General features: G+C 35.0%; 6 protein-coding genes across 10 annotated transcripts; 1 reads left to right on the top strand and 5 right to left on the bottom strand.

Moving 5' to 3' along the window:
- Positions 1-31,566: 31,566 nt before the first annotated feature.
- Positions 31,567-40,068, bottom strand: LOC106129732 (chymotrypsin BI). The gene is made up of 5 exons (XM_013328390.2): positions 39,783-40,068; positions 38,087-38,354; positions 37,670-37,768; positions 32,625-32,821; positions 31,567-32,072 (listed from the first exon to the last, which is right to left on the bottom strand). Exons 1-5 carry the CDS (start codon positions 39,963-39,965, stop codon positions 31,968-31,970), a joined length of 852 nt encoding a protein of 283 aa, XP_013183844.2. The 5' UTR covers positions 39,966-40,068; the 3' UTR covers positions 31,567-31,967.
- Positions 40,069-75,962: 35,894 nt separating this feature from the next.
- LOC106129558 (uncharacterized) lies at positions 75,963-80,768 on the bottom strand. Its single transcript, XM_013328155.2, has 7 exons — positions 80,416-80,768; positions 79,946-80,082; positions 79,064-79,364; positions 78,429-78,525; positions 77,564-77,671; positions 76,523-76,684; positions 75,963-76,004 (listed from the first exon to the last, which is right to left on the bottom strand). The coding sequence occupies exons 1-7, from the start codon at positions 80,766-80,768 to the stop codon at positions 75,963-75,965; spliced, it is 1,200 nt and encodes a 399-aa protein (XP_013183609.2).
- Positions 80,769-102,333: 21,565 nt separating this feature from the next.
- Positions 102,334-113,397, top strand: LOC106129628 (cytochrome P450 6B2). 2 transcript variants are annotated; one of them, XR_009657187.1, is made up of 10 exons: positions 102,334-102,938; positions 103,584-103,782; positions 105,324-105,581; positions 106,314-106,432; positions 106,700-106,813; positions 109,237-109,452; positions 110,001-110,140; positions 110,884-110,983; positions 111,619-112,767; positions 113,024-113,397. XR_009657187.1 is itself a non-coding variant. In XM_013328230.2 (9 exons), exons 1-9 carry the CDS (start codon positions 102,647-102,649, stop codon positions 111,816-111,818), a joined length of 1,638 nt encoding a protein of 545 aa, XP_013183684.2. In that variant the 5' UTR covers positions 102,334-102,646; the 3' UTR covers positions 111,819-113,016. The 2 variants fall into 2 exon arrangements, 1 of the variants encoding a protein (XP_013183684.2); XM_013328230.2 differs by lacking the exon at positions 113,024-113,397 and having other exon boundaries at positions 111,619-113,016.
- An 861-nt stretch (positions 113,398-114,258) lies between these two features.
- Positions 114,259-120,403, bottom strand: LOC106129744 (chymotrypsin BII). The gene is made up of 8 exons (XM_013328406.2): positions 120,272-120,403; positions 119,044-119,065; positions 118,413-118,557; positions 117,830-117,999; positions 116,382-116,471; positions 115,984-116,078; positions 115,065-115,134; positions 114,259-114,509 (listed from the first exon to the last, which is right to left on the bottom strand). Exons 1-8 carry the CDS (start codon positions 120,317-120,319, stop codon positions 114,361-114,363), a joined length of 789 nt encoding a protein of 262 aa, XP_013183860.2. The 5' UTR covers positions 120,320-120,403; the 3' UTR covers positions 114,259-114,360.
- A 1,590-nt stretch (positions 120,404-121,993) lies between these two features.
- LOC106129742 (A-kinase anchor protein 17A) lies at positions 121,994-129,549 on the bottom strand. Of its 4 annotated transcripts, none has more exons than XM_013328402.2 (11): positions 129,276-129,549; positions 128,240-129,054; positions 127,889-128,096; positions 126,362-126,460; positions 125,914-126,058; positions 125,423-125,575; positions 124,898-124,972; positions 123,603-123,756; positions 122,790-123,011; positions 122,420-122,537; positions 121,994-122,129 (listed from the first exon to the last, which is right to left on the bottom strand). In XM_013328402.2, the coding sequence occupies exons 2-11, from the start codon at positions 129,004-129,006 to the stop codon at positions 122,022-122,024; spliced, it is 2,049 nt and encodes a 682-aa protein (XP_013183856.1). In that variant the 5' UTR covers positions 129,007-129,054; positions 129,276-129,549; the 3' UTR covers positions 121,994-122,021. The 4 variants fall into 4 exon arrangements, with proteins under 4 accessions (XP_013183856.1, XP_013183857.1, XP_013183854.1 ...); XM_013328403.2 differs by having other exon boundaries at positions 129,327-129,549; XM_013328400.2 differs by having other exon boundaries at positions 128,240-129,549.
- A 3,744-nt stretch (positions 129,550-133,293) lies between these two features.
- LOC106129698 (uncharacterized) lies at positions 133,294-143,940 on the bottom strand. Its single transcript, XM_013328346.2, has 7 exons — positions 141,654-143,940; positions 140,181-140,440; positions 139,384-139,485; positions 139,007-139,092; positions 138,233-138,353; positions 136,083-136,261; positions 133,294-135,595 (listed from the first exon to the last, which is right to left on the bottom strand). Exons 1-7 carry the CDS (start codon positions 142,603-142,605, stop codon positions 135,379-135,381), a joined length of 1,917 nt encoding a protein of 638 aa, XP_013183800.1. The 5' UTR covers positions 142,606-143,940; the 3' UTR covers positions 133,294-135,378.
- Between the last annotated feature and the right edge of the window lie 239 nt (positions 143,941-144,179).

Here is a 144,179-nt window from a genome sequence, read left to right as displayed (position 1 = left end):
TGGGCTAGCGACCTGTTACTACTTATACGAATCTCATTTCTTCATCGGGTCATCAATCTAAATGTGACCTTCGAGTCTCTCCGCAATTACCTAGCTCTGTCTTGCCCGTAAGAGATAAAGAAGTGCCAGACATGTACAGACACAGGTAGTATAATGTGAAATTTATTTTACTTTCAACAATTGCGAAACTCACAACCGTTTGAAATAAGAAGCAATGATTTTGATTTTCGAGGCACATCCGAAATCACGTACACAACTTTGCACAATACTACACATTCAATTCACCCAGCTTTTATAACAATGCCGTAAAGTTTATTATTATAAAGATCAGTCTCAAAAGTAAATTGGTCAAATGTCAAACCTTTGACGAGGTATGAAGCATCGAATCAGCTGACGCAAGAAAATATTGGTTATCTTTCGATATTTCCTTTCAATTACATGTTTTCAATGGTTGTCACTCGGTATTCAATGAATGTACGGTATTACGGTTTTGTAATATTGACAGCTTGTGCCTGGCAAAGGATTGATCTGCAATGTTCCACGGATTTGAAGGTCTTTGTGGAAATATGAAAGATAACATGTTGGAAATGCTTTGATTTGATGTTACATACATATGGACACGTCTATATCCCTTGCGGGGTAGACAGAGTCCACAGTCTTGAAAAAACCGAATGGCCACGTTCAGCTATTTTGCTTAATGATAGAATTGAGATTCAAATAGTAACAGGTTGCTAGCCCATCGCCTAAAAAAGAATCCCAATTTTGTAAGCCTATCCCTTAGTCGCATTTTACGACATCCATAGGAAAGAGATGGAGTGGTCCTATTCTTTTTTCTCATTGGTGCCGAGAACCACACGGTGATTTGATGTTTCGCGGCTCATAGAGGAAAAAGACGATGAAGAGCTTTTGGTGTGGGAAATGTTTCATCAATGCATTCTAATGGAAGCATTTTATGACAGACAAATACAAGATATATAAGCTTCGTTGAAGTTTAGAGAGTCTTTTCCTCACTTAAATTACACTTATTTTTTATTTATGATAATTCTCATATTCTCTTATATTGAGATGAATATGACGATAATAAGATAATATTGATGGTCGGCCAGGACTATTCAATCTTGGAGCTTTATCTTTATAAGTATTTAATAACAAATATAGTATGTTTGAATTAGCATCTCGTAACAGAAGTTTCAAACTTTCTTGAAAGTTAACTCCTTCTGCGTGATAAAACGGAAAATAACAACAATAAAATAATAAGAAGGCATCGGATTCGTAAGTAACCTCTCAGTCATGAAACTAAGAGTACAGTACATAAACGTACATACACATACAGTATCAAAACGTGGAATCATGTTAAGATATAATACAAATAAAACATCAATCTACCAATAAGGAAACATTTAAAATTTAAACCAAAACAAAAGGCTAGAATATAACAAGTGCATTGCTATTATTTAAAAGTTTTAATTACTGTTCTAAAGTTGTTCCAATTTCAAAAAGCCGAAAAATACACAGAACGGAATGAGATTGGTTCAGTTTGTTCGAATTGTTCGCAACACATTGGGTGAGTGTTTGGCAAACTGGATAGTTTGAGTAATTACTCACTGGTGTGATTCGGTTTCTACTGGTTTATACCGGTTTTGTGTCATTAATTGAATTCCTATGAGATGGTACTTATTATATTATGATTTGCAATGTGAAGACTAGATGAACGTTCCTTGATCAAATCGGAGACGTCCTGGAGAAAGGTCAATTTCGTGTGTGTTAAAATGTCTTTAAATTCTAATTATATAACTTAAACAGTATAAATTCCTTCATTTAATCAAAGTGTATCATTTCTATGTTTGTTCACGCTAAAGTTCGTATTCACATAAAAATGCCAATTTTTATTAAAAGTATACACAACTAAGTAACGAAAACAAACTTCTTTAACGTCAATGTTTTCTTCAAATTTGTTGAATATAGAGACTTTTCTTCTCAAAATTGTCACGAATCAAAACGCAAAGAAATAATAATTAAATTACCTTAGTTTTACAACAAATATCACACTATTCTTGACTTCGCAGAATGTCTCCTTTGATATAGAAATTTTGACAAATCTGTTTGAGTTTAACCCTTCTGTGTGGGCACAATTTAAGTTCCAAGAAATTCTGTCTTCCTAACTCTATTTGAATAATATTAGATACAGTACGTTCTAAAAATAGCTTTTGACAACTTCGACCGTTCTATAGATATAGAACGGTCGAAGTTGTAATATCTATGTAATGTAATATCTATAGTAGATCTATAGATATTACATTTATTTATGCACATACCGTGAATGAATGTGGCTTTTCAGTCGGTTCTGTTCTGTCTACCCCGTAAGGTATAAAGACATGATTATATGTATGTTTACTTTTAACAACATTTTAAATATAAAATTTCATCAGACGCAGAGTTCTTCTAACGGTACATACAGAGATTATGGTCCATTATATTTCTGTTTCCAAACTATTTACTTCAGAGGTGGTATTGTGAAGAGCTTTTCCGGTGCTCTCACGTAAAAGGATAATCCTCCTTTACATCGCCATAAATAGAGGCTTTACTGTGTATTTCTGTATTTATCTGTCGAATCATATATGAATGAAACGTTATCTTAAATGATTATGCTTGTTTCCTGGTAGAATATAGGCGGAGACAACGACTGTCCACTTTCCTCGGTCTCTGAGTATATACATTTTTTTTGCTTAAAACATTCATTTATTTTTTCAAGGATCATTTGTTTAGGTTACCTACTTTTGATCTGACCTTTGATCAGAACGTCCCTGATTTGAGCAAGGTGCGTTCATCTAGCCGTTTCTCTTGTATCGTACTTATTTACACTCGCCTTGTATATTTTCTCTCAAGCTGCCATCTTATTATTTTTAGCCTTTTTCTATTCCTGACACTATAAAGATTTTAAATGAACCCTAAAAATTTATTTACGTTTTAGAATAACGTTTTTATATTTAAGGTTATTTTGCTAATGGGTAGGCAAAATGTGATTTTTTATAACGTGGCTTTATGGTCGCTTGGCCAAAGTGTAATGTGACAAAATGAAACGATTTGGTAATACATTACCTTAAATTAAAAAGACACGATGGTTAATGAGAGAAATAAATTGATTGTATGGAATATATTTTGTTCTAACAGCTAATATAATTCTGACAGCGATATCTCGCTTCTAGTCCATAAACACATGATTATTGCCATTCAAGGTCTTCTGCACGTACTGGTTAGATCAGGCCTTTGGCCCTAGGGAATAGGCAGAGACTATTCGTCTTCACATCGGATCTTCCCATCTTAATATACTTCCTTCCCTTCCTTTCAAAATCTTTCACATTTGGTTAAGATTACTGTTCCACACTTATATTATAAAGTGGAAATTATGTTTCTGACTTTTATTTGAAGGGATGAAATTTTCCATCTATTTTAATTTTAGAAACTGAAAACGATAACTTTTTACTCTTTAAAATTCCTACAGCACTGAAGCTTCACGGCAAAAAGCCCGTTCATTCATAAAAGTGCAAAAGTATCCAATGTAATGAACTTGGCGGGGCAACTACCATGAAAAAAATGTCCAAGTCCTCCACTAACGAAATACCTGAATTGAGCGATTAAGTGCCATCAAATGCGGCGCGCACAACAGACTTGGACACATTTTACAGGTTATATAATCGGTCAATGTTGGAGCGATTCCAATGGGCACGGGGTACCCTGTGTGGAGCAAGTACATAACGAGAAGGAATACAAAAAGAAAATCATCTTTCTACTCTTTTTGTATGTTGTGTGGGAAATAAAACGAAATCAACCAAAACTTTATTAAAATTAACAATATTCACATTTTACCATCCCTTGTGGGGTAGACAGAGCCAACAGTCTTGAAAAGACTGATAGGCCACGTTCAGCTATTTGGCATAATGATAGAATTGAGATTCAAAGAGTGACAGGTTGCTAGCCCATCACCTAAAAAAGAATCTCAAGTTTGTAAGGCTATTCTTAGTCGCCTTTTACGACATCCATGGGATAGAGATGGAGTGGTCCTATTCTTTATGGTATTGGTGCCAGGAACCACACGGCACATGTTATTTAATAACTCTGATAAAAGTCAACTGGAAATTAAAAATAATTCCGCATTTCTTTCATTGAATAAATCTTGGACCAACAGCAAAACGCCGCTTTCTCTTGCCAAGAGGCTGAAAACTTTTACAACGTTTCACGGAACTATTTTGTTTCCTGTATTTTGATGCGATTTCAATTGGATTTCTCAAATATTTGCATTGCAATTTGTCTTCTCATGATTGAATCTTATTTTTCTTTTTAAGTAGTTTATTTATAGCAGCAGTTATTTATTGAATCTGTTTTACATACTTTGTCGTTTTTTAATATATTGGTAATTCAGAAACGCATGGAAAGGAAGGCCTATCAACGTAAGTACATTGATCAACTGAAGGAGCTACATAAACAAGGTAATAAAAGAAATAAATTAATCTGAATCACCGAAAAATGGGGGGAAAATTTAATAGGCCATTTTTTTTTTAGATTTTCTCCTATTATGCCAATCTATGCAAGCTATAGGTATTTAATACAAAATAATAGGTCGTCCATCGCAGATTCAGAAGCTTTACACGAATAAGGGCAGGTAGGTCACGTCACGATAGTAAGTGATCTAGCGTCAATATGCAACCACAGTCATTATATTTCGTGTCAGTTTTCCTGTAGTCATAGTAGACGAAAATTATAGTCTTCCTATGAATTACTTCAAAATGTATTTGCAATTCTACATTTTAAATTTCAGCAATCCTACCAACGGTTCGAAACTTATCTTTACAAATATACATATGTACATAAAAACCTACGAAACCATATTTAGTACAATTAATTATTAATTCAAATCACCAATATTTATTTTTCTTTTATAGTTTACCTACCTAGTTATTACAAATTCAAATTAAGTCTAATTATTAAAATTATTATTGAGTCGTATATTTCGAAAAAATCTATGTGTGCAGTGCAGTGCTTACCTAGGAGACCCACGTTCGTCTTAATTTCCGCCGTCTCCGACAAAATTCTAGTCGAATCTTTAACCATTTTGCTGCGGAAGGTCGAGAGAAAATTTTTGAATTTAACCTTTAAGAATGCCAAAGTGAGTTTGTGTATATTTGTTGTTTGTAACGTCATAGGCAAATATCCTTCAAATTCTTTAAAGTATACTCATAATGAAATAAACACCTAACTACTTTCAATCAATCAATGAATATAATAATAAAACTTTTGTGGTATTGAGTGACTGATAGACAATGTAAAAAACAAATTATTGGGCGTAGGAAGTTCAAATCTGACATGACAAGTGAGCTTTACGAGAGCTGGATATAAATGGGATTTAAGCGGACGCAGATGGGGCCTTAAAATCTATTAAGTATAAAAAAAAACTACTAGACTATGTATAAATTCCTGATCAGATACATCGTTACTATAACTTAGAGATTTCGTGGCAAGAGTAGAATAGGAATTATTTGAGCTCGCGTGCTCCATCTTAAACTAAGCATAGTTTAGTTTTTTACCATCAGGTGGATTGAGATAATTTAAAAGTCTCCTGTAAGAATTTGGAAGGAGAAGGATCTTTGCAAGATATTATTTTATAAGACACATTATTCACAATAGCAAACAACTGAGCGAACAGTGAATAGATATTATATTGATTTCCCATTTAACAATATCTTACATTCGCCCTCCAAATTCGCACTTGTAACTGTCACTCTATATTTGAACAGTAGCAGTGCGCGAGCATTCGTTTCAAGTTGCGTAGGAAATTAAAACGTCATGACCATTAACACACTCCAAGTACTCGTAAATTGTTTAACTTTTCCCATTATGCGGGATTCGCACAGTTATACAGCTTATTGCGCGAAAGATTGCAATGAGACCGCCTCGGAACTCTGTGTTGCCAATTTTGTTGGTTTTCTTCTGTATAGATACTTCATTTTGACATGTTAATTCCTAAATTAACGTTCAGTCGTGGAAAGGAAAACTTAGCCTAACCTGGTTGATTTGTATGAACATGAACTAGGTAGTTTTTCTCTGCAAGCGACTCCACTACGCTTGATTAAAATGACTACACACTGAGGAAAGGGCCGAAAAAATGTAAATCAGCCTAGAGCTCCGAAAAAGAAGTGTGATTAATTTAATCTAAAGTTCTTGTATTTTACAAATCTTTGCTTACTTATTCCGAATTTAAATTAGTATAATGTATGTCTTCACTGTTAGTGTATTTAATTGAATCAAAATATATATACCCTAAAAAAACTTTACCAATAAACAAAAAATTGTGCAGTCAAGCATGAACCAGCGAGAAAACCATTTGTGGATTTGATAAAAAAATATTCACACAAATTTTTATTCCATAAAATACCTTTTACATGGAAATAGGTAGCTCTAAAAAATTCATACCGTGAAAGTTTCATAAAAAATCCGTCGGCGCTAAAGGCTTCCCTTTCACACATGACAATGTGTTAAAAATTCCTTCGAAAGTTGCTCAGTCATGCAAAAAAACGGTCATCTTCGTAGACATAGACTTGCAATGACCATTATACTGGATATAAAACCCTCTAACGGTGATAGAAAACACCGTGAAGAAACATTTACATTTATGGATGATGTCAAGACCTACTAGTGATTTTCTTTTTGGAAAATTAAGCACTTAAAATTATAGAAAGATTTATTAGAACTGATTTTGTATCTCTCATAAAGGAATGAATAATATTCTGTTTGATTTTGACTAAGCTTTGATTGACTAAGCAAGTTACTCAAGGAACATTTACATTAATATTTTATATGTATGGTATATTTGGCATTACCAATGGTCAAACCAGTTTGTCCTTGAAAGTCTATGCCCACGAGAGGACCTAAGTCTTTTGTGCGTAGAAACTTGGGATCCCAAACGGTAATACACGGCACGTGACGATGCGAAAGTATGTAGACAACGTAAGGTTTGAGCCGTATGGTGACATCGTATGCAGAGATTTTATACCATTGTACCTTTGTAATTAGAAGGATATTATGAATATCATTTCATTATGTTTTCGTTCTTCTTCTACCGATATTGCATTTGTCCCGGTCGTCTCTCATCAACTGGAGAGGAGTTTGTGCGCATCATGACCATGATTCAGTATTGGGTAAGTCAGGTTTTTACGCGAACCTACTCCCGCAAACTTCGCTAAATCTAACCAATATTAGATCATTCATTGTTACTAATTCAGTTACTGAAATGTGCGGGTCCGACGATGTATGCCGAGCATCGGTTAACACTAAGACTAATCTAGGATATATTTCTATTCACTACTAAATGCGATGTGGACTTTGTTTCGTCTGGGCTACTGTACATAATTTAGAAAAGAGTGCAGCCAGCATATTACTTTTAACAATATTGTGTTTCATATTAAGTCCCTACTTGATCATGACAATATAACACTCGAGCAAAATGCCAGTTGTTCAAAGATAGTGCAAGAATTCTCGCAAAACGTCGTTTATTTCAACATAACAATCCAGTGAAATTGCCGCTTCTTATTACGAAGGAATAGAGTCGTAATCTGCCTAGAAAAAGCAGGATAGTTGACCGCAAAATTATAGTGCGTTCCACCTCATTCTGTCGACGTTCATAACAGTTATCTGAGAAGGCAGTCAACTGTTATGCTTTTTATTGTGACAATACACACTTTGATATTTGTTGAAAGAGATATCAATGATTTTATAAAATACTAGAGTATGCTCACGGCTAAAACGAAAAATTCAATTAATTGCAGTTTCCCTTAAAATATCTTGAGATCTTTTTTTAGCGTAACTCTATAGTACATAAGGTACATTTGGCCAAATTTCAAATCTCTAGTCCCAATGATTTGGGCTGTGAGTTTAATATATCAGTCAATCAGTGGCTTCTCATATTTCTAAGACTAGAACACGCCTATGACTCCTGCGCGTAAAATCTAAAATTCTGTTATAACTCTGTTCCCGCGAGCGTAGAAATAGATTTAATAGTTCATATGTTAGTCAATCAGTCAGCTTCTTTTATATATTAAGAAGAAGAATGATAACGTTTCTTTCTTGAGGGGTAGGCAGAGTCTACATCATTCCACTTGCCTCCCTCTATACATTCTTTTGTTTTATCACATACTCGATCTAGACTCGTCAATCCTGTGTGGCTAGGATAGTAATATGATATATTTGCCAGCCTACATTATACATGTAACATAATACATTGTGTGTCTTTAGATGACGTCATGGGCGTCAGATTCTGAGAATCTTGTCCTGTGTATACACAGAACGTCCTACTTATTGAATACTAAGTCAATAATTATATACCTATCTAGATTACCGCACTGATTTTATTTTCTTTATATTATTTCATTTTTCTCATGCCGTTTGGTGATTAGTGGGTGTTTAAACGAGTAACTTAATTACATAATATAAAAAAACATCGGTAGTCGAATAGGTAAGGTATCCGGTTAAAATGCGTACATACATACATATAGTCACGTCTATATCCCTTGCGGGGTAGACAGAGCCATCAGTCTCGAATAGACTGAATGGCCACGTTCAGCTATTTGGCTTAATGATAGAATTGAGATTCAAATAGTGACAGGTTGCTAGCCCATCGCCTAAAAAGAATCCCAAGTTTATAAGCCTATCTATCCCTTAGTCGCCTTTTACGACATCCATGGGAAAGAGATGGAGTGGTCCTATTCTTTTTTGTATTGGTGCCGGGAACCACACGGCACTTAAAATGCGTGATGCGCATAAAGGCAAAGGTTCAAATCCGACCTCGGCCTTACGGTGTGGGAAAACATCGTGAGGAAACCTGCACATTCAGGCAGATGTGTAATCATGATCGATCCAAAATCGAAAACTGGTTAGGTTAGGTTACTCCTGCAAAGGTTACGGATGACAGATAGGAGTCGCTTCGTATAAAAAAACTGACTCACCCAATCCTGAATCCATGGTCAAAGGCGAACCCCGGGCTCCTGTCCAGAGTAATCAGGATGTAACCGGGACTAAAGCCAGGAGGAAGAATTATTCCTATTTTTGAAAAAAAAGGCGATAAAAATCCGTTCAATTAAGCATGTTGCGTTTCATGACCCAGGGTTGTCAAGCGTGGGGGAACTGTAAACTAGACGCGCTACATTTAATAACCAATGACCCAGATAAGTATGTATTTTATACACTTAACTTGCTACTGAATGTCCGCTTATATCACGCTATTAATGTAGGTAAACTACATTGACCCTAGGTTTCTATTCAAAAATTAAAGCTTATTATAAGATAGGCTTATGAACTTGAGATTCTTCTTTTAGGCGATGGGCTAGCAACCTGTTACTATTTGAATCTCAATTCCATCATTAAGCAAAACGGTTGAACGTGGCTTATCAGTCTTTTCAAGTATTTTCGCTCTGTCTACACTGTAAGGCATACAGACGTTATTATGTGTAATGTAATTAAAGTTTTCAATTTCACTGTATGTTTTTGAATTTGTTTTACTTTGCCCGCCTCATCACATCATCCATCAGATAGACAGAGCCAATAGTCAAAGTGAATTTTCTCTTCAGTTTCTCTTCTATAACTACTACAAGATATTTTTTAGTCATAATAATCAGAACCTTTATATTGTGTTGTCATACATCGCATATATTTTAGGATTAGTCTAACTTCAAAAATAAGAAAGCTACTTTTACGGTTACGTTTTTATCCCTACGGCGTAGATAGAGCCAACAGCCTCGAAGCGACAGAAAGGCCACGTTTACGGTGTACAGCATGATAAATAAATTGAGATACAAATAGTGACAGGTTGCCAACCCGTCGCCTAAAAGAAGAATCTCAAGTTTTTTAACCTTTCCCTTGATTGACTTTTACAATCTGCATTGAGCATGCAGGTTCCTTATGTAGCTTAAGGGCAATAGGAGAGAATTACCCAAAAATCCCGTGGGAATGGACATATAAACGGGTTTTTCCGTTTTTCTCAGGCGGGGCCGCGACCGCACTGTAGTTGGTAAATAAATCAATAAAAACACGGAGCTGTAAATATAAAAAATACATCACGTAGCTAAAGTGAGGTAATACCATAAATTTAAAATCGCATATATGCGCGGTCTGACCCCAATCAGCTTGAAAACCGCGGGAGATTGATCGAGCCATCGGATACCAAGGGTTAAGATTTATGCTTTCTGCAATGGAAGTCAATATACCCACCTACCATGTCGATTTATCTTAGCTTTTACACGGGGCCTCTCCCTTAAGAGGATTGTATATCTCTCACACCTACATATATATGTATCTGTACATGTCATAAAAAACCAAAAATGTAATACAATGTGCCAAAAATGTAAATTTTAGAATTTCTGTCTGTCAGTCTATTCTTGTATAAACATCAAGCGAAAACTATTGTTCTGATTTGAGTGAGGTTTTCCCAGATATTTTAGGTTTAATCTTACTTAAAAATAAGAAATCTCTTCCCCTAGCCCTAAAGGGAACAATACAGAATTTCAATTTGTTTGTATTGAGATTGTCAGTTAACTTTTACGTAAATATAAACTATGGAATATGAACTACTCATACAAATGTTAGTATACTCGTAGCATCCCATATTACAAGTCTCGAACACACTTTACGGCTAGCTCAATGTGTGTTATATTATGATCACGAGTTTCTCCCGGAGGGGTAGGCAAAGAACCATTCTTGCTACGTAGCCTGCGCATTTGTTTGGCTTCGTCTTCATTCACATTCATCATCATTACATCAGTTTGGAGTAAACTTGACCTAACCTTAAACGTAAACCCAGTATTTCTCGTTCAATCTGTGCAATTTGTTCACATGTGTTTTTATCAAAATGTTTTTTTGAATTAGGTACATAGGTACAATCTTTAAATATCTTAAAGGAAAAAAAATCTAGAGCTGTATTTCACAAAAATCTCAGGAGGACAAAACAAATTAATTTCGTAACAAAAACCAAATGAATTATTTCGCATAGAAATCGGGTATGTTTTGTGCAGAGGGGTTAAATCTAAAAGTTATTTTTGGGTCACTTAAATATTTATCTTTTCATCACCAAAGGTTTTCTTCCACAAAATGTTTTTTTAACTGTGAAAAGTTGAACATGCTTCAGTTAGGTTTACCTTTAAAATTAAGCGGCTGAGTCAATGTCCCCAAATACGCTGACGTACAATATTAATGCTAGACTAAAATTACATACAGATCTGATTGCGAAGTAAAAACCAACTACCCTTACCGCACAGATTGGGTAACTTGGATTGTTTAAGAATGAAAAGGTGAGATAAGTCTTCTAAACTAGATTTTGTTTAAGATTTCGGTCTCCCGAAAATATATAAAAAACCTTCCAAATGTTATCATATTGTAAAGTTCAATCAAACATGTAAAGTTTTATTTATTTTTTCAAGCTGAGGAGACCAATGCGATTTTTATTTTTAATTATTTCATATTAAAAAGGGATTTTGTCACGCAGTTAAATGTCACCCCCGTAAATTAAGCGCTTGTCGAAGAAGCTATCTTTCTCTGTCACAATTTTCATTTGTTTCTTAGTCTAATCTAGTGGATTATAACATTAGACGTCAAAATGCCAACCCCATACAATTTATAAGTTAGCGAGTCTCCGTCCCTTTGGGAAAATTGGCATTTTGTTAAGGTTCTACTTAGGTATGGGACACGCGTTTCTTCACAATTTTAGATGGAAATTCGAAGATCATTATATTTTTTTTTTTTAAATGCAGCCATATTACCTTAAACTTGGAACTATTTACGGATCATCAGTCTGGGCTGCAAACTTAGCTGTTATGCTCCAAAGCCCACTGATAATGTGTTAATGAAAATTCTGTGAATTATGGCTCCGCAAAAATAATAATAAGGATCCGCTTTGTTTTTACGGACTTCAAAAGAGGCGGACAGTCAAGCCGTATGTCTGGATTTATGATTGTATGTCCTTTACTTTATTTTTTAATCGTGTCTCAGCTGGAACATCAATATAAGATACTTACGCAATCAAAATCACATAATAGATTACAAAACTACAGAATATGAGATCTCTAGCATGTCAATATGGGTTGAACGTGGAAAAAACAAATTATGGAAAACATTATCGAATAGTTATGAATACAAACTCGGTTAGGAAAAAGGACTGACCTCTTACCGATTTATTATCATCCATTTAGAATAAACTTCTTTGTTTTAATAGAGTGCGCGTATAATGTGTGAATAATTCATAGATATTTTTATTTTATTTTATTATTTATTTGGGAAACATACAATTGTAATATAACTGTAAGAATAAACACATATTACAATACACAAATCAATAAAGTTTCCAGTAGAAAATCGTACTTAGAAAACGATACACTTTGACAATTTAGATTTTTATATAGACCAATTGTTGTAACACCCCACTCATCAAGAGTCCCCATGTAGTATATAGAGTACATTATAAATGTCTTATAACGAACAGGCCCACAGATATCAGAAAATTGTAATCAATTATCAGATTACAGCGAGAAATAATAGTCATTATTTCTCGTTAATCATTATTAGTAATATATAAAAATAGGTAGCATCTAAATTTATAAAAGCTTCATAATCTTGTGATAAGATGTCAAATCCTGAACAAGTTGTTAAAGTTATACATACATTTAACAATAAAAATTTTAGTTATCAATATAAATTATTGCTATAATATTGCCCCTTTTTTTTGTTAAAATATGTTTCCACATCTATATCCCTTGCGTATTAAACAGGATATGTACATATATATAAAATGTCAAAACCATATATAAAATCACCATTTCCAGCCGGCCTTTATCTAATTGTTTGCACTTGTATCTAAAATCTATTGTAGTTAAGTGGCTATGGAATTTTAATGTAAGAATACACAAAATTATAATTGCGCCTTATTCATATAAACCGAATGTTGTAACCACATTTATGCAAAAATGAAGAATTGAATTGAATCATACACTCTATAGTCAATAGTTACTCAATGTCCAGACATAATGTTAAATAAATAACAATCTTAGAAGCCCCTTAAGTGATTTATTTGACTATTCGAGCTACGAACTACGACTGAACCATATTACTCGTGAAATATTACTCAATGGTTATTACGATGGTTGATTTCTCACAATTTTGTTCTAGTTCTTTATATTTTGTGATGATTCTTGAGTCTTTGATGGATGTCGTTATAGATATAAGAGTATTGGTAATAAGTAAGACCTGGTTGACCGAGCTGTGCTTGGGCTTCAGAAAGTCCATAGGATAGCTGGGCTAAGTGCTTATCTCTTAGTGGGATCTCTTCTAAGTTACCAAATATTTGAGGATCATACGAGTATACTAAATTGAAGTAAGGGTGAACAACAGTTCATTTACTAGTTTAAAATCAGAAAATGCCACCACCCAAAGGTTGACTGGCAGAGATTGCATTAGCAATAAGTCCGCCTTTGTACCGTCTTTGTCTCTTGTGTTTTACAATTATGGTGTAATAAAGTTCTTTATCTATCTTTGCCACAATTTACCTAGATGCTGATACATAATTAAAATAAATAACGACATGAGAACACTTATAGAAATATAACAAAGCTTGTACCGTGTATATGCAGCTGGCAATCTCGGAACTCCTGTCAGTATTATAGAGTGCAAACTCTAAAGATGCGCTGGAGGGACCATTCATACTCATGTCATGTTTCAAAATAAAATTTAGTGAAGCGTCGGTTGCAAAATACCCGTATACACGAATTACGATTAATTCTGACTTTGCTGGGCGTTTATAAATTTTTTAAATAGACTGATTTTTAGACGGATTAAATAAAGACTTTTTGATGAGAATGTAATTATTTTTTTAAGGCACCCAAATCAAGTGATCGTCCTCGGCCGTTAACGTTATATCTCCAGTGACATTTATAATTAATGTAATTACATATATCTCAGACTAACGACTAACGGAGAGTCCGAGCAAGTGATTTTAGGACTAAGAGTATCTACTTACTTATAAACTTTAGAATCTTTTTTAAGATCCACGTCTTTTTGTTTGTTATTATTATATATTTAATTGATATTAAGGTATTGAGCTACCTGCCAGTTCGGATTATTACTAGCCTGAGCCGAAATCCTAAATCGGAATAATTAATATAAAAATATGTTTTATAACTTTACCCTTTTCCTAACCTGACCCGACATATCGTTGGGGCATCGCTCCTATCATAAACAGAATGCGAAAAAGATAGTCTGTTATCTGAAAGACAACCCAAAGAAAGTCTCTTATAGTTAAATCCTGTCAGTGTGAACGTTCCGTCGTGACAAGGAAATGAGACTAGCTAATACCTCGGGTGCGCTTGCTTTGATTGCGGCGTACGTGCGCATTCATCGGCGTCTTGTGCATTCAGCTCGCTCTCAATAGACGTTTCACATATACAGACAGACTTAAGATTCCAATTATATTAATATTACGAATGCTTAGTTAATGTGGTAGTGCATTTCAAACATAGTTTCGAAATTGTTTCAAATTAATTGCCGATGAAATATAATATTGTTGAATTTCCTTTTGAAGTGGTCATTTCCAGAAAATAATTTGCATGAAGGAAGGTTCATGCAAATTGTTTTCTGCAAATGACCACTACTTTTCATAGTTGTTTGATAATAGTTAAAACATTCAAATTAAAAACACTTATGTACAGTTTTTCATACCTTTTTCCCTTAGTCATATGTATTCATTTCATCGAACATATATATTTCATAATACACCTTTCAAACAGGCACTTAATTAATAGTAAGTACGTAATCTCCGACTAAAATTGCTGTTACGATGTACTTCACAAAACTAAAAGAATTCCGTTTTCTGTAATTTGTCCACGTAAACCAAAAAAAAATGTGACACCTAATTTTATCAACGTACAGGGATACAATATAACAACTAACTAAAAAAGTACTTTAACAATACACTTCATCAACAATATCCTTCAATTCCTATCAATTCGACAGTAATTATAGGGTCTAACAAGGTCACGCGGCCCTACCACGGGTGGCCGACGTGACTCGAAAGTGAATCGCAGTGAGATGACATTCTATTGTGAGGTTATTTCGATGATATGAATAGGATTGGTAGCAGAACGTGGACATGAGAAATCAGTGCAAATATAGGAGAAAATTTGATTTATTTTGGGTTGTAAGTATGGCTTGTTAATAACTATTCTACCTACATAGATATATATGTATTATATACATAAATATTATATACATATATATCTATGTAGGTATAAAGTATCAAGTATAAAGGGATATCCCTTGGGGGGTAGGCAGAGCCAACAGTCGTGAAATGACTGATACGTTCAGGTTGCAGGCCCATCGCCTAAAAAAAGAATCCCAAGTTTATACTATTATTGTGAAACCAAAAGATATGACAATTATTAAGTGATATGAAGTATCCCATAATAATGAATAAACATTTTTAATTTTTGATTTTTTTTTTTAATTTTATAAGCCTATCCCTTAATCGCCTTGTCCGACACCCATGAAAATAAAAAGAAAGGTCCTATTTGTTTTTTTTTTTAATGATAAGTGGTAAGTTACTGTTAGTACCTATTAAAAATAAATAATTTTCACGAATATTTAATAAACCGCTTACTTTATCAGCGTTCTTCGCAACCATCATTTACAGGAAATTTGTCTGTTTATCTTACGCAAAATGACATGACATTTTGCTTCCATTTGCCGCATAAGATATGAGCAATAACTTGTGAACGTCTCGCAGTGCGGTGAGCAATGAGATTTTAACGGGTCTTAATGGAATGAAGATTTTTTGAGCCACGTGTCCTCGCTCCGCTGCGATCTCATCTGCGCCCGAGAGCCCTTTTTAAGTACTCAAAATTCAAAATTTTAATTCATTATTATAGGATACTTCATATCTCTTAATAATTGTCAAAACGTTTGGTTTCACAAAACTGGTTGACTGACGTTGACTACTACAGCATTCACCAAGTTAAAGTTAAGTAGCTCGCTGTACTCTGGAGGTAACTTGCTGGATCTCGTTTCATTAGCTTTATTTGTAGTGGTTTTACAAGTTATAAGATACAACTTGTAAAACTAGTCCTAATAAAGATTGTCTTCATTTTATCAATTTTTTAATTTATCTCTTTTTATATATATCTTGTCTTATATACAAAGCACTTAGTTTAAAAGGTTCAAATCATTATGTAACTTTAGCTCAAACGACGTTGTTTGTCCTAGCATTACCCGCCATCATAACGCAAGATATAGCTAATTTTTCAACTCAGTGACGCATTTGTATACGCCCAAGAGCGGCCCTTGAAAGTATGAGTTAAGGAGATACAAGCCTTGAGAAATTGTGCCGATATATTACACAAGCATTTGCAACGGACGCAAGGATTTCCTTAGGAAAATAAAAATAGGTACGCCATTGCCAGGTAAAGAGCCAGGTTTCTTATCAAGGTTTTGTTGGCAAAAAATGGGTCGTTTCATGGGGAAATGTTAGAGATTTGTGATTATTTATTATGGGATCTTTGTCGTTATCATTTTGGTCGTGTTGGCGTGTGGTTGCGTCCTGAAGAGGAGCCAGGGTCCGCCTGGTTGCCTCTTATGAAGAACAGGTCATACAGGTAATACGAAGTGACTCTTAGATAATGGCAATAGTAACTTCTGACTTTTGTACAATTTAGTTGTGACATGTCAAATATTTATTAAATATTAATTTCCCTTTCAACTTTTCAAATAAACCTTATATAGGTAAATTTACTTCAATTAATATCACTTAGTATAACAATATACATATCTTCTTCAATTTGATCTGCGACCATTAGTCGGTTGGAATTTTTTTTTACTCTAATAGTAAAAAAACATTCATTAGCAAAAGGCAAATAAATACAACAGTGACAATTATGTGCCTTTTTAATTTGTGTTGCGTCCTATTTCGGGGCGGTGAATATGGTACTATAGGGAAAACTACTAAGGTAGCTTATAATACAAAAATACTTATTTGTAGGTACCTTTTCTTAATTATAAAAGTTTTATTATTACCACAGCCTTAGACTTTGAAATACCCATGAGAAGCAACAAAATCCAATTTGTCTGTCACAATCACAAATATTTGTACCAACTAACATTCCGAACGGCACTACAATGAGACTAATATTTCACCGCAGTTGAAGATTGCCTCCCGCTGAAAGCAGCCCGCAGCCAATTTTCCAATTTGACCAACTTTTCAATGAAGATGTCTAGAAAATTACAAGTTCCTTTCTGTGATTTTTCTTTAAGTAGACACTGAGATGAATTGTGATCCAGATTTTTAGTTGTAAGAATGTAAAATTTTTATTTTCTTCCATAACATTTTCCTGAACAAGACTTTTCATTATTGACTTATAGTAAAGTCAATGTAGCTGTAACATTAACTAAACAAATAAAAGGAAAATTGGTAAAAATTGGATTTATGAAATTTCTTGTTTTTTTTTTTTAATTTTTCAGCCAGATGCAAATTTTCAGCTTTCTGGAAAATCATGCAATTGAATGGACTTAACAGTTTTAATTGCCACTGCCACCATCGTTAAATACTTCTTTCGCTTCAGTCTTTTCATGTAATCTCTTTGGAAAGGTTCGATCAAATGTACCTTACATTTTGTCTGGTCTGTCATGGAGGGTGCAACTGGGAATGCGCAAAGATGAGAGAGAGAAAAAATAGTAGTTATATCATACTTTAGTGAAAAGTATATTAAAACTTCACCAACTCTAATACGTATTATCAAATCGTATAAACACTACACATAAACCCTCTAATGTTGCTAAGTCGAAACCTACGCGAGTGCTGAAGAATACGTAATGCGTTAAATTCCTTTATCCCCTTAACTGTGGCACAATGACCATTGTCTGCCATTCAATGGGTCTGAACACTCAGATCTCGCAAAGATAAGAGCTTAAATCTATTGTTTCAGACAGGTCTTAAAATCCACTTATGGCCTTACAAAGAGAAATGTTCTGTTAAAAATGTTGTACTCAAGAAACTTTACTGTTCCAAAGTAGGAATTTATAGAATTTGATAAGAAGTTAAAATTTTATCATAAAATTGTTGTGAGAGAGATAAATAAATTTATACGAGACAATGTACACAGATTGAGCTTAGCCTCAAAGAAAGTTCATTGTTTTATAATAAATATACCTTAGTAAATAGAAATCTTCTAAAATGCAAATAAGTTGTTTTTTCATCGTGTCCTGACGTGGAATCGAGCCGGGATCTTTTAGTTCATAGGCGAGAATCCAATTGACTGACTGTCTAACCACTGATTTCACCCAAATATGCAAGAGTTATTCACACCACAAACTAAACAGAGATACAATATTCACACTTTCTCTAGTGAAGTCAGTAATACAGCTCTTAGAAAGGGGCTGCCCCAGTGATCACGAATGCACCAATCTCCTGGATTGCACTAGCGGCGTCCATTATGAATATTCAGCCCTTCTAGTTCTTGCCAGCTGCTATTTATCCCTATTTTTCTTTGAGTGCTTTTAAACTCTTGAGGGAAACAGAAATAGTATGTTATATGTTACTCTATATTTGTCTAACGCAGGAAATATAAATAAAAAATAAAATACTATATAATATAATATGTAGATTGTTCTTTATAGTAATTTTAATATTATATTAGACAGTGAACAAATTTCCATGAATTATCCCCAATTTCACACTTTCCATTCCGATTTATTTTTCCTAGCTATTCCAAAATATTTCCTTACACCTAAATATATGTTTGAATACTAACCGATGCTCTTACGGTGAGAGAAAACATCGTGAGGAATTTTTTTTTTTCACATTCAGGCAACTGGATATGTAACCACGATAGGGTTAAGTTTACCCGCAAAGTTTGTGGAGATCAGATGGTAGACACTTTGTGTAAAAACCTAACTCACCTAATCCAGGATCCATGGCCAAGGCATACCCCGGGGATGCAACCAGGACTAAAGCTTGAACGAAAAAGACTATTAAAGCAAATTTATTATGTTTACACCAAAAAACTACAACGTTGATTTGATGAATAACATGGGCTTCTATATTATAAAATTCTCATGGGGAAATATCTCCACGCAAAAACTAGTTTAAAAATAAAATCTTAGATTTTTTTCCCAAGATATAGTGAATGCATTCATCGTAGCGATTGTTAGAGCCGAGTCGATCCCGGCTTAGTCGAGACGAGCGTGCCGCACTATGGGACTGAGCCTGTAATCTTGACACGCCACAGCGAGCTATTTATCTCTCAAGTAAGAGAAGTTTTAGAAATACTAGGTTTTGTGTCTAGATATACTTAAATATGTAGCAATATCTCATCGAACTCCAATTATATGTACAATTTATAAAATCATGACTTTATTGTTATATCGACTGATTTTTTTATTTTAGGTATATTCTGAAATGGTATTTATGAGGATTCCCACAATAGCTGCTTGTATAAAATAAAACATAAGATTTTTTTATGAACATATAAAGGTATTAGAGAATGCATTCATCGTAGCCATTATTTGAACCGAGTCGATCCGGGCTTAGTCGAGACGAGCGTGCCGCACTATGAGACTGAGCCTGTAATCTTGACACGCCACAGCGAGCTATAGTACTTATATCTCAAGTCAGACTTGAGATACATTGAGAAGCTTGGTTGAATCTAGATTGCATGCTAATGAATAAACGTCTTGGTTAAGTGAATTATAAGGTTAGATTTTTAGTGTTACATAGCATTTAAAAAAAGGAACCGTAAGGCCCTTCAGCTCTACTACACCAGCATTTCAAGATTGTTGGCTTTGTCTACGCTGTAACGTGTACATGCTAAAACTAAACGTAATTCTTTCTCCTTTAAGGCAAAGATAAATATCAGTGGATAAACTCATGAACTTCGATTAGGGAATGTTTTAGCTCCTTTATCGATCTATCGCTCTGCTTTCAATGTATAGACCTGATCAATATCCTCACGATATGGCTCATTTTATAATTAAAATAGTTTTCAAATATATAATCAGAATATCAGACCTGTTTAAATTCAACATTGCCGCTTCTAGTATATTTTGCAAGAAGTCTCAAGGTACAATCTAAAATATTCAATAACACTTGAGTTTCATATACTACCTTGTAAAATGTTCGTTCCTAGAAAACTTCTCATAGTGCACCCCTAGACCACTTAATATACATATGAGTTTAAAATTTCAAACCCAGCACCAGCTGTTCGTTGTCTGTCTGTCAGTCACTCAATAACGGAAGAATGTATATATTGATTTTTAATTTGATTTCTTGATCAAACCGCGAACGTCCTGACAAAAGCTCAGGTCAAGAATACCCGATACCGGCGAGCTTTTATGAAGAGACTTATAAATGTGGGTGAAGCGAAAGATGTATGTAAGCATAATAGCAAGTGGAAAGATGTAGTCTCTGCCTACCCCTCCCATAGTAAAACGTGATTGTATGTATGTATGATTCTCAGTCTTTTGATAAATCAGTTCCAGCGTACTATATCTACGTTATCCGTAAGCCCTCGTTACACATTCATGAGCTCTTTGACATTATCCCTTTGTTTTTCCAATCAGCTGTAATTGAATACTGTCTACGTTTACCCCCTGATTGTGAAGATAACGGCTTCTTCCAAGAAAATGTGGAATCATATTTCCCTCGTATATTTTCGCCTTTTGAAATTTCGCTTCTGGTTATTTCTTCCCTCAACGGTACGCTCGAAAATCTACGATCGCTGGCTGATTTGCGTTACACACGTATAATATCACGTCTTTACCTCACCCTCACCCTCACTGGGTAGACAGAGCCATTATCGAAATATAGAGGACTTGGGAAATTGAGATTCAGATAGTCACACCTTACTAGCCCATATCTATATTAGGCACAAGCAAGATCATACCAAGATCTGCAAAATAGAAAATTACAAATCTTCTACAATCTATGCGTTAGGAATCTGACCTAATACGGCCAATCATGTTTCAATTTAGATACTCAGGTTCCCCAGTTTACAGGGTCATACAGCTTAGGTCAGACGATTTTGAATTGTGTTTATATATTATGAATCCCTGGGACTCGAAACTCTAGGAAAAATGACGCCAAGATGAGGATGGTTGTTGGGGCCAAAGCCGAAATAATGACACCCATAGCGACAGCAAACAACTTTTTCTTATTACAAGTTGATGCTGAGTTTAGCAGAGGTTAAAAAACTATTTTCCTTATTATTTCCTCTTACTTCTTATAGAGGTCCCAATGGATTTTGATGGGGATTTAGTGTCACAGATTACTCCTCAAACGTGAACAGTTAAAAGAGTAGACGACTGTATGTAAGATACTTTCCATCTCGTTAAAAACTCAAATTCCAGTAGAATATGTGAAAAACCTGTATTTTTTTGTATCTGGCGCTAAATTAGCGCAGGCAAAGCTACGAGTTAAAGCTAGTCTGTAATTCATAGATAGTAGTTCTATGTGCCTCAAATTATCACATTTTACTATGTAACCCCTGAAATCGCCAGGTTTATGATAGCAATAAAATCACCATTGAAATACCATATCCCATGCTGGGTATGGGTCCCTCAATAGCAATCTCCCAAAGCAATAAACTACTTGACATAAATTTTATCTCTACCGTTGGTGGCAGGAAGTTGTTAACCAAATGACTTTAAACTCGATATTAACGCTCGCTTTATTACATGATACTTATTAGTCTTTTTAGCAAATAAACAAGTAGGTACGGTATAGAATAAACATCATCAATTTAAATATGCCAACCTTGGTTTCAACGCTGAAGTCGCAGAAAACCGTACAAAGTCGAGAGAAAAGAAAGCGTGAGACCCCAGGCCCTGAAGCATAGTGGTAAAGGATAAAACTAGGAACATATAAAAACATCATCATTCAATATATATAAAACTCTTCTGAGTGACTTACTGACTGAGTGACTGACGGACAAAGAACCTAAAAAGCCTAGAGACCAGAGATTTGAAATTTGGCAGGTTCTTTATGTGGTCCAGGTGTGGATTATAATGTACGAGTAACTAGGGGTCACTCTCAGTTTCGCGCGCGTAAATCTAAAAATCTCTTCAATTTCCGGTTCCGCGGGAATTTCTTACGCTTAGGTAAACTTCGGGAAAGAAAAAGATAGGAGTGATAAGATCGATGATCTTATTAAAAAGGAAGATTTTTCTTAAGAAAATTTATATTACATTGTCAACAATTTTATTGAAGAAATTTCAATTAAAGCGATCAAGTTTTGAACACTATAATCCTTACATATACTTTACACCCTAACTATTACAAAACCAAAATAAAAACGGATTTACCTAAGGGCGTATTATTGCACAATCTGACCACAACCACATATGTATATCTGTTTTTAATTATAACCCAACGGCACTCGTAAAATAGAAATGCTTAAATTTAGATCATAAAACTTATCAGCTTTACCCAGATTTACCTGGCGCCGAAGAAGATTTTGTTGTAGGTGTGAGTGAGGTCAGATTTGACAGCGTCGTTGGTCGAACGATTTTATCTTTCTGCCATACAAATGGCCTTTTTAGACATAGGCCTCTTAAAATTCTTCTCCACTAGTGAAGTCTCAACATGCAAAAGATGTAGTCCCCTAACTCCTTCGAAAAAGAGACGTGATTATGAGTATCACGTGATGATGTATATCTTAAAATTTAAAATTCTTAATATTGTGTTTGAAACTATAAATATTTGCAGAATTATATAGCTTTCAGAGTTAGGGGTTAGTGCGAGTTTTACTCGATCAAACGCGTCGGGCAAGTAAACACAAATTTGTATGGATTTGCATTAGTTCCATCGCGTTACCACCAGGTGGCGCTGATCAAATCACATACAAATTCTTTTGTGATTTGATCAGCGCTTAATCCCTTAGATAAATGGCGACTTCACATTTATGTACCACTTAAGTATGTATAAAAATTGTGTTCCAGCAGGAATTCCTGTTTTAGTGCACCCCTATACCACATACGGAACCTACATTCAAGTATATTCTATTACATATCTGTGAAATTTTTAACTCTAGACCCGGCTTTGTCAGTCAGTGGTTCTCTTATATTTTTGAAAATATATTCAACCGCCTTAAAAAAAACGAGGTGGTTCTCAGTTGACGGTTGTCTTATTACCAAAGTTATGTACATTGAATATTAATTCATTTCAAATATTTTTCAATAAGACAGCTCATGACTTCATTTCGATGAAACAAGTAAATACCTGAAATGATACAATTAAATCGCAGTGCAAATAACTGCCGGCGTTGAATTCTGAATCTGGTTAAATTAATATTTAATCAAATTGCAAGGTGCAAAATTATTAATGCAATTTACTGGGAAATGCCAACCGATAATTTATTTTAATCTATTTATGTATGTCGCAGTCATATGATGGAATCTGTTATTTGATTGAATGACCAGCTCATAGTGTGTCAGCATGAATGGAACTCATGATCACCCTAACCAAGCAACCCTTCCAACGACTCAAATTCAAGACCTTAACTGAATGTCCTTTGACGACAAATGACATTCAATCAAGATTTTAAGACATACAAACACACAGCCGGATCAAAAATTCCAAACAGTGGTACTTTTAGTTCTTCTAGTACTAACAATCTGCTCAAATAAATAACTTTATACAAATGAGTATAAGCGTTATTTACCAATAATATATTTACGAAAATATATGAACAATTTATTCGATATATCCGTATTTGTTCTAAACTAAAATAAACATATAACATTCAATAGCCTTTTTATTTACATTCCATCTCGTCCAGCATCATTTTAGGCGGCCTACAAACAATACTCAGCTAACATTTGTTTACTGGATTATTTCTCATCTGGCGTTTCATTTGCTAATTTCGTTGTTCAACTTCATTATTGTGAACGATTGTTTAACATGATCCAATTTTTAATTTAGCCAGCATCAATTCATTTTATTGATATACTAGCTGTGCCCGCGACTTCGTCCGCGTGGAATAGTAATTTTGGGCATCATTGAAGCCCTCAAGGATGAATAATTTTCCGTTTATTTTCTCAAATTTTTCATTATTTTTCGCTCCTAAAAGTTGCAGTGTGATGTTGTATAGCCTAAACCTTCCTCGATAAATGATCTATTCAACACAAAAAGAATTTTTAAATTTGAACCAGTAGTTCCTGAGATTAGCGGGTTCAAACAAACAATGTCTTCAGCTTTATAAAATTAGTATAGATTGTTTTCAACATTTTGCCTGCCTTGCCATTTCTGGTTTTTTATTCTTCATCATCCATTTAGTGGAAAGAGTACGTGGTAACCGGAAAGACCTAGTCTCTGCCTACCCCTCCGGGAAAAAGGCGTAATTTAATGCATGTATTAGCGTTTGTCTTCTTTACCAGGAAAACATGGAATCTACCCTTAAACTTAAATCAAGGGTCAGAAAATTCAGCTAACTACGGTCTGACCTCTTTTCTTCTTCTCGCCCTTCACCTCTTTAGAAGCCCGAGGTGCACCTTCCGACCAAACCCCTTTTACGACATCCATTAGAAAGAGATGAAGTGGTCCTATTTTAAAGTGCCGAGAACCACACGCCACTACCGAGTGACCTCTATACCTTCCACTTCTCTATGTATGTATATTTCCCTCAGCTGAAAAGAGCATCATTTGGCATTTTTTGGCATTAAACTGTAGGTAAAAAGAAAAGAAAACATTGGCCCCTTGTCTTTCATATCGTACCTACTTACTCGTAATACTATTAATATGAAAGTATGTTTATTTATCAGTCTTTCAAGTCATCAAAATACTGAACCGGTCTCCATATATCTTTTATAAGTACATACATATAATGTGATGTACGCAGAAGGACATAGGGTACTTTTCACGACAGCTCGGGCGAAACAACTCATCTTTAATGGAACATTAAATAAAACCTAAGATAAATATTTCTCGCTGTAATTGAGTAACAAATGTTATTTATTTGTACAAAAACAATTGCGCATATTGTTAAGAGGCGTGTAGGTTACAAAATACGACCGTCTGAGAAAACTTCTCATAAAGTCCTTTAACGCTACAACAGGATCATAGAAATATTTGAGAAGGCATATTTTTCTGAATCTGATACAATTTCTTTTTTCATATCCCCATAACATGGCACTCGCGACGCCGCGCGAAATGCTATCGCTTTTTCGCTTTTTATTATGACTTGAAACGGGACAGCGATAGTTTTTCTGCGATAAAAACGGTGTCATGCTACGGAGGTAGGTAGCGAAAATAACAAACAACTACCTATATCAAAGAATTCTATCAAGGAAAATTCTTCTTAACTACACTAAGGGCTAGCAATAGCATACTTACATATGATCACGTCTATATCCCTTGCGTGATAGACTGAGCCAACAGTCTTGAAAGATTGAAAGTCTACGTTCAGCTTTTTGTTTTTTTAATGATATAATTGAGATTCAAATAGTAACAAGTTGCTAGTCCATCCCCTAAAAAAGATTCCCCAAGTTCGTAAGCCTATCCCTTGGTCGCCTATCACGACATCCATGGGAAAAAGAGATGGAGTCCGGTCCTATTATTTTTTGTATTAGTGCCGGGAACCACAAGTAGGTATACATACATACATAAAATCACGCCTCTTTCCTGGAGGGGTAGGGAGAGACTACCTCTTTCCACTAGCCACGATCTCTGCATACTTCCTTCGCTTCATCCACATTCATAACTCTCTTCATGCAAGCTCGGCAGTTTCGAGTACTTTTGACCTGACCCTTTACCAGGACGTCCTTAATTTAATCAAGATCAATACAAGTAGGTATACCTTATCAAATTTACTAGGATCACAGTAAGAACAAAGTTTGCCTAACAAAGTTGAGGTAGGCAGGCTGCGGCTCCTTTGATTGCGGTCTTTGTATTCAGCCCTCGCCCCCCGCGTGTGCAGAGCAATTCATTTTTATAGCTTTGTCAAATTATCCTACATCTGCTGACTAACTTCGTCACATATTAACTTTGTTCCCTTTTTGTCGTTTACAAAAACTAGGAACTGTAATTTGGTAGGAGACTTGCGTTTAAGGTATCCAATATTTGATGTATAATGTCTGATATCCTTGACATACATATAACCACGTCTGTATCCCTTACGGGGTAGACAGAGCCAAACAGTCTTGAGAAGACTGAATGGCCAGGTTCAGCTTTATGACTTAATGGAGGAATTAAGTTTGAAATAGTGGCTTCTTGTAGCCCATCGCCTTCAAGAAGAATCCCAAGTTCATTAGCCTGTCCTTTTGTCGCCTTTTGCGACATCCATAGGTAGAATAAATATTTAAATAAAAAAATATTAACCGACATACGAAGCAAAGAGTGTAAAAAATCTTTTTAGCAAATCTATTCATGTACAAATTTCGCATAAATATTTAATGGCAAATAAAAAGAAATATTTTGCTTAGTTTGATTACCGAATATACAATAAAATCAATCCCTTCACTTGAAATACCTACATATATACGTCAAAATAAACCTGAATTTTTCAACTGTATTTTAAAAACTACACTTTGTTATCCATTCTATCGAAATCGTATCAAAATATCGGGGAATTTCTTTTTCATTATAGTTTTACATTATATTTTTCCTCCATAAATAGATTAAGATGAAATTGGGACCAACACTAGGAAAAAGAAACTTATTTAAATACATAAGTAACTGCATCATACAAACACACATATTATGTATGATGTATGTACTTAAATACATATGTATTGAAACCAGTTAGTTGGGATTCTAGCAACCTGTCACCATCTTAATCTTAAATTCCATCATCAAGCCATAAGCTGATCGTGGTCTAGACTGTTGGCTTTGCCTACCCTGTAAGGTACATGAACGTGATAATATCTAAGTTCATTCACGAGTGTAATTCCCTTAATGTTCGTATGTATGCGGCGGTGACAGCTGTTCAGTGAGATACTGCCTGTTGCATCAATCATGATTAATTGTGATGAGTATATCGACAGGAGAAAACAATGGGATGATGGAGGAAGGCCCGCATAATCCATCAGGAACTTCCCTGGTCTAAGGATTCGTTCACACAAAATTACCTAATACATATACGCCTAGCGATGGACTGGCAACCTGTCATTATTTATAAATAAATATATACGGGACAAATTACACTGATTGAGTTAGCCTCGAAGTAAGTTCGAAACGTGTGGTACGAGATGCTAACTCAACGTTACTATATTTTATAATAAATACTTATATAGATAAACATCCAAGGCATAGGCCAATCAGAAAAAGTTCTTTTCTCATCATGCCCTGACCGGGATTCGAACCCGGGACCTCCGGTGTCACAGACAAGCGTACTACCGCTGAGCCACAGAGGCCGTCAATTGAATTCATTGAATCGCAATTCTATCATAAAGCCTGAACGAGCTGAATGTGGCCTATCAGCCTTTCAAAACTGCTGGTTCTGTCTACCCCGCAAGGGATATAGACGTGACTATATGAATGGAGGGTGGGCAGATTCTTCATCTATCCAGTTGCCACGCATATTTCATACACATTCATAACGTTTTCATACAAGCCTTTCGACTCCAAGGTTGGGAACGTCCACACTCTTCTTGTATATTAAAATTAGGAACCTAGTAATGTGGCCTTTCCATCCAATAAAAAATGGGTTTCCATTTTCCAATGTTGATTCAAAAATTTGAATCCTTCAACTTTAATTAACCTTCAACTTCAAGGGGGACTTCACAACACCATCATGGTTGAAAACTACTAAAGAAATGGTCTTCCTTCAGATTTTTCAAGATGGTGATTTTAATTAATATTATCAGCTCTACTTCCTATATTTAATATAGGGTAGATACTCAAAAAGTTCTATGGTTTCTGAGATATGAAACCATCTCAGCTGTTTGGCAAAGAGTCGATGATGTTGTATCAACTTAAGTGTTCTTAAAAGACAAACCATATCCAGTTTTAATATCTAACAGCGCCATCTAGTTTCACAGAACGACATTATCGTGAGTAACAAGGAGCCTAGTGTAAGTTGTTGAATGTAGGCGATAAACAATCGCTGTGAATCTATACTTAATATTATAAAGCTGAAGAGTTTGTTTTGTTTGTTTAAACGCGCTAATCTCAGAAACTACTGAACCGATTTGAATAATTCTTTCACTGTTAGATAGTCTATTTATCGAGGAAGGCTATAGGCTACATTTTATCCCGGATTTCCTACGGGAAACGTCAACAATGCAGGTGAAAGTTGAATGAGTCGGCCATCTGCGAGCTTTCCACGCGAACGCTGCGCAAACCAACAAAGATATAGTAAAACAATGTACTAAAGATGTGAAGTACTCATTTTTTGCCACAAAAAAGTCCGCGAGAGCATATATCTATCTCTTAAGGTTTACTTACAATAACCAATTTAATGTTCATTTTTTAAGATTATTTTTTCATTATAAACATAAGTTATTTTGAAACCAATTTTCTTTAATTCAGTATTAATCCTTATCCAAATAAATATGTTTATTACTTTCGGCTTTTCATGTAGACTAAAATTGCCATTTACAGTATATAAATCAGACGAATAGGTTTTGAGATATAGTCGTTATAAGCAATTTGCAGCGAAACATTTAATACGGCGAACCAGCGTTCTTTCTAATACGCGTGACCGCCTGACCACGCGGACGAAGTCGCGGGCACAGCTAGTAAATAAAAATTGTTACTTAGTGTGCGATAAATAAATTGTGCACTTTAAATTATTACCAACTTAAAAAAGTGGGGGTCGGCCTCATACCGTCAGAATATTTTTTATGTTTAATTTCGCGATATATGTTACTCAAGGATGCACAAACAGAAATATTTCTTTTGTTGAAAGATTTTCGTAATTGTCCCTATGTTCTATTCTGAGGTTTTTTTTTTTAATACTTTTGAAACTGTCAAGATATTTCAGATTAAAATTTCTAAATATCTTAAAGCATATATTTTTAACTTAAATAAAACACAAATATTGAAATGAACAGACCAATTGATTATTTCAGTAATTCAACATTTGGCAAGTATGGTATGTTAAAAAAAATCCTAATATTTACTAAGTAATATAATTACCAAGATGAATGATGGGAAAATTAGGACGAATGAAATGAAGACGTGACACTTTTATGTACCTAGGTGTGATCACTTATGTGCTCAAAGTTAAAAAATATTTACTTGTATTTGTTGCTGAGCACTGTAAGCCGATCATTTAAAAAAGGTATTTTTTAAATATTTATTTTTTAAGTTTCCATTTTTTTTTTCCATCAAGACTTTTTTTATATTCGTATTCTAATTTTACTTATAAACATGAAAACATGTTCTCTTACAAAAAAAAAAAGCAATGTGAAGCTGCCCTAATCATTCGGATTACATACGTCGGCACACAAGCAAAAGTGATACTAATTCTATAATCGCACGAGTTGAAATGTATGCGATTTCAAATTCACGCTTTGTATTGGATTATCACACAATGGAAATAACATTTTATTTTTAAAATTACGTTACATTTGCTTTTGTTCGCGATGCTGAAGGCTATTTGCAGATGGGTGGGCGAAGGGTTGCCAGTTAAGCTGAAACAGCTATACTTTTAAACAATTAATTGGTTAAAATGGGCAAAATGCTAGTGGAAGAGAATTACCCCTAAAAAAATTGATGACCGTATGTGCTGTGCGTGGAACAATGCCTTTTAGTTGAGTTATAAAAATGCACTCTGCACTATAGTGATTATTAGTGAAATTTAAAAAAAAAACAAAAACAACGAAAAAAGGATAAACCCACAGATATAAGATTGCTATAAATAAATCTTTATTTATTTATCTAATATACTTAGATAGCTATATTACTTAGATACCTTATCAATGCGTGAAGTGTGGCTCAAAACTTGAAAGCCACCAAATATATTTTTTTATATAAAACGAGATGGCGTTTTGACCCAGGCTAAAAAAGAATTTTTGAAACATACGAAAAGTAAATCAATGGGCAAAATTTAGTTTGAAAACAAACTGTGGTTCACTTACAAAATAGCTTTTTTATATTAATTTACTTTCATTGTCACTGGCTGCCGTCCCTCGTCGCAGCGCTACTGTCGCAGTCGCTCTGTACTGTATTATCTGTACTCAAAACTAGATGGCGCTGTGCCATTATAAAACGCGCTATGGTTTGTTTTAACAAAAACATTACATTATGCACATTCCATGTGATTGAAACTGACTGACAGCCGAAAAAAGCTGAAATTTGGCATATAGATGATTTTTTTCTGTTTCTACACTATACCTAGTATAGTATGTAGAATCTAAAATATGGACTAATCAATCATGGTGTACATTTTAGGGATGTGACATTGCTGATAAAAAATCGATTTTTATATAATCGATTTATTTTTTAAGTATGAAAAATTGATTAACAAATAATCGATTTTTCTTAAGAAAATAATCGATTTTATTATATTGATAGATTTTTCCTAATTTTTCAAGTTATGTCAAAATAAACGCCATATAAATTATATCAATAGATTTATTCATTAAAAATAAACAATAGAAACAGTAAGTTCTTATATAATCAACACAAATAAAAGTTTTTAACAATCAAGTTTGAAAAATGAAGTTTCTGCAACGAATAATGAATAAAATATCAACCGAATGTCGGTAAAATACTGTTCATCGACTAATTCCATCTAGAGAATGTTTGATTAAATAAATAAATAAATAAATATAAATGTATACGAGACAAATTACACAGATTGAGTTTGCCTCGAAGTAAGTTCGAGACTTGTGTTACGAGATGCTAACTCAACGATACTATAATTTTTTAATAAATACTTATATAGATAAACATCCAAGACCCAAGCCAATCAGAAAAAGTTCTTTTCTCATCATGCCCTGACCGGGATTCGAACCCGGGACCTCAGGTGTCACAGACAAGCGTACTACCGCTGCGCCACAGTGGCCGTCTATAAAGTAAATAAATAAATAAATAAATAAATAAATAAATTAATCATCTAAACTGTTTTAAAAGCACAGAAAGAATGTAAAGATGGCGTTAATGTAATATTATGGAGCTATGATAGTATTCTTTGGCAGTTCGCGTTCCGGGCTCCAAGCCAGAAGACAAAAACGTAATGTCGGAGTGCATTTATTGTATGATTATTAAAATCGATTTTTAATCGATTATTAATTTAAAAAAAATCACGTAAAAAAATCGATTTTTTTTCCATAATCGATTTTTTTTTCACATTCCTAGTACATTTGCAATAATATTCAAAATAGTTTCCTTCCTTGTTTTTTTTTACTGTTGATATCAAACTACAGTCAGTACACGGCAAGATCGTTCCTTTATCTCCTTAGAATATCTGTATATTTTACCAGATACTCCAACATATAACCATATACCAATTTTTTTTAATTTTTGATATTAATTCTAGTTATTGTTTGTTTTTAAAATACTACATAATTCTTTTTGGTATTTATAATTAATTAATAAGAAAATAGACATACTTCACAGTAATCAAATTGTTTATTGCTCCAATGTGACTCAAGAATAAATACAAGGCTGTTTGCAGATGAACTGTAATTATAATACTGATCTGTTACAACGATTGTGCAATATAAAACTGGATCAAGCTTACTTTATGAATGAATAACTCTTTATGCACACAAAAATAAAACAATTTTGTGGAAATAGCAAATAACTAGATGTAGTAATCTTATCGTTTATTATAGCAATTTCATCCAAACAACCAGTGTATAAAGTTTGTATCACACATTTATGATTATGCATAAGCATCTCATGATTGTAGAATTATACAACGTGATAAGCGGAAAGATCTAGTCTCTGCCTACCCCTCCTGGATAGAGACGTGGTATTATGTATGTAGGTAATAATACAAGAAAAATCTCTATAAATGAGCTTGGATCCAGTTAAGGAAAGCAGTAACTCTAGTATAGACGGATGGATATCCCGATTGGCAGCGGTCACCTAGGCCAAACGACACCACGCCAATCTGAAATAAATAAATTTTAACAAATCAAAATATTCGTGCCGTGTGGTTCCCGGGACCAATACAAAAAATAATATGACCACTCCATCTCTTTCTCATGGATGTCGTAAAAGGCGACTAAGGGATAGGCTTACATACTTGGGATTCTTTTTTTAGGCGATGGGCTAGCAACCTGTCACTATTTGAATATCAATTCTATCTTAAAGCCAAATAGCTGAACGTGGCCTATCAGTCTTTACAAGACCGTTGGCTCTGTCTACCCCACAAGGGATATAGACGTGATTATATGTATGTATAGATGTATCAAAATATCGCACAGTTAGTATGAGTTATTCAGATGTCTGATGTCCCGATTTTTCCGATCTGATCCGCTCTGAAATATTTTCTATTCCGTTCTGGCCCAGCGTGGACGGCGGATCTGAATAGTATCTATCAAATTACACTAGTCTTATAGTGTCCGATACTTAAGAATAGGACAACTCCATCTCTTTCCCACGATGTCATAGAAGTCGACTAGTATTTTTATTAATAGTGACTTGTCATCATTGCGCTTACCAAAGTCCTCTGATTCTTCCACACAGTAGTCAAAGGCCCCCCCGAATCCCCATCACAGGACCCCACTCCCCCATCACCGTTGGTGCAAAGGTGGCTTCCATGGAGAGTGATCTGGAAGCTGTTCTGGCAGACCGCGTTGGTGATGACTTTAACTGTGGTCTGATGTAGAGCTGACGTTGTTGGGAAGCTGGTTTGAGCTGCCAGAGTATATTTAAGCTGTTTTAGGGCCGAACTGCAAAATGTGCAAGGGACATACCCAAGGGCTGTATATTATAATAAACAAGCCAAGTTTAATAATAGACCACAAGGTACACTTTAATAAAAACCTTTGCTCCAGATGTTTATGCTATGTTATATTATTTTTTCTATCATTGTTAGAGTGACAAAGACATTTTTTATGTATTTTAATTATAATTCACTAGCTTTTACTCGTAGCTACAAAAGAATGCAGGTTGTTCGCATAACCCACGGGCCTATAGTTTCTACCAGGATGAAAGTACCTTCTGTCCGTCTCCAGACTCTTAATTATTTTAAAAAGATTGTTTCATTACACAACGCGTAATCTATACATATAATAAAACAGTAAAAATATTTTGTCTGTACATTTAGTATTTTTGACTGAAATGGATAGAGGGACACTTAGAATGAATAATAGAAAGCAAAAATATTTTTTTTTAATTTCTTGTGTTGTTTCTGTATGTATGATCACGATTATCTCCGAAAGTACTGAACCGATTTACTTCAAACTTTCACCAATTGCTTTGTTTTAACTCAGAATAACATTTAAAGTTGTTTCATCAAAATCGGTTCACTAAAAAAAAAGTTATCGACATTTGAATGAACTCAAGGCATCAGTTTGCCAGCAAATAAGTTATGAAATTAAAAATTCAAAGTCATTTATCATTATACGACAGCATTATACCTATAACATATAAATATAAGTGAAAGGCGACTAAGGGATGGGCTTACAAACTTGGGATCCTTTTTTAGGCGATGGGCGAGCAACCTATCACTTTTTGAATCTCAATTCTATCATTAAGTCAAATAGCTGAACGTGGCCATTCAGTCTTTTTAAGCCTGTTGGCTCTGTCTACCCCGCAAGGGATATAGACGTGACCATATGTATGTAGTCTACTTTAATTTCGCCATCAACGCAACGGCCTCGATGGTCCAGTGGTTAGCCTGTGAGACTGTGAAGTTGGCGGTCCAAGTTCGAATCCCAACAATTTCAAGATTTTTTTTTAAATATTTTTTTTTGTATTGTTTGAGTATTTTATTTAAAAAAAACTGAAAATCAAAATACTACATATAATAAAACGGTAAAAATATTTTGTCTGTACATTTAATATTTTGACTGAAACGGATAGAGAATTCTTTTTTACATTTTTTGTCTGTCTGACGTATTGTTTAACAACATTGGTTGACGTCAAATAAATTACTTAAAAACTAAGTTTACTGCCGCTTCCAAGGCGTCAGTGCAGAAGAAGCGGTAACAAACTGCACTGCAGCATTTTCTTCAACAACGTCAACTTTACAATATTAATTAAACTTAGAATAGGATGTGGACGAGAGATTACATTGTTCAGATTTATATATGAGATTGAATATTGAAAAAAGAAATATATATATATATATATATTTTATGGATTGCCAATTTTAAAAAAGATTTATGTACAGAGTGTACTGAATTTTGATTTAAGATCAAATCAAACTACAATTAATTACGAGGTTCCTGTGCCAAGCTCGAGCCACATGTTTTTATCATTAAGGTAATCATCAGTCCTATAATAAGCCTTCTCACAAAGTACTTTCTTTACATAATCTTTGAATTTTCGGTTGGGCATATCAAGAACAGACTCCGGCAACCTATTATAAAATCGTATACAGTTCCCCATAAATGATTTACTGACTTTGCTAAGCATATGAAACGGCATGACTTATTTATGTTTATTACGTAAATTTCTATCAGTTGTGGCACTAACTTTTTGAAAAAAAGAGGTATTTTTCCTAACATACATTATAAGATCAAAAATGTACTGGGACGCTACTGTAGGTATGTTTATTTTCTTAAAGAGTTGTCTTAACGAGTCTCTTGGTCCTAAGCCGTAAATTGCGCGAACGGCCCTTTTCGGCCCGTTTGTATATCAGCCGCGCTACCCCATAAAAGTAAACCATAAGATAACAAGCTATGAAAATAGCTGAAATAAACAAGCCTAGCTGTAGCTACATCTGTCAATTGTCGGATCCTCCTAACAGCATAAGCGGCAGAGCTAAGTCTATTGGAAAGTTTAGAAATATGAGCACCCCACTGTAGCTTTGCATCAATTATAATTCCTAAAAACTTTGTATTTTCAACAAATTCTAATTTCTGGCCTTCCAGTATTATGTCAGTATTGGCCTGCCTTACGTTTGGAAGGGTAAATTTAATGCATTGGTTCTTATTAGCGTTTAAAAGAAGATTGTTGGTTGAGAACCAGATAGATATGGCCGACAGTATATTATTAACCGAACTTACATTTTCGCTATGGCGATCTAATTTAAATATTAAAGAAGTGTCATCGGCAAACAGCACTATACCCGCCTGTTTTTCCACCATAAAAGGCAGGTCATTGACATATACCAAGAAGAGGAATGGTCCTAAAATTGAGCCCTGAGGAACACCCATTGAGACGCTTGATCCGCTTGACTTTACTCCATTAATATCTACAGTTTGAAGCCTATCAGTCAAATAGGATGCCATTAGTTTAGTTGATTTGTGGTCAAATCCATATTGACGAAGTTTACGCAAAAGTGTCTGATGATCTACGCAATCAAATGCTTTAGAGAGATCGCAAAAGACTCCAAATGAATCCTGTGAACTCTCCCACGCGTCATAGATTTGAATAACAAGTGCTACTCCCGCATCAGTGGTGGACTTCCCGGCAGTGAACCCATATTGTTGGGAATGGAAAATGTTATTGATTTTAGAATATTGTTGCATTTGATTAAGCATCATCTTCTCAAACACCTTGCTCAAAACTGGCAATATAGAATTAGGTCTATAATTGCCAAGGACTGTTTTCTCCCCTTTTTTGAATAATGGTATTAATTTGCTACATTTCATTAAATTTGGAAAAATACCCTCATCAATACATTCATTAAATATAAAAGCTAGATCAGATGCAATAATGTCTATGATTTGACTTACATATGATACTAACAGACATACCCCAATGGTCTTCAGACTTTTTCAAATTAAGTTGTTTGAACGGCTTTAATATATTATCAGAGTTAACATATTTAAATTTAAAGACAGATTTGATGGGAGTTGTGTTATTATTAAGAAGACAGATTTGATGGGAGTTGTGTTATTATTAAGATTATCTGACTGTATGATTAAGATTCAACTCGAAATTAACGCGGACGAAGTCGCGGGCAACAGCTAGTGAGATGATAAACAAAAAACTTACTCTGGCATTTATTATATGAATTGGGATTAGTTAGATACGAGTAAATGAGATCAGACGTTTTGGCGGGAATAGTTCCGGTTGCATCCTCACCTCTTTGGAGAGGAGCCCGGGGTATGCCTTTGCCCATGGATCCTGGATTGGGTGAGTCAGGTTTTTATATGAAGCGACTCCCGCTTGAACATCCACCTGACCTCCGCAACCCTTGCATGTAAACCTAACCCGTATCGGATCCATGGTTATTCATCCAGTTGCCTGAATGTGCAGGTTTCCTCGCGATGTTCCCCTTCACCATTAGAGCATAGGTTCGTGTTCAAACTAATTTAATAACTTTGAAAAGAGTCATTGGTAAATGACCGAGGTGGGAATTGAACCTGTTCCTTTCTGCGCATCGCGCATTTTAACCGGGCACATTGCTGATTCGACCACCAAAGCTCTTAACTCTTCGGTATTCCTAACTTTATCTTAACTTGATGCATCTACGTAAATTAGTCTGCAAGTATCCTGTAGCATTCATAATGAGCTGGTTAAGTCCAGTCTCTTCCCGCAATCCGGCGACAAAACAATTAGACCACTCGACTCGAAACTCATTACGCAGATTTATCGCAACGCCCATTATGAGCCATTCATCCTCCGAATAGCTTAAACCCCGTTTAATTAATTTGATTAAGAGGCTATGTAGTTTCCTGAGAAAACTGTTTCGGATTTAAGACTTTGCTCGTTTTGCGTTGATTTATTTCTGGGACAATTAAAATTTTAAGTGCCGTGTGGTTCCCGGCAGTGCCGTGTGGTACCCGGCACCAATACAAAAAAGAATAGGACCACTCCATCTCTTTCCCATGGATGTCGTAAAAGACGACTAAGGGATAGGCTTACAAACTTGGGATTCTTTTTTAGGCGATGGGCTAGCAACCTGTCACTATTTGAATCTCAATTCTATCATTAAGCCAAATAGCTGAACGTGGCCATTCAGTCCTTTCAAGACTGTTGGCTCTGTCTACCCCGCAAGGGATATAGACGTGAACATATGTATGTATGTATGTAAAATTTTAACGGTATAGGTACAGATTGATCAGGTTTTACTGAACTGTGGTAAAACTTACAGCGATAATAAATGTTATAAAATACTAGCACTTGCTTTTATTTCACAAAAGACGTGCCCTGGTCTCCTCTTCAGAGAGGTGATGATATGACCGAAATTAAAGCTGTGAGGAAGAAGTCTTATTTTATTACTGAAATTCGCACTGTTGTCGTGTGGTTATGCCACTTTGTGTTATGCACAGGTTCGCTTCACATCGCGGCAATATCCAACAACAAACAATTATTTGCTAAGATGAAGTTACGTGCATTAGTATTATTGCTAACCGACGCTTTAGCAGTAAATGAAGAAAAGCGAAAACATCTCAACTAATATTTTAAATGCGATAAAAAATTCAGTGGTGACCGATTTTTTACGAAACTTGGTACAATTAAGCACAGATTGGAAATGAACAAAGGCTACTTTTTAGTAGTTCCTGCTAGAGCGGGAATTTTATTCAAACGCAGGTGGATCTGCGGGCGGTAGCTAGTATATGTATTAACAAACAGTCTGTGACATACCATCATTTGTTTTTCCATATCCAGACACAACTGCCGTCGATCCCGAAAAATCTTGGTTTACATCCGCCATTGTCGGAATTGGAATACTTTGGATATTATCTGTAAATTGAATTAATCGAAACTAATAATGTATAAAGGAATTTAATTTTGATTTAATTTACCTAATAGCGAAGTTTTAATGGCAACTTCTGCACATATTTACATTTTATTAGCATTTAAATCCAAAAGATGTAGCTTTCAGATCAGAAAACATTCTGGAGAAAGGTCAAGAATACCCTAAACCGATGAGCTTAGGTAAGGGAGTTATGAATATGGATGAAGCGAAAGAAGTATGCAGAAATTATTGTAAGTTAAAAGACCTCTACCTGCCTCTCCGGGACAGAAACGCGACTATAATGATGTTAATATATTCCTTACTATTAAAACTGACACTCTTAATCGTCACCATTGCGATATCATGAGTTATCGCATTGGTGTTCCAATTCGGATGGACGACTATGTCTGATGTTTCTATCCTTGTTCCTCCAGTGAAGATAGTAAGAGAGCCGAGGACCACAGTGAAGAGTCTGGCCTGGCTTTGGCCGTCCCACCAACAGTGAGCTGCAGTGAGGACCTTGGTGGAAGAGAGAAGGGACCCTCCGCAGATGGACGTCCAGCCAGTTGTGAGCGTTGCAATTAGTCCAGCCTAGAAAAAGGTATAATTTATCATTGTTATCCTCCTGGCTTAAAAACTTGGCTTTAAGGCGATAGGCTGAGGACATATCACTATCTGAATCTCAATTCCATCTTTCAGCCATACAGCTCAACATGTGGCCTTCAAGTCTTTTCAAGACTGTTGGTTTGTCTACTCCGTAAGGGATAAAAATATAATAACGTATGTATGTATGAGTAAATTTTATTTTGAAATTGGCTTTTAAGACAAGAATTGACGTGAGTAAGTAAGTGACAAGAACATAATTTAACTATTTTAACACTAACTTTTTGTGAATTACACAATTCGCTGAAATTTCTAATTATACGTAATGTTAGTTCTCATAAAAACAAAACTAATCAGATTTAAATCCTCCACGCCCACAAGGGCTGTCGTATAAATTTATTTTAGGGTTGTATAATGAACAAATAAGTTTATTTCAAGCTTCGTTGTCGATCGCCAACTCGATTAGGCGGGTCGTTGATTTTCCTTTCATTAAATTTTATTAGTATTTATGTCGAGATGGATAGGAGCCGTGATTGAACCCGCCCTAAAATTTGAACGGATTTTCAATTTGGGTACTAATTAATTTAAGCTAATTCATAGTGAATTTATTCTATACTTACCCTATTAAAAAAAAACCTTTGCATATGGAATTATTTTTAGTGTCATATACAAACACAGTGACAGATCAATAATTTGAACTTAGTGTCTGTTGCAAGCATCCTATTTTAGGGGGAACTACTTGAACGACTTAAAAAATTACATACAAACATATTTTATGTCTTTATGAGATTGCCATAGTCAACAGTCTCGCATATCTGTGAGGCCACGTTCAGAATAATGGAACTGAGATTCAGATAGTACGGGTTTCTAGCCCATCGCCTAAAAGAAGAATGTCAAGTAACCTCTATTAATCTTAATGTATAATTTGCAAAAAATAATTCACCAATATATAGCATGGAATGTGAACCCGGGCTCTTTCTCAGGGAGAATGCAATAGAGTCATTATTATTAAATTCTTTGGCTATTGAATTATATATTGCCACTATCTGTGCCCGCAACTTCCACGTGGAATTATTATTTTGGGCATCATTGAAGCCTGAGGGATCCTTGAGAGGATGAATAATTTCCCCGTTTTTTTTCACGTTTTCCATTATTTCTTTGCTACTACTACTATAAGGAATAGTTGCAACGTGATGTTATATAGCCTAAAGCCTTCCTCGATAAATGGTCTATTCAAAAGAATTTTTCAATTCGAACCAGTAGTTCCTGAGATTAGCACGTTCAAACAAACAAACAAACTCTTCAGCTTTGTAATATTAGTATAGATTACTTATAAGCATTATTTAAAATCATTATTTATTAATTTCAAGACGCAACTACGAGGAACATTATTTTACAAGTAACTTTGTAATGTACCTGAAATGGAAAGGAAGACTGCGTGGTCACCTGGCTGCCCCCCACGATCCTACCCATCAATTCTGAACTCATCAAGCTCTGAGCTCGAGGTATACCAATCTTCATATGATAATTATATGCCGTCAAATTTTCACTTTGAACTCCCACAAACAACGCGGCACATAACAAAATTTTTAACACCATATTTTTTTTTATTTATTTAATTTCACTAAAAAATTAACTCCTTCAGTGATTGTTATGAGTAATTATAATCTCTGTTTGTCATACTGATTATCGTGTTACAGATTGTTTTATATGTACTTTTATTTGCCGCTCGATAAGATAAGTTCTCGGTAATTAATTGCAATATTATCTATTGAAACACATTTAGTAACTGATTTGTTAGATTTTGGTTCATATCCATACTATTAGGGTTCCACTTTCAATGTTTAAAAACACGTGAGGATATTCAATCTTTCTTTTTCTTTATTAAGTTCTAGTGTTAGTCTCTTTACAGATTTAATTTTTAAGATGTGCTGACTTTATCAAATGATATCTTATATCCTATTTCGAAAATAAATCTTTTTCTATAAACTGACAACTTACGAATGTTTTACTCAAAAAACTTTGTAACAAGTTTCAAATACGAAATTCACAAAAATAACCTCAATATGATACAACACTATATTTAGATTCTTTGTTTCTTCAAAGCCTAAGTATAAATATGTTATTTCTATAATTCCTTTGAAGGAAACCTACGAATTAAATGTTTCCCCTACATTAAAAGCAAAGGACGTATAAAATGTCATCTCGCGAAATACGGTAACATTTTATTCGAGTATAAGTTTTCTTCGGGTAACTTATGAAAAACCTGCTCATATTTTGTATATTACTTTATCATATTTGTGAGTGTGTCGAAGAGTAAGTTGGCACTTCTTAAATTACACTAATGTTGGTGTTTGTTAATAACTATGAGCAAGGGACAACGTTCTTACCTCTTAAATTAAGGTAACGGCCTCAAATCCTGATGAAAAAAAATTTCATGAAGGATGTATTTTTTTTAGCATGTAGTTAATATGAAAATTTATCCCATACGATCTTATAGTAAAAATTGAAAAGTTTGTTGGCATGTCTCTTTTTCACAGTTAAGAGAGTGCGACTGACTTTGATGAAACTTGGAGACAAATGAAGTTTAAACCTTGGAAAAACAGCTACTATATTGGTAAGCATAACTGCGGGCGAAACCTAGATTCGAACCCGGGACCTTTTGTTCATAGGCGAGAATCCGACAAATGCGTCATTGTCTGTCTGTATGTATGTACCTAAATACGATTCTTCTAAAGGAATACTAGAGCTTAATTCCGTGCGCTAACCTCCCGAACCCTTATTAATTAGCTTCGTCATATCTTTGACACGAAATGCTTTGAGTCATTTTGGGCAAAAGATCCACTTGCACAGATTAATCACGGCGTATTTAGGAAATTCCGGACGAGGGAACTAGTGCAGTTTGATTCGTGGTCGAAATGTATGTTGACCAATATGTAAGAGAGAATATTTGAAACAGTTCATGAAATAAGTTAATACAAATAGAAATGAGAAGAATGCAGAAACTTACCACTTGTATATACTTTTTTTTATATTTTATATTTTTATAGTGGATTTTATTCACCTAGGTTTTTGAAAAAATAGTCACAACTATGAGAATATCATAAAAATAAAGTGTACCTGAAAAGTCATGTTACTTTTCAGTTTAAAATGAGTTAAACTGAGTCAAGTAGTTCATTTGGCTCAGTATAACACAAATCATGAGTACTAGGAGCTTACATAAAGAAAGTTATGAATGAAGATGAAGCGAAAGAGGTATGCAGGGATCGTTGCAAGTGGAAAAATAAAGTCTCTGCCTACTCCTCCGGGAAATAGGCGTATATGTATGTATGATAAGTTCCATACGACATATTGGACTCAGATTCACACAGATATTGGCCCTTTGGTTCGTTAACATACATTGAAATCTCTTTCTCTTAATTTTCTTAGTTACTAGAAATGTTTTATCCTGTCGCTTGAATTGCGTGGTGACTAACAAAATAGAAAACTGCCAATGATGTGTATTGGATAGATATGTCTCTGAATGAGTTTTGGAAATATTTTTACAAGAAATAAAGTTTTTGAAATTACAGCTTCCCATCCATTTTCGAAAAACATCTAATTGCAATAATAATAAATAATTATCAAGTAATCGTAAATCCAATAAAATATTTTATCTTGACAAGTTTCTTATTTTGAAACTGACAAATATGTCGTATAGTATCGTATATATTTCTAAATGCCCCTTTTCATTTAGATTATATTGATTTCTAGGTACATCGAACGCCCAAACATCATATAGAACCTAAATTAAAATTCTAAAAAGGTCATAATCCTGATATGTTTTATAAGTGAATAGAGTTACGGCAGCCTCACATAATTTTACTAGTCAATATTGCATTGTAAATGTATAGAAATGCCAAACCATACTATGGGATGATAAAATTAAAGCACATGACGTATCTACACATTATTTCCTCTTTGAAAAAAACTAAATCACCAAACTCCGCTGGTTGGATAGCGTCGCCCCGGTTTCTTTCACAAGAATCTTCCGAACGCCGATCTCGAACTTCGTCTATAGGTATTGTTAGGTGAGTTCGTAATTGCCCGAACTTAACCCGCAGCTAATTACTCTTTTTGTACTCTTTTTGTTCAGGGAAGATATTATTAATTGTGGTATTAGCACATTTTGCGGATGTTACACTACATCTACGAGAACAGACGGAGAAGTGATGTTTAACGTTGTTTTCTAGTTAGGTATGTTGGGATCAACATCATCTTCTGAGGTCCAGATTGCATGCCGGAGAGAAATCAGATTACACGCAGCATGTCCAAAAGCTGCAAAAGATGTCATAAAAGATAACAAAAAACCAAATACACACACAAGATACTAAAATTAACAAGTTGAAGCGATTAAACTAATTTCAGACGAGATATTATTACAGCACAATTCCAGGAATGCGAGTAATCTTGAAAATTTGAAGGTCTTGATTACCGCAGCTCAGGTACCTTAAACCTTGGCTGTAATAGCGATAATCTGAGAATAATCGGGATTCCACAAGTTCCTGCGACGTTCCGCCGGGGGCCATTTACATAGCTCGGAATTTTTGATTAACTTAAAACAAAGTAATTTCTGCAGCACCTAATTAATCCATTGTGTAAGGTTTGGATATTTCTGCTAATAAAGAGTGTCCCCGGGCTACGGTTGGATAATTTTATAATATGTTTTGAAAATTAATTAGACCTTATCAAATTATGAAATAACCTTCAACCTTTGCGCTTTAGCGTTGTATCCCGCTTGTGATATAATAATTGTGATAACCATACTAATATTATAAATTTGAATGTGTATTGCCGGTTTTGTTTGTCAATCTGTCACGTCAAAACCACTTTACCGATTTCTATTAAATTTTGCCCACATTTAGAGTGTGAAGAACATAAAAGCACTTAGGGTACTTTTCACGAGGGCAACGCCTCAAGCTAACGCTTGTAAACTGCTATCAAGTATTTCCCTTTAATTTGCACGAAAGTATTGATTTACACTTAGAGCTTCACAATGTTTTGAGTCAATAAACTTATTTGTTTCCGAAGCATTGGCTTCTTGCGATAACAAAGGTTTCGATATACAGTTTGTTTCTTTTTTTATGTTTTGTTCACTGCAGTAGTCACGTTCTTTGGCTTTTCATTCATTCCGGCTTCCATACCTAGTAAAATAAAAAAAAAACATGTTTTAGTTTGATTTTTTTAAATAACATACATACATATAATCCGTCTATATCCCTTGCAGGGTAGACAGAGCCAACAATTTTTAAAAGACTGATAGGCCACGTTCAGCTATTTGGCTTTAAGATAGAATTGAGATTCAAATAGTGACAGGTTGCTAGCCCATCGCCTAAAAGAAGAATCCCAAGTTTATAAGCCTACCCCTTAGTCGCCTTTTACTACATCCATGGGAGAGACATAGAGTGGTCCTATTCTTTTTTATATGGGTGCCGGGAATCACACCGCACTTTATTTTTTAAATAATGTTAAAGAAATTCTATTTTAATGAATAATAAATAAATAAATTATAAATGAAGAATGAAAGCCGTAGTCCTTCATGATTTATATGGGCTACATTTCTCTCCAGAAACTCCTACAAGCAGTTTTGAATAGAACCACTCCATATTATGGATATCGTAAAAGGCAATTAAGTAATAGGCTTATACACTTGGGATTCCTCTTGTAATCGATAAATAAGCAACCTGTCACTATTTGAATATCATTATAATATCTATCATTATACTATTCGAAAAAAAGGGGACGCCTTTTAGTCTTCTCGAGACTGCTGGCTCTGTCGACCCCGCAAGGTATATAGACGTGACCATAAGTTTATAAAAAAAATCAGAAGCATCTAAACAAATGCCCACCCTGTTTTTTATAATTGCACAAAACATGAAAATTTCCATCAAGGAGATTAATGAGCGCAAGTATTCCCCTGAAATCTCCATAAAACAATCCTCGGAAACAAAGGTATGAGTCACAAAAGGGAAACATCTCAATCAAGCATTGTGGATGTAAATGAGTAAGTTCTATAGCGGTCCGGCAAAGAGAAAATAGAACCAGAATTGAGGGAGTGGGTTGAAAAATGGCTTATGGTGGACCTACATTGATATAAAGTTATTGGAAGGTGTTTCAACTTCTAATAGTTTATTAATTAAGCAATCAATTCACTTAATTAACATTTGATTTTAAATTTGTTTACCATACTCTCCCTCTCAGCATATTTTTATATTTATTTTTTAATACACAAGACATCTAATTAATTTCTGACTCTATTAATAGCAAAGTAAAAGCAGCGTTTAATGTTTTAATTGATATGTCAACATTATCTTTATTTGAACAGGTAATTTATGTCAATTTAATATTTTGGTAGTTACGAAATCTTTAATTATAGATTGAAATCCTTTTCCATTACAAATGTTATAATAATCATAATTTCTGAATAATCAGTAAGGCGGCATACAACACAACAGATAATTTCAGATTGAATTACTATGTGATAAAATTGCAAATTTTTATCAACTATAAATAAACACATGCCAATATTTTATAGGTAATAGGTATAAAAGGAAAAAATAAATTATAATTATCACACAGCCAAGTTTTAAAATTTTTTCAGTTTTTTTAGCGTAATATAGTTAAATATAGCCGTGTGGTTCCCACACCAATAGGAAAAAGAAGAAGAAAGAACCACTCCATCTCTTTCCATTAGATATCGTAAAAAGCGACTAAGCTTATAAACTTGGGATTCTTCATTTAGGTGACAGGCTAGCAACCTGTCACTATTTGAATCTCAATTCTATCACTAAGCCAAGCAGCTGAACGTGGCCTATTAGTCCTTCTAAGACTGTCGGCTCTGACTTCCCAGCAAGGGATATAGACGTGATTATATGTAAGTAGGATTTTTTCTGCCACTTCCATAACTTTAAAGCTATTGTTCCCAGTTTTTAATATCGCGACGTTACGAGCTCTTCAAACGAGCAACGTGATGAGTGCCAACATGTATTACATGTGATACTGTCCTAATTACATGCCACGTCTTCAAACAATATTAAAATTATGACGGGAAACACCCTTTATGCAATTTTTGTCAAAAATTTTCTCCAGTACAATTTTCCTTTGCTAAGCCCAGTTATAATTGTTATGAGAACTCTTAGAGCTGAGAGAGTTGATTATAATTTTATTTAAATTTTTATTATTAAAAATAGTATCATAAAGCATAAAGAGTATGCATGGGAGTAAAATGTGGTAACCTCTAACTATCCTCAAGAAAGAGATGCAATTTTGTGTATGTATAAAATGTTTTCAAAAAACTATATGACAATATATAGTGTATATGGTATACGCGGGGCGGAGCATAGGTAGGTACGCCACGGAAGACTTTAGTTTTGAGTAACAGGTTATAATAACACAAAATTACACACAAAATCTTTTTTATAAAATCATTGTTCTTTTGGGAGGCATTCCTATCTTTTCTTTTATACATTTCGTTACATCACTTTTTTGTTTTTCCTCACTTATCCCATTATAACGATATGTAAATAAGGAAATTTGTCCGTTTTCCTTTTGTCATTGTTTATATAATACAATTGGTGTATCACATACTTAGGTATATACGTTCAAATATATAAACACTTCTTTATTCCTTACGGGGTAGACAAGCCTTGAAGAGGCCAAGGTACAGCTGTATGGCTTAATAATGGTATTGAGATTCAAATAGTGACAGATTGCTAGCATCACCTAAAACATAAATTAGAAGTTTATGAGCCTTTTCCCTTGATTGTCTTTTACGATCTGCACGGGAAGAGAAACAACTACTACTACTACTACTACTACTACTACTAACTACGACACTAAGTATATCTTTGACTGACTTACCCATGTCAAAAGAACACTAACGCCAGAAAGAAGAAATTACGAACGAGTACAATTAATAATTGAACATTCACTCTCGACAAATTGACCTGTCCACAGCACCCGAAGAGCAATAGTCAATTGTTGTTTTCTTGATCTATATATATTTGTTTTCTACTTTTTATTTACATATGTTTAAAAATCTTAATGTATTACTTATGTGACCTTAGATAATTTAACCTCTTGTAACTTACCACATAGGATAAAAAAGGTTAATAATTTAAGAGAGGAAGAAATCATATTGACTTCTGTTATTTTTACAACAAAAATTAAAGACGCAATTTTTTACCAACACATAGTATTCTATCCAGGCTAATTTTCGATAAGATACACATATATCAACTCGCAACACGTGTGCTGCAATTTCAGACATAGTAATAGTAAAATAACGCATGCGCAGATCTACGCGGCCGCACTCGAGCGCTTAAGTATAGTTAATTTCTTTTTTTTTATTATCTGTGAAGGCTTAAGCAACAGTTTAATATTTACAGTAATTTTACATTAATATTAGACTATTAGTCTTTCAGCAGTAGGTATGACTTCAAGTCTGCAGATGTAACAGTAGGAATGGTTTACTAACCAACACATTTAAATTCTCAGTACGCCTCAGTTAATTTATTTAAATTTCTCAGTGACATTCAAGCAGAAGAGGCTTCTTGGCAAAAACCCGCAAAGCCAGTGCTTGCATTATCTGGCGCCATTTTTCACGATGCGGTTAGGGTTTCAGTGTGGGTGTGTGTGTATTTTTACTGTTTGACTATGTAGATACGTGAATAAATACGCTTATGAGCTTAAAAGAATAATCCTAATGCATTGCATTATTAAACCACTTGAAATAATTGTACCTTTTGATGGTATCTCGCAGCGTTTGCAATTTTAAAATTATCTTTCCTTTATCCCGTAATTATAACGTCTTTATCCCTTACGGGCAAGTAACTATAGTTTCGAAAATACCTAAAGTATTCTCAGCTAGATCGATGATATACACCTACTCGTATTTCTGATAATAGATTATTTTTAATATAAAAAAATTGTAATAAATTAACAATTCATATTCTCATGTCATACATATATAGGTATGTCTTTTACGGGATAGACATCCAACACTCTTGACAATACTTAATAGTTACGTTCAGCTGTATGGCTTTATGATGAAATTGAGATTCAAATAGTAACACGTTGCCAGCCCATCGCCTACAAGAATGGAATCCCATGTTATTTTACACCAATTACAAGCCTATCTCTTAGTTACCTTTTACGACATCCATATGAAAGATATGAATTGGTCCTATTCTAAAGTGTCGGAAAAGACATGTCAAAATTTTGTACCTTTCTATTAAATTAGAACGAATCACATGCAACCACCAGATTCTGGCAAAAATCAGCGAATCCAAGCCCGCATATTACCTCTGTACTCTATAAGCCACCGCCATTTTTCACGCCGTGTTTCCGCGCTAGCAGTCTGAGCTAAAACAGTTCAGCCATTAAACCAAGTCTTTGTTTTTTTGCTTCTGCCCTGCGTATTTAACCGGAAATTATGATGTTTAAAAGCCTTTTGTATTTCAACAGTTATGAATTATTACTTTTTAAGGATTTATGAAGAACTTGTTACCTATTGTAACGAATCCTGAGTTCTTCATATTGGAATAGGTACTTAGTTTTATTTGTATCCTGGTGGGGTATGCAGAGGCTATATACTTCCACTTGCCAAGATGGTAATTTATAAATTACCTTACTTACATTTAATTAAATTATTATTTAATTTTTTTTTTTGAATTCGATTTATTTTAATAATTCATGAAAAACAGAATCCACATTAAGACTACGTTGAATACTTCGATATAACAAACAAAAGTACAAAACACGCATCTCATTAGAATGTTACAATGCAGTAACAAGCAAGTCGTCCTCAGAAATAACATCGTTTGGCACAAAATATCATGTAAAGATACTAATTTAAGAGGAATAACCTGGTACATTTTGCTCCCTCTCCGTACAAAGGCTTTTACCATGTATAGCTCTTTCTCGCTCATATACTTTGTGTACGATTATTCTGTTCAGCTATTTAATTCCTTATAATCTAATATTGACTGACACCTAATCATCTGTTTGTCATTTTATATAACAAACAAAACAAACTGGTGGAGATTAATTTAAGCCATAGGCAGAGGTTTGCATGCATAATAAAAGAGGTATACCAAATAAAGTTACTGTATCTAAGTTATTATTTTCTCAACTTAAAAAATAAGGAACACGAATAAGTATAAAAATAGCCCCGGTGTTTCCTCTTAAAGGGATGCATGAACATAATCAGCCCCGTATTTGTATTAACACCGTTTCTGTATGTATGTGTGTTTATGTGTGCAAACCCCTAAATCTCGCATCCGGCTCAGACAGTCAACGATCTTGTAACTGTGGGAAGAGATGATGACGTCGGGCCAGGAAAATGGCGAATTTATTAAAAACATATACGTTTTTGTTATTATAGCAGTAGATAGAGCCAATAGTCACATTATTTGAAGGTCAACGTTTAGACAAAAAAGCTTATCTGAAATTTACTTAATAAAAGTTTTAAGTTTATCGGTATGAAACCTGAAGTTTTGCCCATTGTAGGTAAATCATTGAATTAACATCTGCTGCAAAAATACATCAATCCTTGCAAACACTTTATGCTTTGAACTGAAAAACCAATTGTAATGAAAATTAGTATAAAGTAATAATACCCAATGCTCAAAAATACGCGAAAGCGTAGTCCCGGGTAGAAGTCTCGTAAATACAACACACACATCTCACATCTTCACAAGACTTGAAGCAATGATTAGCTCGATGGTTAAAATATGAAATCTTCTTTGAGGCCAAAGCATTAGAGATGATAACCTCAGCTCAGTTGTATTGCGACGGAACGCCAAAAACTTTTCACAGTATATTACATATATATACATATAATTACGTCTTTATAACTTACCGAGTAGACGAAACTGAAGGGCCACGCTCAGCTGTATGACTTTTTCATTATTATGGGTCATTTTATCATAACTTAAAAATCGTCATATCTTATAGTTTCACAACGTTGGTTGACGTCAGATAAATTACTAAAAACTAAGTTTACTGCCGCTTCCAAAGCGTCAGTGCAGAAGAACTACACTGCAGCTTTTTCTTCAATAACGTTAACTTCCCAATTAACCAGACTTAGAAAATAAATATGGACAATAAAATACATTGTAATTAATTGATTTTATCTAAATTGAAACAATAAAATAAATAAAACGCTGTTCCTGGCCACACCATACTAACCATAATACTGGACAGCGTTACTAGATAGTAGACGATCCATTTTTACGATGTTAATATCCTTCATCCGAGAAGCGAGACGTTTTTGTGAGCACAAAGTGTTCCGTACTAGTAAAAAATCCCTTAACTGCAATAAAAAATAATTTTTTACAAACAACACACATGCATAAACAAACATAGAATCTTGTCTACAACAAGTCTCGAAAAGACTGATAGGCCATGTTCAGCTGTTTGGATAAATGATAAAATTGAGATTCAAATGATGACAGGTTGCTAGCCCATCGCCTACAATAGGAATCCCAAGTTAAGCCATTTCTCAGTCAGCCAGTTATGTCTTATTTGCTTTTTACGACATTCATGAGAAAGAGATTGAGTGGTCCTATTCTTCTCCAATTGGTGCCGGAAACCACACGGCACTTTACAAACCAATCAATATTACATCACCTCATACGAGTATAATTATGTGGTGTGTAGTGCCGTGATACGCAATGCTCTATAGACCGCCATTTATTAATAACTAGAAGCCGCCCGCGACTACATCCGCGTAGAACCCTTATCATAACATAACAATCAATCCCGCGGGAACTTCGGGATAAAAAGTAGCATATATATTATTCTGGGTCTTCAGCTACCTACACACCAAATTTCATCGTAATCGTTTCAATAGTTTTGAATTGCGTGAAAGATTAACAAACATCCATACTGACATCCTGACATACTCACAAACTTTCGCATTTATAATATAAGTAGGATTTTTATTTTAAAACAACTATCTTTCGCCCCTTGCTCTGCTTGCTTCTGTACTTCACACAATATGTATAAATCGGTCCAGTGGTTTAGCTATGAAGAGAAATGTGGATAATGTATACCTTAGATCAACATTCTAGGTAACTAGATTTTTTGATTTTGTAAATACATATGTAACCCTAAAATTAAACAGACATTTTATAGGACAAAATATTACTGTAGTTGATCTATTCAGTTCAAATGAGACGTAGTCTGATTCGTAAATCAGTCCATTGATGCATTCATAAAGATGACTATCTCTTAGCGATAATAGAATATCCATAAGAAAAGAATGAACATATAAAACTACTTGAAAGTTAGCTTATTTGGCAGCAGAAATAGCAGATATAGAATTTCTTAATCTTCTGGATGAATAACTTGATTTCGATAATATATGTACCTAGTTACATACATACAGACCGATAAGTGCTGAACTGACTAGAATTATGACGGCCTCTGTGGCGCAGCGGTAGTGCGCTTGTCTGTGATACCGGAGGTCCCGGGTTCGAATCCCGACCAAGGCATGATGAGAAAAGAACTTTCTCTGGTTAACCCGAGTCTTGGATCCCGATAATTTTATGAAATATTTTCTTAGTGCACCCCTAAGGACTAAACATTCCAAATTAAGTCTCTAGACCCAGCGGTTTAAGCTGGTACATATTTAGATAGACTGCGATAACTACTTTCGAGAAATTACACAAAAACATCAAGTGTTGAGTTTAGAAAATGAAAATTAAAGCACCATACTTAATACAGTTAAAACTATGAGTGTTCAGTCATTTAAAATCTTCACAAATAACATAAAACTCTTTATGAGGCAACTTTTCACTTCGTAAGTGTTATTTTCATAATTTAAATTAGAACCTTCCTTTACGAGCTAAGAGAAAGATGTAAAAGAAGTTTTAATGCTCTAAGTAAATAAATTGGCAGTTTACGAATTAATAAAGGGTAATAACAACTCGTTTATAGTTTTGAAGTACTTATATATAACACCAAGTCCAAAGGCAAGGAAAAAATAGCGTCGGAGATCCAACCGAATAAAATTTGTAACGCGCAGAAATATACAGGTTCAAATTCTACCTCGATCATGATCACCAATGACTCATTTTTGTGTTATGTAATGGTTGTTTCTATGTAATTTTGATTGAATACGGATTAGGTTTCACTGCAAACTTTGCGGAGTTCCCACAGGAATAGCTTTATGTTAAAACCTGACTTACCTAATATGGGACCATTCTCAAAAGAGGTACCCCGGGCTCCTTTCTATAGAAGGTAGGGATGTTACCGAGAATAATGCCAGGAGGAAGAAAAGACAGTAAAGGAAAGTATATATATATATATTGGTAGGTAGTAGGTATACTATCCTACCAATATATATATATATCGTGGATTGATAAAATATGATAAATTGAGTACGCTGGATTGCTCGCGTGTCGTACAAAAAAGGACAACATTCAGTTCGAATCAATGCGCCGCAATAAATCCGAAATAAAAAATACAATTCGTTCTGTCTAAATAAAGTTTGTCAAACAAAAATATTGGTACATGTTTCATTTTTATGCTTGTATGAGTTATTGAGCGTACTATGACGGACGTGGCCATTTCAATGTGGTGGTGCAGAGCAGAGGTTGCATTCAAAATATTCCCGTATTTTCCGTTACTGGTGCTCAAACTTTAGAGGGTTATTAGGAAATTATATATGTACGTATCAAACCTTTGTGCTAGTCGGATATTGAAGAAAACATTTTTGTGTGACAAATGCTCACGACGCGGGCTGATGGTTGGAGATGAGAACGCTAGTTATGTCACTTATTGACTATCTACATACTTTATATGATATACACTATGTAACTAGTATATGCCCGTTTCTACAAAAGCATATAAAAGAGTGACAAAATAATCCAACATTGTTTTATGTTTTAGACAATTCTGAATTTTACAAAGATTTATACTATTTTTTGTCAAATTTAAATGCAACTGACAACACTAATGACACATGCTTCTGCCGAAAGCATGTGTCATTAAAAAATCGCACAATTCGCAATTTCAAACATATAACTTTATATTTATTAATGATGAAGAGCAACAATGAACTGCAGTTTGAGAACCCATGTTAACAATATTTTATTTGGTATTCAAGTCGTATTTTTAGCGACGATGTGCATGATATGTAGTCGCTATGCGCATTTGTTGGGAAATGCAATTGTAACTCTGCCATATGAACTTATTTACCCATATTTCTCTATAAAATTGGTAAATTTTCGTAGCAATGCAAAAAAAGAACCTTAATAATTTTCCAATTATTCTACTTAAATATTAAGTAGCAACAAATTTTAATACAAAATAGATTCTTTACTTTAAATCAATTATGATGAAAATTATTTTATTAAATTTATATCCCTGTAAATCGTTACTCCGCGATTAGATCTAGGTGCCCAGAAAAACTTATTCTTTCACCCAAAAATAGTATTGAATACCTAATATTATCTGTCAGCTGTATACTCGGTCACATTACCATAATGTGATCCTATTGTTAGTACCAGCCAATTGGATTCGGTGTCCGTGTTTATAGTCGCGAAGCTCACATAGTGACATAACCCGACTTTTCCTTACCTCGATTTTTACCTACACTCACTGTTTATGTACCCGATAATTTTTTTAAAATAAAAATAGGTTTGTTTCTCATTGAATAAAAAAATATTCTATTTAAATTGCTTCTTAATTATAAATACACATATAAATAATCAAGTTTATCCCTTACGGGATAAACAGAGCCAACAGTCTCGTCAAGACTGAAAGGCCACATTTGGCTGCTGTATGTTAATAATAACAAGTTTAATATAATTTTCCTCAAATATTCTTGTTATAAATAAGTGAATACTTTGTCCGTTGTTCCCGTTAAGGAAACGGAAGCAACAATTCTGAAGAATAATTATCTCTTAGCGTCCAATTACTAATAAACCTTAAATAATAGTTTCCCGCTGTCTCCGACTTAATTCAAGAGAAATGCTGTAATGAAATTAAACCTGACACTTGTTTTGTCTTAAAACAGAAAGAAGCATTATTAAGAGCACGAGTTGTCTAGGGGTTAAGTTATCCGGTTTAAAACGTAAACACAAGTTCAAATCCATGTAATAAAAACTTTCTGAGTTATGTACATTAGTTTGATTGACCGGAGAACCAGTTTTTTGTTGTTGTCCCACGGAAAATATCATAAGAAAAACTAAGTAAATATTGCGGGATCAGACGGGAATCGCTTCGTGTTAAAACCTGTCTTATCCACTTAAGGTTCGTGGCTACAAGCGGACCCCGGGCTCCTTTACAGAGGAATAAACTCAAGGAATATAGTTAAAGCCGCACACATACACGTGTCACGTCTTTATTCCCTTACAGTGTAGACAGAGTCTCCGAAAGACTGAAAGGCCACTGAAATGATGAAAGAAGTATATTTTACAAAGACATCTAAAGTAATGCACATAAGTATTTTATTAATAACCAGCAAAATTTTAACAGGTTTTCCTTTAAATATGTCTTTATTTAAATTGTTTATTAAGCGTTATTATAAAATGCAGCAGAGTAAAGAAAGCTCCTTATTTTTATGCGGTGCAACAAAATAAAATGAAGCGTCTAGGGAGTAATGAGACTCGAGTACTTTTCCGGAGATTGAAAAATACACCGCCATATTGAAACAATGGTTTTTCTGAATTTCTAAAATCTTTTAAACTATACATATGGTTTCTGACAGTGCAGTTTGGTTTCCACCACTCAAGTATAGAACCAATCCATATCTTTCCCATGTATGTATGTCGTAATAGGCGACTAAAGGATAAGCTTATACACTTGGGATTCCTTTATACATTGGGTTTTTTATTGAAAATGATATATTGATTTGTATTTTGATGTGGTAAATTATTGCCATTTGATATGGACTATATATAGATGATAAATATAAATGTTTGTACGTCTTTTTAAGACTGTGGGCTCTGCCTATCCCATAAAGGATAAAGATTTAATAATATCTATATATGTATGAACTTTGTGACTAGTATTAGTCTCCTTAGTATCACAAAGTATAGCTATCCAAATATCCGAACCAACACTTGAAAATAAATACACCACAATATATAATCCACTTATACATCATATTCTCTGCTAAGTTTTAAAAGCTCGAACTTTCCAATTCCAACAAGAGCTTTGAGAGAGTGATCACGCAAGCTTTCGGATAGCTAAGAGATTAATCACGGAACATTTGTTTCTTAAGGCGGAAGAAAATTTGTATTTACGCAAAGTCTTGAGGTTGCCGTGACTGTTTTATTAAATAGATACGTCGTTAAGTCCGATTAAATTAATTAAAATATATTTTCTATAAAATAACTAGGAAGAAATATAAGTATGTACTTATATATCAACTGCTTCCCAACTAATACTATTAATGCGAAAATAAGTTTGTTTGTTGCATATTCACGCGTAATCTAGTGAACTAATCTGCTTGAAATTGCGTTTAAATAATAAAATATCTAAAAAAGGACATAGGTAATACTTTTGGTCCCGTTAAAAACTAAAGTTACCGCTAGATTTGCGAAAACCCTGTATTCTTTTAAAGGTGGCGCCAATATCGCGCGAGCGAAGCTACGGGTAAAAGCTAATGTACTTATAAAATTAAGATTCTTCTCTTAGGCGGGTCAGCGACCAGTCACATTCTGAATCAATACCATCTGAAACTTGACCAATGACTTTGTTTATCACGTAAGACATGATATTTTTAAATATGAAGAACACAGAAAAAAAGCACAACTCGACCCGGCCTCAGCCTTGCTGGGCATCAATACTGTTAAAAAGTGTTAACAATAAAAATTTTACATATCTAGTCCAAAAATATCATTGGTCACTGCCTGCCTTCTTTATTGATTCGTCCGATGGAATTGAAGCTAAAGCGGGAAATGTTTAATTAATCTTGATCTTGTACCAGTTTTGGTCCAAACCGGAAGACCGAGCCTTGAAGAGACTGTGCATGGTTGATTGAATAGTGACTAAAGTCTCTGCTGGTTTCAGTGCTCAACTTTGTGTGGTCGGCAAAGGGAGATCACAAAATTGATACAGCGCCAACATTTGCATGAAGGAAAATCCTATAAATGAAATAACATAAATGCGAAAGTGTCTTTTTTTGGCCGTCTTTTACGTCAAAACTACTGAAGCAATCTTCATGAAATTTTGCATACATATAAGTAATGTGGAGTACGGAGAAGGACATTAAGTACTATTAACGGGCCGCGGGCGAAAACTACTGAAATAATTATGCATAAAACAAAGAGAAGGATATCCCACTATATATTTGCACTATATTTTTTGATGTATTTGAAACACATTTTTTTAGTTTTCTTAAGTATTTTGCATCATACCATTTACATTTGCATTCGACAAGCTATATTTTCAAAGTAAGAAAACCAAATAATCATATAATTTTCATACATACTCGTATATCGCTCTTTTATCTCCTACAGTATAGGCAGAGCAGAAAATACTCAGAGGCAACATTCAATTGGTTATCAATTTAAATTAGTTGCTTTCAAATTTCAATTATTGTTAAAAACCATAAAATAATATTCTTTAATGTTACTTACACCTGTAGACTTTCCGGTAACACCGGCTTATTTGAATTACAAACCGTCTCGTTATTACAGTAGCTTAAGGTAAAATAAAAAAATAAAAGTTAATTAATGATTTGGCGCAAAAGCAAAAGCATAAGCGGAATTCCTTAATTTATAATAAATTAATTAAAAAATTTATATTATGGAAGCTGTGACAAGTGATGGAAAAGTTATTGAATTGGAATTTAGAACTAGTTCATTTAGACTCTTTTATGTTACTACATACATCCGCTGTTAATGTTACTGTTGTTCTGAAGATAACCCTGTATAATTGACAAAAGCAACTAATTTCTTTTTTACTTTTTATCATTTTAGTTAATTTTTTAATCGAATTCTCTATATATTTAAGATTCTGCACTTATTTATTTAGAGAAATTTTATCCAGGAGGCCTGCGACAGGAAAATGTAAAGCAAGGCTTGTATACATAATAAATTATTTATTTATTTTTATGCTTATTACAGCGTGATTATTTGGACTTAAGCCTGTAATGGCTTAATTCCAAATAAACAACGTTAATTAGGTCCCGAGGTCGGGCTAATTACTTTATAGTATTGTATTTTACATAAAAATATTATTAATTCTTTACCTGATATCTTACAATTTGCACCAAACCAAAGCCGACTCTCACCGTAAGTAGGACGTATAAATTAAATAATTCTTCGTGATGATTTAACGTTGCTTAGTCGCCCTTAATGAAGTAAACTTCAGAATTATGCTTGCTGGCCGCTTAACGCCTTAATTAAATATATATATATTCATTAAAATCTTAACACGTTACATGATTTTACTATGGAAATTTTTGGTTGAATCCTGAGTATTTTTTGCCTTTAAACATTAAATCATAAAATCAGTTAGTTTTACTTTACCGTATTTCCCACTAGTCTCCATACCTCCCTACACGAGTATCGAACCCTATATCTAATGTAATAGCCCTGCTTGATGACCACTACGCCACAGAGGTTAAATAAAGTATGTCAAAGAAACTCAAATAAACCTGATTGTACCAACCTCAATCAAATTTCTGAAGCCTATCATAATCAACACTGATTTCTCCGTACATCCCTGAAACATGACACCATTTAATCTATCGGCTACGAGCTCAGGCTACGCGCTACGCCGTAGCATTTCGTAGCCGCTACGGTGGCTGCTTCACCGAGCCCACGTAGGGTTGACAGACAGATAAGACAACATAAACACGAATAGGCTTTTACTTTTATTTATATCGGATGTTTATCGGGAAACAAATTGAAGTGGTGGGTGGCACTTAAAGGTTGTGTCTTTATTTACATGCTAGTGACATTCGTTATTTAGTGACACAAAACAAACTTTTGTGAAGTTGTTCTTAGATTTATCTTGTTTGTCTTTTATTTTGAAACGCCAAACCAATAAGTTTTTTTTTTTCTCTCTGTGCGCCAAAACTTTTATAACACTAGTTTATTTTACACATTTTATATATTTTTTTTTGCATTTTTGTTTAACTATACTATACTAATGCCTGATTATAAATTCCGATATCTTTATAGTAATTTCATAGAGAATTTAGTGTTACACTCAATTTCATACAAGCTCAAAGAATTCGAAAAAACATAAAAGTTCTAAAAATTATATACCAATTTCTATGGTGTAGCTATAGCCAACCCTGATTCCTCTTCTGCCATATTAATCGACAGAACCGACATACACATTGTACGAACTAGTCAACTCAATATTGGAGCGCTTCTGAAACGCATCGGATATTGGAAAAGGGTGTCAGGACTCAGGACTTTTATTCCATACAAAATTCTATTTTAAACTCTATACAATTTAGTTCCCAGTAGTAGTCCCCAATTAAAATTAAAGATCTGTATTTTTAAGATGATGTTTTTGGTGAAAATGCTGCAATGTAATTTCTTCCGTCGCTTCGTCAATAAGTAAAAAAATATTTTAACTTTATTGCACCTCAAATAATGTACAATAGGTGGACCTGACCCACCTATCTATTTTGTATCATATTTTGAAAATAAATCTATTTCTATTCATACTCATCCAAGCTATTTCGAGAATATATAATAATTTGGGCATATTTGATATATGCCTTTCATGTAAAGGTCCCGAAATAATTCTACTTCCTTACTATTGAGCAGAAATAATTACTATATTTGGCTTTATAGATCTTTACAAATTGTGCGGTATTTATAGAATTTAATTATCGTATATCGCTGAGTTGTCATTACATACATATTGTAACGTCTTTAAACCTTGTAGGGAAAACACAGAAGTCACAGCTAACAGCCTTGAAAAGACTAAAAGGCCACGGTCAGCTGTATGGCTTAATGATGGAATTGAGATTCAAATAGTGACAGGCTGCTAGCCCATCTTTTCGGGGGAATACTTGAAAGTACTAGTGAGATTTTAGATAAATTTTATATTAATAGACATGAATCAATCACCGTTTTCCCTTTACATAAGTAAGAGATGAATATTTCACAGCTCCTCGAATGATTTCCATTAAAATACCAATCGAGACCGAATTTTGTTTTATTATTTTCATTGTCTTATTATTATCCGTTTCCCAAAAATAGACTTTCATTTCTTCGCAAGGGATTTTAATTTCAAAAAGTAATGGCGGATATAATTGGCTATCTAAAAGCTTTCAATCTGTAAAGGCATTCTGATTAAAGAACATTTCGACCGAAAACAATTATTTCAGGAGTCATATCAAATTTTATCTGAATAGCTGACATTTCGACAAATAACTCGGATTTTTATATGAAAAACATATTTACAATGGGATTTGTGCTACGATTTACGAAACAAATTTGGTGGAGAAAATCTGGGCTATGTCTACCTAAGGTTGATGAAATTGCTTTAGCAATAAGCCTTTGTACCATGTAGCCTTTTTGTAAATATATTTTTGTATTTTATATTGGTGCACTGTTTCTTTCCACATAATAATGTCATTACGATCTACAAACATAGACTTAACATTAATAAGTAGAAAGTATAAAAATATTGTTGAGATAGTAGCAGTACTATAATATGTATGTTGGATTATGGTAGGACATATATTTATACATATTATCACGTCTAATATCACTTGCGGTATAGACAAAGCCAACAGTCTGATAACTGATAAACCACGTTCAGCTGTTTGGCTTAATGATAGAACTGAGATTTATACAGGTTGCTAGCCCAACGCCTAAAATAATCCTAAGTTTATAAGCCTTGCCATTAGTCGCCTTTTACGATATTCATGAGAAAGAGATGAAGCGGTCCTATTCTTTTTCATATAGATTTATCCTAATTTATCATGTCAAATGTAGTCTAGTTTCCTCTTTTCCGTAGTCAGTCAGTAATCAAATTCGAGAAGTAAATTTGACCCACTTTCCGTCATTCGTTTGCACACGTATGTTGGACTTCAAAGTCCAGGAGTGGTCTTACTTCTTGGAAACAAACGTGACTGAAATGATCTTACCATACGAAAAAGCAAGTTTATTTCTTATTTTTAATACGGGAATACTGACATTTATTACATGTTACTTCTTGGTATGCAATCATGTAGGTATGTTTGTATTTTTTATTTTATCTTTTGTAAAATATTTTGCCTTACTGATTAACTCATGAGATCTTACAGCGAAGGAATCTGAAATTTACCATGTTCGTCCCTTTTTTAGGAAGTAACTAAAAATTGAAACAAAAACAAAAATACGTAGGCGAAGATGCGACAAAATCAAGTTGACCTAAACATCCCAGTTTCATTCATCTTTTAAAGATCTTTGAACTTCGAGTGTTCAATGTTTTTGCTCCTATCTAAAAAAAAATCAAAATTGGCTACAAGGTATCGCTTATTTTGTAACTGAAGTCTAATTATATCTACTACCGCTACCGAAGCGCATGTGTAGAATAAACGGCGGAACAAACTACACTGCAGCATTTTCTTTAAAACCCAATCTCTGAGGATGAGTGGAACTAAGGAAGAGAGAAACTACAAACTTGATTATCTCTCACGCAATACATTTTAATTAAACCTCACAAGCAAACAGAAACCGCTTTTGAATAATAAACGAGACTAGGAATGTAGGAGTGGTGTTTGGTTAGCAGACACCGTTCCATTTCACGAACACGTTTGAGGATCTGCGCCGGAAGTCGACACAACAGAGCACGTTAAAAATTTGGAAGCTTCCGCTTTTAGTGCAAACGCTGGCCGGTTTGCGGAGGGTTCCCTGGAATTATTTATTATATCATATAACTTCTGTGGTAAATAATTCAACTGTGTATATGAAAATATATAAACAAAAATAATTGATCTATTCATTGACAAATAATAAAAATATTGAACTCCGCCACTTTAGAATAGAACCACTCCATATCTGTCTTATAAAAGCCGACTAAGAGATGGGCTAGTGGGCTAGGCTAAGGCTTATAAACTTGGGATTCCTCTTATAGGCAATGGGCTAGCAATCTGTTACTATTTGAATCTCAATTCCACGTTGAGGCCTTTCCGTCTTTTTGAGACTGCTGGCCCTGTCTACCCCGCAAGAGATATAGACGTGACTATATGTATGTATATGTAAGTATCAAAACCGGGTAGGTGGTAGAATAAGACGAAAATTCATCTTAACATCGTCAAGCATTATAGCCAAATTATACTGTACTAGCTTTCCGCCCGCGGCTTCGCCCACGTGTAATTCGGTTATATATAGCGTTTTTTAATGATCTCGACAGGGCTTTTTCTTCCACAGGCTGAAATCTTGTTACAACTGGAATTAAATATAGCCTGTGTTACTCAGGGATGATGTAGCTTTCTAATGGTGAATGTTTGAAATCGATTCAGTAGTTTCGGAGTTTATCGATTACATGTGTCAACAAATAAACATATAAAAAATAGATTGTTCCGTTTTATAATATTAGTATACATACAAATCTATATAGAAAAAGTAAAGCGAGACAAAATCATCGTCTCAAAAGAAAAAAAAACAGGATTTATAGGACGAAGAGGCCTTACAGGATTTCCTTGTAAACAATATTTTTAGTTTTTTTATTATTTACCAGTGTGAACAGGTTAGAGGGAGAGCTGACACGCGAGCAAGCAACATACAGTTGTCCATGAGAGAAACAATCTTCTCTTAAATCAACACCAGCGACTTTAAAAGTTTGCCCTTGAGACTTATTTATCGTCATCGCAAAGCAAACTTTTAGAGGAAATCATCAAATGACCTCTCCCGCTCTGGGTGGAACGGAAGGGAGTGTCAGACTTTTACTGACTAAAACCCACCTCGTTCCTTCAGTTGCCCTTTGCGTTCCGGGGCCACGGTATCTCGTTAGAACTTTCTCGCAGCCCCGGCTCAGTTTATCCCGTTTCCCCCCCTTGGGGGTTGACATTTCAAAAATCCCTTCTTAGTGCTCACTTATGTTACTAAAGGAACCTCTGTTCAAAATCTCAGACTCCTATACCGAGCGGTTTCGGCTGTGCGTTAATAAATCAGTCACCCAATCGCACCCCCTAAATCACGATTGGAGGGTAGTTTGAAAAAACTTATAATGTCAAACATATTTACTTGCCTATGTACGTGTTCATGCCAAGTTTCAAGTTTATAAACCCAAGGAATAAGATTTTTCATAGAAACGTTTTTACCCCTTTTCCCCCCCTTGGGGGTTGAATTTCCAAAAATCCTTTCTTAGTGCTCCCCTACATATCCCAAGGAACCTACATTCCAAATTTCAGCTGTCTACGACCAGTAGTTTCGACTGTGCGTTGTCTGTCAGTCAGTCACTCAGTAACGGAAGAGTTTTATATATATAGATAATTTCATGTTCTTGCATATGCTCTTTTGAATGAAAAATGAAGTATTTACTTACTGGAATAGATAAAATCTGAAAACCGGCCCCTTTTCCTAAAGCTAACTGGGTATGAGTGCAAATGTGGACATACAAGTTGAGAGTTTCTGTAAATAGAATAGAATGCTCAAAATCGACGTTTAAAAGGCTTCAAACGCTGCTTACTTCCTGATCCCTAAAACTAAGAGGAAGAGTTGCAAAAATGCAAATGCATTTGCTCTCATATGAGGCGCTCTACAAGAGGTATTAGACTGCGGTAATGCCCGCAGGAAAGAGTGCACGCTTCCGAAAAACCCAACTTAAATTTTGCCAAAAATTACCAAAAGTCTACTTTTTATGTTGAACTTAAGTTATTCTAAGTGGTGTCGATGATATTATAAAAAAGCTACTGAAATTTTAATATTATCTTTATTTCATTAACGAAGTGACGTTTAGTACAGATAGAAATAGGTATTTTTTTTTTGTGACAATCGCATACTAATTACGAAATCTCCCTACAAGCTTACATTGGCATAATAGAATCGTATAAACAATGAAGTTTATTCGATACGACTAATATTTAATAAAAAATTAAACAGTTGTTATGAATAATCAAGTTATACATTACCACTGACTTATTTAGTAAACGAATCGATGGCCCAAATACATAATAAAATCGGCAATGTTCGATAAATATAAATGTCGATATAGTGGAGTTCCTTACGGCCTCATATATCAGATAGCCGCGTAAAATCAATTTCGTGTCAGGATTCATGAAACCAGAAGGTTATCTTTGCAATAAGAACCGAAGAATTTTACGAAAATATATGTATTACATGCAAGCGATCGGTAAAAATGAACAGAATAACACATTTTTTAAATTTCAACCGCAAACAAATACATTATGGTTGTAGCTTGATTTATTATTGAGACAGACCTTCAGGTGTAGGTGATAAAATCTTGTATACTTACCAACGCAATTTTTCTTTTTGTTATGGTCAAGTAAAGAGTTCTTTAAATAAACTAACTTGCCATTAATGTAAATAAAGCAAAAAAAAAAGTATGCAAGGATCGTGGCAACTGGAAAGATGTAGTCTCCGCTTACCACTCAGGAAATGAGAAGTTATTTAATACAACAATGCCTGTTCTAAAATTATTTACTTTTAATGATATTATATTAAATAAGTCCAAAACTGTTGAACAAATTTCGCCTTTTGCATTGACTTATGTTATGATCAAGTTTCCCGACAACAATTATTTTATAACGTCACAATTATTTATATTCTATTGGGATTCTTCCTTTAGTTGAGGATTAGTACTCTTATTCGATTCCATTGAGAAATCTGTGAAATAACACTTTATATTAGACCAAAAAGTAGGAAATGTCTTAACTATTTTTCCACCGCTGAGTCTAAATTTTATCACAGAATTAATAACAGTACTAATTGTATAATTTTATGCGACTTACTCCACTTAATTATTAGGATGAATGGATGAATAATGGGGATTCAGATAATGACAAGTTTACGCCTTACCCTTGATTGACTTTTACAGTCCGCGCAAAGTTACAACTGACACCGATCTATGTTACATACAAACATAATCAATCACGTCTTTATCACATATGGAGTAAACAGAGCCAACAGTATTTCGAAAAGATTATGACTACATGCAGCTATAAAGCTTAATGATGGAACTGAGATACAAATAGTTCTTTTAGACGATGGGCTAGCAACCTCCATGTTAATTTTAATATAAGCGATATGCTTAACCCTTGTTCCTATATGTATGTACAGTACCTATACATACATCTTCAACAACTAACTGTCTAATGGTCTATCCCTGGACAAAATATACAGAGCACTTAAGTAGTTTAGCAAGGTTATTGGTTGGGCAGACGCCTTCTAAACAAAAACAAAAAAAACAACTTCTTGTCCATTTTAGTGAGTTATAGTGACACGAAAATGTGAAAGAAAAAATTCATTGTAATCCAATCCAAACTAATATTAAAAATGCGAACGAAAGTTTATTTGTGTGGTCTTATTATCCTATTTGATTGAATTTCGCGAAATCCTCTCTTAGTGCAACCATATAAAGAACCTAAATGTCAAATTTAATGTTTCTAATATCTTTCAAGACCCAACGGTTTGGGCTTTGCGTTGCCTGACAGTCAGTCAGTCAGTAAAGGAAGATTTCTACAGGTAAGTAATATAATCATTCAACATAATGAATGTTAGATATGAAGACTCTTTGGGTCACTGGGATTTGAACTGTTACTATCGCCAACTCAAACATTAAACAGAGTAACTGTTGGCCACTTATCCACGCCGCCAGACTATGTTCACTCTAAACCCAGTTATCTGCCGGATATACCCCTCGCGCTCCATCGCTTCAGCGCTCCTACCACTGGATTCTTGAATTTTAATTCTTCTTTCTCCTGGCCCTGGCTAGCCCAGGTTATATCCTCACCTCTCTGGTTCTGTTAATTCTTAACCCAGTTAGCTGCAGGATATGCTCGCTCTCCATTGCATCGCCTGGGTTCTTCAATTTTAATTCTTCTAACTCCTACAGGCATAAGTCTTGGTAACATATTCTTCTCTGGTGGCCTTTGAAGCCTGGGTGGGCCTTTGACGATGATCCCGTGTAATAGCTGTGACGAAAGTTATAAATAGAATTTTGACATATAAATTATTGCCCTTCAAAAAAAACTTTAAAATTATTCCTTCCTGAAGGTATAACACTTTGTTCATTCATCTAAATCAGTCTAACAAAATTTCATTTTGAGTAATCGGGCAATAAGCGATCCCATTTAATCTTCGCAACCTTTGCAGGGATCGTAACACATATTTAATCATGGAAACACATCCTGAAAGTGCAAATCACCTCACAATGGTTTTTTCACAACTTAATATTATCGATTATTACTCTAATTTGATTCCCATTGTAAAAGTGAGAGTCACCTTCGAGTGACTGTTAGATCTGAGTATGTAATCTTACTTACAGTATGAATTCCCGTGGTAAGGGCCAGAGCTACAAACTTGGCAAACCGTTCTAAACAAGCGGTCGAGCAACTTGTGCCGATATCTTCACAGGACTCGGCGTGGATTGGGAGGGTATCACGAATATTGACACGATATAAGAAGACAACTTTCCACTATATATCGATAAAGATTAAAAGTTTTTTTTAATTCATACATAGATACATAAATCACGCCTCTTTCCCGAAAGTATGGTATGGGGCAGAGACCACAACTTTCTACTTGCAACGATCCCTGCAAACTTCTTTCGCTTCATCCACATTCATAACACTCTTCATGCAAGCTCGGCGCTTTCGGGTACTCTTGACTTGACCATTGCTAGTCCGCCACGAAAAATGCATACATACATATATACAAAAGTCCACGTCTTTTGAGACCAGACTTTTTGCTTTGGCTCCAAATTTGATCAAGGTACGTTCGTCTAGGGCTTCCCACACCAACAGTCCCATTCCAGTACCTTTGTATATTTCATCCTCTCGCTTTTTTTCTAGGCACAGGTAAAGGCACTTATAATATGGAGTAAAGTTCGGTACTTCCGGCTCATGAGAAACTGAAGTGTCTAATGTGTTGTTTAGAATGTTTATCGAAAGTTCTAAACCGCCTTCTTATTCAATTTAACCTTATTTGATTTATATATGAAATGCATCATCAACAAATATTATTCACATTTAATAAAAATTATACTTAAGCTAATGCGAATGTAAAATTCATTTTCGTCACAAACCGCTCTAAGTGAATCTTTCTCATTTTTCATCTAAGTTGACATCCGAAACACTGCAGTGAAAATATTTCGACAGAGAGCGCGGAAAAGCGAATCTCAAAGGACGGAATTCAAATAAATGTGGCCAAAAACTAGGAGCCAGATGGCTTTATACAGTTTGCGGGGAAGTTAAATATATATTGCGGGACACAAAGGCGGATAACAAAAGGTTTCGCTGTAAACAATGTGGAAATTATTAGTATTGTATTCGTACGTGATCGTAAGTTGCTCGAAATTGCACTTTTTGACATTCGAGAGTGTGTGAGTAAGATTTCTTTATAGATTCTGACATAAAACATATTTGCTTGCTAAATCATGAGGACGATTAAGTGATTTTTTTTTAATTAAACACCTGTGATTTCAGCTAGAAGGAACAAACAGAATTAACAATTAATCTATCACTGAACCTTAATTCTATCATTTAGGCATTCAGATAAACGTGGCCTTCGTGTCTAAAAGTCTAATCTCCAGGAGATAAGTTTACTTAAGGATAAAATTTATAGTCCATGCTAATAGACACTAGAGGCCATATACATACAGATACACATATACAGACAGAGCCAACAGTCTTTTCAAGACTGATAAGCCACGTTAAACTGTATTGAGATTCAAATAGTTCACTATTTGGTTGCAAGCTCATCGCCCAAAAGAAGAATCCCAATTCTATAAGCCTATCCCTTAGTCGCGTTTTACAACATCCAGTGGAAAGAGATGAAGTCGGTATTGGTGCTAGGAACGACATTGAGCTCTCAATAGGTTGAACAACACATGTAAAGTAATAAATATGAATTAGTGAAATTCAAAATTCTTCGCATGAGTACCTATTTCCTACACATGGCTCGTGTCATATCATAATCGAATGTGTAAGAAGTGATATGAATCCATTTGTTCCAGGGGCTGGTTCTTCAAGCATGAAATACCCAGAAGGGCAATGTACTCAGTAAATTGGCGTTTTCGGTTCAATAGCATAAAGCAAATTTTATATATTCAAGGTTGGCTTGAGATCTTAATCTTTGAGATAGAGTTGATTTTCTTTTTCATGTATATTTTTAAAGTGACTTTTGCCCGCGGATTTGCCAGCATTCTTTTATACAAACCATTAAAACTCGCATTAAAGCATTAGCATATATGTATATATAAATATATAAAAGGATACATATTATATATATTCTTTTGCAGATCAAATAGCAACAGTAAAGTAACGTGAAACTTCAAAATCATAGTAATCACAAAAAGATGTTAAAAATAAAAACTCTCATGTTGCAACTCGCCGTAAATTCTACCTAAGAACCACTGTCAGCTGTTAAAAGTTCTCGGAACTCCCCCGTAAAGGCCCGCTCTTCAGGTCAGGGAAAGTGAGAGAACAAGGTAACTTTCAATTCATTAGCGTCCTATTAATTCTTGACGGTGTCCATAATTCTGAATTATTCAAGCCCATTGTATTTAATAAAAATTATCGAAATAAAAGTTTACCTCATAAATAATACAGGTATTAAACGCGCACGTAACGTACCTTTGTTTTATTTCGGACGTTATAATAAATGTAATACAACGTTAAAATCAGTTCCATCCATTTAATGTTCCCAGTTGCAGTATGTATTTTTTTAAACACTTAAAAAAGTTCCACCCACAGTACTAACGCATGTTTTGTTAAAATTTGACTGAAAAAAGGCACAAGGACGCTAAAAGATAAACTTTTTTCAGAAATCGTCTAAATCGTTTTTTTTTCTAGGAAATAACGAAAATCCTACATTGTGATAAAAACTATACTTATCTGCGTGTTTCCCTGATCTACAACACACATGTTCCCATAGGAGCACATCGAAAACTGCAAAAGTCAACTGGCAAATTGTTTAACGATTCTCGACTGAAATACCATTGCGATAAAGTTCCAGATATTCATGCAGGGGCAAGCAGAAGTCTTGTGTACAGCCTCTTGGGAAACAAGACGTGTTCTATGATCTTAAAAGTTACGAGTACATACTTTGTTAACGAATCTTACTTTGTTTTATTAATGTTTTCTAGAGTGTTTGTAGGTAGCCATTTATGTTAGTGGACCAAATGAGACTTGAAAAGGTAGTGTTAAACTTGAATTAAATGAAAAAAAGAGTAATGTCCATTACATTACTCTTTTTTCATTTAATTAAAGTTTAATTAATTTATTGGAATAAATTAGACGACTGGCCAGCAACCTGCCTTGTATCTTATTTCCATCATTAAGCTAAACCGCTGAACGGTGGCCTTTCAATCTTTTCAAAACTATTGACTATGCCTACCCTGTAAGGGATATAGACGTGATTATTACACTTATATAATCATGAGACATTTCTCAAGCGATAAGATAATACTTTTTCTTCGATCTGACTTTCATCCAGGCTACATTCTAACACGGAGGGAGCAGGGGATGCGCCTTTTGACCAGGACCCTGGATTGGGTAAAGTAACGCTCGTCTGACTTCAGCAACCATAACAGGGCTAGCTTTCAATCATGATAAAAGCAGCAGAATGTAAATACGCATATTACTTTCGTCGCCTTTTACGATATCCATGGGATAAATATGTAGAGGTTCATTTGAAAGTACTGGGAACCACACGGCACTCGTTTTAGAGGCCATTATATCCTTCCAACTGAACCACGAGACGCCATTTAAGTGAGCCCTTATCTTGTAAGTGCTTGTCTCACTGGACCCCATCTTATTGTCCCTTAGGGGTTGTAAATTGTAATACAAACAAGTTGGGAAGACTTCCAGTGAAAATACAACGCAATTCTTTTTTTATTTTATAAATGAAACTGGCAAGGAAGTCTTACCGTAAGGAAATCCCAGCAGTGGGATATAATAGGTCAAAAATATAATATAAATACAATTTTAAATTCCATCAAAATTAGACTAACAATTCGAAAGTTATCGCGTTGGAAACGTGCATATAAACAAAAAATGTATTATCACTCGGTCAACTAAAATTACTTTACAACATATGTACATACATTAATCACGCCTTTATCCCTTATAGGGAAGACAGAGTCAACATGTAATCCAACAGTATTGAAAAGACTCTAAGGCTACGTTCAGCTGTAGGGCTTAATGATGGAGTTTAGATTCTGATAGTGACAGGTTGATATACATACATAAAATCACGCTATTTTCCCGGAGGGGTAGGCAGTGACTACATCTTTCTACTTTCCATGATGTCTGCATACTTTTTTCGCTTCATCCACATGCATAACTCTCTTCACGAAAGCTCGGCGGTTTTGGGTACTCTTGACCTGACCTTTGCTTGTCTGTCTCCTGAAATGCATAGATACATATAATCACGTCTTTATCCCTAACGCTGTAGACAGAGCCAACAGTCTCACAAAGACTGAACATACGTATCTTCAGAAAGGCCACGTTCAGATATATGGCTTAATGATGGAATTAAGATTCAAATAGAGACAAGTTGCAAGCAAATAGCCTAAAAGAATAATTCCAAGTTAATAAGCCTATCCCTGAAATAAGTATGCCTTCTTCATAAACTCTCTTTGTAATCATAAATACAATCAAAAACTTAAATAGGTACATTAATTCTTTAGTAATACAAGGGTGTATTCTCTCTACATATGATCCAGCTAAACCCTACATCCTTCCGGACCAACTTAGTTTAACGAAGGTGTACTGTTACTACTTAATTAATCCATTAATTTCGTAGTACCTCTATTTCTCTCATTATAAGTTTCTCGGGATGTAACACTATTCTCTAAATTACTATATAATTACGTGTTAATACCAGTAACATATTAGTGGGGCAGAGTATTAAGATGTGGTTTCTGCCTGAACAACTAACATATTAGTGCGACAGAGTTTTACTCTATCTTCTACTAGGAGTGCCGTGTGGTAATATAAACCAATAGAACCAAGAAAAAAGAATAGAACCACTCCATCTCTTTCCCTTGGATGTCGTAAAAGGCGACTAAGGGATTGACTTATAAACTTGGGATTCTTCTTTTAGGCGATGGGCTAGCAACCTGTCACTATTTGAATCTTAATTCTATCTGAAAGCCAAATAGCTGAACGTGGCCTATCAGTCTTTTTAAGACTGTTGGCTCTGTCTACCCCGCAAGGGATATAGATGTGATTGTGTGTGTGTTCTTTCTAGGATGTCGTTTGAAGACAAGACGAAATGACAAAATGTTAAAATAATAGATACACTACTCTTATTCAAAGTGAGGATCTGATATTCACTCGTGGTCTTAAAGTAGTTGAAGTCAGGGGCAGAAAAGGGACAGAAAATTTTTCTTTACTGAATTTCTTCCTTTCTGCTAAAGATTCCTAGAAGTTATCACATAAATCTAAAGGTACATTGCGACTAGTAACGATCAGGATAGGGACTCGTTGGCTAGACAAGTCGATTTTTTTAAATATTTACTAAACAGTTGAGGTAACGATATATAAAATATAATAAATTCATGAAGTACATTGAACAAACTAGGACTTGCTACTAGAGTGTTTAGACTAGATCATGTGACCCACTAGGTTGAAACACATAACACAAACTTTTCTAAAGAAGGCTTCTCTCTTTTCTCATGGCCCGCCTAAAGGCATGTTTTGTAAAACAATGTACATATTCTCGGCTTCGCAAATTTTATCCACATCAAGCAAGATTAATGGCTCGCTGTGTAATTAATTGCGGGTGGTAACAGAGGTTAAGTGAGACATCTCTATGCCGACCTTGGGACTTTTTATAGCCTTATATTTTGTAAGTACTGAAGGCATCGACCTTTATTTTGCTATAAATATAGGCTCTCTCGTGATAATACTTTACATACACTCAAGTTTTAATTAATGTCTATTCGTTCTTGCTTAAGTTTTAGGTCTCGACGAACAAAAAGTGTGGGATTGTTTTACCTTTAATTCAACCATGAAAGCCTTTACACAAAACCCGAAACGAATCGAACAGGAAATGGGTTCCCAACTTCTTTGCTTAGGGGTTATTATAAGATATAATCATCACATGATACCATTTATACCGTCAGCCCCTGATATGGCTGATGAACTAGTTGAAAGTGCATTTTTCCTTAGTCAACTTTTAGCAAGTCCACGACGAAGACGAGGGGATTTATTTTTATTCTGAATTAACTGTGAATGTTGTACCTAACATCATGTTAAATTTAATGACTTAGCTTCATGTTCTGACTTGCACAAACGAGCTACTGTGAACATATTACACTATTTACTTAATGCCGAGCTAACATTGCGAGGAATACATAGCTAATTTTGTAAACTAAAGTTTCTACGAGAGGCGGCTCCAATTCTCAAGTTAACATGCATGAAAATGAGTGAACCTTATTAATAAGAACGAAGCTTGTGCATATAGGAACTTTATGTTCGAAAATTTCTGAATTTGAGTTTACGTGCTTTTTTTCACCGAGATGCGCATACGATGCGACTTTCGTATGAGTTATAATTAAAATAAAAAACTCGATGGTCCAGTTTCAGTTTTATTTTTATTATAACAGATGCCTAAATTATAAATCAAATGCTGTAGTTCTTATCTTTACTGTCAACTATAGTGAAAAGACAAGATTTGTATATAATTATTTTTGTTATTTGTAACGAATTAACTCAAATAGTGGGAGCGACTGCTTGCGCCAAAGCATATTTCATTAATGAAAATTATTTCAATATGAATATTATTATTTAGATTTACTAAGGTACTTTAACCGAAACGCGACCGGTGACTTGGTCATGGCCCAATAACTCAGTAAGGTAGTACCTTAGCTGTAACCCTCCGGCTATTTGTAATAATAGATTTGGGCGAAGGGTCCAAATCGGTCTTAATTACAGTAACAATGAGTAATCGCCCGTTGAAAGGAAGTCGGATTGACCTACTGACGAATTCAGTTCTGAAATTTATACTCTGTATTAATATAACTGCGGTGACACAATTGCAAGTTTGTAAAATTCGACTTTCATCTGCGTAGAAAAATATTGAAACAAAAAACAATCCTTACATTATCTTTTACTGTGTTATTATAATGCTACACACAAAATACGTACATTTTTTTTTAAAAAAAAACCTCGTGAGACGATCATGGCAGGCTCATTCCTCATGAAATATAGGATATTTGTAAGCCTTTCATGATGTCTCTTAAATACAATATGCGCTAGAAAAGAAAACAACTGGAGCACTGTTTTTTTTTTTGCTGGTATGGAAATATAGTGACAAAACCACTATACTATACCATACCTGTATATAAGTGTTTTAAAATAAGTACGAAGATGATAGGCAGTATTAGTATTAAAACAAACAATAAAAACTAATCTATCTGTAATTTTACACTAGAGTGCGGAGTCGAAATCCTTTGTAAAGTCAAACGTAACAGAGTTCCATGTCATGGCTGAAATAAAAGCCGATATTTAGTCTGCGAATACACTGTACAAGTTTGGACCAAAATTTGGATCCGTATTATATTTTTTGATGCTTTGCGAAATATTTATTTTAACTGTTCCTGATATAGAACAGCCTTAAAAGTTTATCATACTAATAATTTGATTAATAAACCCATGGCACCTAAACAAAAGTATATACTAATATCTACCCAATATTTTCACTGAAAAAAATTTTAAATATGAAAATTTAAAACAAATTATGACTTAATGAACAGAACGCACTCTCTATTAGCACTTCTGTTGAATAATTGGAAACCTTCAACTAAATTCCAGTTCATCCGCTTTTATTATGCAATAGAACCAAAATGGTTGAGACTTGCCTAATCGGTACTTTGTAATTTCTCAATTCTGCTAATTCTGTTATTACATAAAAACTTATTATTGAAAACGATCTAGTATTCATCATTCGTATTTTCGTAAAGAGTAGTATGGCTCTTTATACAACGTAGTTTGCGAATAAAACAATAGAAATCCAATGTCTTTCGAAATAAAAACGAAACTACTTTGAATGATCATTAAAGTCTACGACTCTGAAGAGCGTGGGATAAGTCTTCCGTCTTTCTTTATCAGCAGTTCAGATAGTATTTATAAATAATACACGTATTTATTTTTTAATATACGTTACTTGCGCGTTTAATTCCTGTTTTATTTATAATTCATCATCATTATAAACGAAACATATGGTCTCTTAATTTTAGTACGAATAGAATAATTGTTTTTTTTTCATGGGAAACAAGTGTATATTAGTTTCCCAGCCAACAAGTGTATATTCGTTCCCAATACCAGCAAAAGGTGGGCTCAGTTTAAAAATGCCCTTTTTCTCGGTCAAAAGCCCATTTGGAATTCTACCTCTCGGCGTCCCAATTCATTTGGTGGCTCACTGGTCCACACTTTTAAAGCACCTTTGTGAAATACCGGTGGAAACGTATTCTACAAATGACAAACTTAATTACGTTGCGCCCATACAGATATCGCGCCAGTTTTCTGTGTATTATTATTTAGTGATACAGTTAGTTCCATATGACTGTAGGTTAACTATAAGTTTATCAATTAAATAAGTATCTTTCTCTGATGTTTGTGTATGCTCGAAACCATTTCGAAGGGATTTATTTTTTTTTAACTTTACGGATGAAAGTACATCATTTGTGAGCACTAGTTAGAATGGGCCTCACATTTACTTACACGTGGCCTTTTAATAATTTTAATTATATCAATCAAACTCTGAATGTGTAACCAATTGACAAGCAATGGTCAAAACTTACATACTAAAAAAAGGAAAAAAAAGGTGATTTATTGATTTCTGCGTTTTACAAATAGGAGTTACCTAAACACAGAGCACAGTACGACAATGCCCGGCGATCTCCACTCGCCGACTATATCACATCAAACACTCAAGACGAGTCGGGATAAACAACCTCACCTGCGACGAACAAACACAAAGACAAACACACTGTTTGATAAGGAATTCGGTTCAGTCGAGGGCCGAGCAAACACGGGGGCAGGGTCAATATTATAGAGGGCTCTTGAGGCAAATATGGGTTTGTTTTTACACTACTTTCACCCTTAATTTTGGTTTGATAGTTGATTGAGACTCGATAAAATTGTCCTTTTAGTATCAAATAAGTTTTTCCCATGGCTTCGCATGTTTACGTACTAGTTGTCGTAAATGAACTGTTCTTTATACCGAGATGAAAGAACTAGAACATTCCGTTCTCAGTGCTTTTGATTGTGTGTGAATACTTATTGAATAAGAGGTCAACTATTATAAAAACTTACTATGGCATTTAGAATAGAAGTCTTATCGAAAGATATATATTTATAATTAAGAACGGTAAACTGATATTTTAAAGAAAAAAATATTTTTTAATGAGAAGGCTAATTTTTTCTAGTTATATTTATTTACTTTGCGCAATAATTCCTAATCTAAAAAAAATTGATAATCTCTAGATTTCGCTTGGGCGTTGTGGGCGGTATCCGATTTGTAATCGATAGTTATTTCATACCAATCACTTATCCATGGGAATAGATAAAACCGCCTCATAATATCATTGAAGCGGCCCAATTATTCCAAAAAAAAGAGAGAAAGACTATAAATTTTCTATGCAACTTGTATTAGTTTGAATACTTACTCATACTTTTCTTTTTGCCAAGTCGGGTGAAGACGGCACCAGCGTCAAGATTTTGGCAGAATACCCGCATTACATCATGGCAAGCTACAAGCCGAACATCCATCTTTCAATTTAGAAGTTGGATTTGTATCTAATAAACATCGTCTGGCTTCACGCCAACACCGAGTAGGGGTGACACTTTTGAGATATTAAGAGATGTGTCTCCGTGGTCTTTTCACCAAAATTCAAGTGATTTATACATATAACACATCTTTATCGCTTAGAAGTAGACAAAGCGAAGAGTCTGCTCGTGCTGTGTGGTTCCCGACGTATTAGAATAGACCCTTGTCCCTTAACACGTCTATATCCCAATGCCTACAAAAAACTGAAAGGCCACGTTCAGCTGTTTGGCTTAATGATAGAATTGAAATTCAAACATTGTCAGGAAAAAGATGGACTGACCCTATTCTTTTTTCTATTTAAGCCGTTAACTGGAAGAAACTCAGTTCCATCATAAAGCCATATCTTTCGAGACTACTCCCTTTGTCAACTCCTTACGGGGCAAAGATATGCGCAAGTGTATAGTTATATTAGTGGAATCCAATATCAATAATTGTCTATCGACAACGCCATCTAACTCATTAGGAGTGGGCACGCACAGTACGTAGTATGTACTGCGTTGTAGTTCCACCGATTTGCACTAGATGGCTTATTACGATTTACCGATAAGCACTTTTTATACCTATGCATTTCCGATACCAATTGAAAAAAATTCCGAAATAAACATGGAGACTTTCTGAATTCTTGAATAATTTTTTCAGCTAAATTGGAGTCATTTATGTTATTAGTGTTCTTGAGGGAAGAGGCATAAAACGCCCAAGTTAGGAGTATAATAAGGGAGGGAAATCTTAAAGTTGGCACATAAATATCGCCATTGGGTAATTAGGAATAAAAGTTTGCCGAGTAATTTATTAAGTGACGATTGTTATATAAGGCTAAACAAGATTTAAAAGGATGGTTTCTGTAATGAATAGGTAGTAGTACTGATCTTATTTGACGGCCATTGTGGCGCAGCGGTAGTGCGCTTGTCTGAGACACCGGAGGTCTCGGGTTCGAATCCCGGCCATGGCATGATGATAAACGAACATTTCTAATTGGCCTGAATCTTAAATTTTTATTATTATAAGTTTTTATTATAAAATATTGTATAGTTGTGTTTGGTTCTAGTAACACAAGTTTCGAACTTACTTCGAGGCTAACTCAGTCTGTGTAATCTGTCCCGTATATATTATTTTTTTTATTTCTATTTGTATTACAAAACTATTTTTATCTAACAAAAATAAATCTGTCCTGTAGATCTTTCGTAAAGCGCATTTCTGTATCTCGTTTATTCATTAGGTAAGTAGTTTATTAAGTTTAGTTGATTGAGCAAAGATATGACATACCTATATTTCTACGGCCTTATGTTACCAATTATATTTCTATTTAAATATTTCTACGGCGTTTTTAATATACTTTTTCAATTGAATCCAATTTCAGATGCAGTCATGATGAATAACTATACGAAATACATACTATAGTATCAGTTTTTTCCTTTATATGTGAAGGTATGTGTTTTCAATGAAGCGGACAAAGTTTTTTAGGTAAGAATTTATTATTTTGCCTTAATTGGTATACAATTTCGCGACGATTATGCGTATCGAGTAAAACAAAGACACCGAACATTTTTAATAATGTGAAGAAATTGCTAGTATACAGCAAGCAGAATGGTGATGACTCATGAGGTAATTTCTTCCTGAGCTGACTTCAATACATGACCGCAAAAAATGAGTACGAGGAACGCAGCACCTAAAAAATAGACATTTTGGTATCAAAAGATACGTAGCTTTATCAATTTATAATTATACAAATAATTGATGTGTAAAAGGCAACTAAAGGAGAGGCTGTTAAACTTGAGATTATTTCCTGTATCTGAATTCTATCTTAAAGCAGTAGGTACTGTTTACCCCGCAAGGTATATAGACGTGATTATATACATATGTATATGTATGTACTAGCTGTGCCCGCGATTTCGTCCGCGTGGAATAGTTATTTTGGGCACCATTGAAGCCCACAAGGATGAATAATTTTTCCCGTTTTTTTTTTTTACATTTTCCATTATTTCTTTGCTCTTTATAGTTGCAACATGATGTTATATAGCCTAAAGCCTTCCTCGATAAATGGTCTATTCTAAAGAATTCTTCAATTCGAACCAGTAGTTCCTGAGATTGGCGCGTTTAAACAAACAACCAAACAAAATCTTCAGCTTTATAATATTAGTATAGACGTGTCAATATTTCTTTTTTAGTGGATACTGTAAGACTTACCGATATAAAATTGACATAAGACAACTCGATGACGCCGAAAGCAGTCATGTACACGGGCACTTGGCTCCTTTGTATGGCGACCACGGTCAGAGGCAGGATTTCCTTCTTCTTCCCATACATTTCCCAGCCGCATTGGAATATTGCAGTCGACAGCATGGCTGCCTGGAATATATCATACATACATACATACAATCACGTCTATATCCCTTGCGGGGAAGACAGAGCCAACAGTCTTAAAAAGACTGATAGGCCACGTTCAGCTGTTTGGCTTAATGATGGAATTGATATTCAAATAGTGACAGGTTGGTCGCCTGTCGCCTAAAATAATCCCAAGTTTATAAGATATAGGTATGTATAGCTTTTATTAATCTAAAAAAAAAAATTTGCCCAAATTATTAGCATATTATTCTACACGATCATGGTCAAAGGCTCACCATTGGTTTTTGTCAATAAAGTGAGCGAGAGAGAAATGGGATAAGAATATTTAAGCACATAATTCAACTAGGTATACTGCATGAGATAAGTAAAAAAAATAGATACTTATAAGATACTATCAACATCAAGTATCATGACAATCGCTACACTAACAAAACCGATTATGTATGTTAATGTTTCGATTATTTTTAGATAAGTACCTACTTACTTACGAGATCTTAAAATAACCGGAACATTAGAAGGCGCTATACCTGTACTGAACGATAAATATGCGAATATATTTGTCATCATCTCATCTTTGAAAAGAATAGGATCACTCCGTTTCCTTCCCCCAGATGTCGTAAAAGGCAACTAAGGGATAGGCATATATCCTTGGAATTCTTCCCATCGCCTAGAAGGGTTAGCAACATGTCACTATTTGAATCTCAAATTCTTTAATTAAGCCTAAAAGCTGAACGTGGCCTGAGTCTTTCGAGGCTGCTGGCTCAGTCTACCCCGCAAGGGATATAGACGTGATTATATGAAATAATGAATGAAGAATGAATCATCTCATCTCATTGTCAAAAAAATAATTCTTTATTATTCCTATTTCTATGGTCGTCTTACTTCATGAGTGATATCCCCCGCAGCCATCATGTAGGTGCCAGTCAAGGTGATCATGCAGGTGGTGTAGGCTAGTATAGCAATTACACGCAGCAAAGTCCGTTCGCTGGCCTGAAAGTTGTTACACAGCTTATGTCTTTTCGATAATATGCTTTAAAAATTAGCTTTCGTTGAATATAATGGTGCCCTTCACTTTAGAACAAAACACTTTATTTGGATATAGACGAATAAGGGAATAGAAGTAATACTTTATTAAGTGACCCAAGCTTGGATTGGTTGCCCCTGGATTTTCTCATTACAGGACATTACCATGACTTACGCAAGAGGGGGCAGTTAGGCCTGGTTTCCACCAAAGCGGGGAAGAGATTTGAGCGGTAGGAGCTCATGCTCGGTCAAGCACTATCTACTACTACACACCTCCGCTGGCTTTGCTCCGCTAGACACGCATTCGGCACAACATTCTATACAAAAATTAGACATCACCTCTCCTCTCCGCGGAGTGGAGGTGTGGAAACATCCTAATCTAATTGTTTATTATAAACACATCTCCTCTCGTCTCCTCTGCCTCCGCTTTGGTGGAAACCCGGCCTGATAAGTCTCAACACTGTTCACGAATGTTGACAAGTGTTCCCTTCATTTTATTTCTATATTTTTGGTAATTCTCAAAATAAGAGGGAAATGGAATATCTATCCTACACGCAAAATTTCAAGTCTCTACACCCAGCGTTTTGGGCTATGCGTTGATATGTCAGTCAATCACTTTCTTCTTTCATTTATTTAAGATTTGCCTTGTCAGTGTGAATAACCCCGTTGGTACATTAGCTAGAAAAGAATATAGTCGTAGAAGCTGTGTTTCTTTTATACTTACAACAAGTTTAATGAGACAAACAACGAGTAGACTGAGACTCTCGAAAATTTGTACGCTATAGATGGTCCCCAGGGCGTACTGGATGTTCTTGGCGCTCCTAAGAACAGAAAATAAAGTATTATCCTGTAATAAATTGTAAAAACTTTATTTTCTTTACCAAAGAATACACAAATTGACAATTTTGGGCGAAAATCATCCAGGTGCCTTTCGCGCCTGAATAGTCTTTGATGGAAATCTATTTTTCATAGTTTTAAGAGTATAAGTAAAAGATGATTATGATCCTTTTGACTTTACTCTGAGAAACGAACTCTCCCTGATTCGTTTCGTAATGCAATAATTTTAAAATGGTAAAATTTTATTAAAAAAATATAGTGATGAAATAAAAGAAAATTCTTAATCAAAAATACTAACGTTAACTTCAACGTCGGTTGAAGTCGTTTCTGTTATGAAATCAGGCTGTTCTAGATCTAAACTTAATTTCATCCTTTACTTTATATTTACACAAACGTGAAAATAAATTACGCTTTCCATTAATCAACATTTTGAGGTACTTCTAGCAAACAAAGTTCAAAATTCCAAAACAATAATTACAACGAAGCCAAGAAACTTCGAAACGTAACGCAGTTAAGTTTTACCACAAAGCATCCTCGTGTAGCTTAATTCCGTCAATGAATTTCTTTTTGAACTCCAAATCACGGTCTATTTTACTCTTGCTCTCGTCCTTCAAAATGTTTCCTAACTCTTTGTAGTATATCTGAAGGAGCTTGAATTTCGCTTCGGTGTAGACCATGGAACACACGGCCAGAGAGTCCACCACAGTCATGATGGCCACCAGGTAGTACCAGTGGAACTCGGCCATGAAACGCACGAAGTTGAAGAAATTACCGGTTTGGGACTTCTTCGGGAAATATGTTACTTCTCCTCTGATTAATATTCCTGAGAAAAATGAACGGAGATGACGTAACTTGTTTTCTTTTTTTTTTTGATGCAGTGAGAATTATGTATAAAAATTTATTCATTCATATCCATCCTCATATCCAGTATATACATAAGTATTGTAATTTTTATAAAAGTCAGTTACGTCATTTCCACCATTAAGTATCATCGGTAATTTTTGTATCTCGACTTTACCAACCTTTAAGTTATAGTTATTGCAAGTACATTCTGTAAAAAGATTTAGCAAAGTGTAACAACTTTGCTGGTCTGCTGCCCGCCTGACACTAACTATTAAAACCTTTCTGCTTTAATTGCAATGACATTTTACTATTTTTATATCTAAATGTTTCTTGATACTATCTCCATTAGCGGTTGGAGATCCATAAAATCCATAAAAAAGGCAAACTAAAAATCACTTGTCTTAATGAATTTATTTTGCTATGAACCATATTTTTTTTTAAATGCATTTTTCAACTAAGCCACCAGTATTTCTTTTCTGTTAGTTTGGTTCCCAAAAAAAAAGACTACAGGTATTTCTTTCAGTTAATCCACATTCAGTACTTACAATTGTACATACATACCTTCCTGTATATAAGCTCTTACTCCATCAATCTCCGCCGAAGTTAGAGTCACGAACAAAATAAAGCCCATTGCAGCGCAAAACCTGAAACTCTTCTCCGTGGCTGCCTTGTCGATAGCACTTGAAGAATAAATTGACCTACCAACAGATAAGTCCTGTATATTTTATTTCACCTATGTATATACAGAAGAGCTCCACTATTAAATAATATAAGTTTGATGACACCTAAATTGTACCTTGCTAAAATATATAAATTCAAATAGAAGTTTTTTATTGTTTAAACAATTTTCCAATCCCAACCAATAAAAAAGCAAATGAACATGTTTAAAGTACATATACTTTTTCTGTTTGAAACTATGCGTAGTTACCTACTTAAAGTATTATTTACGGAACTTTCTCTGGCAAGACAAAGTCAAATTAAGTAAGACTTAAAGATGAATTTAATTGTAATAGTTTACGCAATAAAAGTACCTGGTTTCCTCCACAAATCTTTTCAGTACAACCTTAACCCTATCCCTCTGTAGATACAGTATACAAAATTTACTATAAACGGACGAGTGTGCAAACGTGTGCTGCATCAAATCATTCCTTTCCTTTTCAGTGAGATCATGTCTGCTATACGCCATGAATTCGTTAAAAATTCCGACAGCAAGAATGGCATTCGATATAAAAGCCCAGAACGGGTACAAAATCCTTTCGAGCGAAGACCTTTCCCTTGGTTCATACCAGTAGTCCCCGAAACCAGAATAGTACAGAAGTCTGCAGATAAGTTTCAAGCTGTATTTCTGAGGGTACGTATACTTTAGAGCTTTTAAATCCTCCATCATTTCGAGTCACCCGGCCACTCTGAAGTAATTCAAACTAACTTGGAGTTATCAGACTGGTTCTAAATTGCCTTTAATTTTTCATGCGGACGTTAAAAACTCCTACCTACTCAATTACAGTGTTTCGCTGAGGTGAACCATTATTTTAGTTGAATAAATCACGAACGATTCTTTACAGAAGCCCACAATTTGTTTAAACTGGCTAGGAAGAAAAAAGGCAAGTATATCGTGGGTAAAAAACACAATAATAGAGTGGCAGAATTGTTTAAGGATTTCATAATCTGGACTGAGGAAAAATAAAAAGCGCGATCTAGAGGCATACAATAGGAAATGAATGCCTGTAGATCACTGAGATGAGAACGATGAGATGTCCGGAAGTAGTGGGAAATTAATGGCTTAAAAATTAACAATATACCTACTACTATAATATTCTGTGTGCATTTTATTATGTTTAAAGATTTATTTATCTTGCTCTGCGCCAACGCCAATCTCCTGTTTGGTTTCCTTCCACCCAAAGGTTGACTGGAAGAGATTGCATCAGCGATAAGTCCGCCTTTGTACCATCCCTGTCTGTTTTATGTTGTTTTGTATGTTTTACTCTTATGGTGCAATAAAGAGTTTTATCTATCTATCTATCTACTTATACACTAGATCAATTTAATCAAAAATTAATTTAAAAAAAACCTGAAAAATATTGGATATTCCGTAAAAAGGTACGAAGCCATATTTTCAATCAAAAGAAACTCTTGACCTTAGAACTTTGTTGAATAAAGTTACTAATTGACTTCATCCAATCCATGATTACTCGTTCCTCTAATCCATAATTGAATGAAAACTTTTCAGTGTAAATTGCCGAGTTCATTATTTTAAATGGCACTCAGTTCCAGCCTTTATTTTAACTGCCTGGTCAGATTGCTTATTATCGTCATTGGACACCAATTATTTCCACGGTTTAATAACGAAAGCTCTAGTTTTAAGCTGAAAAATAAAATGACAGATTAATCACATTAAACTTTGCAATTAAAGTATAACGAATTATGAACTTGATATCTTCGCAAGCGAATGATTTGGTAACCGTACCGTACAGAAAAATAAAACGAAATCCATAAAAATACTTTCTTAGAGAAATAAATCTTTTTCTTGATACTTATTTCCAAGTAAGGTATTTAGCTCCTAGTTTAAATGAGTCTTACTTTTTCATGAGGACGTAGGTATCAAATTTTCTGTCTACCTGTAATTCGCTTAATAAACTTTTTATATAGGTATTTTTTTTATTTGCCATATATACATATATAATTCACTGCTTTTCCTTCTGTCAATAACGTAGAAGGCGAATAAACAGTAGAATGAAACAATAATAAAAGTGCATTATAAATTTGTCAATTAATGATGACGAACAGGCTTCCAACAGTTATCATCTTTGCTATTTATTTCTACAATCTGAATATTTATTTATATTTGCTCTATCTTCAGCCCGCAGCTTCCGCCCCGTTATTCCCGATGTCCTGGGAACTTTCAGAAAATAGTAGCCTATATTTGATCTCGGTTATCTTTATTCATGCAGCCTATCAGTTTTTTCAAGACTATTGGCTCTGTCTACCCCGCAAAAGATATAGACGTGATGTGTGTATACCACTTCGAGAAGTGTGTTATATACACTTACAGTTATTTGGAGTTATATGAGACTAAAACATTTAAGTACTTACTTAACTCAGTCTTAGCGAATTATGTAAAACTTTTTCCTCCGCAATCACAGTAATTTACAAAAGGGAGAACTGTTAATTTTGATTTGAATAAATCTTTTCTTTGTGCTTCCAAAGTTGTATTATTATGTTTAAAATGAATTATTTTAAACATAATAATATAGAAGAGAATATGGAGTAACTAACAGTCTTCGTCTCTAATTGAGATTCAGATACTAATAATATCTAACAGTTTTCTAACTTATAGCCCAAAAGAAGTTTCCTAATTTGTAAGCCTTTCCCTTAATCGACTTTAACAATCTGCACGGGAAGTGTAGCAGCTAGCGTACAATATATTTTTCTTCGCTTTTCGACCAGAATGGAAGCTTTTAATTAATAAAATAATTTTTCTTTTGTGTCTTGTTCTACGAATGATACCTAATCGAATTGAAGCTTGTGCAAATATCTATCCCTAGAATTTATTCCTAAACAATAAAGATCTCGGTAGGGTAGGGAAGATCTCTAACACACAATGGCGGGAATATTTCATGGCGAGTTTTATTCGAATTTAAACAAAGAACTATAAAGTAGAGCATCAGTAGTGTGACCATTATCGCGACGGAAAAAACGATGATATTCGGACTTCTTGTATGAATGGTATGTTTGTCAAAAAAATTGAATTTAAACTTACAAATAAATGATTTGTCTATCTATCTACTTAGATATTTTCTTATTCCCATGAAAAAATAGTTGTGAGTGACTAACTTACCAAAGGTACTATTATAATATACTATATTATAAATGCGATGAGTATATCGGTCTAAACCGTTCGATTTCATTCGCTGAATTGTTGTATAAATATGTCTAGTACTTATCTGACGTCAAAGATAAGCTATTTTTTCTGAAAATTGTCACGGCTCTAAAGCCCGCGCAAATGCTAGATAATAAATATACTCACCAATCGAAATATTTATGGACACCACACACATGAGACGCTGGATGTCCCCGAACAAGTTGGGGCAAGTTGGGGTTAAAAGTATAGTCGGGCATTAATATTCGGGGCTCGCAGCTGTACGTAGCAAACGCGGCCGGGACCTGCAAACTTGGTGACATTTAATTTTTAGACTTTACAACTTTATGACCACGTTTAGCCCATATATGTATATTGCTCTCTTTATCTACTTACTATAAAAATATGAATAAATAATTCATATATATAATCATGTCGATATCCCTTGAAGAGTAGAGTAGTCACAGCAAACGGTCTTGAAAAGATCTAAAGCCCTCATTCAGTTGTATGGCTAAGTGACATATTGCTAGCATATATTACTCCACAAACATACGCAGGATAGAAGATATTAAGCAGGATGAATAACACCTGTGTAACTTTAGTATAACATTAGTACGCTAGCTCCAAAGTAAGCCGAGACTTAGTTAATAGGAGACTAACTTAACGCCAATCATGAGAAGTTATTTTTAGGTCTAAAGCTGCCTCCATTTTCCTGTCCTAAAAGGTAATATGAAAAACGAGATGTACCTACGAGAACCTGAATGCGAGGCGTGCGCGAACGAGATTCACATTTGAGATATTACAGGCATGTGAGCTGGCACGAGGCTAGTCTAGGAGTCAGACCACACTTTCGATTAATTTTACCTTAAAATGTTATGCCCAATGCTCTACTCACTTATAGGTTCTTGCTTCGCCTGCTTTTCAGCCCACGTGAATAGAACCCTTTATCCTTCTCCGTACTTCACAGTATACATAATTTCACAGAAAAAGGTTCAGTGGTTTTGACGTGAAAGACGGACAAACAAACACACTTTCACATTTGCAAATATAGTATGGATATCGTTTTAATGATGACTATAATGATAATGACAGACTATTCCTTAATATTTATTATATATTTTAATAACATATAAAATAATAAAAAAGTATCAGGAGTGAAATGAAACGCCAAGCTTAAGACCGACTGGGAAGGCGACGTACTGTAGAAGCCCTCTGCCCCAGCTAGGTAACATAGGTCTTTAAGTCAAATAAACCCAATCCGGGATAATAGGCAAGAACCGCACCTTGGGCTCCTTTCAGAGGTGTGAGTTTGACAACACAAACACAAACAAGACAAACGCCAGGAGGTTTGTTAATATCTTTATAGAAGGATATATTTATATCTGACAAATATACATATCCTACATATTATATACAAATAACACATGATTTATTTAACATAAATTAAATTTATTTCAAGAATTATACTCTCTTTCGCCAGTTACAGGTATTCAGGACGCTAGCTCCTAAACTACATTCAGAACGCAATAAAGACAGGATTTAAAGAAATATGAATTGTCACCGCTATTACAAAGTGGTACAGCTACTCATATAAGTATGTAGCATAGTAAGAATGGTACTGAATCTTATGTGTATATGGTACTGAATCAATGTATCTAGAAATGAGGTTTATTATTATGTTACAACAATTTTTATGATTCTATCTACTAACAGGATGCTCATTCCATATACCTATAATAATTTTGATTTTTTTCTACATAAGCATAAACTCAATAATGTCATGTCAAAACTTAATTTTTACCTAAGAATTTTTACGTTGAAATATATAATTACACCGGAACGCTCTGGGGTTAGTAGGAGATGGACAAAATAACCTACCTATCTTTACCAATGTGATACATACTAAAGTATAGTTGCTTGTTGTATGTTTAACGCCTGTGAATTTTAAATAGCACCGTTTTGTATATATACTAGTTTGCTAAGCTGATACCGAACCACATAACTTCGTGCATACTTATAAAAGGCTTTCCCAAGAGCAAAATGAGAATTTACATAGCAGTGTGAAAGTATTGTGATGCAATTATATTCATTATTAAGTTGAGCAAACAACAGAAACGCTTGAAGCACCAACACCGCAATTTATAGAGGAAGAGAAACTACCAAACGGTTAATTTATGCAAGGGACCAAGGACGACCAAATCCTTTCGCTTATTTACTAAACTAATTTTATTCACAACTGGGAATCTACGTAATCGGTACGAAAATTGAGTTGGTAAAGTGAGAAATATGTCCATGATATCAGAATATCCTCTGCCCTTCGTTCTCGGTAGTACCGACTCTTCCGTTCGCTCGCACCCACGCGCCACGTGCAGTATAAATTGGTATGCTAAGGAAACAATTCACTGTATAAGCAATATTTTTCACACGTTTTATAATCATTTATTATTCATCTTTACTCTTTAAAAAATATATTAAAAGGCAAGTTCCGGTTCCTAACCTGTTAATTATTGTAGGTAAAATGAACGTCTCCCAAAGGCTCTTCTCTATGAGAACCTAAATTGAATAAACCGCTTGAGAGAAACAACTTAGTAAAACGCAAACAATAACAAGCTAGGTTTCAAGTTGCTGCGCTGAAAGCGGTCCCATGTATTTTTAACTAAACAAATTTATTCGCTGCCTTTGTTACACATTTCCACTACTTTTCCGGGCGCTATGCAAATGGAGGCGGGAATTCAAATTGTTTTTAACGTATAAGTTAATTTGCTGATGTCTAAAAAGTATATTTGATTCGCATGTCACAAGATACGTCGTCTTATTTTAAGTAGGAGGTACCTACTTTAATTCTTTCTTTTTTATATTATTAACATATTAATTGACATTTATCGTATACAATGATACTTCTTGACATAAAATTTTTAGGCTGCTAAACCATTTACTCTCTATAGTAAGGCGCTTTCAAACTGCGAATGGAGCAGCAGAAAGCACTTTATTTCCACAGAAATCTAAATCCTTCAAAATTAATTGTATTTCTTAGTTGATAACAGTATTTCAAATCTCACCAATTCATTTCTGGAGTCAGCTAAAACGATTCCGCTTCGCATTGATCTGTCGCAGGGTAATCCTCAGATTTACGACGACAAGGCGGCACGAGCCTCGCTAGGTAGATTAATCCCACACTCCTTTGCCGAATTTGCAAACAGAATTTAAAAAAAATTAAAGTGCGTGGCGCCATTTTCTTCCTTTAGTTAACCTTTTATAAACCTGGGCGGCAACTAAAGGTGCTCGTAAGTTAAACATAATATTTGGCGATTAAAATACTTTTTAAGTTATTACTCCCTAGTAAGGAGGGAGTTATTACTTCTAGGGAGGGGCACGTCACACCGAGGCGAGACGAGACGCGACGCCCAAACTTAGGTAGGTAGCTTATCTACTACACGGAAGGACATACCTACAGATGTGCGCCGCATTGCGACTCGTCTCGTTTGAACGAAATAAATTTAATTGTGCTGCAAGTCGAGCCATCCTGCTATCAATCCACAAAACAGAAAGTTGTAGACAAAAAATTGCAAATATTTCCAGCACTTTCACTCACGAAGAAAGATTATTGTATCTCAAAGCATTATTGTTAAAGAAACTTACCTATTTTCTATAATTTAATCTTTAATACACACTTGATTTCAAAAAAGTAGCTTTTTGTGAATCGAGTGTTTTCGATTTTTTTAATCTGATGATCTCGATAATGTCGAGAGTAAGGACATAACGGCGGTTTTCGATTTCAAGTAGTTCACTATTCGACCACAACTCGATTGGCGCTTCAGTCGTTCTCCAGAGTACCAAATTACTGATTCTCGATGTCAACTCGATTTTGATCGTATCTCGACCGCGTCAAGAGTAACCCTGCTGACTCTTTCCATAATCGGTTCATAATATTGTTTACCCTTAAATTTAATAATGCCATGACTCGAAGAACACTATGACGACACAACGAAGACGGATACAGCGGGCGACAGAGAAACTCATATGCCTGAGAACAGGATAGCAATATTCACAAAAATGAGATGTCTCATCAGTTCACTTTATTACAACGAAAGCGAGAATTGAGATGAAAAATGTGTTTTATACAAATCGAGGATAGTACTTAAGAGTTAAATAAAAATCTTGATAACATCTCAAAGCTATATTTACAAACAATAGGCGCGAAACTTTAAATTTTATCAGTATATAAAGGCCTGTGCACATCAAAAGCAACGCAGTTTGAAAGCAGGCCCGCACCAAGTTGTAATAGACGAAACTCTTCAAAGTCCTTACAGAGCAGTTCGATGGCGGGCCCGCGCCACAACCTACTTGTTGCCTGTACAACTTGTGTGCGGGCCCACTTTCAAGCTGCGCCGCGTCTGACCGGCTATTGGTGACTTCTGACCATAACGACTATATAAAGCTACTGGAGTAAGTAAACTATATAAATCAAAACCTTAACACAACAATATTAGGAACTCGGTACTCAGTACTAGTACTAACAATAAAAAAAATACTAGAATTTAGGAACACTATTAATTCAGCCAAAAAGTTGTCGAAAATATTATAGTTGTTATATATAAATGTAAAGAAAATCATGTTATGTCATTCTAGTATCATAATTCATGGTCAAACATTATGTCTTTGTGTTTTGAACATGTACAAGGTATACATTATATAGAAACAATTAGAAGTTACACACTCACTTTACCTACCTATATAGAAATCAGTCTTAACTGTTACATACATATAATTGACTTAATCATCTAACTTATAGTAAGGAAGCCCAAGAGGGGATTTCGGGATTAAATTAATTTACAAGGAAAATCCATGTACCCGGTTAAGTACTTCCACCAAATATGAGCCTTATATGGTCGCTCGTCAAAGATAACGTTGTACATTCTACTAATCTCACAATTTAAAATTTACGTAAAGAAGGTGGAGGGCTACAAAGTTGTAAAAAACTATTATATAATATACACACATATATAATAATAATAATTATTATATGTATATATATATATATATATACCTATATATATATATATATATATATATATATACAGTGACATGTTATTGTTAACAATTAACATATTTTCAACGTCCAGTATGAAAATATAATTAAAATAAAGTCAAAAATGTATTTTTTTTATTCTTCTTAAATAATCCTACACTTTTTATGTGCATGATATTTCTTGAGCTTTGCAATAAATTAAGTTCAATGATTGAAAAAAGTAAAAATAAATTTTACAGATTAGTCGAATCTGAGGTTAGCACGTCGAACACGAAAATTTTATTTGCACCTCCTAAAAGACCGCGAGTTTGCATCACAGCTAAATTGATACAAAATAAACAAGACTTTTATTATTTTAACTATTGCTAGCTGTCCCGAAAAACGTTGTATTGCCATATAAATAATTTTGAAGTTATTTCTAGTTAAAAAAAAATGTTATGTGTCCTAATCACTATATAAAATAGATGTTGGCCGATTCTCAGATCTACTCAATATGATCACAAAATTTCATGAGAATCGGTCAAGCCGTTTCGGAGGAGTACGGGAATGAACATTGTATACACGAGAATTTTACATATAAGATATATGATCATGGAAACACAACAACAACAACAATATATATGTATACACATAACAGTTATTTTTTTATACCTAAGCAAAGTGGGCTTTTATTAAAAACAAACACATGCAAACCAATGGTCTTTTCGTTTAAAATTACACCTTAAAATTACTTTCAGTTGAAGATATTCAACTAAACAGTAGATAAATGTTATTCTTAACTTCAATTATTTTGGGTATAATTGGTCTAGTAGTAGGACCTACAACTAATGAACAAATGCTTAACCAAATCCTCAAATAATTTTAATTTAACAGAAAACAGACTACTACTTATATAATAAACTAAATAACATTTTCTTTACTAAGTAATAACATATGTAACATCTTAAATAACTCTTATTTTATTGGATTTTCAAAATTAACTCTTTAATATAAAACTTTAACTTTGACCAAATTTAATAATTTAGAATTCAAATCATACGTTTACTTAGCTTCCTTTAGTTTAGGATATATAATCATGTGGGTTCTACAATTTTACACATGAAAATATAAAAAAGTCTTTACTGGTTTTTCCAAAAATCTTACAATATTTGGGCCAGAGATGCTAATAAACAAATAAGCGAAGAAAACCTCCGTTAACAGTCAATATTTCTCTAAAAACAATTAATATTTCAAAACAAGAAATTCTTGTCATAAACTGCTTATTCAAGCTTTGTATCTTGTATATCGTAAAATTAACAACACATCAAAAAAGTATGTCAATCAATGAAATACCTATATTGCACTTTATGCAACAAACTTAACTAATTCACTACAAATTAAATTGATACTGCAGAAAAATAAAAAGATTAACGAAAAGTCTAACCAAATATGCTAAACATTTTTTTAAAGTAATATTATACTCATTTAATGAAGAACAATAGTCGTATCGGAATCATATCCTTGATCCAGATCAGTGCTTTTCGTTTCTAAACATTTTTTTACAGATCTACCTTCCTTTTTTCTATCATATTTTCGCTTTTTCCTTTCACACACACGCTTTTTGTCTACTCTTTTTTTATATTCGTCTAAAGAAATCTTTTTACTTATATCGCTTGCGTTACTTTCTTTAGTGATATATTCGCACATAGACAATTTATTACGAGATTTTTCTTTAGCTGCAATCCGTTTTTGGGCATCATTACTTGCTCGGGTTATAATTTCTAACGTTTTCTGGAAACTTGGAATAGGCAAGATCGGTGGGGAATATCCTTCACTTGTGCTTCTTATAGCATCCATTGGTGCTCTAGTTTTATCAGACACTGCATTCTTTCTCATCTTTGAATTATCTTCGTCAAGTATTATATCCTTTTCTTTTGTAGTTTGCTCTTTTTTCTTTTTACCTTGATGTGCAGTAATACTTTTAGTAGTTTCCTTTACATTAATTAAATTCGACACTTTTGAGCAACCTTTTTCTAGATCAGGCATTTTAAAGATGTTACGTTTTTCTAATGAGCTGTTATCACGTAACTCCTTGTTTATTAAATTTTCCAAGTCTTCATTATGAATATTCATCATTTCTTTCTCCAGTTCTTCAAACATTTCAGTTTTACTAGAAAGAACTTTTTCCGAATTATTAATATCATTTTTGTCCTTCGGTGGACTAATATTATTAGTTTGGACATCGATTAGATTTTGTTTATTTATATATTTGGAATTACCTTGTGTCGTTTCAATAGCAGGACGAGCTACAATATTTATTTGTTTAATTATATTAACTTTTTTTCTATCCGATGTATTCGATTTTCCAGATGTGTGAGAAAAGGTAGAATGAAAGCTTATATTCGCATCAGTTTCGGGAGGCGGAGGGGGTGGTGGAGGTGGTGGAGGTAATAGATAAGGCCAATATGCATTATAATTATTGGTGCATCCGAGGTATGGTGAGACAGGGACAGAATTTGGATAAATATTATTGGCATACATATATTTAGGATAGTTTCCTACGCTCAGTACTTGCGTGCCATCGGGTCTTAGCATTGACCGCACTAACTGTCGAGGCTGAGGTCCATATGATAAGATACAGCAACTTTGTCTTTGACATCCAGGTAAAATATTTTGAGAAATATTTGAATTTTTGTACGCAGTAATGTGACGAACATTCTGCGGAAATCCTTTAAGATTATTTTCATAACCCGAAGACGAAGAAAATTTCTTTCCGTTACTTATGTCATCACTGACTGACGTTTCTTTACATTGAGAAGGAACCATTCGATTTGGTGCATATTGTATTTTATTTGCTTTTATCGAACTGTCTGTATGTAGAGAGGATGATATTTTTGAATCAACAAGAGAAACATTATTGTGAAATGTGTCCCTGGCCGCATAACGTAAATTAGGTTGACCTAAATTATAATTTTTTAGCAATGAATTATTTCTTTGTAAACAATGTTTTGGTTTATCTAGCTTATTAATCATAGGTTGCAAATTAGAAATACTTCCTGTATAAGGTCTGATACGAGTTTTCGATAATGTTAGAGGCCGTTTATCAACGGACTCAACAGTCTTATTAGGCTCTTGTACAATAGCGGAACCAACTTTCTGGAAAATATGGACCCGTTTTGAAGCAAGACTAGGGTTTTGGGAAAAATTTTGAGGAAGAATCAGGTTGTTTCCCCATGACAAATGCTTTTGTTGAAAAATGTTTTGGTTTACAAAGCTAGTTTTAGGTATTCTTAGGTTATTTGATTGGCCATGTGATGCCGAATCACTAGCGTTTGCCACCTGTTGGACTTCATGTTTCCGCCTATCAATAATATTTTTGTATAATCCTTCATCAAGTTTTGGATTTTTTATGAGTTCGATATTCGATTTATCATTTTCCGATTGCAAAACTGTAGCACTTAAATTTTTATCATTTTCGATGGTTTCGGGACGAAAAATATTTAGAGTGTCATTTTTACCCGAAGTAGGTGTTATCTTTTCTTCCACAGACAATACATTCGACGTCATTTTATCAATACTAATAACTTGTCCATTTTTTGCTATATTAGTTTTCCCAATCACGGTTGTATTGCTGTTTATATTATTATTAAATTGTAAAGTTGTTTCTTTCTGTTTGGTCGATTTTGAAACTGTCGATATTTTTTCGGCCACTACATCGTTCTCCATATCACTCACTTTTTCAGACGACGATTGATTATTTCTCCTTGGACTATTAATTCTGTTAGGTTTAAATCTATTATCCATGAAATCTTTAGGCTGAGTAATCACCAAAGTCGATATGTCATGTCTGTCTTTATTAAACTTTTTAGATTTTTTTGGGGGAGTACAAGGAAAAACGGGCGATAAAGGGCCATTGCTTATATTATTTTCGTTTAATTTCTTTCCTACCACATTTATTTTTCTCTGTATATTTTGTTCCGAATTGTCTATTACACATTTGTGGATATTATCTTCTTTTCTTACAGCTTCGTTACTTGGGAAACTTTGGTCTTTTTCTGTCTTCCTTTTAATATTAACCATCGATGCTATTTCACATTTCATTTCATATTTACCGCCAGGCAGGTTGTGTTTCACTCCTAAAATTAACTGTCCTCCTTGATCATCGTTATTCCTGAGATTATTTTTAGTAGATGATGTTTCTTCATCCGACAAAATTGTTGTCGCTCTAATAGAATTCGTATAATCTGCCGAATCATTTTGTGTGCTTTGATTCTTTTCGTTTATGATTTCATCAATTTCTTTATTAATGTCATGTTTAAAATCTTCATTATTTGATTGTGATTCGTCACTTTCACTATCAATTTGTAAAACTTCAAATGTTTGGGACACTTTCATTCCTACTAAACCTTTATTTTTCTTAAAGTCTACGTTCTTAATTTGTCCATTAATATTGACCGTACGCCGTATCTCAACACCATTAGAAGTCATCCGATTGATATGATTTTCTATTGTTTCATCTTTTGTGGTGTAATTTCCAAGCGAATCAATTCCAATGCCTTTTAAAACTTGTGGGCTTACCTTTTTATAATCCACCAGTTCAATGCATAGTGGACGACAGTTATTCAAAAGCTTGATATTTTTGTCGTTGTTGAAAAATGTGATCGGCACATACGATCTTTGAAGGTATGAAGAAAACCCTTCTGATTCAGGCGAACGTGTGCTATCACCATCTACAACAATAATAAATTTGTCAGTTAATAGTTAAATCAATGTATAAAATGATTATTTTATGAAGTCTTTTTTTAAATCAGTTTTTGGAGCATAGAATTATTCTGTCACCCAGAAAAATATCTGAAAGATATTAAAATATATCACACAACTTAATCACTTATTGAAAAGTGTTAATCAAAAAACACTCATGCACTCAATTAAATCCTTATATGTAGGTAAGTAAGTACATACATGTTGAATGCTATGCAAATATAAATTTATCAGTCAGCTTTTTCAGTGAATTTTTACCGCGAACGAAGTCGCAAGCATTAGCTAGTAAATAATAAAATAAATATTATTGGTCCATTGCTCAGATTACCTGATGGTATGAGCTGGATCAGGTCTTCCAAATATTCATCTTCAGGGTCATTGAATGAAGTCATTTTACCCTGATCTGTAACAAAACAATTTAATAAGTATAGCGTATCAGCGATAGAGACGTGATTATATGTATATGTATTACATATAATCACGTCTCTATCGCTGATGAAGTAAACAGAGCCAATCTGACTTAACTGATTAGCTGAGACCATAGATCTTTTCTTTTTCTGTTCATTGTGTGAGTTCACAATGACGGCATTGTTTATTCAAAGCTACAATTAAGATAATTTTTAATTTATTATTATATTTTTATATTTACTGGTTTATCACATTGGTTTTTAACTGTAAAGATTGACTTAGTTTTGGATAAATAGCAATAACAACTGAAAGTTCACATTGAGCTATATTAAGCCATATGGCTTTAATGTTGAAATTGAGAAATTTTATTATTCAATAAGTTAAAAAAACTAATCTGAAAATGCTAACTAGTATCTCTCTCCCTCAATTTGGGATTGGTTAACATTTTAAACTTTTGTTATATTTTACACACCAATATTCAATGAATACAATAACTTAATATTATATTAAAAATAAGTTCTCTCTCTTATCATGTTAATTACCTACTAGTCTCATTTTCATCTGTATCAAATGAACATACATCTTTAGATAGATGAAATAACAGACAGTGTAAAAATATCAAAGGAAAAAATAACAAAAATAGTTAATATTTAGTTCCTGAATTTTATCAAACATAGGTAATTGAAATTAAAAAAGTAATATCTTATTAATTTCACAATTGTCAGTAAATAATAATAAAATAAATTATTTTGTATTTTAAAATGTTGTAAAAAGAGAAGTTATTAAAATAAAAAATTTAATTAGACCATTGATTTATCTGCAAAGCCTTTTTTAAGAATCTAGTTATTTATTTAACCAACAGTGAATTTTTTGGCTTTAATTTATAGTTATGTTCACTTTTATAATTTTGTTATTTAGTAATTATAGTAATTAAGTATATCAATGTTATAAATTTAAGTCAAATAGGAAGATAATACTTTATTTATAAAAGAGTAAAGCTATATATTTTGCATAAAATAATAACTACTTATTGAAGCATCTACTTTTGAATGCTTGATATAATACTGTTTTTTAAGAAGAAAGTTCTGTCATTTTCTTATCAGGTAGCTAACCTATTATGATTATTTGTGAGTTAAATTTAATAGAAATTTTTCAATAAATTAAATATAAAAAGGCGTAACATAATGGCAGTATATACCCTATAAAGATTTATTATTTTTCATCCCATTTTTTACATTTGTAAGTCTGGTCATAATGGAAAACAAACTTTTTTTTCCTTTTTTTTTTTCTTTTGCCCTGTGGTGGATGTTTATCAATTTATATATACAAGCACACTAGTTAAGAGGTGAAAGTTGTAGAAGAATGGGTAACACAATACGTTTGTTACCTATATATTAATTAGTGTTAGGAGGGAAAATAGATATTATAAAGCACACAAAATAATGTAAGAATCTGTATTAACCCAAGAAACTTATGTATAACATATCTAAATAGAAAACATACAGAGGAGTGTTAGGTGGCCATACTTAAAAACTGATTAATCTATATAATTATTGGTTTAGGGAATCTGACATTTGCATGCATGCCTGTAGGCAGGAAGCAGTGAGTAAAACAAATTGTAACACCATTTTAACCTGTTTTCACAAATTAAAGTATATTGATTGATTAATTGATTCATAGATCATTTTAAAGGATTGATCAAGAGTACATAAAGCCTTGCAAGAAAAATTTAGTCTTTGTTAATAGGTACTTGGTATAAGTTGAAAGCAAAGACAAGGTATATATATATATTAGACAGATAAAAAAGGCAAGCTTTCATTCCCAGACTGCACAGGATATACATTACATTACAGCAGACCATTTTTGTCAGTTAATATGCATTGTGCAACTGGACAACATAAAATAATACAGTACTTACAAATAATATTGTCTAGAAAGAAAAGAAATACTTTTAATTATTCATAATAATAAGTAATACAACATTATAACATTTATCTATATATCACTTTAAAATATTTTTGTACTCACTGACCTCAAAATTTATATGCTTTAGGTCATTCATGTATTAATTTGATCATTAGTATAGGTACCCTCAAATTTACAGTAAACTCTCATAACTTGCATGCTTCCACATAAAACCTTCACAGGAAAGATTAAAATAATGATTGTTTTTGTTTTGATACAGATTTCAAACATTGAATAAACAATAGTAATTAATACCATTTAATACCACGCTTTTCTGCGCCAGTCGTATTAACAGGAATTTCCTTCTAAAGTTGTTTTAAGGCAGAACTAAATTCAGACCTAATTAAGTGTCTTGCTAGTAATATATTTATATAAAACTATTATATAATATACAACAATATTATATATACAATAATATATAATATTATATGTACAATAAAATAAAAGGCAAACAGACAATTTTAGCGACAGACTAAAAACCGAGAAATCTCTTCCAGGTTTTTCAGTATTGTTAAAATAATAACTCATGTAAAGATTACTCACATAAGGTATAGTGTTTTAAGATAAAATTTCTAATTTTTTTTTTTGTTATACCATATGTAACAATAATATTTAACATGAAACTAATTTTCCTTACTTACCTTTTTCAGTTTTGCTAAGGTGTAACATTTTTAATAAACTTAAAATTGTTAGCCATGCAAACATACATTAGAAAATTCATGAAATTTTCGGCTATGTATGCGCAGTACATATGTTTGTAAACCACAATTTTAATTTTCCATTTAAATCTGCAACATTCAAATTCAAAGATTTTCCGCTACGGAAAACCCACAGAGAAAAACAAAATTAAGCTGTCGCTGTCACTGTCAAACTCTGTCAACAAAAATCAAATGATATTTCCATTTCTGCCATATCCGCTGTGTTGTCTTTTTACAGCATTTCTAAGCAAAGATAAACTATATCATAAAGCTGCTTCTTAATATATAAGTAGGAGGTAGGTACGTTCAAACACTAAAATTGATTAATCGTTTGACGATTATTTATTATAATTGCAAGGCGTAGGTATTGCAACACACAATACGTAGAAACCATACCATAAATTATAAGAATTTCTTAAATAGTTCCACAGGCCTATGCCCTCTTCACCATGCACATAAAAACGTGTGTTCAGCAAGCTATAATTCAGTTTAGCGTCAATAATAGGTAAAATACAATATGTTCTTTCTTTGACTGAAACTAGGGATATTCAAATAACACCTAGGTACATAAAGGTGAAACGGGTAACGTCTACACCTACAATATTGCTTTCAAACTACCTAGGAACTAGACACAGGGTTGTAAACAAACGCACAGTCTTTTATCTAAACATGCGGCATTGACGGCGTCAGATTGTAATTACGATAAGCAATGTCTCTGGCAAGTGACGTGAATGCGCGGAACGGAACGGCGAAAAAAAAGCGGGCTGTTTATTTTTTGGCGCGTCCCCTTTGCCGCATAATGAGGAAAGTCTTTATAAAATGCACGTGAATTGAGGCAATAATGTATTTACTGATATGTGTATAAGTAATTATGGTTGCATCCGGCTAAACCGAACATGGTCAATTAAAAAAATTCTTAACAATACAGTGTGTCCGGCATTGTGCCCAAATGTTAGTGTAAAGGCCAGAAGCCAAACTCAATTCTGTGCAGCCATTACTAACATAGCTTTAAGTTTACTAACAAATTATGAGTCCTGGTTACTTAAATAAATACTATTTCATTCATTCATTCATTACTTTTGGCGAGTCAAAAAACTATTTGCTGTCCCGTTTCACTTCATATCAAAAGCACGACAGCGGTAGTTTTTCGCGCGATTTAAACGGCGTCGTGCGTGCTATGCTGCGGTGGCTGGCAACCGTGTATGTCTTCTGTGCGTAATGAATGATTAGGTGTAATTACAAATAAAATTGGTTGTTGTTATTATTGCTTTCTAGCTCGGACACGTGAATTTGTCGAACTATTAGATATATTTTATTCATCAAATCTATAAAACATATATAGTAGGTACTTACGTAATTCGACCCAGGTTAGGGTTCCATAGTAAGCAAGCAAGTTTCACCATGTCTTGGCAAATTTAACTTTAACGGAGAAACTATTATCAAAAATTTTACAAGTACATACTTACATACCTAAACTTCGCGTTTGTCGATAATGAAATCTACTTGAAAACCAAAAGGATATCGTTAAAAGTAACTGAGGCAAATAAGAATATTCGCTTAGACCTACAATCTAGAATACCTATCGATGTTTATGTAAACATGCATATTTCAAATAAGTACTTATTATTAATTTATTTTACTTTAAGTAGGTACTTACACAAATACCTACCTCAAGTTATTCCGGGGAATCCAAACAAGCAATTTCCAATGAATCCACTAAGAAACTAGTCAAAAGATACCGAAATGCCTGTTTTCAGTATTGCAATACCTACTTGCGTATAAAGTTAAAACCACACACCTAATTAAGTTAAACGTCTCACAAGCGTCCCGAAAAACAACTAACATGTAAAACATTGCCACGAAGTTTAAGTAGGCACCAGCCGACCCGACCCGAGCTTGGCCTATTATAAAAAATAAACATGGTTCCAATTCATTTGTAGGGTTCTACTCGTATCTGTAGCCAAAACAAGTGGCAAATAACGTAACTCATACTTAGTTTCGATGTCACAGCTGGATACAAACAGCCCGTATAATTGGAGACGGATTGTTGGAAGGTATGATTTTGAAAATACATACATATGAAATCACTACTTTATCTCTTACGGGGTATACAGAGCCAACAGTCTCAAAAAGGCTGAGACCCCAGTTTTCACATCATACAAAATTACGTAAGTATTTTCAATACTTACAAAAAAATATTGCATGCTTGAAGGGGCAAACTGTTGATACTGTTATATGTATTTCCATCTACATGTCTACACAGTTATGCAATAAATATTTTGAGTTTGAGCAGAGCAGCGGGCGAAGATTTGCAGACACCAGGAACTATAAACGAGAGATGCGATTTATATAGGTATAATATAATAATAGGTATAAGCATAAGTATGTATTTATTATTAACACAGTACTAATGAACAAACAAAAAATCAGTTAATCGAAAATTATCAGAAGATTTCGTGGGAAGAATAAACAATTCATTACAAAATTTGTTATCAATCTAATGTAGGTTTTATTTTGTTGTCGGCCTCTGGGAAGTAATGGTGATAGTACTTCTGGTATGTTTGTTATTTAAGCCATAAGGTTCTAAGTTCAATCTACACCCTGGCTTTTGTATATTGCAATAAACTAAGTTTGTTTGTTACCTCTTCACGCGTTACTTCTAAAGCAATCTTCATGAAATTTTACATATATATAAATAAGAGTTTGCAGAAGTACATATGGTACTTTTCATCCCAGTAAAAACTAAAGCTTTCGTCGGATTTTCCAAAAACCTGTATTCTTTTGTAATAGGTACGTGGCGCTAAATACGCGTGAAGTAATTTTAAGGAAAACAACGTCGGTGTATAATAATAAACTTATTAAATAGCTATTTCAAATTTTACATAGTGGAATCTGCCTCAGACGGCGAGCAGACAAGTAATCGCTCAATACAATTCAACGTGCTTATTTATAAGTAGGTAAATCATTATATTCAATAACAAATTTAGAACTATTTATTAAAAGTGCAAATATTCGTATGTTCGTATGTTGTATACGTATTTTGATTGTAACGAATAAACATACCTACGACGCAGGATATAGGTACACGTAATAACATGAATGAATAAACATAAGATTTTGGGATAGGAATAGAATAATCCTTCAAGAAACTACCTGCGACAACGTGACCGGGTCAAAAGTAAAAGCGCTGTACCTAGATATTCTTTTATAGCTAATTAATATAATCTATTAAGACCACTTAAACGAAATAAATTTCAACCAAACACTATAATAAAATTAATATATGTATATCCTACTTCAGACCTGTCTCCAAACTACTCATTCGGATAATTTGGTCGCAGTCAATAAATTATTTTTTCTCAGTCCTCTTAACTCCCATTGTTGCAATTGCAACTAATCGCTGGTGAAATGCCTTTAATGTGACTTACAATAATTGTTATATTTATTTTACAACTTATATATTTTTTTCTATTGGATTGACTTGAGCGGTTATTTCGTTCACATCGATAACTCATTTGCTGTTTCTTCTCTCAATGTAAATCTTGAAAGTCACGTAGATACTACTTTTTTTATAAAATGAAAAAATATCAAAGACTTGAAATACGCACCTTCCTGTTACATTTTATGCTAATACTATGAGTATGAACCGTTTCAAAGAGCGTTCCGTTCCGTTTCTTGGAAGGAGTCACCTCAAGGGGGTTAAGTGCTTTGGGACAATTCACAAAAATATTAGATATAATTTCAATTTTATTTATTGAAATGTAAAATAACGTGAAAAAGATTTTTTGAAAATTGAGTTTGATTTTTTATATCTTCCAGGAAGTATGTTTATATTATATGTATGTACCTAAGTAAGTACTCTTCATCTTACCTTAGCCACACGAGAGTTCGCAGAATCCGCCGAGACAAACAATAACGTAACTCGATCCACCTGCAGTACAAATTACTGCTAATCACCTTCAAACGCCAAGGAGTAATGGAAGTATGGAACCTGACACTTCACCTTATAAGTAGTACCTTTTCGTTAAAAGTGCAAGCAAGCATTATAACTGTTTATGACATAGTTACAATTGGGAATGCATATCTGGGAATGCATATTTTGCACTATGTGTGGCGTTTGGTAAACTTGCACATACTTAGGTATACCTACTTAGTTACGTCTTATTACAAAAGTAAATTTAAGATATTTAATGACTTATTGAGTATTACATAATGTTCTTTTTAGGGTTTAAAGGTTATCCCTTAGGATACGCATAATTGCCGCGGCAAAGGCCGACAGACGGCCCAAAAGGTCATAGATTATTGATTTATATCCGTTATACTTATATACGTAGACCAACCTACTCTCATATCGTTAAGCTCGTAAACTTTGTTGATAATATTAATTTGACATTATCTAACTCATAACTTACAAAACAAATGCTACTTCTTATTGTTTGTTCTATATTTTTAGTAGGTAAGTACCTACAAAAGAGCCGCCTGATAAGTAACTTATCATTAATTGTTCGAATCCATATCCATACTATTAAATTAAATTACTAAATTCACTTAAAAGGTCAACAGGTTTTATACATATGAATATATATCACGTCTTTATCCGTTACGGGTAAATAGATAAAATAGTCTCGGAAAGACTTGAAAGATAAGTACGGTAATATCTGGTTATCAAAGATCAGCTTCGAACGTGGATGTCACGTTATGGCCATGTAGGTACTAGATGGCCATGTAGATGTACATCTACATGGCTTACTGGTGGAATTGAACAGATAATGACAGGTTGCTACCCCATTGCCCAAAATTAAAAATAATCCCAATTCTTTTGAACAGAACAGGTTGATTGATTTCCCATATATATGTACATACATATAATCACGTTTATATCCTTTGCGGGGTAGACAGAGCCAACAGTCTTGAAAAGAACAAGAGGCGAATTGAGATTAAAAAAGTGTTTCACCAGTCCGGATCGGATTAAGATCGGACGTGGTGCGAAACCGCTCTTACTCGCTTAATCCATCGGAAAGCGACGAAGAAGACATATTGTAAACTGCCCAGAACTACACGGCAATGGTTTTATAAAATTTTCATAAAACTTTTTTATTTTAATTCTGGACGTCGTGGTTCTCTAACTTCAGGTCAAAAGTACCCGAAACCGGTGAACTTGTATGAAGGAATAATGATTGCGGATGAAGCAAAGAAGTACCTATGCAGGGATCGTGGCAAGTGGAAAGTTGTAGTCTCTGCCTGCCCCTCCGGAAAAGCGGCGTGTATTTTGTATGTATGTATATGCTTTAAAAAAATATTAGCATTTGTGATATTCGTAATGACTTGATTCGCACGAGTAAAATTACCTAATCGAATATGGTAACCATTCTTGGAATGTGATTCTTATGTGTGAATTATGATGTAACAAATCAGTATCCTGGAAACTTTTTTATCCCTTACGGGGTAGGCAAATTCCACGGGAAAGAGGTGGTACTATTACATTTCGTAAATATACTACTCCTTGGAAAGGTAGCGTGTAGGATGTGAAACAACTATTCTTTCAAAAGCGTTGGTGATCTAGTTGTAAAGTGGTCCAACTCGAAAGCGTATCCGTTCCGCGATTCCCGGGTTCGAATCATAATAATTTAATGGTCGTTAGGCTACCGGTACTATAATGTAGGTTAAGATTATCAACGCTTGATATAATATAATTCATCGGTTTAGATGATGGCCTCTGCTGACCGGTGATATAATCAAAGCGCATTGTCTTTGCGCACAGGGCCGAACTCAGATTTGTTTTAAAATTTCAACAAAAATTATCTGTTCATGTAAGTATTTAACATTCTATGGTAAAAAAAATAAATACACAGTAGTCGGAACACTAAACTTATATTTTTTGTAAATTTCCCTACATTTTCCATTTGATGCCTAATAGTATCTTAAAATTAATTCAAAAGTGGTTAGTCGCTAATAATAGTAAGTAGAAACGAAACTTTTTGTTATAATTAGAATAAGAGTATGATAAAGGACAGAACACACCAATGGGCATAAAACAGATAACATCTTAATTTATTTTAAACCGGTTGCTTCTTGATAAAATTATCATTTCGATCACTTCAATAGATGCTTAGGAATCCTTGCGAAACCAAGGACAATACTTTCAAATCCCTTAATGTCAACGACTTTAAATGTCTGTGAATAGTATTGAATTTGATTATTACGATAACGTTGCGTCTATCCGTCAGCACGATCGGTTGCGGCTGCGGCCCTGTCATAGACTTTCCCTGTTACAGCATCACATTGCGCGCGAGAATTCTAGTTAACGCATTCGGTCTCTACGCGCAACCGGCCGGCATCATAGCCAATACTAGATACTAAAACAAAAAATTATATTCTAGTGCAGCCAACCAGTGTGTACTCATTTAAAAAAGTGTGTTGTGCGCCAAGTTTGAAATTTGCAATTCGAAATTTATAAAAATATGGTGATGTCAAATAATATTCCCGGCAATTTGTATAAAAATGAATTGGGGAATTAAAAACAAAAGTGATATTTTGTAAAACGAAATCATGCTTAACACGTGACAATGTACGGATTCAAAAAGCCCTTGGTCTTGTTGTTTTTCATCTTATCGTATGCCATCCGGTATTGCACCTTCGGTAATGATGCGTTATGGCTTATTTTCGCTTCACTTTTAACCTTGACTGTTCTTCTGGCCCTTGGTACTTATGACCATGACTATTGGTCAAACAGGGGTGTATTTTCACCCCCCGCTTGGCCCTTCGTGGGCCACATCTGGTCGTCTATTACATTTAAAGAACAAGCAGGCCTGTGCTACAAAAGAATTTATGATGCCCACAAAGACAAAAGAATTTTGGGTAAGTATTTTTAAAGATAGTTCTCTAAACACACTTTCTTAAAATCTGTATTTTTTATGGTTTTAATAATTTTTGTATAGATGAGTGCAAATGTTGTTAGATTGTTGATTTCCGTATTTGAGAATAGTATTATTGGTAACCAACCCCGTTTTCTAATCTCCTGGTGTTTGCTTGTTTTTCATGATATGTAGGAATTCCATCCTTTGTGGTACCCGAGACACTCACAGCCAAATGGCAGTAATGAGTCGAACTGCAAGATGTTATTGAACTTACATAATTCAGAATAACCCGGCTGACCTGCAGAAACCGTCTGATATAACCAAATGTGATCAAAATAACGGGAGATTTCGACTACGTTTCTGATGCTGGGATATTTTCAATTAATCTGCTCTTTTCCGTAAGAATCAAGGAATTTTGCGATAGGGGGCAACCCTAGTCGTGAAGTTTTCTAGCGATTTGTTATAGATAATCACGTCTTATATATCCCTTACGGAGTAGACAGAGCCAGCGGTCTCAGAAAGGCTGAAGGGCCACGTTCAGCTAATTTGCAAAATAGTGGAATTGAAATTCAGTTCAACATCCTATAGCAAAAAGAATCTCAAGTTTATTACGTTTTAACGATTTAGGGCCTTTTAAAAATTTCAGGCACCCATCAGTTTTACGTACGAACCCTCCTGGTATGCGACCCTGAGCTGATAAGGAAGATCTGCGTCAACGACTTTCAACACTTTGTGGACAGAGGGATGTACTTCAACAGAGAAGTGGACCCTTTGGCCGAGTCCGTGCTGTATCTTAGAGGGGGGGAGTGGAAAAAACTGAGGGCCAAGATATCACCATTATTCTCGTGAGTAGAAAATATTTTTCTAAAAACTCATAAAACGTAAAAGTCATAAAACTTCAAGGCATTTAGCTTTTAATAAGATGAAATTGAGATTCAAAGGTCCATCGCTTAAAAGAAGAGCCTAAGTTTATAAGCCTTGGTATGCCTGACGTTTGAAATATTCGTGGGAACAGAAACAGCTGGCATCTGATCAGATCATCCAAAAAGAGTAACCAAAGAAAAAGTAGCCAGTAAGGTTACATTTTCAGGTGCCACAGGATACAAACATTTTAAGTAGATACAGTCGCCTGCAGAAAAACATTGACCCCTAATCATACAAACCGAAACCATGTGGGAATCTAATTTCTCTCACGAGTGTACATAAAATGTCTCTATAGTTGCATCACCATGACCACTAATTTTTCAAGTCAAGGGCACCTTTAATTAAATTCTATGTATTCGAGTCAATGCCACCTTCTACCTTCTAATATATTCAAATTTTACAACTTATTTTACTATATCACCTGTCAAAACAATAAACTGAACTCTTGCGTTAAGTATTTGATTGGTTTGCTGAATGATAACGTACAGACTAAACGACAGAGCTGAAAGTAAGCATAAATGTTCCTTGAGAATTGTAGAGCAGGGAAAAAAAGAGGATTTCCCAAAATTTCCATCAGAACGAAAACTAATGGATTTTTAGATTGACGCGGAGCTGGCAAAGTAATTTGTAGCTTTTACATGATTTACGGTATCTCTGGAGCAGCGCAAGGTACTAAGAGGAGATCCTGGATTAGGTAGATCAGGTTTTGACATGAAACGACTCCCGTCTAACCTCGGCAATCTTTACAAAGAAACCTAGCCCACATGGATCATGGCTACACATCCGGTTGCTAGAATGTTCAGGTTTCTTCACGATGTGTTAAATTATCTCATCGTAGGACTTTCAGAGCATCGGTTTGCAACTTGTAAATAATTTTACGCGAGCACAAAAGAGAAACGCACATAATTTTGCAACAACAATGGAAATGGACATTACAAATGAGCTACAAAGCAATAAATAAAGCAAATGGATTTCCGATCTAAGCAAACTAGGCGTCCGATGCTTATTATGTTACCAAATCAGCGCGCCAGGGCACGCCATCCAATAACAGAAATCTAATCAGGAGATATGAATGCATGAGACTAATACTACATTGAAAGTCATAGGCATCAGAATAGTAAGTTATTATTTAGATCTGCCCTGAAAATCTTCTTTACCACTTCTTGTCTACAGAAAAACGTTTAGAAATAATTAAAAAAATATATTTCCAAAGAAATCTCATCCAGCAGACGATAAAGGAGACATGAAGAAAATGTGAAAGCGGTCGAAAAAATATTTACAAGCATAGCCACGATTTACCACCACAATAATTTTTAATTGCCTGCGTCTTATATCCGATCCTATTTGAGAAATCCTCTTAAGATCCTATTTGAGTTAAATGCCGTCGACTGCATGCCTACTTTTCGCTTATAAGCTTATATCACATTAGCTGTTTTTTCTAAACAAATTATTAATTTTCCAGGCCAAACAAACTGCGAGGCATGTACCCACTCATCGAAACCACCGCTGACGACTTCGTCGCCAAGATAAAGAATCTTCTCGAAGGGTTTCAAAATGGTGGCGTTTTCAAATGCGAAAAGTTAGCAGGCGGGTTTACCGCAGACGCCATAGTTCCTTGCGCCTTCGGAGTCAAGAGTCACGTGATGCATAATGATCATGATCCCTTTGCAGTGGCTCTCCACGCATTTTACGAGCTATCCCCGTCTAATATACTGCAGAAGTACGTATTTTTATGATGAGTTTTAGAATTAATTAGGAAACAGCAGCTGCTGTTGCGGTCTTTAATAATTTAATTAAAATATTTTTTATCTGCCAAAAAAACTTATCCAACCTATCCTGTGTACCTACTTCAATTATTCAACACAGTTAAGGTTATGATATTAATTGTCTTTATTTTTCTTAAGTCAGTACCTACTTAGATAACAATTTATTCTTGCCATAATTTCCTCTGAATACCAACACTAGTTTCTAATAACACAAAGTCTTAAAACATTTCATCATAGTCAGAAAATTCGTAAAATAACCCATTTTCTTCCACATTTATGGTATTGTATAGTACTTACCTACAATGTTAATAGAAACTGTCAACAATCAGAATTTTCTGCTTTTTGGGCATCCATTGGCTCAGGTAAAAACTTAACAAGAAGTAGGCCACAAGACTTGCTTTTCCTTACAAAATAATAATGTAGGTACTTACATGGTCTTATCAGACTTTTTCCATAAGATTTCTATCCAGACCCCGGGGAGTTAAAGTTTACTTAACATATGTTTTATCTCCCTCTTTTTTATCTTTGAGTTAATCCGAATATTTAAAAAGAGACAAAATATGTATAAGACATAATGCTTTATCAATATCCGTGCGTGAATTAGAAGCAGCATGCGTGGCATCGATACAAAGTAATAGACCAAATATTTATTTAGTTTCTCTTTCTCCTTTGCTCTCCTTTTACAGGACCATGCTTCACTTCTGGCCGAAGTTTGCGATGTTTTTCCGGATGAGAAATATACCAAAGAAAACCCAAGACTTCTTCTACGACGTAGTTACCAACGTTCTGAGGTCAAGGGAAAGAGGTCTGTTAACCGGTTTGTTTGTTTTGAAAGAGTCATTGGACAACCATGGTTTTATGTCTAATAGCCGACAACTTATGAAATGTACAGTCAACAACATAAATATAATAAACTTAATCAAAACAAAATAATGCGTAACAATTAAATTTGAGAAATGTATAGCTATCTATAATATCATACTGCATATAATCAAGCCTAAAAGACCACACTCAGCTAAACTAGAATTTGCTTATATATTTTTTTTATTCTTGTTCATAATTTTGGTGTCAGGAGAGCTGGAGAAGAGAGGCGACTTCATCGACATGATGATGGCGTTGCGACAAGACGACAACAACAACAACAGCAGCAATAACAAAACTATTGAAAAGGACGACACCCAGATCAGTAAGTCTTTTTTTAGTAGAAAAATACCAAAATGTTTATTTATATTTTGGTAATTTTCTACTAAAAAAATATATATTTACACGAGGTTTATTTACGAACAAGGCATACTCCTATAATCTTATGTGTTCTCCCTTTTTTACTTGAAAAGTTATAAAAAGAGAGCCCTGGCATTAGTCCCGGTTATATCCTCCACCTCTCCGGAGAGGAGCCCGGGGTGCGCGTCTTGACGACGATCCTTGACCACAATTATTAAAGTCAGTTTTTTTTTAATAAAGCGTCCCCATATGACCTATCATAACTCGGAAAAGGTTCAGGTTTTCAAAGAAAATGCTGCAGTGCAGTTTGTTACCGCTTCTTCTGCACTGACGCCTTGGAAGCGGCAGTAAACTTTGTTGTAAGTAATTTATTTGACGTCAACCAATGTTGTTAAACCATTCATTTTGACAATTATTAAACGATATGAAGTATCCTATATCTAATAATGAATTAAAATGTTGAATTTTGAATTTTGTTCGTTAGTTGGATTTGAACCTGTCTCCCTGTGCAGACACCTTGTCTGTTCGACCACGGATGCTCTAATAATTAAATGCATTCTGATGTGTTGCCAATCCATAGCCAAAAATAATGACTATGCTTTGCCAGCATCTCCAGCAATATGAGTTAATTTGTGAGATATAAACTTCGAGTATAAATTATCATGGAAAATCACCATTATCTTATATAGCTATCTACAATACCCAGTGTTTATCATCGGGAAAATTGCAATATTATTGCTAGCAAATGTGCACAATTTACAAAGTGCCGTCACAGCTTATCTTTGTAATCATATCTGTGTGTTTATATTTTACCAGAATTATAATAACATGCAATGTTACCGGAAGCCACGACAATGCAATCTGTTTTGCCAACTCAATATTATAATTTATATTGTTTACACGGATTTAGTAGTTATCTTTTATCTGATTCTGATGGTATGAATTAATTATAAATCTTTTATACCTTAACTATAGCACCAACACGGCTCCGCGCGCGTCAAATTCGCTAATTTTAGTTCCCTAGAAATTTTGGGAACGATCTTTTTGTACAACCCTAGACCACTTAACGATACTTACATGCCAAATGATTGTGGCGCAGACGGAACTTGGGAGGAACATGATCTTAACTCGATCTCGATAGTGTCGCGAGTAAGGACAAAACGGCGGTTTTCGATTTCAAGTAGTTCACTCGAGTTCACTTTTCGATTGGCGCTTCAGTCGTTTTCCAGAGTACCAAATTACTGATTCTCGATGTCGTCTCGATTTTGATCGTATCTCGACCGCGTCATGAGTAACCCGGCAGAACTAACTAAAGGGTGGATGATGACGATGGAAGATTCCCAAAGATTTTACAGTCACGTCTATATCTCTTACGGGATAGTCTTGAGAAGACTGAAAGGCGTGGCCTTTCAGCCTTTTCAAGACTACTTCAAGACTAAGCCATGTCAGACGCCTTTAGGCAGCCTGAAAGTCATGATACCAGAATTGGATGTTGCACACCTAATAAACAAAACAAACTACCCAGAAGGCAACCGGAATCAGATATCTTCTAACACTGACAACCACATAACGATGATTTAAAAAACTCAACCCACACAATCAAAGCGGGTACGTGTTATACAGACTTTCCAAAAATGTCTCACACAATAATCTCAATGTGGGCCATAACCGTCGATGTACTAATAAAAAGCGCAAACATAGAGACATATTCATTTACACACGTCTGAACGATTATGCAAATTAGCTATTGCGTAAATCTCAGCTAGCATTTTGTGTTTTGTAAGATCAGGCAAATGGAAAGACAAAACGTCTATTTATTTAGTATTGCCTAATTGCGCCTTTCTAATTAAAATTATGGTTTTAGTCCGTGTAGTTTTTGGCACCAATTAAAAATAAATAGGACCACTCCGTATGTCGGCCTCTGTGGCGCAGCGGTAATACGCTTGTCTGTGACACCGGAGGTCCCGGGTTCAAATACAGGTCAAGGCATGATGAGAAACGAACTTTTTTTAAATTCAAATTCAAATTGAATTTCGATTGGTCTGGGACTTGCATGTTTATCTATATAAGTAGATATTTTTTATAAAATATAGTATCGTTGAGTTAGTATCACATAACACAAGTCTCAAACTTACTTTGAGGCTAACTCAATATGTGTAATTTGTCGTGTATATATTTATTTATCTATCTAAGCATTTATTATGAAATATAGTACCGTTTAATTAGTATCTCGTAACACAAGTTTCAAACCTCGAGGCTAACACAATCTGTGTAAAAAAAAAAAACAAAAGAAAAGAGGATCAAGAATCTCTTTCCGAAGGATGACTTCTCCGCAAGGGATATAGACGTGATTATATATGTATGTATGAATTCTGCTTGGTTTTCCAGCTGACATGATAATATCAGCGAACGCGTTCATCATATTCCTGGGTGGGTTCGAGACCACGTCTTCAACCCTGGCCTTCATGCTGCTGGAGCTAGCTGCCGACCCTCGCGTGCAGGACGCCATGAGGCGGGAAGTGATGGAGGTGCTGACGAGGAACGGCGGACACGTCAGCTACGATCAGCTGCAAGAGCTCACTTATATGGATATGGTTATAAATGGTAAGTTATGTTTGATTCGGGTGCGGGATTGGTTAATTTGCCAGGGCTAAAGTAAAGGTTTTCCACCAAGCTAGGTAACTTCTGGGGAACCGCAACTCAGAGGTTGTATTTATGCTGTAATCCGAAGAAACAGGTTTCCTCATGATTATATCTGACTTCGTAAGACCATTAGTTAGTGAACAACACAGAATCGACTCCATAGGTCATGGACAGACATTCAATCAACGTCTCATTGTGTATCAAGCTTTTATAATCGGGCATAGGGCATATTATTTTCAGTACATATTATATTATTCATAAATATAGTCGTTTTGTCATATAAAACAAAACGACTTTGAGAACAAATTGTATTAGACCATAGAATCAAAGCCTATATTGACATTTTAATCAAAATAATAATATTAATGGATCTTATACTCCAATTAAATAATTTGTTTCTCTCAGTATAAGTTAATACTTACATTATCAAAAGTAATTAGCGCACATTCTCACACCCAAACAAAAAAAAAATCTTTGAAAACCTTTTAAAAACGGAACGTTCCCTTCAGAGACTCTAAGGCTGTACCCGCCCTTCGCCACCATACAGCGACAGTGCACCAAGGACTACACCATCCCCGGGACGAAGGTGGTGGTGGAAGAGGGAACCATCCTCATGTTCCCCACGCTGGCCATCCAGAGGGATGAACAGGTATTGGTCATTTATTTAAAAAAAAATATATAACAACTTTTTATTGTATTAGTGCCGTGTTTTTCCTCGTAATCATAAAAAGAAATTAGCGTCTACCGCCCGTTACGAAACTTTATAGTCAGATTTACCAAGGCGAAACTATCACTCAGTCATCGTCTAGATAATAATTTGATGCTAGTTTAAGCTTGTGTTCGTTAGACTAAAAAATTGCAATAATAAATCAAGGAAATTTTAATCTTATGACAGGTAGCCAACCCATCGCCTCCCTTATAGAAAGAGTTGGCAGGCAACATGAATTCTAGCACTAGACTTATGTATTTTTTCACTGGGTCGCCTTTTACGGAAGGAAGAGATATCCAATAATGCTTCTAACATTTAGTCCGCCTATTGTGCTATTGATTTGTATTTGGTACAATAAAATTTAAATAAACAAGTGACAGGAACTATAAGGCTTCTTAAATTTTGTACAATAAAGTTCTAGCGTCAAGCCAAAAAGCTGAACGTGGCCTATCAGTCTTTGCAAGACTGTCAGCTCTGTCTACTCCGCAAGGGATATAGACTTATGTACAATAAATTTTACAAAAAAAAAAAAAATGTGTTCTTTTTGTGCAATAAAGATATGTTTTGTCTACCCCGCAAGGGATATAGACGTACGACTATATGTATGTACAAAAAATTTTACTAAAATAAAAAAATATATGTGTTCTTTTTGTGCAATAAAGATATGTTTTGTATGCTATCAGTACTTCGAGCAAGCCAGCGCATTCATACCGGAGCGCTGGCGCCGCGCGCCGCCGCCCGGCGTCTTCATGCCGTTCGGAGACGGGCCCCGGTACTGTCTCGGTGAGTATTAACCCGGGGTTTTTAAGTATTTTCCATGGGAATTCCCAAAAATTATTCAATAAATATAATAAATATATACGGGACAAATTACACAGATTGAGTTAGCCTCGAAGTAAGTTCGAAACTTGTGTTACGAGATACTAACTCAACGATACTATATTTTATAATAAAAACTTATATAGATAAACATCCAAGACCCAGGCCAATCATAGAAAGTTCGTTTCTCATCGTGCTCTGGCCGGGATTCGAACCCGGGACCTCCGGTGACACAGACAAGCGCACTACCGCTGCGCCACAGAGGCCGTCAAATTCAATGTTTCATTAAAAAGTTTAACAAACACAAAACAGTAGGTAGGTATTTTAATAGTACCAAATTTTTTCGAAAGGTGTGTGTTTATTAACTTGATAGCCTCCTCAAAATTCGCATAGAAAATATTTAAGAGTTGCTAGAAAGAAACGACGTTACACGGAGAAATACTACTGAATTGTGAACGCTACAAGTACCTACGTCTAAATACTAAAGGTAATATTTATTTATTGCAACACAAACATGACTTAGGAGCTTCGATCAAGTATAAAGAAACGTTGTTTTATACTTGATTTTTTTTTTTACAATTGTACTATATACCTACCAGGTAAACGCTTCGCTATTCTACAAATGAAATGCTGCCTAGTGCGTCTGCTATCGAACTTCTCATTCAGCCCAGCTCCCAACAAGTCGGGCGACATGCTCGCCGAGCGCGCCGAGCCGTTCCCAGCAGACGCCAGGTCTCCCATCACGTTCCACCCTGCTGATTCTACACTGAAAATAAGTCTGCTACCACGAAATACCTGAATTGAATAGTATTGTATAAATTAGTGTATCGTTATTTTACTGCTTTTCCCTTTGTGTGGAAATTATGTAAGTTTTTGATTCATCACATGAATACTTTTAGATGTATCAAGTATTGGCTATTTGAAAAGCAATAAATATTATTTTTGCTTTTTATCTGTCTGATTGTTCGCTCCTCCTTATACAAGTGGAGCCTCATAGATTAATTAAATCGTTATTAATAATACTGTGGTTATAATATAATTATGTGAAAAAAAACGATTTCGGATCAGTTATTCTTTCAAATTTTTTAGTACCGTAAAAATAATAAAACTTAATACATTAAAAAGCCCGTTACCTGATAATTTTCTTGTCTAATTAATTCTTGTGATAGATAAAATAACTTTATATTGATAACATAGAATACCTCTTTTTAATATCAGTCATATAGATATTTTTCGTATTAAATGTTGTGTTCAAACTAATGTATTATTGTGTATACACTGTTATTATTGTGCGGGTAACTTCTGCTAAATGAAGAGTTTTATTTACTCCCTCCTAAACTTTTCTATAAAATAATATACTAGGAAATAATATAATTAAGGAAATCAGTGTTTTCTTTTGAAAGTTGCTAAAGTTCCTTCTTAAAAAGAAGGAATATCTGCAGGCTATATACGTACTTAACATAAATATAAATAATTCTGTGCAAATTTTTGACGGTTTCGTCAGTAACAGCTAATAAATACGCCCGTCTCAGTAACTTAGTACACCGATAATATTGTCAAAGTCTGACAGTAATCCTACTAATAATGCAGGAATGTGAAGCTATAGATTGACTGGTGCATGAAGTTCCAGACTGACATTTAGGGTCCAGTGAGCTTGCTAATCTCGGATTACTTAGTGGCCTGTTCTCAGAATCGCTTCTGAAACGATTAAGTACTGCCGGCACACAGCGTCTGGTTTCAATAGTACTGTAGCGGGAGCGATGATTCGGCTCGACCGCCACCAAAGGGAAGATCTTCCGCCAGGCTAGGTGTTATGCCTGGGGAACCGCGGCTCCGACGATGTTGAGTCGGCGGTTGTATATATAGCTCCAATCCTTGAAATCTCTGAAATCGCGATTTGGGTTCTTCGCTGCTATTGGCTGAGCGTGTCGATTTCTTCGAGATGATTGACAGTTGTTGTGTGATTTGATGTTGTTGACGAGTGGCGTAGAGATGGCGCCACAGTACTGTTAATAATTGTATGGCAGTACTATATAATGAAATTTGAACTTACATATGGGACTATGAATGTACCTAAACGTTTTAATCTGATCAAGAAGATTTTTTTTAACGAGAGTTGGCATAAACTAAAAAAAATTATCAAAAGGCATTCTTCAATTTAACTCATAAACATCTCCTGGCACTTGACATTTCGTCCTCGTGAGCTACTTGAGCCCTGAGTTCGCTTATTACATGACAAAAAGTGGCACCAAGCCCTGCTCGCGTAACAATGGCACGCGCGACGCCATTTTTATTGCGCGAAAAACTATCGCTATTTCGTTTTTTAATATGACCTGAAACAGGACAGAGATGAGTTGCTAAGAAGAATCCTAAGTTTATAGGACAAGCTCCAATGAGATTTAATAAACACTTAATTTTATTTTTTTATTTTGAGCCATGTTCCTTTTTTAAAAGCTGTCACTGAAATATTTTTTGTTTAGGCAAAAGGTGTTGTTATATGACTCATAACGTTTCCTACACTCCTAATGCTTCCACTTGATGTCTCGCACTTAAATTTTAACACCGCACTGTTGGCAGCGAGTCATAAAAAGAGGTACCATAAATGTAGCCAGATGTTTTTTGTCATTGGTGATTTTATCTCTGGAGGCGTGTGGCACCAGATGAATAATATTTAAATAAGAAATATTAAGGACGAAAAATAAAGAGACCTATTAAAAAGAAATAATAGAATACCTATTCTTCCTTTGAGAAAAATTACATTACATACATACATATAATTACGTCTCTATCCCTTGCGGGGTAGACGGAACCAGTAGTCTTGAAAGGCCATGTTCAGCTGTTAGGCTTAATTTTTGAACTGAGATTCAAATTGTGACAGGTTGCTAACCCATCGCTTATAAGGAGAATCACAAGTTTATAAGCCTATCTCTTAGTCGACTTTTACGACATCCATGGGAAAGAGATGGAGTGGTCCTTTTTTTTTAAGGTGCCGGGAACCAAACGGCAAATTGAGAAAATTATCTCTTAGATTAGCGCACATCATGCCATAAGCATAACCCAGAGTTGAGGGTTGAAATTTTTCATAATGATATTTTCATAATACCTATATGTAGATCACAAATTAGAATCACACTGGTAAGACTGATTTAGGAATTCAATCGATTTTCTAAATATCAGAAAATAGATAATTATAAATTTATGATTATTTTTTAGGATAACAATAAATAATAACTGGCATCTAACAGAATACTTAGTTTATTGTTTGATAAGTCGCCGTGATGTAAAACGGAAATAATTAACGAAATAATTTCAAGATATCTTTTCTGATGAAATAACTTAAATTAGTTGACAAATCTGACAGCGTCGACTTCTTCTGAAGAATCTTCATCCGAAGAATCTTCTTCTGATGAGGAATCATCTTCACCAGTTGGCAGGGTAATGCCGGCGGTCGATTCGATCCAGTCCCTGTAGCCGGCAGGGTTGAGGAAAGCTGAAAAAATTTAAAGTTCTTTATTGGCACTTATTTTTAAATCATAATGCACTTAGTTATAAAGCGGAAAATATCATTTATGTTAACTTATAATAGATCTGTTCCAAGGTGGATCTGGTCTGTTGATGATACTAGCAAGTATACACAAAGTTTTGGCCGAAGAAGGGCCGTGTGGTTCCCGGCACCAATTAATAAAGAATAGGACCACTCCATCTCATTTCCCATGGATGTCGTAAGAGGCGACTAAGGGATGGGCTTATTAACTTAGGATTCTCGTTTTAAGTGATGGGCTAGCAACCTGTCACTATTTTAATCTCAATTCTATCATAAAGCCAAACAGCTGAACGTGGCATACCAGTCTCTTCAAGACTTTTGGCTCTCTCTACCCCGCAAGGGATATAGACGTGACTATATGAATGAATGAATGAATGAAAAAGACTACATAATCTAAACTTATATGAATTAGGCTAACTGTAATGGACGCCTTAGTTCATGAAGGCGATGGTGGTATGAACAATAAAGTTATATTGAAATGTAATCAGCAGCTATACTTACTGCCAGAAGCAGGGTCTACCAAGATGCCGTATTGGACACCGTCGACAATAAGGGGTGCTCCGACATCGAACTAAAAAGAAAATACATACATACATACAAAAAATCACGCCTCTTTCCCGGAGGGGTAGGCAGAGACTACCTCTTTCCACTTGCCACGATCTCTGCATATTTCCTTCGCTTCATCCACATTCATAACTCTCTAAAGTACTCTCTGTATATTCATAAAGAAAATACATATAAGTAATTAGGTATTATAGCAACAATACTGAACTTCTATGGAATATAATCTATATCTTTCTATCCTACACCTACTTCCATATAAGATCATAAGGCACAATCCAAGCTGGACTGAATCTAATCCAGGAAAATCTTGCTTCGTATTACCTGATCTGCCCGCTCCTAAAAGTAAGTTGCTCTGACAGGCAACCAGGAAAGGCGTCAATAGAATAATGACGTGAAATCCAAGGATATATAAATAATACCTTGGATATTTTTTTTTTTATATATATGCAAATATTTTTTGTGGGCAAAAGAAATAGATATGATAAGTCTTCTAAATTTAATTGTCGGAAGATTAGCGGTGATGGGTACCAGCTATTTGATACAGGTACTACCTTGGATATTATTTATGGATAGCGGAAGCGATGATTCGGGCTAGACCGCCACCAAAGGGAAGATCTTCCACCAGGCTAGGTGTTATGCCTGGGGAACCGCGGCTGCGACGATGTAGGGACGGAGTCGATGTAGAGATGGTATGTGACGTTAGTGATGTCGCAACGTATGTTATTAATCTGAACAATGTATTCTCTCGTCCACATTCTATTCTAAGTTAATCTAAGTTAAGCGATATGAAGTATCCTATAATAATGAATAAAAATTTTGAATTTGAATTATGTATATAACAGTATAGTAGACTCACGTCAGTCGGCTGACCGTCTGCGCTAGAGGCGACGATAGCACCGTTGTCATCGGACTGCACCTCCACACTGACGCAACGCAACTGCTCACCGGGTCCTGTAATACAAGCACCATTTATAATCTTTCCTTATTAAGGAATTGGTAATATTCCACCCTCAACCCCCGAATTAAACATTTTTTGATGTGAAACTCTTCCTTAGTCAGACAGAGATATATAAATGTCGTTGGTATAAAAATGTCGTACATGCGAAATATACAACAAAGTAATTTATCCCTTGTGGGGTAGCCAGGGTCCAATAGTCAAGAGACTCAACGGCCACATTGGATATTTTTAACGAGTTAAATTGCATTTGGGCAAAATACAAAACCTATTCAAAATTGGAATTCGAAAAGAATTACCATTGTTTTCGTTCTGGCCGTATGCGCAGAAAGAACCAGATGACGGGATCTCTGCACCCTCGGAGGCGAGCACGGGAGCGACGATGGAGGCTAGATATGAAACAATTTACAAAATACATAAGTACCTACTTATATTTTGTTTTCAATTATATAATCTACGAAGTTCACCGTGGAAAATAGAAAACTCATAATTTCGGTTGCTCCATGATTGTGTGTAGAAACACATTTTGCCATTAAATTGTATGTAAGTAAATACCTACATACATATATAAATAACCTGCAGAGATTACTGCATGGCAACCGTCCCCATCGCGCCCACCGGAACAGGGCGCGAAGAAGTAGGAACAGTAGCTCTTTTACCAGGTACCGCAATGTACCAGGGCGCTTCACGCCGACACGTTAGGCCCCTAAGGCAGGCTAGTCAAGATTAGAACCCATAAGGTTGAGCGTTGCATCCGCTCGCGAGTTTGCATTGCTCGCATTGCTCAAAGGCAAAGTCCAAGGCCGAGGTTCGTCCCAACTGGGAGCCCCTTGCGCGCTTTTGCCGAAAAGGCTGTTAGGAGGAGCGTCAAGCCATCGCCTAAAAACGTTCCGCTGTAATAGTGAATGCCCCTCAGGCAAACTATGTTCTCATAGTCAAAAAAAAAAAAAAAAATTACTGCATGGTTATTGTAGAAATATGATAAAAAAAATCTGCGGTTTCTCTGAGCGCTCTCCTGTACACCCCTAGGAACATACATTGTTTGCTTATCATCCTCCCGGTTGAAGTTTATAAGGCAGTCTAATCAGGATATTACTATATACTTATATGCAAATGAATTCACAGAAATTAATTGTAGTAATCTATATTGCAACTGTATCTACTTCAAGCAAAGCAGCGGACAAGTTCCTTCCCGTTTAACAAAACCAACCAAACTTTGGAAGTGCATCGGGACATTTAGATAAACCAGTTCGCGGAACTTGTTTTAATTAATACAGCCATCGATCGCCGAGTTTTAATTGTGGCGGAAAACTTTCCGAATCCAACTATCGGAAAAATGTCCACGTTACACGAATTAGTACAGTCCTTGGCTTTATTTCAGTTAAATATTGCGCTTTGTACTTTGCACGCAAATATTTATAGTAGGTAGTTGTACGATGTGCACTATATCTCTTTCCCATTAATGTCGTAAAAGACGAGTAAGGGAAAGGCTTATAAACTTGGGATTCTTCTTTTAGTCGATGGGCTATTCACTATTGCACTATGTCACTATTTGTATCTCAATTCTATCATTAAGCCTGCTGAACGTAAACTGAACGTAAGGGAAATAGGCGTGGTTACATGTGTGTATGTATTTATATAGTACGGTACTTACGAGGTAATTACTAAATCTCTTTACTAGGTATATGCTGGTTTCAGATGCCTATGTTATCAGATGATTGACAGATGATAAGATATACCAACTTACAAGTGAACTCGACGTTCCTGTTGAGGCTAATGAGAGCGATGTTGTTGGCTCCAGTAGCGGCGTTATAGTTGGGGTGAATCCTCACGTTCACATCCACGCTGCTAGTTTCCAGGACCAATTCAGGTCGGATGACGTCCACAGCTCCGTAGCGGGACCAGATGAAGCGAGCACTGGAGACACACCTTTCTTTACACTCGAAACTAAATAGTTTTTTTGTAAAGACAGCTATTGTTGGATATACCAGTTGGTTCATTAGAAAAAAGACGTAAGCAACAATAAGGAATTGCCTTCTAACGGTAGTAGTTACACAGAGAGCAGAAATTTATAGTAACAAAGTTTAGTGACTGATAGTGTGTTTGTAAGGATCAAAATTCTTGCTCTTCTGGCTTTCTGCAGATGTTAAATATAAGACAATACATTGTATGTTTCATGGGCGAAGCCGTGGCGGGCCGCTAGTAATCAAATACAGGCAATGACGTGACCAAAACTGTGACTGTTAGATAATGCTTGTAGCATTAAGTCCGCGCTATTGTACATTACAAATTATTTCAATAAAGAATAAATAAAAGCTATAGGTACATACGGTGCGACACAGCTAGCAGAGGTAAGGAGCCATCTGCTGTCGATGATGCTGCCGGCGCAGGTCCTCAGCAGGCCGCTGGTGGAGACTGCCAAGCGGAGGTGCACCAACGAGGGGGCGGAACCCGAGAGCGGGGCCAACTGGGCATCTACAAGGGAAAATTAATGGACTGGTAATGACGTTATCCGAAAAAAATAAATACATTAGATACACACTCTACAGGAAGAAGTTTTAGGTACGGAAAGTAGATGTAGATTTCTGTTAAAAATATTTTCCGCAAGAATGGAACTCGATTTCTTCAAGTGGACTGGCGTATGTCACAATACTGTGTAATGTGACACACCTACATAGTTAGTGCCGCGTGGTTTACAGAACATTAGAATAGAACCACTCCATATCTTTCCCATAGACGTCGTAAAAGGCGACTATAGGATAGGCTAATACACTGATATTCCTCTTGTAGAAGATAAACTAGCAACCTTTCAATATTTGATTGTTAGTTCCATCATTAAGCCCTACAACTAACGTGGCATTTCAGTTTTTTCAAGATTGTATGTATGTATGTACCTACTGTATTGTCAACTTTTTTGTTATAGGTACTTAACGGTTCAAATATTGCTAAGTAGGAACTTACTTTTGAAGCCAGTGCTACGAGCCTGAAAAAAAAATTTTTATAAAGTAGTTTATAGGTATTTCAATGAGTATAATTAGCATTAACATATCTTTGCATTTTCTCTGGTAGGAAGCTTATTATTTGTTTATATTTTTTTTAAGATATAAGGCATTATTCAGATATCTTGATATCGATATCATAGTTTATGCAAATATCTGCCCCCGACTGTACGAGTACCTATTGCCGAAATGGATCACCAAATAGAAAACGAAAATGTGAGTCAATTAAAAAGACCGTTTAATTAAATTTCCGTTATCAAAAAAAGTAGCATTAAAAGTGATGAATTGAAGTATTGATAAGACGTCATAGCCGACTATCGGATAAGCATTATCTTTTAATCTTAATTATATTAATCTGCTTGGAATATACGTAATTAGAGTAGGTATCTTCTTTCTGGTTTTTCCTGGAATAGTTCTATATTTATAGTATTTGAAGTAAGTATATGTAGCTGATCGTGTTAGTATGTAGTTTCCAGCTGTACAGAATTTGAATACTAGGTAGATATCCCTTTCCCGTAGATACTAATTAAGTAAATAAGCATTAATTTTCACCTAGCTAAAATGATCATCCAAAGAGAAACCTGTTCTAATGGTTTCTCTAAAAGGGTCTCGGTCTACTTATCTGTCTTTCCCACTAGCGGGTCATAAGCGGAGAATGAACTCCTTTCCAAGAAGGAGCTTCCTAAAGCCAAGAAGTGATGTTGAAGTATCCACCTTTAAGGTAAAGCAAAATCTAAACACCATTGCAATATCTACACCTTTTACTTCAGTCGTTTCGTCGCGAGTAAAAAAATTCTTGCCAATAGGTAATTAATACCTTGCATATAGAGGTCTGCCGGTAATTAATACCTTGCATATAGAGCCGGCGCATCTCATCCTCCTTTTAAAGGTTTTAAACCTTGAGGATGAGATGCGCCGGCTCTAGATTGACATATTTTTATATTTACCTATCATTGAGACGGTATACCTTCATGAAAACCCTATGCAATTACGTTCAGTAGCAGCAAAATTAAGTTATCAAGTAACTACAATTAGATTCCTTCATATATGTAATTGGTATTTTGGAAACTATATGAGGGCTAATAACACCACCACATTTAGTATTTTCAACAGACTTTACAAAAAGAAATACTCAATTAGACTTTTAAGACCAATGAATACTTCTGTATTTAGGCACTAGAGATTCTCACCTGAACGGCAGCAACAATAAACAACAGTATCAAAGCGAATGCCTTCATCTTGCAACGGTCAGCGACACACTAATTACAATTCCCAATTAAATTGTAACATCAATAATGTTATCAAATCGCCATTATATCTTAATCCCCGATAAGCGACACTAAACCCAGGGATGTTGAGACTTATTTTAATCCTAATCGTCATTTCCTTTGCAATCAGTACCTACCTACTTATGGTAAGTTCGGGTAATATGGCCTTAGTTGGAAAATTTGTGAAATTTACTGAAATCAGAATATAACTCATCTATGAGTGTTCTCAGTTGCTACCATACTTCGGGACCTGAGGTTTCCGACATCTCCTTCCACTTCATCCGTCCTGCAGTGTCTTCAATTTCAAACTATTAGTACCTACACATATCATATTTCGCGAGGTCAAGTCGAATTTGAATCTATATAATATAATAAATGTGGGACGATATTATTCCTATATTTATGGTGTATCCTGGATACCTACAATTTTTTTTGTTCGTTTGTAACCTCAAACGTTTAAAAAAATTTTAATACATACATACAAACATATAGTCACATCTATATCCCTTGCGGGGTAGACACAGCCATCAGTCTTGAAGAGACTGAAAGGCCATGTTCAGCTGTATGGCTAAATAATATTTAACAAATTGTATATTTCAGTAGACAGATAAACAAGAATTTTAGGCCTTTTCACTCGACAGCCTTTATTGCCCGAACTGACCTTAGATAAAATTCCAAAAATCGGATAAAGGGTATTACGATTTTATAAGCGATTAACTATTAATCATTGACATCCTATGTGTATTGAATCGTCCTTATCTGTGGCTAAAATTGATTCATTTGCTTATTGATAGGACATGATGTTTAAATATACCTACTGATAGATATATTTATCTTAAAACTTTTGGGCAAAAACATCTTGTCGGCTTGTGCTTGGAGCAAGAACCTCCAAAAGCTATAATAATTTTAAAAAATTGCCCTGATTCCGATTTGCTGATGTCTATCAAATCCGTATCAGATATATCATTCATTTTAGACCGAAATTAAAAATGGAAATAATTTCAGAACGAAAAAAACTAACTCTGATGAGCATTTTTTCACCCATCTAATATAAAGGAGAATAGAATAAATTGTGATGTGAAAGAAGATGTAGTCACAGGAATAGAAAAGGGTATGTTGAGATGGTTCGGTCATGTCGAAAGGATGAATGAAAACAGATTGACTAAGCAGATATACAAGAAGAATGTGGAGGGAAAGGTCGGAGTGGGAAGACCTAGACGAACGTATCTTGATCAAATTAAGGACGTCCTGGTAAAGGGGCAGGTTAAAAGTACCCGAAACCGCCGAGCTTGCATGAAGAGAGTTATGCATGTGGATGAAGCGAAGGAAGTATGCAGAGATCGTGGCAAGTGGAAAGAGGTAGTCTGCCTACCCCTCCGGGAAAGAGGCGTGATTTTATGTATGTATGTATAGAATAAATTAAAAATAGGTTTATTAGTAATTTTCCTTTCAAAATTTTGTAAATGTGGGCAATTTTATGAATCTCATTAACTTTTCAAAGGATTAAGTTTGAAAAGAGAAGTGAGACTTGAAAAATATTATCGCTCGTATACAAATTGATCGTTCAGCTCAATGCGAGAGAAGTTAAAAAATGTTCCATGGCGGGTGGTACAATAAACGGGTGTAATAATGAAATTAATAATGTCAGTATGTATAAATATTTTATTATAAATCATTTTTCCTTCGGGCTCTTCGACCACGACTTCCTCTGATCTCTTTCTCCTTCTTTCGGCAGAGACCAGCTCTTCGACCGCTGTCTCAGTTGAGGAGTTTCTTCTACCTGCAAAAGTATTTAACTTTAGTCAACGTGCTTCCATCCTTAACTAGATACTTCTTTTAGGCGATGGCATAAAAACCTATTCCTAACTCTAAATTTAAATTACATCATTAAGCCATATCTGCTAAATGCGCTTTTCAATACTTGTGACTGTTGGCCCTATCTGAAGAACAAACTCACATTACAATACACCACAAGAAAAACACAAACATAGACAAAAAATAAAAAGCCACCATTTGGAAAGTCAAATTGACGTACAGTAATTTTCATGCGGCCAAAATATTGATACATACCCCATTAGTAGGTTTATTCCTGGGGCTAGGCGACTTGTGCTTGGACCTAGACCTGGATTTGGTCCTGGAGCGACGACTGCGCGATCGGCTTCGGTTGCGGGAGCGAGAACGGTGTGATCTTAAAACAAAACACAATTTTTATCGCGCGAAATCTATAGCTGTTTTACTTTTTATTATGCCATGTAACAAGACCGCGATAGTTTTCCGCGAGATAATAACGGCGTCGCGCGTGTCTAGCTACAGGGGCTGGCATAGCAAGCACGTATTCCATTTTTTATTAATATTATATATCAAATAGAATGAAAAATAAATGATTATGATAGTTAAAGATACTTTTACTTCAGGAAAAATTGCAAAACAAACTGCTCACCTAGATCTTCTACTCCTAGATCGCGACCTGCGACTCCTACTTCTTGACCTCCGCCTTCGCTCGCGTGACCTTGACCGTGAATATTCACGTTCGCGTGACTTCGAGCGGGAATACGAACGTCGCCGCGAACGCGATCGCGAGTACGAGCGACGTCGCGAACGCGAACGAGCGCGGTCGTCATGTTCGTTACGATTTTCTTGTTCTGTCAACTTCTTGAAGTACCTACGGAGAAATTATAATCATAGTAAAATTTTTGATGCTAGTATAGGTGACTCTTCTGACATTTTCAACTGGTAGGAAATGCAATTTTGATTGCCATTTGAAAAAATAGTAAATCACAAAAAGCTTGTTGTCTGATACGCCAGCAGAAAATGCGTCAAACTAGAATTGCATTATGACGAATAAAATAATCAAGTATAATGGACTGACTGTTGGACTAAATACATTTTTGTATGCATTTATTTTCAGTGTAAATCATGTTTATAAGCGCATAAAAATGATGCCGACCAGGGTGGAGATTCGACTTCCGAACAAGGCGAAGACTGTCAGAAAGTGTGTGAAAGTGCAGTATAATACAGGGTTATTTCTCGAAACTGTGAAATTGCAATCAGCTGTTCCATACGTTTTGTTTGCCCGTGCATGTGCAACCTTTTACATGAAGCCGCTGATATTTTTTCGCAACTTCGAGGTTGGTCCAATAATAAAAAAAAATTGGTTTGGTGTACTGTCTCACATGTTAAAAGGATTCAATTTTTTTTTAAACGACCCTGTATAAATAGAAGCTGCATTATCTCAGTAAGTATATAAACTCACATATAATACTGATGGCTGGCGTCTGGTCCGTCGAAGTACGGCATCCTGGCGCCGAGTCCGCGTCCGCGTCCGCGTCCGCGCGCGCGGAACCGCGGCCGGTACGCGTCGGGCGGCGGGTAGTACGCGCCGCGCACCGGGTAGTACATCGGGTTGCCTGACACACACAAAATTTGCATTGACACTTACCACCCGAGGACGTGGTTTAATAAAAGGCTATTACAAAAGTACTAGGAGAATCTTTTTTGGAATATTAAAAGGAAATAATGAAGATTTGAACGTTAGAAGAGAAGGTTGGAATTTTAAAAGTCGTGTCGTGTTTTTAAAAAAGTTCCGTGTAACGAGGTTTTGTTTTTGAGAAAAATTTTACCAGTTTCTTTTTAACATTTGTGCGGCACATAAATTAACTGTCGTCACCATACGTTTATATTGAAATTTATTATTTTTAATAGACAAGAGTGCCTAATGCATAAATTGAAGTATTAAAGAAAACGATACGAGAGAGAATAAGCTCGACTTATGAGTGAGACTTGTTTACTTACAGAATTAGGTACAACTACGTTTATGATTACGATTACGATCAATTTTGACATATGAGCACGCACTTAACCCAATTCATATAAACTCCATTGAATGTTAAATAATGCATTTAACATTACCACCAATACCAATCCACGGCCATTTTTCCAATACAGTTTAAATAAATAAATAGACATACCTACCATAGACTTAAAAGCTTTACGTTTGTGTGTCTCGCTCTAACCGCACACTTTGACACTTCACACTAAAGTCACATTTTCACTTTTCACCACCTACATAATATCTCTTTTTACTGATATATAATTGTTGTACACACAAATGTAAAGCTATTGTGATTTATAACTGCTTTAATAAATTCAGTTAATATGAAGAGAGGCGCTGTAAAAAAAATTCGAAAATCTTAACTCGATGTGCAGTTTGGTTGCTTTGCAATGGGGTATTAACGTACGTTGATAAGGCATGCCTCTTAACTTCTATATCTCTTTATCCCTCTTTATCCATGAATAATTAAACAGAGAAGGAACATAAGACCTATGCCTTGTCTCTCTCTACTCCAGACAACCTACTCTAAGCGAGTAGATTATCGTTTAAGGATTCCCATATTGTCAGTCTTTTCGAAACTGTTGCCTACCCCGTTAATGGTGGATACGTGTATGTACATATTCTTAAACTTCGAGAAGAGAATTGTAGATATATTGCAACCGCGCGGTAGTAAACAATAGATATACAATTAATGTAATCAGTAATGATACTCATACTTTGCGGGAACGGATATCCGGGCGCCACGCCGAACGGGAACCCGAAGCCGTAGCCCGGCGGCACGCCGTACATTCCTGGAAAAAGTAAATACATTCGTACATACATATATCCCCTGCGGGGTTGACAGAACCAAGAGTCTTGAAAACACTGATAGGCCACGATTCGAATAGGGACAGGCTGCTAAAAGAAGAAGCCGAAGTTTATAAGCCTATCCCTAAATGGCCTTTTACGACATCCATGGGAAAAGAGATGGGATTCTGCATTAAGGCAACGTGTTAACAACCCTATCTCCGATTCTCAATTCCATCAATAAGCCATGCGTCTAACGAAATCCTTAAGTCTCTGAATACCCCAAAATATCGATAAAAAATTGATAAGTGTGTATAAGCTTAGCTGACAAAGACATAGATCATGCATCTTGTTAAGATATGGTAACATCCAAAACTCTGGTTGATTTGATAAATTTAAATTCCATTATTACTAACAAGTTAATAGGTACTTTTTTTCTTCATTTCAAAAGTTACCTGTAGCTTTGCTGTATTCGAATTCTCTCTCAGGCGTGGTCAACCTTTCAGTTTTGATTCTCTTAACCTTTTCATCTTCAGAAGAGAAGGAGCTGGCAGAGGAAGCTCGCACAGGTTTCTTTGTTTCCAGCGCCGAACGGATTACAACGCGACCTGTTAAATTTTCTTTTTTTAGATATAAAGAAGGAAACAAAATGTACAACAAACAAACATCCTGTTGTCATCAAATGTTTTACTAGTAACCTTTAGATAGCATAGAACTGAGAACATAGAAGTGTGTCAACTTTATTCTCTCTTTTATCTCTTAAGTTATTTCAAACTGGTTTCAAGCGGTCAGAGCAGCGGGCGAAAGCTAGTTTAGTAAATTTCATACAACATTTCATCTTGATTGATATATGAGTAGTAGTCTCGTTAAGCGTAACAAACAGACTTGCTCATGTATAGATAACGTTATTCTAGTAACAGGCATAAACAAATTTTAACAGAATTACCATCAAGAGCGTCCTTGAGCTGTTGCCGCATCTCTTCGACCACCTTCTCTTGGAGCCGCTTGAAGTGGTCCACCACACGAGACCGCTCTGACCGCTTCAATGTTTGCCGGTGACTTGAGTTATGATTCTGGAGTTCGGGACGCAACTGGATATATAAAAAAAATTGTAGGCATTATCACAAAAGCCACTATGAGAAAGTATTTCATTGCAATTTAACAGGTTTTTGAATGAAATGTTGGTATTATGTTTTCTTATTCACTCTCCAGTCACCAGTTTTCTAAATTATATAACACTATAAGTGATAGAACATGTTATAAAATTAAATTTTTGTAACAATGTTTCAATTTAGTGTGCTACACAAAAGTTATTTATTAATTCAGTGAGCTTACATTCTCCATTAAAATTTACAATGCAGGTCAGCATAATGAATGTATTATAAAAGGCTCACATGGTGGTGGATATGTTTAACAAGTACACTGTTTTTGGCTTGTCTCGTCACTTGTCCCATATCTTTTTCTACCTCTATGTACAATTCTGGACACTGATCCTGGACATAAGAAGCAAATTTATGGGAAGGAGTTAACCTTTTGAACGCCGGCTGAACAATGGTTTTTTCGAAGTGATACAATGTGATTGGTGCATAAGAAAAGTTTTCAGAAGTCACCTTTAGGTGTTCATGGCGGTTTAAAGGTTAACAAAACAATATTTAATAATAAAAATAATTATTGAACTGAGATTTTGAACAATACCTAAAGTAATAGATACGTAGGCAATAGACATTTAGTAGAATTGAGCTTTGTAAGATACATCTACTCGTAAGAGACTACCATGCACAAATAACAGCAAAAATGTTAACATAACCACCAGATAGTAATGTCTATTAAAAATTAAATTGAAATAATTATACATAAAACCAATATAATTAAAAAGGAACATGTGGTTTCAGGCACTTTAGAAAGGAACTGGGTTTTATCATAAGTAAATAAATAAATAAATAAATATATACGGGACAAATTACACAGATTAAGTTAGCCTCGAAGTAAGTACGAGACTTGTGTTACGAGATACTAACTCAACGATACTATATTTTATAATAAATACTTATATAGATAAACATCCAAGACCCAGGCCAATCAGAAAAAGTTCTTTTCTCATCATGCCCTGACCGGGATTCGAACCCGGGACCTCCGGTGTCACAGACAAGCGCACTACCGCTGCGCCACAGAGGCCGTCGATATGTGTCGGTAAAAGGCGACTAAGGGATAGGCTTATAAACTTGAGATTCCTCTTGTAGGTGGTGGGCTAGCTATTCAAATAGTGTCAGGTTGTCACCATTCGAATTTCCAACACAAAGCCATGCAGCTGAGCATGGACTTTCGTTCTTTTCAAGACTGTTGGCTCTGCCTACCCCGCAAGGGAAACAGATTATAAATGTAAACTTAAGGAAGCATGCAATTGAAATTAAAAACAAGTCAAGTTTTTGACAATGCAGCTGAAATTAAAATCACTTCTGGTTAAAAACTGTTTTAACTATATGATGTATCTGGCTGGATAGAATAGGATCAAACCATCTTTCTCGCAATTTCACAAAAGGATGACTAGCATCCAAACCCAAATGTACAGATAACAATTAGTGTTTCACTGTGCCCATTTCATTTCACTGTGCTAAATCTTATCTTATTAAGGTACAATGCATACTTAAAATATCACTTTTACGACAGTTTTATAGGCCCTCTGTTAGAATACCAATTTTAACTTAACATCTTAAAAATAATCAAATATCTTTTTATGAAAAGGGTGACTACCATATCAATCTTCATGTTATTTTTAAAGGAAATGAGCATAACATTTTTTTGTGTCAGTTTCCAAATAAAGCTGGCACATTGGGTGATGTCCGAAAAACAAAACTATCATACCATAAGTTCACATGATCACTCAAGTTTGAAAAGAATTTCAATTGAAAAACAACACATACCTCAATCCTCTTAAACAATTCCTCCATCAGTCTTATCGCCTGCAGTCTCTTTTGAGCCTTTAATAGTTTTCGTTGTTCCTCCAAAACCTTGACATTCACATTCAAGTTATCTTTTTGAATTAATTTTGCAAGTTGTTTTTTCTTGCGTCTCTCCTCTCGTTCTTTCATTTTTTGAAGTTTTTCAATTTCTTGTCTTTCAGCTTTTTGTCTAAAATAGATGATTAATAAGCATAACCCTAATTTAAAAAACTTTTGATAGATAAAAACAATAAATTTTACAGTGCCAATGCTCTGTCCAGTGAGGGATATAGCAGTAATTAAATGATTTAATGAATAAAATTTTATTTTTACCTTTCTTTGGCCTGTTTCTTTGCAAGCTTTTCTTTCTCCATTCTCTCTTCATCATCTTTGGTTCGCTGTCGCGCTGCAAGTCTCTCCCGTACGATTGCTCTGCGTTTTACTGCTGCATCAGTCATATGTTTAGTTTTGTCGAAATCTACTGCTATACCACACCATTCTGCAATATCGTCGCGCTTCCGAAGCAGTTTGCGCCCTCGCAACGCATCCATACAGCGAACAAACCCAACATACTCACTAAACTGCACATATGCATCAAAATACAAATCTGCATTTTGTGCAGGAGTACTTATTCCTCTCATATGCACTTTCATCTGCATTCTAAATGGATCTGCACACGGAATATCCACTTGACGAATAGCACCAAACTTTTCAAATACTTTTTTCAAAATACTCTCTGATGGAGGTGCATCATCATCTTGGTCTCTGTGATGTACAAACCACCGAATTGGTAAGTTTTCTATATGTACTGTATCTGGCCTTTCACCTGGCTTCATCTCATCCATATCAGTAGCATCACGGAAAAAGGAGTCCCATGCATGTCTACTAGGAAAATCTGATTTAGCCTCTGAAACTTTCACTTTCAAAGGTTCAGGAAAATTATTTAACTGTATAACTCTGTCATCAAGTCTTGACATAACTCGCTGCAACTTGTTAACATTATCCAGCTCAGCATCAAACCTTATCACTTCAGAACTATGCTTCGACACTTTTAAGACAGAGAATCCATCAGGTTGGATCATTTTGCGCAATTTCTCCATCAATTCCCAATTGGATATTGACTTGTTGTGGACCTTGTGGGGAGGAAGCTGGATGGAAATATTAAGTTTGGCAAATGGCTTTAAGTACAAACGCTGAGGCAAGTACAACGCCACAGCATCTGAGGTGTCCCTACATATTTGTATATTCATTGTATATACCTACAAAACTTAACCTTACAAAATACAAACAAATTCGAAACCCTAAGCAATTACAAGCAAACTAAATAATAATAATAAGAAATTGGAATGACAAACTAATTTTCTCTTACACCTAGCTTTACAAATTTAATAAAATGATATGAAATGAAAGCAGAAATGACCAAAGTTATGCTCAGCTTCCATTATGTGTCCAAGCCACAACATCGTCAAAAACATGTTTTAGAAGTCACTACACTTGAATTCTAGTCAACATTTATCATATCTTAGTAAAAAACACCGATCTTTTTATAATATAAATGAAAAAGTCTAATAAATTTTAATCCTGATTTCTCTTTTTTGGGATTTTGACTTTGACAATTTATTTTAGTTTTACTCGTTTCGTTGGACTTTGAGTTTGTTGATAGACTTTTTTTACTTGTTAGACCATGATGTCTCTAACATACAGCCTATGATAACCTTTACTTACTATATAACTTCTTGTAAAACGAAGTGATTTTATGTGGATTATTCCTTATTAATTATTTATCCTATTTTATTATTACTTCTTGATTCAAAGAATTGGCATTGCCATCCAACTTCGTAATCGTACCATCTTTCTCGGCACATTGGCACCTTTGACGAGAGCAAATTATACATATTATGTCAGGTACTGTACCGCGTGGTTCCCGGCACCAACAGAAAAAAGAAAAGGACCACTCCATCTCTTTCCCATTGATGTCGTAATAGGCGACTAAGGGATTAGGCTTATAAACTTGGGATTCTTTTAGGCGACGGGCTAGCAACCTGTCACTATTTGAATCTCAATTCTATCAAGCCAAATAGCTGAGCGTGGCAATCAGTCTTTTCCAGACTGTCTGTCCATTAACTTAATAAAGATACTATTGTCTGTCTACCCCGCAAGGGATATAGACGTGACTACATGTATGGAAAAGATAAACATATTTAAAAGAGAAATTTTATCTACGACACATCACAATTGAATTCAGAGTAGCGGAACTAGTAATAACTAAAGTTGGTAACGTAATGTCTTTGCGTAATGTGATTTTTTGTTTTTCATAGCTAGCGGCTCCGGCAGATCTCAGAGGCTCCGTGTAAATCAACTTAGAAAAAAAACATGTAGTATAATTGAGAAACCTCCTTTTTGAAGTCGGTTTAAGAAAAAACTTGTATAGTAAAATGATTTTTTATATTTTTGTTTAATATACAGAATCATTAACTCCACAAACAACATTGTATTCAATGTAGAGCTCCACAAATCTGTGTACCTATGTAATTTACATCGGATATCCATACCAATATATCCACTTACAACTATGTCATAATAAATAATTCAGCATATAATACACAGCTTTGCAAACTAAATAAATCTCTAGTTCATGCTTGTAAGACTTACAGACCTACAAATTATTTCTAAAGCGTTTGACGCAAAACTTTGCACTCGACAAAATTATCAATTTGCAAAAAAAAAATCTAAATTTTTCTTTCATGTTTTTAGTATCACCTGAACCAGTGTCGTCTGCAATTTCAGACTGAAACAAAAAAATGCAATCAAACCTTTGTAGCTTAAAATTGGTTCGTAGTTTAGTCAGATGGCAATTCGATATCAATTCAACCCATACATATTAGTAAATAAGAATACCTACTAGTCTTTAATCCTGTTAAACAAGTGGATATAAAATAGGACCGAAACCATCAAGTCTATCGGCTTCTCGTTAGTGTCCATACAAATATATTATTCTTATTATTTTCCCAAAATGCTGAAATAATTAAGAAAATGCAAATTGATAAATTTGCGCCGTACTTTGAATGGGTTTCACCCACTTCACACTGATAAGTTGGTGACCCAATACAAAAAAAAACAGGGATTTCACTGATTCCAATTTCAAGAAACTCCAAGCGAACTACTTATAAAATCGTAACATAAAATGATATTATGAAAAATAAGTTCTAGTAAAGAGAAAAAATGCTGTAACATTTATATTATTTTTGACAACTTTCTTTCATAATAAATTAACAAATTACTGGCCTAAAATCATATTTGTATAGTGTTATAATTTTCTATCTATTGTCAATTTTAATAAAAGGATTCTTAAATATTTTTTACAAAATTAAAGGTAAGCTATTTTCTTTTTTAAACTTTTTGTCTGAAAATATGAAATCCCAATTTCAGCAACCTATCTATAGGATGATTTCTTAAATAGAAAATGCAATTCTTCCTGAAATCTTATAGCTACCTGTGTCACTGAGTACAGTCAGGAACTGCTGATTTGAATGACCTTTTCAACAATTTGGTGTAGTTGGTTATTTTTTATAGTGCATTCATTATTTTATTTTAAATTCTTTACTAGCTTTTGCCCGCGGCTTCGCCCGCGCAAATGTATTTATATTATAAGGATACGCCATAAAATTTCACCCATTTTTTTATCCCGTATCGTGCGGGGCTGTTTTATGTTTATATTTGGTTTAAATTCATATGGCTTCTCCCGTCTTGTCCCGTCTCTTCTCGTTCTGTTCCGTCCCGTCCCAACCTGTTGTGTCCCGTCCTGCCCCGTCCAGTCCTATCCTGTCCCATCCCATCCTATTTAGTGCCATCCTGCTTTCCGCAACTGATACGTATTTTTTACTAACCAATATTTAAGACTTCTCGCACTTCGACACCTATCACTATCAAAAATATCAAATCTAATCAACAAATCAAAAATTAACTGAAATAGAGAGTAAAATAAGTTAAATAAGTCAAGTTAAAAGTTAATGAATCAAACGAATAATAATTTCAAATCAAAATATTTGTAGTGTGTAATATGTAGTTTCGCGTATGTCCGCTAGGGGCGCTGCTAAAATTACACGATAAATTAAAATATTTTACGCTACCTTGCTAAATGACGGTAACGAAACCATAGCGCGATCTATCTCGATGCCAACGCCATCTATCGAGCATCGAGACAACTCGTGATAGTTAATAGAAAATAAAATTCGGGTGTTTTATTTATGCATACCGATTACGCCGAGATTTATGGACCGATTTACGTGATTCTTTTTTTGTTCGGTAGAGTATACTTTCAAGTTGGTACCGTTGTTACCTAGTCAGGATCTGATGATGGTATTCCAGGGAAATCAAGGGCAAACCTCAAATTTACAGGCAATTACGTTTTTGACAATTTCATAGATCTGTTTAAGTATTTGCGTCTGATAGTCATCATCCCATGTGAATGAGCTGATGATGGAAGGTACAACTCCTCAACGGTTAGGAGTTGAAAGAAAATTCTTACGAAGTTATACGTACATGTGAGGCTATTAGGTTGACCTGATAATAAAAAGTAAATCTCATTAACGTTAAGAATTTAGGTGAAAATGGATGCGGACAAATTTCGTAGCTGTTTGTATGGGTAGTGTTAACACAAAATAGGGATTTAAAGGCGTGATGTTATTAATGTTATGCATGTATGTACATAATTATGTATGTTATTATGTATGTTAAAGAGACGACTGAAAGTTGTCATACAAAGTCATTTTTTTTAAGGATGGGAAATCATCAAATGACCTCTCCCGCTCTGGGTGGAACGGAAGGGAGTGTCAGACTTTTACTGACTAAAACCCACCTCGTTCCTTCAGTTGCCCTTTGCGTTCCGGGGCCACGGTATCTCGTTTAGAACTTTCCCGCAGCCCCGGCTCAGTTTATCCCGTTTCCCCCCCTTGGGGGTTGACATTTCAAAAATCCCTTCTTAGTGCTCACTTATGTTACTAAAGGAACCTCTGTTCAAAATCTCAGACTCCTATACCGAGCGGTTTCGGCTGTGCGTTAATAAATCAGTCACCCAATCGCACCCCCTAAATCACGATTGGAGGTTAGTTTGAAAAAACTTATAATGTCAAACATATTTACTTGCCTATGTACGTGTTCATGCCAAGTTTCAAGTTTATAAACCCAAGGAATAAGATTTTTCATAGAAACGTTTTTACCCCTTTTCCCCCCCTTGGGGGTTGAATTTCCAAAAATCCTTTCTTAGTGCTCCCCTACATATCCCAAGGAACCTACATTCCAAATTTCAGCTGTCTACGACCAGTAGTTTCGACTGTGCGTTGTCTGTCAGTCAGTCACTCAGTAACGGAAGAGTTTTATATATATAGATAATATTCATTCATTGGCGTCATACACTTTTCAGTTGTTCCTGGCTATGCTTCTGCCTCACAACTGACACTATAATAATATGCATGCACTCACACATTCAAAGATTGAATGAAATGAAGCTAATGAAATAAGAGCAGCATGCAGCTCATCACAGTGACATCTTTATAAATACAATTTAGAAAAATCTAATGTGACCACAATTTGTGAACAGACATTAATAACATTGTGATGATACGTCGCTAAGCGTCACTTATATGCATTTCTAGCAATATGCTAAAATAATGCTTACAATTTCAGTTGTACACTAAAAGTTTAAGTATTATTTTAAACTACTTTATTGCTAAAAAGACACACCTGCATTTGCAGTATTTAATAATCTACTAACATATACATTTTACCTTTAACTTCAACATATGAAGAATGTTTCTACACAAACCTTTTTAATAGAAAATACTATTAAACTAAATAATTACAATCATTTTCTATGGTTTTGATTTAGTATGAAATAATTATAAAATAAACTTTTCAGTCTTCTATTAAATAGTTCATAGATCATTTCAAATAAGATCTTCTGATTTACAAAATAGTATCTTACAATTTGTACAGTGTGCATATATGTACAGACAGAAATAATGATGGTCAGCATAATTGCAAATGCAAAAGAATTCCTACATTCTCAGAAATTGCACAAATCTTTACTAATTTGCCAAGGAAGCCCTTTATTTTCTCCCTGTGGATAACACAATAGGTTCGTTCCATAAGAATAATCAATATACTAGATTTTTCTTGTAATTTCAAGAAAAAGCTAGTGGATTAATTATATTTATAGTGCCTATATTTCCACATTTGAATGGAACAATATTTTTTTTTTCTTAATTTTATTAGTCTTTTCTTACTTTCTTTTCTATATTAAGGCTTCCTCTGGATTTTTGGTGATTCAAACTGTTGTGATGTTGACTGACAAATGTTCTTTCGAATCTTCACAATTTCAATTATATTTAACTTTATAGGTAAAACCTTCCTTCATCCTGGCTTTAGTCCTGGTTTCCTAGTTAGTTTGCCTTTGAACATGGATCCTGGAGTCAGGTTTTTTACACAAAGCAACTCCCATCTGACTGACCTTCATAACCTTTGCAGGGGAACCAAAACCGAATTGGATGGATCATGATTTCACACACACATCCAGTTGCCTGAATGTGCAGGTTTCCTTACTATGTTTTTCCTCCCTGCTATAGGTAAAACCATTTGTTTAAATTATGATTTTAGCATTTGAATTTCCTTGCCTTCCTTGCTTTATTTGAAAAAATTGGCAATATTTCCCCACTGTGTTAAATTCAATTATTGTCATCAAAAAGATGTCCTATCAGACAGTAGATAGGTACTTAATTTTCTATTATCATTTGGCTCTTTCTCTCCAAATATGTCTCAGGGCCTAGTTTTGAAGATCAATAAAAGGTTTAATAAATAATAAGCACATCAAGAAATCCAAATAAAAATTTGAATTTTCCTGACATGTGTCACTGATTCCTATAAAATTATAAGTTCTCAGTGAAGAGTTAAACTACATTACAGGTTCAAGGCGAATAACATAAGAGCACATCACATTTCTTTGCTATCTTATCCCACTTCTTATGTAGGGTCAGCACAGGTCTGTCTCTAACTTGTCCTTCCTCAAAGTATATATATTTTTATGCAGTGTAGGTTAATTCATGAGAGACTCCATCCATAGTTTTAACTTAGAAAATAACAGGATGGGCACTGTCTATATAAGTGTGGTTTGCAGGCCATCAGTTCAGTTATAATTCGGGTATTACACTGTCTATATCAGTAGCAAGCCAGCCACAGGATTCACAGTCACAACAGCACTATTTCACCAAAGTTAGAGAGTTAGTTAGCCCTAGTGTGTGCCATGTTCTATATCAATTTGCATGTCAAAAGTTAGGAACACTGTTTTCACTGACATATCACTATGAGTCATTCAGCCCAGTTGTTTGAGAATGATTCAATACCAGTACAGTTCACAAAGTGATGAACTAGCAGCAGACAAGCACTAGAGTTGATTCACTGATGTATCGCTACGAGAGTCAATTAGCTCTAGCGCGTTTGGCGTGCGCGGGCTGCGAGTTGTGCGCGGGGCGCGGCGCCTGGTGCGGCTCGTCGGCGGCGAGGCCGGAGCGCAGCATGTACTTGAACTGCGGCATGTGCTGCATGACGTCGCGGATCTGCACCAGCGCCATGCCGTTCTCGCCCGCCGCCGCCGACTTGCACTTGCCGGAGTTGCGGAGCACTTGCAGCTGGGTGCTGTGGGACAGTTGCTCATCATTAATATAATTGCACATGTCTTACTTAGACATGTAAGCAATTACTCATGTGATTTAATATACTCTTATGAGTAATTGCTATTAAACCATGTAAAAAAACTCTAGTGCTATAGTGAAAAATGCCCTACATGAAATCTGGCTCTTCAAACCAGGTGGTAGAAACGTCAAGAGAGTGAGGGTGTTAATAGTATAATACATACTAACACAACACGTCTCTATCACTTGTGGGGACAAAGCCAACAGACGCAAGGCTCAAGGCCATATTCAGCTAGCCTATCCTTGAAAAGAATCCCAAGCTATAAGCCATTCCTTAGTTAACTTTTACTATGTGTGAAAAGAAATTCAGTTGATACACAAGATTAATATAACAGAAATTGTTTCATACAAAGCGTAACTCTGTCTGATGCACCCTTATTGCACACTATGGCATGAGGTCAGGTCGCCAAAGAGATGAGACAAAGACTCACGAGTTAGGCTTGTAGAGCGTCAAGCCGAGGGCGTCGAGCATGGCGCGGCACGTGCTGAGCGACACGCGCGGGAAGAAGTGGCTCGCCAGGTCGGGCAGCGTCATCAGCAGCTCCGTGTACTGGTAGGGCTTCGCGTTGATGCACGGGACCATCGTGTTCTCCACTAGGGCTTTTTGGACCTAGGAGTGACAATGACAAAAAGACTGATAATTTCAAGATATTTTACTACGATTTTTTTCTCATTTTTCACAACACTATTAATCTACTCTCTTATTATTATAAAGGTTGTTTTGTTTTTTACTTGTTCATGTTTTTATTGGTAAATAATACTTCATAACTCAAACATTCAAATATTTTGACCACATTTTACCATTTTGATAAAATATTTTCGTAACGGTTGACGTGCAAAAATAAAATTGTAGAGTAATATCGGCCTCTGTGGCGCAGCGGTAATACGCTTGTCTGTGACATCGGAGGTCCCGGGTTCGAATCCTGGCCAGGGCATGATCAGAAAAGAACTTTTTCTGATTGGCCTGGGTCTTGGATGTTTATCTATATTAAGTATTCATTATTCATTATAAAATATAGTATCGTTGAGTTAGTATCTCGTAACACAAGTCTCAAAGAACTTACTTCGAGGCTAACTCAATCAGTGTAATTTGTCCCGTATAAAAAAAAAAAAAAAAAAAAAAATATAATTTTTAAACATTATCATAGAACAGAATAAGCGGATTTCCCATTGTAAAAAAATACCCAATGTGAACCTTCCTCCTGGCTAAAGTTGCATCCTCACCTCTCTGGAGAGGAACCCGGGGTATGCTTTTGACCATGGATCCTAGATTGGGCAAGTCAGGTTTTTAGATGAAGCAACACCCATCTGACCTCCCCAACCTTTGCAGGTAAACCTAACGCGTATTGAATCCATGATTCATCCAGTTGCCTGAATGTGCAGGTTTCCACACATATGGTTACGTCCATATCCCTTGCGGGGCAGACAGAGCCAACAGTCTTGAAAAGACTGAATGCCACGTTCAGCTATTTGGCTTAATGATAGAATTGAGATTCAAATAGTGACAGGTTGCTAGCACATCGCCTAAAAAGAATCCCAAGTTTGTAAGCCTATCCCTTAATCGCCTATTACGACTTCCATGGGAAAGAGATGGAGTGGTTCTATTCTTTTTTGTATTGGTGCCGGGAACCACTTCCTCTGCAGGTTTCCTCACAATGTTTTTCCCTCACCGGAAGAGCATCTGTTAGTATTTACACTAACTAATATACATAGCTTTAAAAATAGTCTTTGGTACATCGACGAAGTGAGATTTAATTGAACCTGTGCCTTTATGCGCATTCCGAACACCTTGCGATTCGAACACCGACGCTCTAAACCCAATGTAAACCATTTGATCTAATTTCGTTTCAAATAAATAACGCTATAAGTACTGTTTTTACAAGACTAAGAAATTTTTCCACAGAGATAAGATAGTAAAACTTATCAGTATTTTAGTACAGACAATTTTCAAATAGCTTTTTTTTTAAACATAAAGTGAATTTCAATAAAATAGCAATATGGCACCTTGCACAAAATTGTAAAACATTACTGCAAAAAAATTAAATTGGTGTAAAAGCAGGTCAAGGCAAACTAGTACACTAAGATCGGAGATAATGCTTGAAGGATATAGAAGCGAAAAACAAAGAAAAGACAATATTTGAAATTTTATCATATTTTTAAGTACCTGCCGTGCATGGTAGTGCTTAAGCCAAGATCAGCATTTTATTGCCTTTTAATGATTAATTGATAAATCTAAAAATCTCTAAATAATTATGTATATTTTTACACCGAATTATTTTTTACCACTTTGATGTTTGAGAAAAGCATAAATTTTTGGGTTCAATGCCCAACCTCCCTTCTAACAAATGCTATTTTTGTAACATTTACAAATATCTACCTATGTTATGTATATCACCCAGGGCCTTTATTTTTAAATTTCATGGAATAATGATATTACTTTCTCATTTTTAATATTCTTTTACATACATTACTTTTACAATAGAATAGAATAGATTTATTTATTGGATACAAGGTATTACTAATTGATCACTTAAATCAATATTTTAATAACTTAAGATGAACATATACATTGTCAACCTACCTTATACGGTGTATGGTTGCCAGTAATTGTTATGTCGGGTATGGCCGTAAGTCGCTTGCGGCTCTCTACGCTGTGAGAGGTTGAGTGGCCATTCATTGATCCAGTCACTTGAGGAGGCACGCTGAAAAAAAAACGCACCATTCAGTATATAAAGTTAAAAGAAAATATCTTATTATAATTGCAAACAAACTACACAACACCTTATTATACTATAAATCATTAAAAAAATACTATATTTTTATTAATCATGCGTGATGCGGCGGTGTCGCAAACTAAAAAAGAAATCATTTACAATATACGAAATTACTTCATTACTCGTTTGGGAAGTGAGGAAAGCCGTTTTAATTATTAGTAACTTTTTATTAAAAAATAACTAAAGCAAGATAACACAGTAAGATACACAGTTACATTAATATCAGTGACATGACAATGGCGAATGGATATCAGACAAAAAACGTATCATTTGCAAGAACATTTAATACCATATAAAACCATGTCTGTTCCAATAACACTAAAAGGGATTTAAATCAGAAATGTAATTTCAATACATACAGTACTGATATGTTCTAGAATTTAGTGGAACAACAGGTCAACTAATTTTAGAGCCTATATTGATTTCGGGACTCTTACAGAATAGACGATTTATGAAAATGAAAATTTAAAGCAAAAAGTGTGCCGTGGGGGTAGCACAAAACCGTTTTGAAATTTATTAAAACATATGGATATCAGAATAATATTGTCTGTTCTTGCAACATTTTCACTAAAAATGCTCACTTCATAGTTGTGGTGTTCGCAGAGCTCCTCACGAGAGGTGGGGGCGGCTGCTGTCCCATCGCCATTGTTATTGCACTGTTGGGAAACTGAAATAAACGACAACAAAAAATGTTTATGGGGGTGGCAAACGTTGATTCGTACTAACAGCCGAACAACGCATTTTAAAGTAAATATAAAAACAAGAATACATTTTACGCTATAAGAATATGAACGTAAATAGACATTAAATTAAAAACTAATCTTGTACAATCGTGAGACTTGGCTTCCCTCTTATACATACTTAAAAACACAATTGTTGGAAATTTTGTTTTTCATGAAAATACATACTAGATGAACAAGAAATAGAATAAGTCAACATCGAAATATGTAAACTGTACCTGTACATTCCTCTGATGCTGAGAGCGATGCTGCGGCAATGCCGCGGCCGCGGCGGCTATGTTGTACCGCGCCGCTGCCTGTGCTTGAGCTGCCACTTGCGCCTGCAATAAAATGATAGGCTTTTACTAAATATACACTTATATTACCGCCTCCGACGGGCCCAAGTTAGGTATCTATCTATCAAATGATAACTTAAACATACATACACTCACGTCTAATAGGTATCCTTTGTGGGGTAGACAGTCAACTGCGTTTAAGTGTTTTAGGCGTAAAAGCGTAACAGACAAAGTTTTTATAAATAAGAAGATCTTAAGAAGTTACTTAAGTTTCAAAGATTTAACTTGAATCTTCGATTTAAGTTTTACAGAAACGGTAAAATGTATTGGTGATACAAGCAAATTTTTCATTACCTATGGTTATAGTTGTCATCATAAGGTGTAACATATCCTTCCAACATTAGTCTCGCTTGCGCTAATTCTCTTGAGAAGACCCTGGATTCTGTCTGCGGTCATGAGTTTAAACTGTATATGTCCAGTTATTTGAAGCTAGCCCAATTTGATCTCAGCAACCTCGCAGGGAACCTCACCTATAGCGGGTCACAGTTCAAGTTTACAGTTAAGGAGTTAAATGCTGACATGTACTTACACCAAAAACGCACGCGGATAAGCAGCACTGCATCTGCGGTGGGTCCCATTTGCGAATATTTGTTTCTAGTATAAATGGGTTTATGCTGTACTGTGCTGCAGACTATCGGCAGATGCTGCTTTAGAGCATGACAGTCGTGCGGCTTACACACCTGCGCCAGCCTGAGCACTTGCTGCGTCTGCGCCTGCGTGAGCGTGCCGGGCAGGCTCCAGCTGTTGGCCAGCGCCTGCACGGCGGCGGCGGAGATGTTGGCGTGCGGCATCTGCATGGCGGCGCTGGCCGGCGAGTGGCGCGACGCGGCGGGCCGGCGGCCGCGCGTGGAGCCGCCCATGCTGACGCCGCCGCCGCTCAGCACGCCCGGCGGCGGCGCGGGCGGCGCGCGCGTCCATTGCCCGCCGCCTGATACTGAACCTGGAAGGGGAAATAATACATTCAGTACATAAATCTAGCTTCTTCTTTTTGTAAGCTTGACCAGTCGTGGTCGCCACTTATCTCAGATGCACCAGTTAATCTTTATGCATGATGAATGTGAATGAAGCAACAGTATGCATATAAATGGAAAGATGTATTCTTAGTCTACCTCTCAGAAAAGTGGTAGGTATGACATTTTATTATAATCATTTTTACAACTTAAAATAAAAACTAACTAGTTTTAGTTAGATTTAGATAAAGGGCATGCAAATATTGTTTACATCTTTTTCCAAGAGACCTATTGTCTGCGAGAAAACAAACAGACAGGCATACATGCCTTAATCCTATACAGGATAAACATAGGCAACAGTCTCGAAGAGACAAAAAGCTCATGTTCAGTTGTATGGCTTAATGGAGGAATTGAAATAGTGACAGTATGTAAGTATCTGCCTATGTGTATGCAAAAATTATTTAATCTGTCAAACCAAAAGCTAAGATCTTAACTTTGCCTATATTTAACTAAAAAAAATGAACTACCATGCCTTTAGACTTTAAAATAGGTACTTTAAATCTACTTGAAAAGTAATTGAGCTGAATCAATTTCTATGCAAATTCAATTTGGATGACCCACTTTTATGTAGGTGTATTGTCACTTGAAAAAACTTACATACATACATATAATCACGTCTATATCCCTTGCGGGGTAGACAGAGCCAACAGTCCTGAGCGGACTGATAGGCCACGTTCAGCTATTTGGCTTTAAGATAGAATTGAGATTCGAATAGTGACAAGTTGCTAGCCTATCGCCTAAAAAAAAAATCTCAAGTTTGTAAGCATATCCCTTAGTCGCCTTTTACGACATCCATGGGAAAGAGATGGAGTGGTCCTATTCTTTTTTGTATCGGTGCCGGGAACCACACGGCACTTGAAAAAACTTATATCTTTAAATTCATAGTTAAATTGGTATGAATATATTTTTGGCTTTTTTAATGTGTTTTCCTTCATACTTGGGTGATTTGCTTAATATTTCTTTTTATAATTACTTTATTTGATTTTAATGATTTTTATTTTGATATTCTGAATGAAAAACCATAATTCAAATTCATTAATATATGAATAATGATAAGTACAATTTATAGAACTTGGCAACTTTTCTACCAGACTTTTCTATTATGAATACTAAGCTCATAACTTTTGCTTCCTAAAGTCTCACCTTTAGCAGCTATCAGAAGTTGGGAGTCCACCACCTTATTTGGCCAGTACTCCTCAAACTCTGTCCCAGGAGGGAAGTAGCTTTTTATGTCTGACAAACTGATCACAGAACATGTCTCACTGGCAAATAACTCATTTCTGATCCCCTGCACTTTACAACAGAATTTGAGGTATGACAAGTCCCAACCTTTTAATTGATCTGCTTTTAACTTTAAATTGTCGGTTTCACCTTCAAAATAAAACAGTGGAACAAACTTTTGATTGTCTCTTACTGTATAAGGTACCACTGATTCTTTATTTATACGTATAAAACCACACTTGTCCTTTGCATTGGTGGTACCACGTAATAATTTATTATAACACACATCTAAGAAATTGTAGAATTCATAAGCGTCCGATAAACGCACTACTAAGTCTTTTTGAGTGAAGGGATCTCTGCCAAACTGCCCATCACAATGTCTGTTGTTGATCTCATTGAGAAGCCTTGCTTCAATTTCTGTGATGTAGTAACTTCTTATGCATGTGCAGGAATATATATCTGCATGCAAATAGTTCAGGTACTTGTTTAGTAGCTTGATTTCTACCATCCGGACGGCAACATACTTCTCGCCAGACCGATAGATATATGGAATGTGACATTTGCCGAGCATGTCCCACCCGAAGTGGCCCTTCCAACTCGCTTCATCTGGGGCGGGGGTCTTCTTGTCAGGGTCAGGCGCGGGCCGCTGTTCGGCAGGAGTAGGTACACCAGGTTTTCGCGCCAGAAAGTTAACTATAGCCATCTGTCCGCCGGGGCCAGGCGCGGGACCCCCTACTAAGGGCGGTCTGGCTGCCGCTACTGACGCTGCTAAGGCCTTCGCTTTGTTGGCCTCCACCATTTTGGCGGCCAACTCCCTAATCTCGGCCTCGTCTGGCCGCTCGGTCTTTACCTTGACCATCGTAGTTTCTGTCATGGTTGCGAGGTTTAATTCTGCAATAAATCCGTCAAGTCGCCTTGTCCAATATATTAAAACGCATCTCGATGTAAGTCTACATTCTGTGCGCCAAACACTGCTTAATTTCAATTTAAATATACGTAAACAATCCGCCGACAGGACGCGCGCATTTACTTATCACTGCACTATTTTGACAGATACATTACAGACAGATTGCATTCGATCTGATATCACTCATTAGTTTATTTATTCAATTCACTTGATCACACTAAATCACTAAATGAATGCATCCAATCCAATTTGAAGTCCTCCATGTGACAAACTTATAGTAAAATAAGTTTACAGTTGTTTTTCATAGCAACATTTCTTGAATTATTATTCCGGCGTTTTGAATATATACAATAACACCTATTTATCGCCTTTAATTCTTAATACACAGAAAATATAATTTACCATACCCGCTGTGGTAGGTAAAGGAACATGAAACCCAAATTTTGTGCTCTGTTCAGGGAAATGCCCAATACCGTTGTGTAGTCTCGTGGGGAGTGCACAGTACATTTTTCACCTTGGTGACTCAGCATCAACAAAATGGCCGCCGACAAGGCTTTTGTTGGCCAATAGCGGTCATACGTACATACCTACAAAAAGTCCATCCGATGACGTAAGCGCACTCCTCACGAGACTAGTTATCAAGGACTTTTTATTTTGTTCTATTTTTAAAAGTTTCCTATCGGTGAAATAAACGTCAAATATCTGTATAAATCCTCGCTGGAATCATATTTCCAAGTAACATTTTATATAACCCTCTGTTATTTTTGAAAACTTTCGCTTCAGTTCCATAATATAATTTACAAAATGTACTTTTACAAAGTAATCACTATGACTAGTCTCGTAAGCACTTTGCGTTGGCACTAAGACGTCAAGCTTCTTTCAGTTAATCAAACTTCAACCTTATTTCAATCGCGGTAAAATGTACTCGTTATCAATAACTTACAAAAACCGCTTTTACGCCGATAAGAAACGAGACTAGTCGACGCGCGCATTCCACGAACAATAATTCCTCGTGCGAGTGAAAGAGAAGGCAATAACTAAAAGCAGTATCAAATCAAATGTTTAGGTATTTTACTATAGTAGATAGGTAGGTAGGTATGTACTCTTATAATGTACTTAACTTGCCTATAAAATAAAATAATGCAATTACAGGCTTACGTAAGCTCTATAACCGAATTGGTAGAAGCGGTATTTTTAAAACTAGGGTGTTTATTTACCTAAATAGGTACCTACCTAAGTTGATTGATTTTGAGTTGTAATTTGTAAAAGGTACTTTATTCACAACTTGTTTATTAATTTTTTACTTATCTACTAGGCACTATCTAGATATCAGAACTTCGGACGTTTTGGGTCTTATATAAGAGTATATACATAGGGTATCATTTAAGCTATCACCAATTTAATTAGTTTTGTGTTTCTTAAATAATAGGGTTTGTCCTCAACATAGTAGATCTGTCACCAAAATGTAGTCACCAAACAATGCAAAATCAGTTCCACAATAAATCACCTAAAATCCTGAGATATAAGGTCTAGTACCAAAT

The sequence above is a fragment of the Amyelois transitella genome, chromosome 16 (genome assembly GCF_032362555.1).
Source record: "Amyelois transitella isolate CPQ chromosome 16, ilAmyTran1.1, whole genome shotgun sequence".
In the NCBI taxonomy this organism is placed as follows: domain Eukaryota; kingdom Metazoa; phylum Arthropoda; class Insecta; order Lepidoptera; family Pyralidae; genus Amyelois; species Amyelois transitella.
The sequence above is the reverse complement of the archived record's forward strand: the minus strand, read 5'-3'. Positions and strand labels throughout refer to the sequence as shown.

Excerpts from the sequence above, each read along its gene's own strand:
- LOC106129732 (XM_013328390.2), bottom strand. The coding sequence starts at position 39,965 with ATGGTGTTAAAAATTTTGTTATGTGCCGCGTTGTTTGTGGGAGTTCAA. Across the intron at positions 32,822-37,669 it reads ATATGGAAAAACAAATGATG|CTCAAACCAGCTTCCCAACA; the intron begins GTATGTCACAGA and ends ATACTCTGGCAG. Across the intron at positions 32,073-32,624 it reads GGAAGAATCAGAGGACTTTG|ATTGGCGTGGTGTCGTTTGG; the intron begins GTAAGCGCAATG and ends TATTTATTTCAG.
- LOC106129742 (XM_013328400.2), bottom strand. The coding sequence starts at position 129,156 with ATGAATATACAAATATGTAGGGACACCTCAGATGCTGTGGCGTTGTAC. Across the intron at positions 122,538-122,789 it reads TCTAGGAGTAGAAGATCTAG|ATCACACCGTTCTCGCTCCC; the intron begins GTGAGCAGTTTG and ends TTTTGTTTTAAG. Across the intron at positions 122,130-122,419 it reads GGAATAAACCTACTAATGGG|GTAGAAGAAACTCCTCAACT; the intron begins GTATGTATCAAT and ends ATACTTTTGCAG.
- LOC106129744 (XM_013328406.2), bottom strand. The coding sequence starts at position 120,319 with ATGAAGGCATTCGCTTTGATACTGTTGTTTATTGTTGCTGCCGTTCAG. Across the intron at positions 119,066-120,271 it reads TTATTGTTGCTGCCGTTCAG|GCTCGTAGCACTGGCTTCAA; the intron begins GTGAGAATCTCT and ends TTTTTTTTTCAG. Across the intron at positions 114,510-115,064 it reads GGTAGACCCTGCTTCTGGCA|CTTTCCTCAACCCTGCCGGC; the intron begins GTAAGTATAGCT and ends AAATTTTTTCAG.
- LOC106129698 (XM_013328346.2), bottom strand. The coding sequence starts at position 142,605 with ATGACAGAAACTACGATGGTCAAGGTAAAGACCGAGCGGCCAGACGAG. Across the intron at positions 139,486-140,180 it reads AAGTGCTCAGGCTGGCGCAG|GCGCAAGTGGCAGCTCAAGC; the intron begins GTGTGTAAGCCG and ends ATTTTATTGCAG. Across the intron at positions 139,093-139,383 it reads AGCATCAGAGGAATGTACAG|TTTCCCAACAGTGCAATAAC; the intron begins GTACAGTTTACA and ends CGTTTATTTCAG.
- LOC106129628 (XM_013328230.2), top strand. The coding sequence starts at position 102,647 with ATGTACGGATTCAAAAAGCCCTTGGTCTTGTTGTTTTTCATCTTATCG. Across the intron at positions 103,783-105,323 it reads AAGATATCACCATTATTCTC|GCCAAACAAACTGCGAGGCA; the intron begins GTGAGTAGAAAA and ends TTAATTTTCCAG. Across the intron at positions 105,582-106,313 it reads CCGTCTAATATACTGCAGAA|GACCATGCTTCACTTCTGGC; the intron begins GTACGTATTTTT and ends CTCCTTTTACAG.
- LOC106129558 (XM_013328155.2), bottom strand. The coding sequence starts at position 80,768 with ATGGAGGATTTAAAAGCTCTAAAGTATACGTACCCTCAGAAATACAGC. Across the intron at positions 76,685-77,563 it reads CGGGGGATATCACTCATGAA|GCAGCCATGCTGTCGACTGC; the intron begins GTAAGACGACCA and ends GATATATTCCAG. Across the intron at positions 76,005-76,522 it reads CTTATGTCAATTTTATATCG|GTGCTGCGTTCCTCGTACTC; the intron begins GTAAGTCTTACA and ends TCTATTTTTTAG.